The 144179-nt window shown below is 45.7% G+C and overlaps 2 protein-coding genes across 9 annotated transcripts; both read right to left on the reverse strand.

The window, feature by feature from the left end:
• Positions 1 to 1882: 1882 nt before the first annotated feature.
• On the reverse strand, positions 1883 to 75837 carry NfI (Nuclear factor I). Of its 8 annotated transcripts, none has more exons than XM_077644447.1 (16): positions 75444 to 75837; positions 74232 to 74355; positions 73901 to 74056; positions 70796 to 70987; positions 64012 to 64195; positions 58967 to 59023; positions 50272 to 50337; positions 36877 to 36957; positions 35001 to 35270; positions 29263 to 29343; positions 26440 to 26594; positions 23496 to 23619; positions 20844 to 20942; positions 18260 to 18375; positions 11534 to 11798; positions 1883 to 9782 (listed from the first exon to the last, which is right to left on the reverse strand). In XM_077644447.1, the coding sequence occupies exons 2-16, from the start codon at positions 74295 to 74297 to the stop codon at positions 9727 to 9729; spliced, it is 1968 nt and encodes a 655-aa protein (XP_077500573.1). In that variant the 5' UTR covers positions 74298 to 74355; positions 75444 to 75837; the 3' UTR covers positions 1883 to 9726. The 8 variants fall into 8 exon arrangements, with proteins under 8 accessions (XP_077500573.1, XP_077500572.1, XP_077500577.1 ...); XM_077644446.1 differs by lacking the exon at positions 75444 to 75837 and adding an exon at positions 74691 to 74829; XM_077644451.1 differs by lacking the exon at positions 29263 to 29343.
• LOC144111231 (uncharacterized) lies at positions 52180 to 55298 on the reverse strand. The gene has a single exon (XM_077644445.1). It carries the CDS (start codon positions 55003 to 55005, stop codon positions 52618 to 52620), a length of 2388 nt encoding a protein of 795 aa, XP_077500571.1. The 5' UTR covers positions 55006 to 55298; the 3' UTR covers positions 52180 to 52617.
• Positions 75838 to 144179: the final 68342 nt, after the last annotated feature.

The raw sequence follows: 144179 nt of genomic DNA on the forward strand, positions 1-144179 counted from the left end.
CTACCAGTCGAGCCTTTCGCGGTGCATGGAAGAGGCCAGTTGTGCGCATGCGCCGTTACCATGGCAACCGGAGAGGAGCAAGGTGCAGCGTGCGCTTCGCCGTCGCCCGCTCCGCCGTCGGAGCCGAGCGTGACGTCACGCGGATAAGCAGTTGTGCGCATGCGCCGATACCATGGTAACCAGGGGGACCCCACAGCTGCGCCGCGTTCTTCGTCGCTGCACGCCGCTTTATCAAGCGCATCATTGCGTATAAAAGGCGGAGATGTAATCGGCGTCTGTATCACAACGTTTGACATGCATGCAGAGGAGAGTCCAGCCGCTGCTAAACGGTGGTATACACAAGACAAGATTAACTCTTCCGATCCTGAGGTTGTCGCCTCGCAGGTGGCTACTCAAGGAAGACAGAATGAGTGTCAGAAGGCGAAGAGAGCAGCAGAGACGCCCGAACAGAGAGAGGAACGCCTTACCAAACAGAGATGCCCGATTGTCAAGCGTGATAGACGGCGCATAGCAGCCGAGATGGAGCCTGTGGAAGGCGTGGCCCATTGGGATAGGCTCGGGATGAGATGAAATAAAAATTCGATGTCTTTTGTGCACCCTGTTGACATTGCGAATCGCGTCCTCCATTCCGCCTGTATGCAAAGCCAGCGTACCCGTGACTGGAAAGGCCCAATGGATTTCAGTTACATTATTTTCACAGCCGGTGAACGTACCGCAGAATATCCCAACACCGTCGCGTGGTGTGCTCATAGCAGTCGCGCTTTGTTGCTCCGTTCTTTTCGTGCGCAAAAAGCAAAGAGTTTCTTCAATATAGTTTCTAGTCCAAGTCCATGTATCCCAGTTAGCACCCAAAGATTACAATGATACATTCTTTTTTGTTTTAGGGAAGTGTTATTGCAATTTTTTAATGTCCTTTTCTTCTAAAGTTTTGGTAATGTTGCAGATAAACATTCGAATAACCTTCCCCTAACACTAAATGATTTAAACAACATAAATTTAAAATTTAAATACTGCATTCTCAAATAGTGAAACAGCCCTGCACAAGCTTGCAAGCCTGCTAGTTGCGACCGCACACAATATCTAACAAAATAATAGGGCTGTGTATGCGGTCTGCAGTGAGTACTAAGAGGTGTGGTTGGCAAAGTACTGCTAGTTGAAAAATGTCCTTGCTGTATAAGAACAGTGGGAAAAGTTCTGGGAAATGGTGCTTGAAATATATATATGTAATGTTGTCTTATAGTAACGAATCTATCATTATAATAATGTTTAGAAGACTATTAAAATAGTGTTTACTTAGAACATTAAACTAATGTTTTCTATATAACTGATAACGTTATATGTTAACTAACTTTTAACATTAAAGGGATGCTTTAAATTTTTTTTGTTAATAAAATCCGATAGTTCGGCACTTCGTGGCTTTGTTGCCGCTTGTCCAGCAGCGAAAGGTGCATTTATTGTCAAGAGATTTGGATTCGAAGTTGCAGAACTTTTTTCGCCACACTGATTCAAACCCGGGACATTCTAATGACGAAATAGGAAAAAAACGGTTGTAAACTGGTGGAAACGCGGACTCCGTGATTGCCGTTATTCTAGCGGCAGCCGAAACCAAAACTACCGCCGGCCGGGTACAAGGGTGCACACGAGTGCCTTTTGCGTTTCGCCTCCATCGAAACATGGCTGCTGCGGTCAAGTAAGAACCCAGATACACCGGCTCAGTAGATGAGCGCCTTAACCACTAAGCCACTGCGGCGGGTCACCGAAAATACATACAAAGTCGTATCTTGGGGTAAAAGATATGCTTCAATTCACCATCGCGTTTTAAAGGCTGGTTATCCACTAATATCCACCACATGGGACACCCACTTCAACACTAAAACCGGTATAATGGAGATGCAAAAAGGTTTTATTGGCTATCTCAACAGCAACAGGTACAAAATCCAGTCAAAAACTGCTGGAAAAAGACAACAAAAAAAGAAAATGTCGGGGGAGGAGCAAACAAACAAAACTCAACAAACAGAAACCCGCGTGCGGGCTGGTGGTGGTGGTGTGCGCCTGCATCGCTGTGCCTCGCACCGGCCCCGTCGGCCTCGCCTTTTCTCTCGCATTCTCTCTCTCTCCAAGGATGCTTGACTAGAACCCTCAACAAAAAGATACATATCCCACCACCAGACCTCTGGGGCCGCGGGCAGCCGCCGCAGTGAACTGCGCACGCCCACGTTTGATTGCAATCTGAGCTGCAAGCTTGAACCGTGCCCACACAAACGGTTCGCAGAAACAAACAAGACCGCCTTGACTCCAAGACACCCAATAAAGAAAGGCTCTGCTCGATGCTTGCAAATTATCAACAATAAAAATTTCAATTCTCAACGACAACCGTATGTATTGCACTTTGCTGCGCAAACACATACTCCACCTCAGTAGTTCTCTACAGTGCAGTGGAAAGCCACACGTCCTCTACCAGTAGGGAGTGTGAATGCCTGCCAGGTCATGTATATTTGCACCTTGTCGATTGATAGTCGTCTACTCGGGTGTACCGATTCAAGAGACTATAATTATGACCGAATGACATAGTAATGCAATAAATAACAAGAGGCTGCTAAATATATGGACGTTTCTGAAAGAGGTGAGTTTTGAAGGCACTAAACTTCACAGCAGAAATGTGTGCATGGTGCAGTTCCAGCACACCTAGCAGTGCTGCCAGCACACTGGCAACTACTGAGATGGAGTATAATGCCATTTCATATGGCTATTTCACTATTTTTTTTTTTTTCCAGAGAAAGTACTGCCCGCCCATATTCAGTGACAGCTTGTCTTGGCATTGAAGGGAAGGCTACAAGGGCACAGCGTCCGTAGCTATTGTTCTGCCAATAGTTCGGCCCCACAACGGCATGCCTGGCGTCGATGGTGTAGCTGGCGCTATCTATGGACGCTTATTGTAATTATACGTGCCTAGCAAGATTGTTGTGATCAAGAAAACTTTTTTGCAGTGACAGCTACATTACGATAGCATTTCGAGCCTTCAGCGTGGCGGTGGCACGTGACCATCCACGTGGTGCGGAGCAGCTGCTGCTGCCGGCGAAACCGAGCTGCAACAGCTGTTCGCATGCGCCGTGTCAAGTGGGACGAAGATGGAGGAACGCCCAGTGAAACGGAGCGGCGAAAGATTGACTTTGTAATTCGACTGAGCAAGTTCCACTCGGCCAGCTGAAGCTTTCGCGTCACTCCATGTTTAATCAGAGCTAAACCACGGCCAATTTTTTTTTCTGACTTTCTAACATTGTGATAGAAATATGGCTAAAATAACAAATATTGACAATATATGATGTTTTAAAAGAGAACTAACAACTGCAAGCAGGGACTATACTTCACAGTGTAGAAAGAGGGGGCGTGTTTCGGCTTTGTAGCTTCCGCTCCATTGCCAGAAAAAGTTGTCACAGAGTATAAACCAGGACACTGAATTTCAATAAAGAACGATAAACTGAGGACTGTTTCACATACTTCTGGACAACAACGGATGCAGCATTCTCAGAGGCCAGATTCGTAAAACTTTAGTACTTGAGATTGGTTCAGGACTAGCTGGCACCTTAGCAACTGGCCCATCAACTCTTTCCATTGGCCAGCACACTAGCACCAGCCAGTCGCTATACTCCGTTTCATACATCAGGTGCCACGCTGTGAAAGGTAGGGAAGTAGTCCGGACGGGAAAATAAAGGGAAGGGCGCGTTACTCCGCACTTCTTCTGTGCCCGAGTGGTCTATGGCACGAGAAAGCGACAGCATGTTGTCAGCAATAACAGTGCATTTAATCAAGGTCATGACAAATGTGTCATGTGGTAAGCCTACAGGCAAAGCATTTGCTATGGTTCGCTCACCACAAATAACGCACTGCTTTTTGGTCGCGGATGCAGGTAGCACAAGCAAGAGCGCTAGCTCTGACAGCGTTGCACATGATGTTTGAAATGGAGTATAGTTGACCTCCCATATAACCAGTTTTGTGAACCTGGCCCCAAGCTTTCAGGCTGACCCCCGTATGGACATGACGCAGAACCAGGGCACTCATGTTAACCAATGATTTGCCAGATGACTACCAACAATAACAGAATATTCGAGCAGGGCTTCATCGAGGTCCCCTGCGTCAATGCCGGTAGGTAGGTTTGCCGTCAGCAAAATACAGCTCGCAGCAAACAAATGCAAGGCCACACAATCTGGCAACACCATGATGTTCGGGCAATTTTGAATGCCGAGTGCAGTAACACAGTGAGGTCACAAGGATGCAATGAGGGGCACACCATAAGTGAGCTTTATGCAAGAGGCACTAGCGTGAGTTTTAGTGAGACATATAGGTAGGAGATTTGGACATCTGGCAAAGGAATGAGGCACAGAGGTCGCATGAGGTCCTGGCTGTTGCACCATCCTAGTTAAAAAAAGACCAACCAAAATGGGACAAACCATCTGCAACCAATTGGAACCTGACTGGTCTTGATTCCCTTTCAAATTGGTTCTGATTGATTCAACTGTGCTTTGGCCCATTCCGATTGGGTCTTTTTTAACTGGGTTGGTCCATGAGGGTCGCGAAGAAAGAACAGTGTTGAATTAAGGATCTGACAGCCACAATCTGTCTGATAAAGCTATACATTTCAGGGGTGGACAGCACTTTTTCACAGCCTCCTAGGTGTCCTATCTGTCTCGGCCATGCATGCTCGTAGCATGTACCAAACATGACCGCCCTCTCAATGCATCCTGGGACATTGCATGGTCACCTCGACAGCAATGGTGTACAGCTTTCTGTGAGAGCATTGAAATGTCAAACAATGAGAAGTCATTTTCTCTCCCCTCTTCTGTTCCTTTTCACACTTCCGATTATTTGTGAGATAAAAATAAACAACTCACACTAAACACACCACTGGTCAAGCATACTGAAGGTGCCCAACTTTTGTTCAGGAATAAGCACTTTAGAAGTGCAGCACTAAGATGGGGCAGTCAACCCTCACAAAAATAAAGGAAATCTGCTGCACTGAAATATCTTCCCCTGCACCTTATCAAATGCTGAAAAATCAGCCCATTCTATTTTGTGCTTAATATAAATCTAATGTTGCCTTGCGGCTGCGAAGTTGTCATAAAACTCGTACTATCTTCAAACATTTATGCAAGTTTACTGGCTCAAAGAGCACCATTGAGGTGCAGGGCTTCACATTAAAAAAAAAAAGTGAAGAAAAAAAACAGCACCTTGCCCGAGAGGTTTAAAGGATAAATCTTAAAATTTGGCATGCGCATCCTCGGCATGCTTGACCGGTGTCACTCATCGAGAATGCTACACGTTCTTAACTTTCTGAGCACAGCTAAAAAATAAAAGGACAGCCACCGACCCTACTAAACAGACTAAATTGCCCAAACAAACAACACTACGACTCCAAGGTTGCAGTGAGCTGCGGTTGTGACATCGGGAGGTGTGGCTGGCTTATTTGTGATGGAGAAGAGCAAAAGATGCCATTGGCCTGCATTACCTGCACCATTTGTTCACAAGTGGGTAAATAACATGGTCTGACTGCTTACACTTCAGTTGCCAGTCATCAATTGGCTCTACGGACTGGCTCTAATGTGTGGATGTCCCCTGCACTTAATTGTGACCATGTTCTCTTGCGAATCCACGGCAACAACGCCGGTGGAACGGACTTTTGACAATTCTGCGTGCCTTAGAGTACCTGCAGTTATGATTACTGTCTAGACGGAAGAGCTCTCTAAGGGCAAAGCAATAGAAATTTGCTACAAACACATTAATCCAGCAGTTCTTCACTAGCATCCTATCCTGTGCTTTCCTGCTTTCATACCTACTTTCTTGTTTCACTGTTGCGTACCGAGACAAGTCATGCCCCACTGAACAATGGAATGTCATCTGTCTCAAAAGGACACCGAGGACTAATAGAAGTTGACCTGTATCAATAGACTACCACGTGCTAATCACAAAGAGGCCACTGCCACTGAAAATAAAGCTTTCATAAGCTAGAAATGACAAAAAAAAGAAGTACAGGTAGTGCCATCCCCGGCTGATTTTGCAACTAAATGCGTGCACCGACACTTATTTTGGGTCGCGGATCTCAACGGCTACACTATGCCGCCTTTAACTTCAGAGCGACAGCATCCTATCCTTATCGGTAAGGATGGCACGAGCTTGAATCGACTAGCGGGAAGATTTTCTAACCCAATTTTCTTGCTGATAAATACCGTCATTTGCTTCCAAACAAACGTTTACATAGCCAGTAGAGGACAGAGAATCAATTTTTACTGAAAACAATAATGGGATGGAATTGTCCTCAGGGTCCTTTTAAAGGCAGCACTTATCTGCTACTGGCCTTTTCCATAGCAAAGCACACCGCGTCGTTTGTGGCGTCAAGTGCTTACGTGAAGTGCATGCACGAATAAGATTACCGCTCAACCTGCTCATGCAACAAAGCGGAAAAACATGCTTCTACAAATCTGCACAAATCATGACAATGCACTAAGAGCTTGAATGTGACCAGACAAGGGCCATATTGTGTGAATAAAGCATGCATTACTAGTGCATCAGCTTCGGGTTTCCCTTCTGACCTCAATGCGCATAATCAACAATGCATTAGTTCAGTTAATTCTCGAAAATCGATTGCGAGGCACCCTTCTGAGATCACAACAGCAGTTCACTTTCAACCTTCCACATATCTATTCCCCCAAAAGCATTTCAGGGTTCCCACACTCACAGCAGCCAGATAAGGAATTAGAGAACATCAAGTTGCACTGTGTCTAGAAAAACATTTGATGGTCATGAAAAAAAAAAAACCAAAAGACACCATCTCGGGCAGTGATGCTTGGAGCCAGACAGCTTCTCAAACGCTTACACTTGACTGACACGGTTCTGCACCAGAGCCGCAGGTAGTGAAATCAAAACAAAAAAATGACATTCCCTGCTAGAATGGCAGTCTGTGCAAAAAACGCACCCTGGCAACATTTATGTGCGCTTCCTTTCAAGAATGCAGTTTGGCTTGCAGAGAGCTTTGGCAAAGAGTGCGAGTCATGAACACTTCAAATGGCAAGCAGAACCGACTGCAGTTAATGTGTGCATCCCCTACAGACAATTAAGAATCCTTTGCCAACACAGCCACTGCCACCAGATCCACTGTGAAAGGTCTTTTCCTGCTTGAGACGTTTTGCCAAGATGCAAACTTGCTCCTACACAAGCATTTCCTCAATGCGAGCCCTCAAAGCTAGCTCTACTTGAGAGCACTTCTAGTGGTGTCTATGCTTTTTAGAGCCTACGGAGCTACAATCATGGAGTACCCAACAGCATAAACCCTAGCAGCATTCGCACAAAACTAAGCAGCACAGAACCACTGAGCTATTTTCAGTGTCTTTCCGTGTAGCAGTGCCAAGCAGCTACTCAATGGCAGTCGTAAGAGCAGAGTTGAAGCTATGTGCATCGAAGAGCTATGTTAAATTTTCTGCCCATTTGCCATGGCCCATCAACTTTTAAGGTGAGCCGCGCACATGTGCCAGCAATTTCTTGCTTCAATCAGAGTCTCCCTTGCTCAGCACTTAATCTGCATTAAGTAGATATAAAAAAACCTGTTGAGAAACACACACACACACCTTCTGCAACCCATCGCAATCACCTGTGCCTCGGAAAAAAGTGATCTAAGTAAAAACTCTGCCTTTAACTAGAAAGTGATCATGATAGATGCGTAAGTAGCAGCGCCGCTACAAGCAAACAGAATTATTTTTACAGAAAATGATGAGATGAGAGATCCTAAGCCTGTACAGTGTTCAGCGGCATGTTTTTAACAAAAAAGATGAACAATGCAGCTTTGAGCGCAATGACGATCAACGATATAGCTTGCACAGCTGATGCTATGGGGGTTAATAAGCTAAAAAATGAGCCCTCTAAGCTACATTCGCAAGAGAGCGGCGAGCTTGTAAAAATAGAGAGTGCTCTAACAAATCTAGCACCCGTGCTCTAGGAGCAACCAGCAATTTGGCTGCACCATTTTGTTCGTTGAAGCGAGAGACGTTGAGCTCTGGAAGCTTGAAATGAAAGCTGCAGAGTGGGCATTGTGCGGGCCACGCCTTCTGTGGGCGCCAACGGAACCAAACGCCGTTGACCAACACCGCTGTGACGCGATAGTAATGAGAGCTTCCCCTCTTCCTTGTCCTCTACGGCTCTGGTGCAAACACTCCTCCTTTCAACTCGCTGTAAGTTTTCACACCGGAGGCCCTACGGCGTAATGCAGTCTTGCATGTTTCTGTCTGCACCTACACACACACACACGCGAAGCCTAATACATCAGGGGTTGAAGTAGAAAAAAAAACAGGCCCAGAGGAAAAAAAAAACAGAACAACAGACTGCAAAAAGCAGCAGCAGTAGCAGCAGCGGCAACATCATATTCTACAGAGATTCCTGTAGTTATTAAACAGCAGGCTACAGAACAGCTTTTGGGCTTTGTTTTAGTTATTTTTTTTCCGTGAGCGCACCGGTGTAAGTGAGCGGACGAGCGTGCCAACGACACACAAACAGAAAGCCCGTCAGTGCTGGCATTTTGCATATGGCGCTAGACTCGCAACATCTTTCAAAGGCACGTCTAATCTAGCATGTATCAACAGCAGAAGAGCACAGGAGCGCCCCTCGCGTAAGGCTACGGCGAGAAACGAAATTGGCACACACACTCAACTTGGAAGGGCGGGGGGAGGACTGGCAGGGGGCGCCCTCTGGATATTTTGTACTAGCGCCCTCTGCAGGCAAAAATGGGAAGTGGAGGGGGGGGGGGGGGGGGGGGGGGGGGGGGCAACAAGCGAAACAATGGCACTGCGCGGCCGCGGACGGGCCGCCCCTCGCAAAAAGGCACTGAAAAACTAACCTGTCGCCAGAGCGCGGCGCAAAAAATGAACAAAGCACGGCGGGAGCGGGGCAGCGGGCGACGCATGCCCCCGCCTCCCCAGCGCAATCATTATATATTATGTCGCTCTGGCTGTACACATGGCCGTATATACAGAACAACGCAAGTGCGTAAATGTGTTTGTCTGTGTTTGTGTGTGTGCAGCTGAGGAGAGAAAAAAAAAGATTAAAAAAACACAGTCGGTCTCGCCCCACTGCAAAGAGACGAGACGCGGCAACGAAGACGATGATGCACCGGGCTTTCTGAGCGCCGCTGGCTCTATGTACAGTGACGATGTGTCGCCGAGCTAAATTATTGCCTCAGGTGTGAGCGGGGCATGGCCAGCCCTCTAAGGGGTGGGGCCCCGGTTGCATAGATTTGTAGAGCAAAGTTTTGTAGGCATACTTGTGACTCTTGAAGACTTGCGCCAACCACTAAACTGGCTACATGACAAAAGAAAAAAATAATCCAAGAACGGAAGGCTTGCACGTCATTTCTGCACATGCCACCTGCAACGCACGTTGCCTATTCTCGTGTGTGTTTGCGTGTACAGGCATGTGTATATATAGTATATATAATATGTGTATATATGTGTGTATATAATGCTATAACGTTGTATATATAACTGTCTCTAGCGTGGAGCTTGTAAAAAAGGCCCTTACTCCGGTCACTCCTTTTGAAAAAATGAGCTACAGAGCAGCATGTCTAAAAAGGGCTATGGTACAACGATCGAGTCTCTGCCTATCACAAGAGAAACCACATGTCTTGTCTTTCTTTTCTGGCCTTGGCACCCGGGCTGGGAAGAGAGGGGGATCCCTTGAGCAAATGGCTCAGGACGGCTTGGACGCCTCTTCGGCTTCTCCGCTGGCCACCGAGAAGAAACGTTCTGCGAGAGAGGTCAAACAAGAGGCAACCAACACATCACCAGGTGAACTAAGAAAGCTTATAGTAATGCTTGGTTAATAGACGCACTAATGAGACCAGTCACTTACGCCAAAGAAGTGTTGCCTGGAGCCTGGTCCAATGTTAGTGAGACAACTGCATAATCATGCACCAACTAAAATAATTCTGAATTCTACATACAACCCGAGGAAGTGCTGTTAGAAGTACTGGAGGCATCTCTCGGGGGGGTTGTACGGTGGATGCAGGCCATACTGGATGCAGCGCTATGACAGGGGCACAGCAATGCACTTACCCCCCACTTTTGCATGATTTGCAAGCTGAACATTCCTACGCATATCGATACACATTTTTACATGCTCATAGAATGTTTGCAGTGGTTTACAGTTATCTCCCCTGTTAATTTTTGTACTGTCAACCCACAATCATCCATACCACAAAATATTGACAATATTTATTTATTCATTAGCACTCTTTAAAAAAAATATAATGTGAATGTTTTCCTGCCTCTAACCGGGTGCTGCCCCGGGGAGGGGGGGGGGGGGCACCCGGGGAGGGGGGGGGGGTGCCTCTAACCAAATGTCTACACATGCAGCACAATGTGAGAGCTCGGCGATGATTCGTGTGCAACATTGCTTTTGTTCACAGACGCAGTTGTAGCATTGCTTAACAGTTATCCTACTGCCCTCTTCCAGCCCCTACCCTCCTCCTTTTCAAATATTCTACCCCTCACACCTCTTTCTGTCCTTCTCTCCTACCCATATTGTGTTCCCTCAACCCTTCTTCTCCCAAAGTCCTACGCTCCCCTCATACCAGCCTGCGATTCTCCTCGCTGTGAAATATCTGCATCAACGCTGCGAATCTGGAAGATTGAGCCAGTAACAGCTATTGCTGTAAAAAACATGAAAATATATTAGGCTTTTAATGAGACAGTATTAGAGTCTTCGTCTCACCAAATCCCCGCCAATGTCAGAGGCAAAATTAACTGATTGGTTGAAAGAGGTCACCTGACCTTGCAGCATCATCACAATCAGCCCACCACGGCATGTGGCAATTGTATTATAGATTGGTTGAGAGAGGTCACGCGACGTTATCATAACACTATCACAACCTGCCCACCATGTTGCGAACAATCTAGTTACTAGACAACTATCTAGATTAAGAAACGAAAAAAAAAAATGTGACATGCAAATGTCGGCACCGTCACAGCATAGCGAATACCTGCTTTTGCGGCTAGCGGTCCATATATGTTGGGCGATGGAAATATAATTGCAAAAAAACTGACCAAAGCACATACACAAGTTGCAACAGAAACTGCGACAAATGTGAAATCCAATGCTGTCGCAAATTACTCTCAAGGTGACATGACGCTTAGTTTTTTGAGTGATAATTTACTGAATTATCTTTCAAATCGTATGGAGCAAGCTCTGCACTGAAGCAGGGCATGAGGACACAGTGCATGGGGACACAATGCATTTTATCTAGCAACACATCTAGATGAAAATGTAAATTGGTTTTGAGGAAAGGAAAGAGTGCAGCAACTGTTTCACTTCTTGGTGGACCCCTCAAATCCACCCTGAGGGAAGAGATGAAGGAGTGAGTGAAAAAAGAAAGCGAGAAAGAGGTGCTGTAGCGGAGGGCAGGGAATAATTTAAAGTGGGCTCTTTACCATGCACGGACATTGCACAGGCCATATTTATTGTGCGAGAGAATGACCCGCGAACAGCGGCAGCTCACCATCATCGTGGGGCGGGCCCATGAGTGAGTTGTCGGGCGGTGGTTGGGCCCCAGCAGGGGGCAGCAGACCTGCCATCATCTGGTAGTCCATGTTCTCGTCAAGCGCAATAAAAGGCGGGTTCCAGCGCGGCGGCAGCGGCGTGGGCGTCGTGGTCGTCCGCGCCGATCGTGGAGACGCCAGCAGACCCCCCGCTCCAGAGGGGCTGAGCACTGTCGACGACAGCGTGGATGCGCCACTCCCAGCTGTGCCCGGGTACGAGAAGAGCTGCACGCAGAGGCAGAAATGTTAAGCATGCGATGTAGCCAGCATTTAAAGTAAGAGGGGGAGTCTCAGACTCCCCACTAGTACTAGTGAAAGGGGGTTTGTGCACAAATAGATCACGAGAAAGAGTTCACGGCGGGGTGACACAAAACGGCGAGCAGAACGGCGGGCAGCACCGACGGCCAGTCCAAAACCAAGCAATCTCGTGCAGTGCGGCGGCACTTCGTCTTTCATCGGCGCTTCGTCAGTGATCTGCCTATGTGGCATCAGGCGCGGCCGTCATGGTTCGCTACAATTGCCCCGGGAACGAAGAGGAGCCACCCTGGTGACCTATGGCAAGGACACGAGGAGCAGGTTGTAGTAGGTCTTCAGGCGGCTGACGTGGACAGTTGCTCAGCCGCGATGGCGCAAGTCCGAAGAGGGGTTGAGCGGCTCCACGATGTAATTCACAGGCGACGTTTGCTGGACGATGCGATAAGGACCGTGGTATTCTGTACGGAATTTTGACGACAATCCTGGTGGTGTGCCTGGAACCCAGAGCCAAACTAGGGATCCTATTGGAAAAACGTGTTGCCGGTTATCGTTATCGTGATGATGCTTTTGGCGGCCTTGGGATGCCGATGTAAAAGAGCGCGCCAACTGGCGGCATTCCTTCGCATGCTTTGCGACTTCGGAGAGGGGCGTCCACTCGGAGGCGTCAGGAGTACATGGTAAGATGGTATCCATTGTGGACGACGGCTCACGCCCATACAGCAGGAAGAAGGGGGTAAAACCGGTGGTTGACTGCGTGGGGATGTTGTACGTGTACGTCACGAAAGGAAGGACAGCGTCCCAGTTGGTCTGATCCACTGCGACATACATCGTGAGCATGTCTCCGAGAGTACGATTGAAGCGCTCGGTCAGCCCGCTAGTTTGGGGATGGTAGGCAGTGGTGGTCCAATGTACGATGCGACATTCGGTAAGCAGAGCTTCTATGACGTGGGAAAGGAAGACGCAGCCTCTGTCACTTAGGAGCTCGCGCGGCGCACCGTGTGATGAACAAAATGATGCAGCAGGAAGATCGCAACTTAGCGGGCAGTAGCAGCAGGAAGGGCGGCTGTCTCGGCATACCGGGTGAGGTGGTCGACGCCGACGATAATCCAACGGTTCCCAGAGACTGTACAAGGAAGCGGGCCGTAAAGGTCAACGCCAACGCGATCGAAAAGACGTGCCGGGCAAGGGAGTGGTTGCAATTGGCCAGTCACACGAGGAGTGGATGTCTTCCGCCGCTGACAGGCGATGCGAGATCGGACGTATTTCCGAACATAGGCGTACATGCTGCACCGATAGTAACGCTGAGAAAGTCTTTTGAATGTTTTCACCACACAAGTGTGCGCGCACTGAGGGTCGGTGTGGTAAGAGGCACAAATTTGATATCGTAAATGGCGGGGAATCGCGAGAAACCAGCGCCAACCATCAGGCATGTAGTTGCGGTGGTATAGAAGGCCGTCCCGGAGGGCAAAGTGCGGAGCTTGATGCCGCAATATTCTTGAAGGTGCAACGTTTTGTGACGAAGACACAGCGTCCATTAGGGAAGCAAGCCACGGGTCTTTCCGCTGCTCCGCAGGCATATCAGCGATGGTAAGAGACGAAAGCACGGAATCTGCGCCGAAGAGCAGGCAGCGTCGCTGGGAATGGGAGACCGAGACAAAGCATCGGCGTCCATGTGCTTACGGCCGGAACGGTAGATAACGCGGATGTCAAACTCTTGAAGGGGAAGAGCGCATCGAGCGAAGCGACCGGATGAATTTTTAATAGACGATAACCAGAAGAGCGCATGGTGGTCTGTGACGACATCAAACCGGCGACTGTACAGATAGGGCCAGAATTTCGTTAGTGCCCATACAATAGCTAAACATTCCTTCTCCGTGACGGAATATTTAGATTCAGCTTTGGTGAGCACGCGACTCGCATACGCAACTGCGTATCTTCAAACCCATCTTTTCGCTGAGCCAAGACAGCTCCAAGGCCGATGCCACTCGCATCCGTATGGACCTCGGTAGGTGATGTTGGGTCATAGTGTCGGAGCATTGGCGGCGAAGTCAAAAGATGGCGCAGGATATTGAATGCTTCGTTGCACTCGGCCGACCAGCCAGACATGTCATTGTTTCCGCCAAGTAGGTTCGTCAGCGCAGCAATGATTGACGTGAAATTGCGTATGAAGCGCCGGAAATAGGAACACTAACCTATGAAGCTTCGAAGTTACATAAGCGACATAGGTTTAGGAAATTGCACCACAGCACGGAGCTTGGCTGGGTCAGGGAGAACGCCTTCCTTGAAGACGATGTGCCCCAAGATGGTCAACTTCCGAGCCGCGAAGTGGCACTTCTTGAGATTCAGGTGAAGGCCGGCATCAGTCAGGCAAGTCAAAACCTGCCGTAAGCGTGCGAGGCGAAATCGGCGGAAAAGACAACAATGCCATCCAAGTAGCAGAGGCATGTCTGCCACTTGGACTTCTGCAAGATGTTATCCATCATCCTTTCGAATCTGGCGGGCACGTTGCACAGACCGAACGGCATCACATTGAACTCATAGAGGCCGTCGGGTGTGACAAATGCTGCCTTTTCTTTGTCACGTGCAGCCATCGGTACTTGCCAGTAGCCGGAACGTAGGTCAAGGGAAGAAAAGTACTCAGCGCCTTGGAGGCAATCAAGAGCATCGTCGATGCGGGGAAGAGGGTAACTGTCCTTGTGGGTAATTTTGTTGAGGCGGCGGTAGTCGACACAAAATCGGATTGAACCATCTTTCCTCTTTACAAGTACCACCGGCGAAGACCAAGGGCTGTGAGACGGACGGATGGCACCCCGGTGTATTATGTCCTCAACTTGTTTGCTAATCATGCGGCACTCTGCCGCCAACACACGGTATGGCTGCTGTCAAAAAGACTGGTGAGATCCGGTCTCTATACGATGAGTGACGGTGGAAGTCCAGCCTAAAGGAGTGTGAGCGACATTGGAGCAAAACGTGTACAGAAGGGCTGAGAGCTGCGTCCGGTGGGCAGAAGGAACAGCGTCGTCGGGCAATAGATCAAATGCCGAATCGGAATGAAGAGCGTTGATGCAGGAACTGCGGGAGGTCACGGGGGCATCCAGGTCAGAGAGAAAGAAGGTGGGCAGGTTAAATTGAACCAGGAGACTCGCCATGTAGCAGGGTAAGCGGGCAAGGAGGTGGATTGTATGTAAGCATCTTCGTGAGACTTCCGTGAACATCGAGAACAGCAGACAGTAGTGGCAGGTTTTTGCGGTGGACAAAGGAAGAAGATGGCGTAAATAAAACGGTGACGGCCGGTGCTGTAGGACACGAGAAGGATACAAGCGCTGAAGCCTCCGGAGCGACATGGATGGCTTCAGTGACAGTGAGCTTCTGCGGACACACGAAATGGAGGTCGTCGGCCAGTTCGTCACGCAATGCAGAAAATTCTACCTCAGCACGTGCGCAGTCGATCACGGCGTTATCCCACCCGAGAATCACGTCGTGGGAACAAGACGGCAGGACCAAGAATTCGACACTGTACAAAATGTCAGGAATGACAACCCGCACTGTGCATGTGGCCAAAGGTGCAATCCTCTCTTCAGTTGCAGTGCGAAGCGACAAACCAGAAAATGATGTTGTCACTTTACGTAAGCGACGGCATAGTCTCTCATCAATCACTGACACAGCAGCACCCTAGTCGACAAGCGCGGACACAGGCAGACCATCGGCAGAAACCACTAGAATGTTCGTGGGAGAACGATGAGGCCTTGAACTGTTCGAAGAGCACGCAGTTCTTGCCTCTGGAACTGCGGAACTTAGTTTCCCTCGTCAGCGGACATAGGGCGATGGCTCATAGGCGACAGTGAACGGCAACGTGGGAACAGGGATCGACGGGTCATATACGAACGCTGGTCGGTGACGTACGCTTCCAGAGGTGGAGCAGTCCGAAGCAGCTGAGGTGAACCGGCAGAAGGCACAAACGCTGGAGGGGCAACCATGCGGCAACGACAGAGGCGGGCCACGCGGCCGGGGCAACCGCACGAAAAGCATATAGGACGATTGTCCGGTGTGCGCCGAGGGTTCTAATGTGGCGAGGAGGGAGGATGAAGCAGGGCCGCTGGTGGGACCGGTGCCGGACGCAGGACAGGCTGACTGGGTGGAAAGGGCACAGGCCGAGGCCGCCCAGCCACGGCGGCGTACGTCAAAAGCGTCGCCACAGGATTGGAGGGGCTATAACGTGCGCGGCTTCGGCGTACGGCAAAGGAGGGACGAAAGGAACTTCAAGCAGGGTAGGAAGAGCCTCGGCGACTTGTTCTCGGATGACGCGTTGAAGTGGAGGCACAAAAGGAGAGGCAGTGTCAGGACTCAGGTGAACGAGAGAGCTGATGAGCAACTTCTTCGCAAACAAACTGCTTTATCTGGGGTAACAGTGGCAACTGGTCGGGGTCAGACGTCAAAGCCGCCAGAGGCTCCGGGTGCGAGAGTGGAGAGCGAGTGAGAAGACGGCGCTTGCGTAGCTCGTTGTAGCTCTGGCATTGGGCAATGACATCGACGACGGTTGCTATATTTTTGGCCAGAAGCATCTGAAACTCGTCGTTGTCGATGCCCTTCAGGATATGATCGATCTTGGTGCGCTCCGGCATCGAAGAATCGACACACTTACACAGGTCCACCACATCCTCAATGTAGCTGGTGAAATTTTCACCAGGCAGCTGAGCCCGAGCACGTAGGCATTGCTCGGCGTGCAACTTGCGCACCGCAGGCCAGCCGAAGACGTCGGCGAAATTCTGCTTGAAGGCGGACCACGATGTGATGTCAGCCTCGTGGCTGCGGTACCACAGATTCGCAACGTTCACGAGATAGAAGATGACGTTGTTCAGTTTGAGGGCATCATCCCATTTGTTATGGGTGCTGACCTGCTCGTACGAGGCTATCCAATCCTCGACGTCATGGTCCCCGGTACCACTGAATACAGCAGGATCGCGCTGGCGCAAAGCTCCAGCGCAGACGACGGTCGGCAGCAGTGCGGCAGGACTGGGGCCGGAATCTTCAGGCATGGTGATGACCGGAAGCGTACGGCTTCAAAGCTGCACGACGTCAGCAAATCCCCACCTCCACCAAGTGAAAGTGGGTTTGTGCACAAATAGATCAGGAGAGAGAGTTCACAGCGGGTGACACAAAAAGGCGGGCAGCGCCAACGGCCAGTCCAAAACCAAGTGATCTCGTGCAGCGCGGCGATGCTTCGTCTTTCATCGGCACCTCGTCTTCATCGGTGCTTCGTCAGTGATCTGCCTATGTGGCATCAGGCGCGGCCGTCATGGTTCGCTACACTGACAAGGTATCAAGACGCCCCCCCCCACGTGCCAGAACATTTGAAATCAGCTGAAAAAGCTGAACAAGTGTCTGCAGTTCCAATAAATCTCGTTGGTAAATAAAAAAAATAGCTGTAAGGCCCACGTCCCTAATTCAGACTGCCAGTCTATTCAAACTCGCTTTTTGGCCCTGTCAACAAAAAGTGCATTAAAAAGGCTCCCATTATTTTGAACTCACAAAATAAGAACAAAATTTTGTTCTCTCTGAAGCTTAAATTATTGAGACTGAACTGTTATCAAAAATAAAGAAAAGCATGGGCACTGAAGAGGAAGGAAGAAACTCGGACAAACACGCAATCCCAAATGAAAACCAAACAGCACAAAGATAAAGATGACGGAAAACTAAAAACTACGGCCCAACTTTCAATCTGGAAAACATTTACTTCTGTTTAACATCAAAATATTATATTATAAAATCATAACATATTTCTCAAACTAAAATGGCATGTTAAAAAGAAAGTAAAAAAACACAACAGCCTTCTTACGAAAAAGACTTCGATGCAAAGGACTACGGGTAAATGGGACTGCATAATGGCATGAAACACGCACTGACGTAGAAATTTAACTGTGACCATGTTTGAAAGAAACCCTAATTTATATAAGAACATAAATACATTTGAACTGGCTAATACTGCACATTGTACGATTGCAACAATGTTCCTTCTTATTCTATAAGAAAGTGTGGACATCTGTTTGAAGCATAGTCGAACAAAAAGGAATGATCTTTAAACCATCTTTGTGATAAAGACATGCTTAAAACAGCAATTCTGATCTTCCAGTATGTTTTACTGAACAGCTGTCTGCAGATGGATGAAAGGCCTAAATATGTTGGACCACACTAAATATAATCACCAAAATTTGAGCTTTTGAGGACCATGGTGAAACACTTTAGCCACTCTGCCACTAAGCGACCAGTTCCCATATATATTCGAGTAAAAGGGCTACCCTCATGTAAGATCCTCATCCCCAACTCTGCAAACGGTATTAAAAAAATGTGTCAGCCAAAGGAATTCTCTCTCGCCCGCACAATTTTGCTCGCATGGCAAGTTCCGCTAGGAGCGAATGGAATGATCAGCTCACCTGTCCCTGTGAGTGGATGTGGCCAAACGTGTGCTCAGCCGACCGGGCCAGAAAGGGGCTGGACGAAGACCGGACCGTGGCGGTTACGACCGAGTCACCCCCACCACTGCAGGCACCTGCAGAGGCAAATGTTTTATCAGCATGAGTACCCGATCCAACAAGAAAAACCAAAAATTAGGGGGTCTCACAAGAATAAATGGGGGAGGGAAGCTCCACAGGCTGTTTAGTAGCATGGTACAGTAGTAACCCATGTTTCGAGCAACCTGGAACCAGTTGCGAGAGAGTGTCAATGTTAACTTTTTGACACGCTATGTGCACAATTGTGTTCGAAGCGAACTTGGAAATTTTTCTGAAAGTGGGCTGCACCTAGCAGCACTTTCTTTGTTTCAGGTGAATTGCACATCCTTCATCTCACAAATGAGCTGCTTTTTTTAATGCCATATAGCGAACGCAGTAAATAATATATTTCCCAAAACAGCCAGCAGGATATCACGTCGACCATCCTTTCTGAGCAGACATATTTTGCCACCAGTAATGACATTATTTTTTTTCTTAATTTCAAGCATAATGTGCACCTTCGAAACAGAAATATTTTCATGACCCTTTGAGTGTTTACCTGAAAAGTTGTGACGTTTCGATGTTGCAACTTTCATCAGTTATGACATTTTTTACGAAATTTTGCACACCCCTGCAAAAAATCAACCGCCAGTATCTTGAGCTCAAAATCTGGAAAATTTCTTTCTTAGGCCTGAGTATACTATTTAGACGGGAAAATATTTCATTTCGATGGAAACAAAAAATGCCACCATGTCAGAGGGTTAACACACAGCAGAAACCGTGGTGGTTTGCAACTGCGTCAGTCCTGATATCTTGCTAAACTACCTGAAGTTTTCTTGTTCAGGTGCATCAATGTATGCCGTGTGTTATATGTTGAATCTGTCAAGTAAATCCTTTTGCATTTTGATTGCATGCTAATTCTTTTCCGTCATGCATGAACCCCAAAAGCGAGAAATTTGGCTGAATCCTGTATATAGAACTATAGTGAAACCTTGTAAATGGGTAAAGAATCATAGGTGAAGAATCATAAAATATTAGTTTGATACTGATGAAACCTGTAAAATAAAATTTTGCTAAAAACTCATGCTGGAGAAGCAAAGTTTAATCAGCGAAAGAACGGCAACTGGGAGAGACCTTTTTCGAAGCCACTCACAGTGATTGCAGGGGCCGCAAAAAACTGAGCGGAAAATGCCAGCTATGGCGGCTTCCTCGCTTTATAGTGGTGTTGCATAAAAAATTGGATGTGAGGGTGAACGTTGCTGCCGTTTTCACCACCTCCGGACCATGTCTAGGTTTCGAGGCACTATCTACATGTGCAAGCAGTGCAGACAGGTGTAGACCGCTTGGCAACCAGCTGTTGTCGCCGCTATATCTTTTGTGGCGCTCTTGGCAAATGCAAGGTAAAGCCCAAACCGTGGCACAAACTCTTGCGCACCACCCCTAGACACACGTGTAGTGAAGCAAAGCCTGCTGCCTGCCATCCGAGTAGGCACAGCTTGGCACTCGCCAGTTCGATTTATCCATTGTATGGAAAACTGCATTCCACATATAAAGTAAGAAATGCATGTGTTTTTGAAAATATTTAGGAACAATTCGATGTAGCTAATAATGCACAATATCCGCATTCATTATAAAGAGGCTTGATAGGACTGTAATTTCTGTCTCTAAGGCTGGGGTTCTCAGTCTTTCAAAGGGATCCTGAGGATAAACTGAAATTAGCCTATATCGAAGACTGTGGAATTCTAAAGACAAAGAAACTACTCTCACCTAAAACGCATCTTTTATAAGGCAGAAAAGAAAAAAATAAATGAATGAAAAACGTGTTGCCATCACTGGCAGATTTCACAAGTAAACTGCGTGCACCGACTCCAAATTTTGTGTGTGGACCCTACAAGCAAGAACATGCCATGATTCACTTCAAAACAATGACAACCTGTCTTTCTAGGTACGGGAATCATGTTTTTGAATCGAACGATGAGAAAATTTATGAAATAAATTTTCTTAGTTATAAATGCTTTTTTTTTTGCTGCTTAGAAAATAAAGTGAAAATATGAAATGAAAATATGATACATCACATTGAGCACCACAATATAGAAGAAACGACGATTTATAATTTTCATTGCACATTGAAAATTGCATAAGACACGATCAGACATCTGATGTGACAATTCTGCTCAAGCAATCAGATTTACCTTCGATGATTACTCTGATGCTTTTACTCTATGCTGAAGCTGCACATACATGACGGAATTTTTCTGGAGGAATGCTCGCATAAAGATGAGTAGTTCTAGAATCGTTCGTGGTAGGTAAGCCCAAGAAGCCGATCTGCTTCAAGAACGAGCCCATTCCGTTTCATTAGCACAACTAAAAGACCTGGATTTCTGTGTGTGGGGTAAGGAATTTCAAATATTTAGAATAATAAAAGTGCAGTACGAATCAGATCGAGTACTAATTACTATTTGCAAAATATTAAAAATTTTGAATATTCACACACCCCTAGCTGTAACACTCTTTCGATGCTACTCACTGCTGGGGCTGGCCGAATCTTCCTTGGGGGTGCTGTCTTCGGGCCGAGCGCCTTCCACGCTGGGCGGACTGCTTTGAGGCTGCGGCTGGTTGCTGGGGCCTGGACATGAGACACACGATGGTCTCTCAAGACTCGCACTGAAGCAGTATGCGCTACTTCTACCAGCTGAGTGCAAAATCCAAATAGACGGTCCGCCTTTGAAAGGTAGCCCACCCTTGCTTTTTTCCATTCCTTCGAAAACATCAAACTACTCCTAAGAACCCGAGCGCTTTTTAGTTCAGCTGACCTATGGCTGCCCCTCTTAAAAGGGGAACAAAATACATTATTGTGTTTTAACAACAAAGACGCAACTCTCACTGAAAACAGTGCTTCTATTATAAGCTACAGAAGCTCAGAAAATGAAATACAGGTGTTGTCACCTCCGGCCATTTTCGTAAGGAAACTGAAGTGCTTCTGGAGAGTTTTGTAGCGATAGCTACAATACGGTAGCATTTCGAGCCTTCAGCGTGGCGGCGCCGCCACGTTGTCATATGGTTCGTCACATGGTTGGTCACGTGACCAGCCACGTGGTGCAGAGCAGCTGCTGCTGCTGCTGCTGGCGGTGCGGCCCGCCGGCGAACCCGAGCTGCAACAGCTGTGTGCGTGCGCTGTGTCAAGTGGGACGAAGATGAAGAAGGAACGTCCAGTGAAACGGAGCGGCAAAAGGCAAGGCGAAAGGCAATTCGACTGAGCAAGTTCCACCCAGCCAGCTGTAGCTATCGCGTCACTCCAGGTTTAACCAAGGCTAAACCAATTTTTTTTTTGTGCATGGATCACTGAGGCTGGGTTACACCACTATATTCATTTTTGAACGATAATCATGGAGTCATTCAAAGGATGGATTGCCACCGTGACCCTCGTGACCCTTCTCAAAGAAAGGTGTGAACTCGCTGTCACCAGAGCTGGCATGCATGACAAGCTTGATGCTTGACAGCGCGCAATGATACAACGATACAATACAAACAGGCGCAATGAAATGGCTCCCTCGCTTGCGGCTCAGCTGAGTATCAGTAAACCGAACAGCAAATGGTTCGGTAGTGTCGGATTCAGGCACACTTGCAACTGATCATCTGGAAAAGCGACTGCCAGCATGAGCGAGCCAGGTGAACGACGCATAATTCGAGTGCTCACCACTCGCACCTCGCGCAACTACACACACGGCGATGCAGCCGTGCCGATATTCCCAAGCCTGCCTTGCGTGCACCTGCGTACATGCACAGCAGAGAGTGCAAAATATGTAAGTAAATGTTTCTTTTTAAAAAGTCCGGGTAAAAAGTTTGGGGTGCACAACTTATGCAAGTAAATATGGTATATATGACTGCTCACAAGTGTGATATAAACGAATAATGTGCAACCAGTCACCCAAAGAGCATCACAGTGTGACCGCTCTAGTCAAAACACAAAGTGCAACGCTTGCTCACATGCAGTCATAACAAAGTGAAAAACTTGCAGTCCACTGTCTACATTGATAACAGACTGCACTGCTGCAGGGCTGCGTTTAATGCTCTGAGATGCTGACTTTCTTTGTGGCAATGGGATCAGTGTTCTTAGCGCAATTACATGTTCTCTCATCACTGCATGTTTCGCAAATACCGTGTGAAAAAGAAAAGGCCGAAAAGCAAGATCACAGGCACAAGAGCTCGTGTGAGTGACTGATCCAGCTTTGCGGCCTTGCCTGTTTCACGCTGTACTTGCCAAATATGCATCCACTCCAACTCGCCCAATTCAGCATCCTCGTGCCCTCAAAAGTCACCATGCCCTCATGTCCGCCATCATTTTTTCGTCTATTATATTTTTTCTTAACCTTCTTTATGGCTGTGCATTCAGTGTGGACTTCCATAAAGAAACGGGTGCTCTCTATGCGAAGACCTAACATAAAGCCACAGGATGGTGTAACAGTTAACATAGGTTCACATAGGCCTAACAATTAAGCTAACCTAGGCCTTGTGCTCAGACCAAACACTGCATGCTACATGCCAAAAGCCACAAATGCCGACATTAAATGCATTGCTGGATTAAAAGTGCACATTCTGGTTAGTAATATTTGTTTGCACTCAAATTCGCCAGCTCAGCTGACGCCCAAAGAACCAACTACACAATGCGGCCGGAAGTACATGAGCAAACACATAAGGCAGCATTAAAAAAAATGGTAGAAGACTTAGCATACAGGTAGTTCGGCTAGATGCGAATTAAATGCGCTAGAACTTTGGTTTCAGTTAGAGGCTCGGTTTTCGAAGTCAAGCATGCTTGAGAATAAAGATCAGCGAAATCGGACTTAGGCTCCGCCTTAGGGGTATGACGCGATAGCATTAGTAGGTTAATGCCCATATCTGCGGATAAGGTAATTCTCTACTTTATGTTCATAGGTCTCTGTGAGTCCTCGTATCACTCCTGGTACTGCAGTGGTGTACAGCCCTGTAAGGGCAGATGCTGCCACCGGTGGGGCTTGCGAGACCCAGGTTGTTCTTCTCGAGCGACCTCAAGGTCACGGAGAGGGGTTTCAGACAGACAAACATCGGCGAAATCTGAGATTGAGGGTCTTAGTGCTTGAGCACGAAAAAAACTGCTTCACATGTGGAGCACATCACAGGTAAACTGCTGGGTGGGGTATACCTGTAGACCGGATGATGGCGACAGGCCGGGCCATGGGCGCTGGTGGAGGCGGGGGCAGCATGGAGCTCGAGTAGAACTGTGGGAGCTTGGACGGGCTGCCCCGCACTCCCGCATCGGGGCTAGCCTGCGAGACGCAGGAACCGACACTAAATCAGTGCACTGCTAAACAACAGGTCACTCACTCAAACGGGCGAGTGACCTGTTGGCAAACATAATATGTTATGCTGGCATGTTATGTTATGTTGGCATGTCATGTTATGTTTGCCAACATGTTATGTTGGCAAACATAACACTATGTACAGCACACTGACACAAATGAACACAACAGCAGAAAATCCAATGAGAACAAAACAAGCATGCAAGAACAATCACTTGAAAAACTTGGTCTGACGACAACAGCATGCATTATGTGGGAAGCAATGTATTACTGGCGACAAAAGTATGCAAATGCACGAGGTGCAACCCCAGCTGATCGTTCTGTTAATAGCTGGCAGCTCAAGATAACACTTGTAAAGGTGCAAGCTGGGATCACACTCACTATTGTGTGATAATCAAATGATGTGATTACTGGCAGACATGGCACACAGAGCATAGACTGCTTTTCACGTGGGTGTCCTGAACACTTTTGTCCCTGGTATAGTACACTGTCTCCCACATAATGGGTGAAGGCCTCTGCCAGGCCATACACTTCATAGCATAAAAAAAGGTGAGAAACTTGAAGATCAACTTTAGGTAAGACTACATCACAGGAGAAATATATCATTTTGACATATTACCATTGCTTGTCACTCTTTATTCACATCTTCCTTAGTTCACAAACATAAGCGGACACATTCAATCCCAAAAACTGAGCTTATATTTCTTTTTTAAATATTAATGCAGCAAATTCCAGGTTACAAAAAAGAGCAAAAACAGAAGGCAAGTCACTGCTCATTTTTTCTTAGATTTTTTTTTTCTATTCTGGAACAACAAAAAAATGTTTCCAAAAAGGCATGCCAGCTTTTTCAGTACAGTGAACACCAGGCAACAAATGCAGACACAGCGAATGACATCATTTTCACGTACAGTAGTACAGCAAGAATAAATCAATCTCAATAAAAATTGATCAAGATATCATATTGTATTTGACCACACACTTTCCATAATCACCAACATCAGTGCCACTGCATTGCCCATATTTAAGCAATTATTCCCAGGAGTGATTTCAGTACTAGACGAGTCCTAATAAGTTAAGCAGCATTTTTTAAAATCAACCTGCCTTTGTCAAGCCAGACTTATACATATTTAGAAACTAGCATCTTCAATTTACACATTTACTTTGTTTCTAGAGTTTTAAATACATCAAGCTCGCTAGAGTAAAGTCATTTGGATCAGGAAAAAGTTTGCTATATCAGTGTTTTTACTAAATTTGTTGTTGACTATATCATGGCTCAGCTGCTGTCCAGTAATTTAGGGACTTCTTAAACATATACAGCTGGTTTAGAAAAAAAAAGCACTTGAAAATACCTTCCATCCTGCTACAATCATTTCGTTATGTGCTAATGATTTATTTTCAGTATCAAATTTTGTTATCACATTTTCAACTGTGCCCAAGTCTTGTGGAAGTACTGTATCTGCACAAATATAACACGAGGGGGCAGTTTGAGTACAAGCAAAACTGAAAGCATTACATGAGCTCAGAGTTGCCTTGCGTGCCGTCAGTGTCATTTAAAAGGCAACAGTTAAGAAACCCGTGCATCACAACTAAGCATGTCAAAACCTTCGCGAGTGCAAGCGTGTGTATATCAATTCTGATTCCACAGGGAATGTCAGCTGCACTATAGAAAGTGCAAACTGTCTCCGGCAGCCGTTTTTGCTGAAGCCTAACAAGATACGCGAACATATGTAGATGCAGCAAAAAAAAAATTGGCTGCTTACTTGGAAGAATTTCGTTGAAGTGGAACCTCGCTCCAAAAATTATTCTTTGTAGGAAGAAATAATTGCATTGCCTTGTATGGTTTGCTGATGGGGAATCAGAAATACTTCGCTGTGGTGGAAATTTCACTGTCGCGTTGTTTGTTGTATCAGGGTTTGACTGCATAGCGAACAAGTAAAAAACCATAAAATTGTTCGATGTAGCTGGAATTCGCAATATAAAATTTCGCCAGAAAACCCGTGCACGAGAAGAGAAATTTAGTTAGTGAAAAGATGGAAACTTGGAGCGATCTTTTCCTAAGTTTTAGTGCCACTTCAAAGCTGCTCACGCAGATTGCAGAGGCCGGAGAAAACCAAGTATCAAACGCCGGTTAAGTTGGCTTCCAAGCAAGACACCAGTAGCACACAATGATGGCAGGTCAGAAGCCAGCTAGAATGGCTTCCCTGCATTACAGCAGTGTCGCGTGAAAAATGGGACCTCAGACCCACCGTTTTCACCACCTCTGTGACAGTCGACATGAGCATCTGGTGGCTACTCGGGAGCTAAAACTGACCATGCCGCTGGATTAGGGTGACAATCAATGGGTGTGAGAGGTGCAACGAAGTGCCAACTGCCTGGCAAGAAGCGCGTGCGAGATATAGCATTCTGTGGTGCAAACGCTTGTCGCACATCACTCGAGTAGTGAGGCAAAGCCTGCTGCCTGCCATCCGAGTGGGCATATGCTTGGCACACGGCAATTCGACATATCCATTTTATGGAAAACCGCATTCGATACATAGGGCAACAACTGCAGGTATTTTTTTTTTTTAATTGGGACAGTTCGGTACAGCCAGTAATTGGTGGCATCCGTCTTCATTATAGATTAGGTGCAACTACAGTACAAGACATCGTCATGCCATCATTGACTGCATCATAACATGATGTGTGGTGTAGTGTGTGACAGTATGTGACGCACATGACATGACGCACAGGACATGACAGGTGATGTGACGTATCACCTGACTCGGCTTAAAGGGAGAATCAACACACCTGCGTGCCGGAGTTGTGTGCCTCCTGGCAGACGAGGTTGACAAAGTCAGAGAAGGTGTCACCGTTCTCCTGGTACTTCCCCGCCGGGTGCAGGTAGTACGATGGCCCGCCAAGAGGTGGCCCTCCCAGAGGACTTCCAGCACCACCTGCCACACCTGTACACAAAAGGGTGAACAGGGAAATAACTCGATGTCAGCAGTTATTGCGAGTTGAACTTCATCTCGAAGCCCAGATTGCCTGCTTGAGCAAATGCCAGAGGACAAGTAAACACCCAGTTGCAAGCAGGAACATCATGGCCTTTGGAATACACTGCAAGACACATGGAACCTACTTTCAGACCTATCACCTTTTAGCTGTGGCCTCTTAAATGCTACTACAAAGGAAAAAATCATCACTGAAAGCTGCAGCTTTGAAGAAATGACGAAGGCACCTTGTGATATTACATGTCACATGACGTGATAAAGCCTTATGCTCACATGTACTTGAAGCTTAAGCAGAATTTTATGCCTTCCCTCCTCCTCCACAATGCTATCCCAAATCTCTTACTGCACTCACCGTGCAGAAATACAGATTATTCACACTGCACCTAAAACCCTAATATGGCAATCATCGTCATCCCCCTAACCGCATCCACTGCATTACAAAAGCCTCTCCCACATCCCTCCAATTAACCCTGTCAGATGACAGCAGCGGCCACTTTATCCCTGCAAACTTCCCCCCAAACCTCGGCTCTCTGACTTATAGCTACCTTTCAGCGACATTTTCCCCCTTTAGGACCCGTATCGTTGCCCTCACAACTGGACCATAGATTATATGTTCTCTGCATTACACTTTCTTCCCAAGTCCTCTTTTACCTGTTAATTTTTGCCAAGATATTATTAACGGAAGTTTGTTTTCTAACCCATGTTGCTCTCTTCCCGTTTTTCGAGGTCACCCTTATCACTATCCTTTCTACAGAACTCTGTGTGGTCCACAATGTAGTTAAAGGATTTTTGGAAGCCTCCGGGTTTCACTGCATTGGCAGGATGCAACTGATGTACACTTTCCTTCCAAGGTCCACTGGTAGGTATATATTGGTAATTGGCTATTGCTGATACCAGCGCACCTGCTAAATTCACTGTCACCCACTCTTATTCACCTTACAGCTTTTTTCTCGCAGTCTGCTTCTACTGGCACTACTTTTCCTACACAATTCACCATCATAAACTGTTGCTACTTTCCTAGATTGTTGTGTCTAGTCTTGTGTCCCATGTCAGTGCTGTTTCACAACAGGTTCTCGAATCTGCACAACCTAGCTCATATGTGCACTCTTGTTAAAAACTACTTCAGTTGTCTTCATTTCAACCTTTTAGCCTACTACAGATATGTTTGTGTTTATATGCTCAAGGACGCACTGCAATTCATTCTCTGGATTACGCAGCAGGCAGTATGATCATCAGCAAACCAAAGGTCACTAAGGTGTTCTTCATGGTCTTTTACCTGGTCTTCTCAATCCAGCCCTCGCGGGTATCTCTTGTAAGCATACAGTGAACAGCAGCAGATATACTGTGTCCCCCAAAGTGACACCCTTACGTATCATTATTCTCCGGCTCGTCCTGAGAACGAATACCGTCAAATGTGTCGAAGAGACAGTTAACAGTTAATGTACAATTAATGTGGCAAGAGTGATGCTATGTAGTTGGCTATACAGTGTACTATTGCAAAAACAGAACTAACGTCGATAAATTTTATGCGTACTGCTGGGGACATGTGAACGTTCTTCGTGCATACGTGTAATTTTTTTCAGTGACCGTTTCATCTCACGTCCACACATTACAGCATGCAAGTCTGAATTTCACCTCAACTAGGGTGGTCTCAAGCAGCATTTTAACAACACAGATATTGGCCTCGGTGGTAGCTCATACATTCTAGAGACTTGTCCCCTATGGTACATCCTTAAGGAGGTAAACGAAACTAAGTGCCCACAACAACAGGTAGGGGATGTCCCAATGCAAATGCCAATCTGATATTCATGAGATAAAAGATATGGAAGTTTCCCTGTTTACAAACAGTTGCATCTTGCGTCCATTTGCAGAGCATGCTGTTTTGGTTTCAGATTTGGATGTCAGGGCTTTATCTGAACATCTGTTGTCCTATGGGCATAAAAGGAGCACCACAAACACCACAAATGATGAAGATGTGTGATTACATTGACAATACATAAATTGAAGCCACATAACTGAAGAAAATATATCACTGTGTTAGTACTCAACGTCACTGACAACACAGTGACAAAATTTCAGTGAAACTGCAGTCGATGTCTCGCATCTTTCTAAAATCCTTCCTTCCCTTTCAGACTTCAGGTTTATAGGTTTCATAGGTTTGAACAGGTTCCTTGCCCAAGAAATTCCTCACATAATTACAGGCTCTGCCCAATTTCCGCAGCATTACTAGATTATGTTATTCCACCTTCTTCCATGCACTTGATTAACTTCCATTACCCCCTCAATGAGCTTCCATTACTGCCATTCTCAGATGCATGCACATGCATCATTCTAAACTGTTGCAAGCACCTCTTGTCATTGTTAAAGTTTTGGCACAGAAAACAATAAGCACAAGTACTGCTTTCTAATCCACATGGACCTAAAAGAACTAGCTCAACTTTCCATAAGCTTGCTAAGTGGAAAAAAATTTTCCCCTCGTGCTCTGCCCTACCCCTTTGTTATATGCAAAATTATTCTGCACTGATCCTAAGCATGCATTAACGCATGGATGAAGATGAACAAATAAAAAGGAGAGGTCAACATAAAGGAGTGAGCTATCAGGCCACGGGGCAGTACTCACGCGGATGCGCTGGCTTGGGGTCGGCTCTGCTCAGGGCGAATGCCTCCATCTTTATTTTGGCATGCGAGGCACCCAGGGGCCCTGCAGACAACACACACACGGGCCACACAGGCATGCAGCAAACAAAACTCGCCGCGGCAACGGGCCAGGCAACGTTCATCATCAGAACAAACATGCCACCACGCATTAAGGAAACAAACTGACCAGCAAACAAGCAAAACAAAAAGAGCATTCCAGCCTCAACACTACATTACCATGCAGAACCAGAATTCTGGTCAGGATATGTATGCAAAAGAACATCAACACTACTGCAACGATTGTAGAAAGGCAGTCTTTTTCCAGTAATAGTCGTCAATTCCAATACAGCCATAACAGTCGGCTCTCGTTACCTCATATTCAAAGGGGACTGGCAATTTGTTCGAATTAAGAGCAGATTTTGAATACAATTGATGTGGATATGATAAATTTAAGTAAACAAGCAGTTTGAATTGAGTGAGCATCAGTTAACGAGAGTCCCCTGTAAGCTTTTCAGCAGTGTTCCCAAGAAACTTGCGCAAACTGTGTGCTAGAACATGGCCAACAGTTAAAATGGAAGGTAATAGTGTACGTGGCTACTCAGCTGCTTACACAATCGTTTCCTCACTCACTTTGTATCTGTCAGGTAGGGTGCCAGCCTTTGCTCCTAATTGTACAGTAGGTCAAAATTACTGCACAGCAGTCAAGGGCAAGGTTGGTTGTGAACTACTTGACAAAGCTGCTTTACAGGCTTATCAAGAGGAGTTCACTGCAACACAGTGAAGAAACCACAGTATTCAAAATCCATTTTTCTGTAGGCACACCAGCCCATGAGAGACTGTGCAGTTAAGCCTGTCTCGTGAGTCTGACCGCTTTGCGAGAGCCACTCACCTTGAGAGTATAGAATCAGGATCGCCTTCTTGAATTCCTTAGGAAACAGTGTGTCAAACCTTTTTCCTGGTATCACGTTGACCACTCTGCCATCTTTGTTAATTAACACACGTTCACTATACTCTCTCCTTTCAAGCAACAAATGTACTAATCATGCAACTTGAGCATCCACTGATCAGCATTTTCTGTTCGCTTAGCACTAAAACTATTGGAGCAGGGCCTGTCAGTTCATATCAGGTAGTTATTAGCTTAAGGGGGCTTTTAGATAATCTTGCTCTTTTTTTCACTTTCAATTCCTTGCTACCCTTTGCAGTTTCTGCTGCATTTCAAAAAAGAAAATCCCCCCAGCTGTTTTCCTTGCATAAAAGAAAGCCTAAAGTATTCTACACTTCATGCAACAGACCTTTTCAGTCCTGTATCATTCTCTTATTACTTTTGATATATTCTATACAAAAAAACACCGTGTTTCTTTCCTGTGCACTTCGCCTCTACTACAGTTAAGTATTTTGTTACACCGGCAGTTAACAGATGCCTTGGATTGTTTTTCAAAGAGTCCAGAGCTTAGTCAAGTGGTCTCTAACATCTTCCCAAAGGGTAGCGAAATGCCTTGGATGTCCTGAGGACATCCTAAATGTCTGTGGAATGTCCAGGGGAGGTTTAATGCGCAATGAATTATGTCTGACCCCTTTGGAATTGAATGTAATATCAACCAGGAACATAAAAAAGAAGCCATGTTCACAAACCCAGGACAAAATTATGAAATATACAAAATGTGTAAATAAGCACAGTTACCCGAGCAATGAAACAATAAACTGCATTGTACTCGGACAACCTCCCGTAATGTTCACACTGGCAATAGCAATGAGGAAAGTGAGAACCTTAGAGGGACACTGAGGCCACATTAAAGGTTGGCCCGTATCAAATGATTACTGCAGTTGAATGAAAAGGAGACTTATTCCATTAAAAACATAGTTTTTATAGGCTAGAAAACACCAAAAATGGAATGCAGCTATCCGCACCAATTTTTTTCACAGTTTGATTGTGGTGATGTGATACATTTTTCCTTTTTTGTATGCCAATCTCCAAAGCTAGACACACCGCCATTCACTCTTAATCAGCGATCATAGAATCCATGTGGTTCTTGATGTTATCATCAATGCCATGAATTTGAAGTAACAGGAGAAAAATATTCTATATTTAATTAAAAGTTTCAAAGCAATAAATGCATCTTTTGCTGCTGAATGAATGTGCTGTTTTCATGAACCAGACCTGTCTAAAGCCCCACAAAAGCCCATGCATCAAAACTGTGCCAGCATTCTCGCATCATACTTCACGACTATTACCTCGTGACAATGCTTTACCCTTGCCAGCATTCCGACAGCCTAGGTTTAGTGTGCACAGAATGGTGATTGCATGCCACAAGATGCGGCACTGAGCAAGATGTGGTTGCACGTGTAGGCTCCAAGGCTTTTGTTTAGATCATCTGAATTCTTTTTCTTCTTGCCTGAGACTTAAAAAAATCAGTTTATGGATTCCAACTGACAAGGGTTGATTAGGATTAAAGCAGCCAACCCAGAGGAAGCGCTGACGTGGACACATGACGCAACTTTGCCTGCTCCGCACACACTCCCTCCTTGCTGCTGAGGTAAAATATTAAAAAATCCTTCTAGAAAGAATCACCACTTAGATGGTTACAGGTGGTACCAATCATACCGAAGACATGAAGGGACGCTAACAGATGAATAGTTTAAACAGAGCCCTACGCTAATGAACACAGTATATTCAAAATGTGTATGTTCAAGCATGTTAAGTTTTGTACCCATAGGTAACCACAAATAAACGAAAGTGAGAAAAATGAAGCCCCAGCGAGGTGTGGGAATGCCTGAGGGAGTCGAGTAGAAAGAGCGCGAATTGAGATCGAGGTGACGGAAGACACACAAGGACGAACGCTTTGTCCCAGTCTCCAGCTCTTGTCCTTCTGTGTCTTCCTTCACCTCGGTCTCAATTCGCGCTGTTTCTACTCAATGGATTATCAACTTTCCAAAGCTTTTGTTTTAGCCTGAGGGGGTTGTCACGCAAAAAGAAGAAGAAAACAGCCTGGCTTCTCTCTTTCACTAAGACTACGCATAATTGCAGAGGTTTGCATCAGCTTAACGTATGTGCTACCATGTAAATTTCTGGCACTAGAGTGGAGGGTGCACATCCTCACCAGACCCCACATGTAACATATGCATGTCTGCCCTTCACATCATTAAAAAAATGCATCAATTCTGTGCCCTAAGTGACATTGGAAGTCAGACAGTACTCACTTATACCCTTACAGTCACCTTCCCAAGAACTGTGTAGCAATAGGAGCACTTTCAACAGCTTTCCAAGTTGGTTGCCTCATCTAAATCAGATATTCCTGCTCCCAGTGGCCAATAACTTCATCACGAGCTTATTTGTGACTCTGATTTAAATATGTATTTTTCCATGCATGTATTCACCGAAATGTGTGTCGCAAGATTTTGTTGCATGATTCTGAAAGTATAGAAACCTGCAGTAAAGAGCAATGAAGAAAGGTAAAAGAAAAAGGAATTGGACATATGCCAGGAACTATGTTGTCTGTGTTCATGGGGACACAAAGAATTCAGAAATACATATGTTGATTAACACTGACAAACTTTACTGCTGAGGTGATGAGGATATACATAAAATGGTGGCTGAGAACTGCACCAAGGAAGCCAACTCCTGTTCTGGTGGGGGAATATGTTTTTGTTACTCACACAGTGAATCTTTCCAGTGTGTTGAACCTTGACTAGCATAGCGTCATTGGTCCTTGTCCCCAAAACAAGATCAGTGACAATAAATGACAATGATGAATTTTTATGGTGCAAGGGCAGCTTTCGCCAAAAAGTGCCATGCACAGAATATTTTCGTCTACACAAGGTGGGGTCACGGACCAACTTCTCATGGCTTTCACCCCAGATAAGCCACGCACCATGCCAGGGGAAAACTTGTACCCACTCTATCATCGGTGGGTACCAGGCATTACAAAGCAGTAAGTAATAAATTAAAGCCAATTTGAATTCAAATAGGCCAACTAGGCCCAATGAACTGGACAATACCAGCTGATACTAATTGAAACCTGTTTTTTAAAGTTCACAATTTTTATCAAAATTACTTCCTACCATTCTTCAAAGGTCTTTTTCTGCCTTTTCACACTAGTGTGTATGCAGGGGTGCCTAGAAAACCACCAAACCAATGAAAACACCTTGTCCCAGGGATATCGAAAAGAGCTCCCAATGTCATGGTACAATACTAAACTTGACAGGGACATACTGTGGATGTCCCATTCAGAGACATCCCACATAGAAGATTCCAGGGACATCATATTTTGGGCTCCATTTCAGCACAACATATCTGCAGCTAACACACTTGCTTGCTTGACTCCAATATGACTTCTTACGGCAGTGTGGAGAAATAAAATGTCCTTAAAGTGTCAATCGTAATCAGATGCTCATGCAATCATCATCAGGCCAGCCCTCGCCTCGTGATATGCAGCTATGACCTTGGCCATGCAGTAGAGGCAGCAGTAATAGAACACCAGTTTCATGCCTTGCAGTTAGCATGGTGCGCAGGCTTATACATGAAAATTCTGGTACGAGCTCATGAGCAAGGAAAAAGCCCGTCTGCCTCTCTGGCGACACCACAGTTACGGGTGGGCTAATACAAATGGTGCCTGTGCAGCATGGCAATGTAAGACTAGTCTAACGTGCATGTATACCCTATTTTAGTTTGTTTTTTTTGTTGGAAAGTGTCGGCCGCCGACACTATGTGCACGTTATGATCAACAAATGACTCTGCTTGCATCTTTTATAGTTATCTCTCTGATGTTTCTGGAGCAATATTTCTCATAGCAAGTGAATGAAGGGACCAGGTGTTAGGCCTATTTCATGCCAAGTGAAGGCAATAGAGTGCTGTGTGTCAATGAATGGTCACGAAAGCGAAGAAACAATGTGGAATATGTGCCCTGGTGCACCCTCTCTGGTTTTCTTGAGTCAATATCTGTGCAATATAAGACCTTGAAAGCAAAGGAAAACAACATACAGACCAAATATAAAGTGTCTCTGTTATATCCCTATGAAATCCCACGTGGACAAGGAAGAAATCACCGTGTTACACAGTAAGCAGCCATAAAGTTATATATGGGACATCCCCAGTACCATTTTCGTATACTTCCCAGGGATATGGGTTTGGGTTGTAAGGTTTAACGTCCCAAATTGGCTCAGCCTTTGAGAAACGTCGTAGTGGAGGCGTCCAGCTAATTTCAGCCATCTGGAGTTCTTTAATGTGCTCAGGTCTGATGAGGATATACATTAAGGTGGTGACCAAGTACCCCAAGCAAAGTATGTTTTTGTTACCCCACAGTGAGCCTTTCCAGTGTGGTTGAACTTTGAGACATCTGATCAACCGCATAGGATATCTGTGGGATATTCCTGGGACGTAACTTTCTTTACTGAGAAATCCTTCAATGAAAGGGTATTCACTACTTCTGTTTTCCATACAATCGCAGAATAAACTGAAATAAAATAGTTACTCAGTACCATGTGCTAAATGGCTGGTCACAACTATAAAAATTTAGATTATCTTTCAAGAATGAGCTGAATCAGACACCCAATCTGTTGAACACTTGTTCTCAACTTCAGTTTTCGAGGATTTTTGCTGTCAAACTGTTCCCTTCTTAGCACATATTATGGGTGAATGTATCCGGATAACAACACTACCTTTTAATTAGGAGGCTCACCCAGAAACACACTGAAACTGCCTGAGATGAAATAACTACTGCACACCATGGTCAACGTCTGGCCAGGGGCTGGCATAGAAGTGTCCCGCCGTTCCACCTCCGCCGGCTGCAGCAGCGTCCTCCTCGGCGGAGGGCAGCCTCCGCAGCCGTTTGCACCGGGGTGGCGCTCCTTCGCCTGGACTGGCCGCGCGCAGGAGCCCCGCCCCAACAGAAGCTGGCTGCAAAGTCGGAGTCGGATCTGGAGGCGACGCATAGCCATAGTATGGCGGCTCCAATTTCACCGTCTGGCCCCCGTTGGATGCTTGCAGAACGGACCCTGTGCAGCAAAACAGTTTAGGACACCCGGTGAACTACTTGATACATACACCCTTTAGGCACAAACTGAAATACATCTTTGTGAACAAGCACTGCTGTGTTTTTCAGTTCACTTTGTTCCCAAGCACACAGCAAATCAGTGCAACGACCACAAGCAACTGCAGTTAAATCTATGCCTCCTGAAATGATACTAGATGTGGTAATTAAAACAGCTGGTGATTTTAACAACCTCCTCTACGAATTGCTACCACTGGGCAAGCATTAATAACCAGTTCACTGTTGCAAGCACAAAGCCCGTGCTTTTACACACACTTACAAATATGCGTACATGCGTCGATAGTTTGCACGTGATTCACAAATACTGGACCCAGCTCCCAACTTTTCATGGTCATATATGTGCTCCTGTTAACATGTTGGAACATCGAACATCGCAGGCTGGAAGCCAGCACTATAATTATGAGGTTTACAGAACCAGGCAGTAGTAGGCCAATCAATTTCGGTTACTAGTTTTCTTCCACTTCTAAGGAGAACTGATCTTCCACTGAGCTGTGCAAGAGGCCAACTCAGTTTCTTGAAGCAAACACCTGGTCAAAAGAATACTCTCAGCCTAAGGCTCCATCTGATTCAAACATAATATAAGCACTGGTGAACATTAGAATTGTTGAGTGTGTAAAGAGGGCCTCAAGAGAGTGTTGCTAATATACATCAAACAGCGTCGGAAAAAAAATGCACAAATTAAATACCTTTCCCCTCGTTACCATCCTGCAAGTTTCAAACTGTTTTCCTGTACAAGTATGCAAATACAGAAACAATGGCAATGCAGCAAGCTTAAGCGTGCCCATGTTACAATCCCTCGGCACACAGAATGATGACATAATATTTCAGTAGCTGTTGATAAATAAATGGCTGCCCTCTCTTGTATCCTTCCAGACTACCAGATCTTTAATCTTGTGAAAAACTGCAAGAATGAAGCTGCGCACACAAACTACACTGCAGGTGCTAAAAACACTCTCAAACTCCACAAGCGGTCCCCCTAGCAATGCGATCACTGATCACCCAGTGGAGTAACTGTATTGGCTCGGCAAAAACAGCCAGTGGACAACCGTTCAACCTCAACACACGACATGCACTGATGCATCTGCATCGATGAGCTGACATTTCCTCACACGTATATTCCCAACACCACACAGGCAGATCATGCAAAGCCTCAACACGAATACCACAGTCAATGCCACAGAGGAAAAAAAGGATAAAGCTTCAACCTCGTGCTCAACATCTTCTCCACCGCAGAAATGGTCTCGCAAGAAAAAAGTGAAAGACCAGCCAGTCACGGTGCACAGACTGCAGCACCCTTGGAGGAAACATGGTGGCCATCACCACATAAACCACCAACCACAAAAACAAAAAGAATGGAGGCCAGAAAACAAAAAAAATAGTGAGACAAATGAAAACAAATTCTGTGACCCTCGGGCATTGAAGAGAGGTGCCATATATCCATGCGGAGGTATCGTGAGGCAAAAGGGGTGGGAGGTTGGGGGGGGGGTTGCATTGAGATGGGAAAGGAGGGAGGGAAGAGGACGGTCGTCCAATCGAAAGCCTTCCCTTACCACTGCTTCTGGAGCTGTCAAAGACAAAGGCCATTGTTTGTCGCTCCAGGAAATCTTCCTTCATTTCAGAGAGACACCTCGCTGCAAAGAACAATGGGCGCCCATTCGTCATTGCCCCCGGGTCCCGCGAGCCGCAGCAAGCCGAGACGAGTCCGACTCTGGCCATTGGCCTTGGAGGCACCTCTCCCTTGCTGTGCCATACATTTTGAATGGAATGCTGGGTACAGCCACTGGACACAGAGTTGTGATGCCAGGCTGGTAAGCTAGCAGCTGTTTTGGCTTATCTGCATTTAAGCAGCCTGTGACAGCATCAGTTAAAAGGATGTGGCAAAGCTGCTATCTTGTAACAACATGGTGCCCATAACTGTCCGTCAAGGAAACATGCTACTGGTGTGCAAGCAGATACACTGCTTTATTCAGAACCAAGATGAGGCACTGATTATGGTACAAGATTGGTTGTAGACTGAACTGTGTCGCAATTACTTGGCTAATTATAAGTTGTCTGTTATGCATAGCTTTTGAGAAAGCTAAAAGCATTGTCAGTAACACGTATTACTAGCTCTTGTCCTGATTTCTATATGCTGATACAAGCATACAATAATGGTCATTCATAAGTTAGTTTTATGTGCAGGAAATGAAAATGAATACAGTGAAAAGAACGAGCCTTTACGAAAATTCGTGGTAGAGGCACATAACTGCTAGTTAGCTGACTGGTAAGCCAGAGAATTCACTAAGGCTGTTTAGTTAAGCACACAAGGTTCTGTTGCTTCTGTGAAATGCTTACGCTGACGTACGCTACAAGAGCAGCTTCTGCTAGCATTTTTTCACACACACAATAATGGCACAACAATCTATTAGCAGTTACATCAATAATCAAGTATTTTTGTCATAGCTCTCCATGGTCCTGAAAACTACTATTCAAAAAACAGATGTTTGATGGACGATTATTTTACTGAGCATTCATTACTCAGCACCGAAAAACCAGGCTCACAACAGACGTAACCCTTCCAAATTCATACTATATATCAGAGCTGTTTTATGGACAAGTCAGTTTCATGAGTTTATCGTGCTACATGAATTAGGTCAGTGACAGCATGGGTCTCAGAGCTATTAAAAGATAATATCGCACGGAACATGCGAATTAAGTACGAGTAACAACAGCTGGTTCTGTACGCATAGCTAAGTTGATGCATCAAAGCTTGCACACACAATTCTGAGACTGACACTTGTTGCATCAAAAACTTAAAGGGGCTGAGGCTTGAATAAAGTTGCGGTATACTGTTAAAGCACCCCACTGCACAAATATTGCCCAGCAAAAATTTTTTCAATGCACTTTGCAGAAGCTGAGTTATCAGTAGTCAAAATTTTAATTTCAGCATCTTGGTGCCTTTCCCTCTTCTCTTGTCACTTTTTGCACGCTGGAAGGTGACCTCTGCCGGCGCCACCTCCGGGGGCGGAGCTTCTTGACCTGCCAGAGCTACGTGGCTTATCGGCTGCGACCATGGTAGCTGCCTGATGCCTGAAAGAATCTAACCAATAGCCATCTCTCATTTGTATACGCAGATGTGAGTGACGGAAGAGGGTGCAAGCATGAAAAAGTCACTGGGAAGGGCTTGCCAACTTTTGTGCATGATTGTGGGTTCTCTGCTGCGTGTAGAAGTGTATTATTTGGCTCAGCTGTTCATGACAATGCAATGCAGTGATTGAGAGTTGATGTGCTCTCCTCGGAAGGTGTTTCAGAGCCCCTTTAACACAAGTATTTTCAGCTCATGACCACTGACTTGTGTTAGTTGACGTAATTTGGCGAAAACTCCCAAATTCCTGCCACAATAAACAGACGTCTATGTGGCTGCAGTGTGTGGAGTGCATAAGTCACCATCACTGAATCTCATGCAGAATGGAGTGGCAGGAGATGCCAGCAGCTGCGTCATGTGACACGAAACACTTGTAAAAAGTAGCGTCCGAAACAAAAAATAGCTTCTAGGAGACCATCACCGATGCAGCGAATTTCAGCTCTTGCAGAAACTCAATTCGTGCCAAGCACGAACCTAATGGACATTACAACTTCCATGGACATCGGCATGATGTCCAAGGGAGTTCCAGTGCCCATTGGGACCTCTGTCGCAATAACGAAAGACTGTGGCGGATATCACTGTACGATGCTTGGAACGACTGTGTGACACTTGTCACAGGCCATCATGCCACTGCCAGACAGATCATGGCAGCAGCGAGGGTATTATAGCAAGTACTGTTATGACACTGTATCATGGGGTCGCATGAAAGCCAATGTGGTTATCCTGTGCACAGGAGCAGAGGCCTAACATTGTGAAGCTGGCCAGTGTCCCTTGTACAGCTAAAGTTGTGAAAATGTGCTTCCTACCAATTTGGCGAACGAAAATAAGAGTGGGGAGGTCCACTACAGCAAATGGCCAACGGACAGAATACTTGCTACAATTTTCGCCTTTTATGATGGGTGGGCGGTGCGGAAAAACAGGGAGCACCGGATTACATATGGTGCAAGCGAGAAAAATGCATGGCTCTTCATTTCAGGCAAATCCAACATTCAAATGTAAACTGTAAAATATAAATGCAGTAAACTTCTACAAGGTCCAAATCACGCACTTTTAACTAGTTTTGTTGTAGTGGTAGAACATGCCAACCAAAATCTTTTTACTGTATCCAATTATTTGCTACAATCAGCAACTCCAGTGATTTTTGGTTATTGGTAATTAATTAACCACATGTAGCACTAGTCCCTGTGGCCTGGAACTCTAATCAGGCTCGGTGGAAATGCAAGAGATGCTGTCCATGATAATTAAGAGGTGACTGGGTTGAAGACCGAAGGCACATGTCACCATTAGTGATCCTGCTTTCTGTTTCCTGACCAGCTGAGCAGCAATAGGAAATGGATTTCCAAATGCTATGCATTTTGAAACCAGCATAATGGCCAGCTAACTGAAGTGTGCAAGCAGTTGCTGCTCACAGACGAGGAATGGCACCACAAATGCAGTGAAGGCTGGCGCAGGTCATAGGATAATGACTGGAGTGCGACAAAAGAAGATGCAAACTCTTCAGTCTGTGACTCTTACCATGAAATGGCCAACGCCGCTCGTATTAATGATTGCGATGATTGGTGGAGAAGCCATTTCACAGACACCATATCAAGGGTCACGGGTCATGTCCTCCGGAGTGGCCAAGGCACATCAAACGAACTGACGCAGATGCAGCAGGAACAATTCCTTTGCCAAACCTCGCTTTATACTGACAGTCATTGACTGAAGCGATCTTCTCATAGACACCATCCTTCACTGCACACTTCCAACACCACTATCAAACAACTTATCTTTTGTCAGCCCACACCTCTCTTTAAAATCCGCACGACAGGGCCTTTGAGGTACCGGAAGCAAACAAGCCCAATAAATATGCAGCATGCTCCGTGTGTTCATGCTGCTTGCGCCAATGAGCTGTCATGTAGCTCCTCATAGGGGAGGGCTCAGAGCTCTTTGGCGTTGAGCTGATGGAGGCAAACGCACTTCGATGCTATTGTGTATTCCAAGAGGTTCCGCTCTAGTCAGTTGTGCTATGGTGTGTCACCCAGCAGTCCTGCAATTATGGCTGTCCTCTCATAAGCCACCTCACAAAATGGGGTTGAAATCATGGTGTACCAGGAAGCCTTCAAGTCTACGTATTGATGGTGGAATAGCACTTCAATCTGGCCGGCCCATATCTGCACATTCTCGCACCAGAATGAGGATGATTGCAAGAACAGCTGAGCTGTTGCAATGTCTTTTTCATGTGATGCAATATTGTGTGGAACACTGCATGGGCATGGAAGGCTGTACAAGTTTGGCCATTTGCCAGGCCAGAGTCACTGGGTGAGGTAGCAGCACGCCAGGGAAAGATGTTCAGCTCTGCAGGCTTCTGGAACAGTTCTGCTGTGATGCTGTGCCCATATGAATAGCATAGGCTATGCATTCTTAGTTTCATATTCTTTCACAGCCAGAAATGAAATGCTGGCTATGAAGGCCGATCTGAACATTTCCACAACGACGTGCTGGATGGGCGTTATGCAGCTAGAATTCAGCAGCTGATGCTTAGACTAAACAACAAGATAGTTCTGTTGTACGTTAAAAACAGGCATAAAGCGTGTTTATTTCTTAAAACCATTCACAAGAGAACTTAGAACTGTAGATAGAACAGCTGTAACTGTTTCTTGTTTCAAGGGATGAAGAAATCTGTACAAACCAACCAGACCAAGCAATTAATCCAAAATGGCTGTCATTCAACATGCTAAATTGTGTGCGGAAAATGCATACCTGGCATTCGAAATTAAGCACACCTTTGCATCAATACTGAGGATAACACTATGTGGCATTTATGTATGCGAAGCTACAATGGATAAAGCATACAGGAATGGGGCAGATTGGTTATGGAGCTTTTATGTGCCAAAGCTTGCAGGCCACAATGTAGTGAAGGCCTATGAATGAATTTCAACCACCTGGGATTCTGCAGTGAAATCTAGCATTTTACAGTGACACCTGTTAAAGGGGCCATGAAATTATATTTACTGCAGTAATCTGAGGTCAAGAAAAGCGCAGAAGTGATCAGTATTCTGTCACTCGTCACCTTGTGGAAAAAAATTTTTAAGCTGGCTTCATTAGCACCAAAGATATCGGTGATTGAGCTGAGGCACCGGAAAAAATAAAGAAAACAGGCAAGGACTGCACCCTGCTGGGCCCCATCCCGCTCGTGTGACTTGGGCACACCCAATGAAATGGCTTGCTGAGGCTGTCCACTTTACATCATCAGGGTAGAGGGAGGCTCAGAATGTGCAGTGAGGTGTCATCCTAATTGACTGTGAGCAGCAATTTAAAAAAATTATTCTAAATTACAGGGTCCACGCAGAGCTTCTGAATTTTTACTCAAATACTCCCAAAGTCCACCTCTACTGATATGTGACACCAGAATATAACCATCAAAATCATTTCAGGATCTCTTCAAGGGCATGTTTCCTGGTTCTGCAGCACATCGTGAAAGACATGCGAGGAGCAAAGAGGAGTGGTGCCCTCTGTGAGTAGCAGAATGAACGGTGCATTCATCGCCGTGAACAGCTGGATCTCACATCGTACAGGCGGACTGTGATCGGCAGTCAGTTTTCGAAGTCACAATACATGAGTGTCTAAATGAAAATGCAGCCGCTGTATTTTGAGCTCACAATTGGCAGCCAAATGCCACTGCCACTGAGCAACCATAAGTGAATACTAAGCCATTATGCACCAAGAACATGCAAGCCTAGTCAGAAGCACAGCTTAATTCCTGATATCTCAGGCCACTGCATATACAGTAACGTGTTAGTTGTGGGAGATCTGCAGATGCTGTCAGAGCATGCACCTAACTTAAAATTTGTACTTACAGCATGAATTCACAAAGCCCGTCTGGGTTCTTGTACTAGCCCATGTTGCTCAAATGTGATCCGAATCCATTGAAGAGGCACTAAAGACAATTCTGTTCAATTTTTCTTCTAAGTAAAATTAGACTGTTTTTTCTTCTAAGTAAAATTAGACTGTTCAGTCCTTTGTATCTCTGCTGGTTTTCATTCAGCAGCAAAAGGATGTACTTACTGCTGAGAAATTTGGAGCTGAAGATGGACTACTATGCTTTCCTTTGGCGCAATGATGACATTGACAGTATCATGTACTCCCGTGATTGCTGGCTGGAAGTGGATGATGGCATGGTCTAGAGTCATGAGATCCACATAAATAAAGTACTTGGTGTCATCGCGCTTTGCTTTTCTGTGGCGGCAACACCTTGATTGCATTATTGGTAGCTGCCAGCTTGCAAAAAGCTTCGTTTTAAATGAAGGCCACCTGTTTGCCATCTGAACGCAGTATCTAACCTAACAACATAGAATAACACAAATATTTGTCTTCAGTGCTCTTCAGTGCAAGTTAATAATCATTCTGCTTTCTATATCCCAGCCTGCAGCTTCGCTTTGCTTTTACTTGCGATAAGGGCCTATTTTAGCTGCTTCCACACTGTGTGGTATAACAAAGAATGTAGAGTAGCAAAAAAGGGGCAAAATAAAACCTGCAGAATTTTTCGCAGGCACTCAATGTACGACAACGTTATGAACTATAAAAAGGCTAGAGCATATGCACAGCGTATCCATCACAATCTTCGCCAGCTGGCGTCATTGCATGAAATGCACTCTCCCTACGACAAAATGCCCTATGAACAAATTTCGGAATTTCTGAGACTCATTGCAGGAGAGTAACTGCTGATGTGATGAGCAGAATATGGTGTATGATAACCATTTCTCTTTAACTAGTTCTGCAGTCACAACCACTTAAGCAAAGAGTAGGTCATATTACTAGCCCACCTACCATAGCGGGCCTTTCAATGCATACTATAATAACGTTGCTTTCAACTTCACCTGTCTAAGATTTAGCCCGGAAATGCCTAGCTGCCCTGATTAACCGATGACTTTACTGCTTATCATAGCTATTTCATAAACACAATATCGCCATCTGTTCAAAATAGTGACACCTTTCTGTCCCTGGTTATTTACAAAACCCCTTTCAGCCTTTCAGGTGCCATTTTTGTTTCTACCATACCATATTAAAGCTTTAAAGATAATTTGTTAATTATCTAGTGCAGAATATTAAAAATTAAGAATTTACAAGGATGAAGCAGAGTATTGTACAAAGTGTCACAACTGATGAAAATAGCAATATTGAAATGCCAGGAATTGTCATGTAAACATCCGACGAATCGCAGAGTCAATTTCTGTTTCAAAGATTCATATTACGCAAGAAATTATGAAAAAAAAAATTGATGTTATTACTGGCGACAAAATCTGTCTGCACGAAAATGGCGGACGAAGTGCTACCTCGCTCGGTATTTCGCGAAATATTATTTACTGTGTTCGTTATATGGTGTAAAAAAGCATCTTATTCGCGACAAGAAAAAGCTGAATTCACCTGAAACAATGAAATCACTCCAATGGGCAGCACATTCTGAGAAAAAAGCTGCGAGTTTGATGTGTACACAACTATGTAGAAAGCTCCTGAAAGGGATGGTCTGGACACTGAAATGCATATGCCCTTTGAAGAGCAATTGCGAGTGTGTTCTTGAGTAGTCAGTGACAAAAGCATCAGAATGATGCCTTCAATTTAGATGTAGTTTATCACCTATCTTTATGTTTAACAGGCTTTATGTGGTGCGAATACAGAGAAGAAATTTTCGGCGTGCTTTAATTCTTGCCCCGTTCACTTTGCTTCATGAAATTAGTGTGCTTGCCTTGTTTAATTTTACTGCCTCTTCAATCTGCTAGCACATATTTACCATGATAATTTGAAGGTAGCTGTTATTCATGAATATAATTATTTTTAAAAAATACACATAAAACAAAAGTAAAATATATTGGACTGGCCAATATATCTTTTATCAGCTACCTGCATCGCCTCATAGGACATTACAACAGAGCAGCTACAAGTGTGTATATCTGTACAAGAACAAATTAATCATTTAAAGCACAGAAAAAAAAGCAGTGTTGGAGGTAACCATCTGTAGCAATTGCTCATATTTGTGCTTGCCAGTGTTACAAATGTTTGCTTAAACAATAAACTTGAAATAAAAATACTATTCAAGCCAGAACTGTGACTTGCTATTCAGTTGTTGGCACATCATTGTCACAATACCTGCTTTCTATTTTTAAAATACATATTCTTGTTTCCACTCACAAGTAAGAACTGTGTAGTGTGAACCTATTACACCCCTCAACTGCTAAACCTCCATAGGAGGTAAGACCTCGAACTCTGATGGCCTTTTGGCCCTAGGGGGCGGGTAATTACTCTGCAATATGGGGTCAAAAGCAAACCATCTTGCTTAAACACTTCCAATTGAGGATGTACATGCAGCCATGCAAATGACATCACTGCAAAGTTGCAAAACTGCTTAGCCTTTCCAAACTTCAGTCCTCCACATCACCAACTGTCCTCCACGCCAATGACTGTCCTCCACGCCATTCAGTGCACTTGGCCGTGCATATATGTGGCTGAATGCCCAAACTCTGACTCAAAAGTCTCTTGTAAGCCTGCCCAGCTGTGTCCTACCTCACAGTAAGCATCCTCATCAAGTTGTTCATGCGTCACGCTGAAGCCATGCTGGCATTTATGCTGTCATCAAACTACCACCAGTCCTAACTTAGCTAGCAGCAGTTATATGGAAACCTCTTGCACAAAGATTGTGGCACAGCATGATGCCACGAGCACTCAAGCCATCAGTGCTACACGGTGTCACAGGTAACATAACCTTCAGGTAAAAATGTACCTAATTTTCACATCAAGGTTAAGTACATTCCAAGGCTTAACACTATATAAAACATTATACCATTATACCATATTTGCATGACTCTAACGTGTCCTTCAGTGTAATGTGCACCCGTTTTTCAAGGCCAGAAAAAAAGGCAAAGACTTCAATAGTAGCGTGCACCAAATTTTTAATGCTTTGATAAAGAAATGATTCTTCTCCACTTGCAACACCCAATTTTTATTGCAACCATTCTAATGTCACGATGATGCAAACAGCGAAGCTGCCTCAATTAAATTTCAGGCAGATGCCTGTTTGCCTTTGAAGAAAAAAATCTATTCATTTTCACAAAAGCCGCAATCAAGCATCTGCTGGCTTTAAACATCATCCGTGCTAGTCCTTTCTGCCTTGCCAGCTGCATCCACCAATCATGCACATAAGTTTCAGGAACACCCAATGCACATGAGGCTGCCCAAACACCATTTGCCTCCCTACACAAGATCGGGTTGTTTTAATGTGTAAGCTTTTCCTAATGTGCATTCAATTCGCCTGCACTTCGCCACTCGTTTCAGCGGTGCAACATGGCACTCTCTGCACAACACCATTCGGTTAAAGAAAGTGCAGCTATCATGCAGGTTTTGTTTGAAAAAAGTTCAGAACTGTCCACCTCCTCAGTGGTCAGTGCCAAATCGTGCAGCTACAGCTGCCATAGAAGCAGATGAAGGCTTTCATGCTGTGATAAATGGTGAAGAGACTCAAGCAACTCCACTCATCAACTACAACGATGCCTGATTCGTGCCTGACTCTTAAGGACTGTCTGTATGGCCCTGTAATTAGGACTCCACCAGACGTTGTGGAGACATAGAGAGGGATGGTGACCCTCGTCAGCACCTCACAAATGTAAAAATCGTAGAATCCACTGCAGAGATCATATCTGCCATACTGTCATATCATCACCACCATCAGCCTGACTACGCCCAAAGCAGAGGAAAGGCCTCCCCATGTCCCTCCAATTAACCATCCTTTGCCAACTGTGGCCACCGTATCGACCACAGTAGGAAAAGTTGGCGTATCGTTAATCTCATCCACCCACCTAACTTTTTGCTGCCCCCTACTATGCTTGCCTCCTCCTCAAATCTGCTCAGTTACCCTAAAGGACCAGCGGTTATCTTGCCTTCGCATGTAACGCATTACATGCCTTGCCCAAGCCCATTTCTTACTCTTGATTTCATTTCTTCCCTCACCCACTCTGCCCACTTCCGGCCTTTTAATGTTGCACCTATCATTTTTCTTGCCATAGCTCGCTGCCTTGTTCTTAACTTGAGCTTAACCCTTTTCGTTAGTCTCCAACCCACAACCCATAGGTGAGTACCTGTAAGATACAGCTGTTGTACACTTTTCTCTTGAGGGATATTGGTAAACTGCCATTCATGATCTAAGAGAACCTGCCAGATGCACTCTATCCCATCCTTATTCGTCATATGCACCTTACAATAAATGTGTCAAAATAGCCAGGAGTGAAAACTAGCTGACGATGCAGACTCCAGGAGTGGTTCAAGTTAAAGCTATGCTGCCTGGCTCTTATGTTTCGCAGTCTTTTATGCATTTTTCCGCAGTCCTGTGAAAAACATACCAAAGCTCTAGTGTACTATGCAAAGCGTAAGCAGGTGTTGCAATCTGGATGGCTGGTAAGAAAGCAGCTTTTTGCAAGATTACATTTTTGACAGCCATGAGGGAGAGTTATTTGATGGCAGATGCTGTATGCCCTTCCAACTACATACAATGCAATTGAAGCCTGCAATAGCACAAGCGCAATCCTAGCCCTGACACCCCACTGTACGTTTATATGCGCTTAACAGAAAACTGAGGGCAAATCCAATCAATTCTTGTACCCAGTAAAAATTGACTGCTTGGATCTTTGTGGCTGTGTTGGTACATGTTTCGCACCATAAGATGCATTTATTGCTGAGAAAATTGCGTTAAAAATGGACCATTTCGTTTCTGCGACTCAATTTGAACTCATGACGTCAATGATGGAAAGTGCTCTATGGTCACCAGCTAAGAAAGAACGGCAGTGTAGCCCAGCATCAGAGATCCTCAAGAACAAAAAAAAAAGCACTGACGTCACTGTAGTTACAGTTTGAGAAAATGGCCTGCTGCGTCAACTCCAGAATCCCATTTCATGACCTTTTCTGGCTAATAGAGGCTTCGTTTTCAGTGAAAGCAGCCTCATTGTCATTACAGCAAGCGTGGTAACTACGAATCTATTGTGCAGAGACAGAGCCCAACATGATGTCCCTGGGATATCATATGTGAGATGTCCCTGAATGGGACATCCACGGCATGTCCCTATTAAATGCAGTGTGGTACCTGCACATTTGGAGCTTTTCTGGACATCCCTACAACAAAGTGTTTATACTGAGAAGCAGTAATCAGTCAAATGATAATAATAATAATTGGTTTTTGGGGAAAGGAAATGGCGCAGTATCTGTCTCATATATCATTGGACACCTGAACCATGCCATAAGGGAAGGACAGTGAAAGAAGAAAGGAAGAAAAAGGTGCTGTAGTGGAGGGCTCCGGAATAATTTCGACCACCTTAAAACAAAGTGTTTTTACTGAGAAGCAGTAATCAGTCAAAACAAGTCAATTTCAATTTGTCCTCAGTGCCCCTTTAACATCATCTCTGACTGCACGTAGCCAACTTGCCTGATGCAGGAGTTCTATCAAGGCAGACAGCCTTAAATCTAACGGGAGAAGTATCATGCACGTTATCTTGCCTCCCAACACATCAGTAGCTCAAAGATCACTACTTCCTCAAGTGATAAAAGTGTTCATCTTTGGAGTCCAAAAAAAGGTGTTCAGTTCTGACAAGGATTGTCTCTGTTGACAATGAAACATTTCCAGAGCTATGCCAAGCTAACCAAGTTTGTTCAGAAAATAAAAGCAGACTGCCTTTGGATGACGACTCCAATATGACGATCGGTGGCACCACTGCCTGGCACTCCAAGGTGCCAGGGTCCACAGTTGAAATTTCAGTGGTGCATAAAAGTACAGTAGACTCTTGATAACTTGAATTCAAAGGAGACTGAAAATTTCTTCGAATAAGCACGGAGTTCAACTAAGGAGTAACATTTTTCATACACTTTTTGATGGAACCAAAGCATCAATTCGAATAAACCGGAAAAATGGATTAAGTGAGCATGAATCAACAAGATTCCACAGCTTGCTAGCATGCTGTCCTGCTCGACTATGGCAAGGGAGTCATAAGAGAACTATATATACTCCATCTCGCAACATATTCCGTCTACTCCATCAACCATACATACACTTCACCACACAACTTGTAAGCAGAGTAGAAGCTACGAGTGCGAGACAACGGCTTTTACAAAAGTGCTGTTCTCTCATGCGCCTGAAAGCCATGGGGTCCCACATGATGAGCTTCCAAACTCTAATTTCTTTTCATTAAATGGCATTTATACAGCAAAAAAGAGGAACACTTCTGCCAACTAGTAGCAATGGGGAGGTCAAGACAGGGCACCCATTTTGTTTCAGGATTGATTACATCCTCGCGGTTTGCAGCTGTTGCAAAAACCATCTATCCAGAAGGCACTTTATGGTGAACACTGTCTTGGAAATGTGCATAAAAAACTTTTGTCTTAATGATCACAAATGTTCAAATAACAAATTTTCATTTAAAATACCACGGCTTTTTTGAGATCACCATTCATTATCATCAGCCTAATTATGTCTATAGGACTAAAGCCTCTACCCCTGCCCTCCAATTAACCTTGTCCTGTGCCGTTGCAACTACCTTCAGCTTGGAAACTTCCTAATTTAATTTAACCTACCCATCACCAACCTTACATCCTCACAAACCTCGAAAATGGCTCATTTCAACTCTGTCCTCCAGATATGCATACAAACAAATAAATAACTCAACGGAAAAAACGCACAAATTCTTCAGGATCCAACCTGCCAGTACAAGTAGACAACTGATCAAACCTCAAGTTGTGAACAAAAGATGAAACGAGACACAAGCAGACACAACATTCGCACAAGCAGCAGAAGTAGCCTGTAAGGTTGACTACCAGGCAAATGACTTCAGTAATTGTTAAAGTGTGCCACTTCCTGTCTCAAGTTAAAGTCTGCAGCAGACACCCCCTGCTGTACCATGGTGCTGGTGACATGATTCCATTTTCTCAAAAGTACAGTCCCACAGATGGATGGATGCTAGGAGAGCCCTCTTTGAAATCGAGTGGTTTTATGTGCCGCCATGCTCGGTTCTCCTTTTTCTCAATATTTCTCACACCACTCCGTCGAACTTACACTAGTGCCTAGAAATTCTTCCTTTTCTTCAAATACAAATTCTATCTATTATTAAGCTAGATCAATTTTGAAGCCTGAAAGTGTATCTTTATGTAACTTCCCTGCTTCTAAGCCACCAATATTGCAATTGCTTTTGCTAACGTCTACCGCAGACTCATTCACATATATCTTTGTTACCTTGAAAGCCAAGGGCCTCAGGGAGAGTGACTGTGCCTGCATCGACACCTGGACAGATACTGACACATTCTAGTAAAATATGCTCAATTTTTTGTTTAGAACTGCTCACTTGTTGCTTAATTATTTCAGCATAGGATGAATGGATGGACAAGGCTGAGCCCTTTAAATTGGGTGGTGACTCACGTCGCCCACCCACAGCTTCTGATTAAGCAGCACTACCTGGCGGCAAATAGAACAAATTTTATGAGAATGAACAAAAGAAAAATTAAGAGCAACTATTCCCACAGGTATTGCAGCACAATGAATTAGCACTGCCTTTTGAATGCGTAAGACAGGAGTTCGAATCTATTTGCTCAATTTTTCTCATTTTTCTCTTTTGCATCAAGAATTGCCAGAGCAAAAATCATTTACCGCCTTCACTGGGTGTGTATTACCTTTCAGGTTGGAATTTGGCAGGCTTTTGAGTCAAAATAACCACTTAAAATACTGTGAGATGATCCTGGAGGCAAAATTGGAAGTTGGGACAATGTACTGTTGAGAGAATGGAACTATGAGCTGGCAGGACAAAGCAAGTCTCACCTTTGGAGAGCCGGTAGAGTTCAGCTGATGTGAACACGCCTGTTGCCAAAATGCTGCTGGCGTCACCTGCAAAAAGTGTGCCACAACTTGTTTTATCCCTAGCATATTCTTCAACAGTGGTTTTCATGCAGTCTTGCATCATTCACAAAGCAGATGCCAGTATCGATGCCAGCACCATAAGCCGAGCCGAGTCAGTGCAAGGGTAAAGCAGAGATCAGTGCACAATGCAAGCATTGTAATCAGTCCGGCTCACATTACGAAAATAAAAATGCACAAAAGCTGCACAAAAGTCTGAAACAATGCTAACCTCTGCATTCGCATTAGCCTTCATTCATTCTGAAGGCAGTTCTTGCTTACCATCTGCTCAGCACAATAGTACGTCGGTCTCCACGGCACCGTGACGACAAGCATTCGCAGACACCGTGGCAATTTTCACAAGGATGTACAACATGCTGGTAAAGAATGATGGTATGGGAAAGCAGCAAAAGCCTCAGTGATTTAATCAGGCCTAACAACTCCAACCAAATGCTACGTGCCAATAAAACAAGGCTGAACTGCCCTCTCATGATTGCAGTGACACTTGAGCTATTCCCAGCATGGGATTTGTTTTGTATCTAACTAACTCAAGTGTTGTTTTGAGGCCCAATTTTTGTAACAAAATGTGCACATTAGAAGCACATAAACATGGCAAACCTCAGTGCAAAACCAGTTTAGTCCGGTTGACTACCTTATAGGCTTCAGACAAAAAAAAATCATGGGGGGATGAAAGAACATGTTTAAAAACCTCAGAAGGCTGCCTTCCAAAGGCTGCTCACAAGGCTTGAAACATACACTGTCAGAACTGTCGAAAGACAATCTTCTGAAAGCGATAATTTGATCACATCGTTTAAAATGAAATGATTCTGCACATCATAAGAAACCTTTAATGCTGTACAAAAAGCTATGAGCAGCAGCCACCAGTACTGTGACAAACACGAGTCAGCATGCTAAGTGGTAAAAGACACGTGATTCATTTACAACTTCTGTCCTTTTGGCATGCCCAGCGTGGCCCAGTCATGTTGACGTGTGCTACGACTGGCTTCAGCAGGATGTGGACACTTCTGTCTCTAGATAAGCTAGAGTAAACTGCATCACAAAATTGTTCCATCATCATTGTCATTTTATCAGCCCAGCTGCAGCCATCTTATCCTGGCAAACTTCCTAATCTAGTCCACCAGCCTGACTCTTGACACCCCTTGCTACACTTGCCCTCTCTTGGAAACCACTCTGTTGCCTCAAGGGGCCATCAATTATCTTGCCTTCACATTACATGCACTGATCATGCACACTGATTTCAGCTAGGACATCATCGACTTGCATTTGCTCTATGACCCCCCAAATGAAAATCGAGACATGGCAGAGTATCGTCAGGAGCACCCATTTCAGCTGGAAAAGCACTTTTCTAGCCGAATTTAGAGCTGAAGTGGTGTGCTCCAGTTAAAAGTGGGAGAGAGAAGTTTAATGAAAAGAGGGGCGAACAGGTCGGCCTCGGCCGGAAAGATGGATATGTGGTCTGCTACTCTGCACAATTCCACATGGAGCTCCTCCAGCTAGAAGCTTTAGAGCTGGAAGCAAAAACCGTTTCAGTTGGATACAATTTATGGTTCAATAATCCAGCTGAAAATGGCATTTTCCAACTAGAAACAGATGCCATTCCAGCAGGGATTGACTTCCACTTCAACAATTCAGCTGGGAATGGTATCTTTTTAACTTGGCCTGATACTGCTCTTACTGACTCTTATCTTACTGACTCTTAAGGGGGGATGAGGGGATCGGAACAAACTTTTTTATTTTTTAACTTAGAGTGATGAAATTTGGCAGACAGGTTTGAAATAGCATCAAACAGACAGCTACAAAGTTTCACAATAATATCTTCAGTAGTTTTGATTTTATCATTATTTATATATTGCTCACATGTTGCTTGCTCGTGGAAAGCCTAGCGTGACAGCAAAATGGGTTATGGGTCTGTAAATGTTTTTAATAGTTACTAAGGAGTATAGTCTAAGTCAAGATTCTCTTGATTTCTTTTTAAATTTCTCTGCTCTTCTTCTAAACGACACAGTATGCACCTTCTCTTTATGTTTAGAATGTATCATGCTCCAATTATTGTGTAATAAAAAATGGTGAGCCTAAATGGTAAATCTGAGACTGTCTTGACATAAGGCACACTTCAGCAATTGCAACAAAACAAACAGGATTAAAATCCGAGCTCCCATTGCCGTGCTATGCTTTCCACGAGCGAGGTGATAAGCCCAAAACAAACTTTTGAGAAAACAAGCCTCAAAGTTCCATACTGGCACACACTGTCTAGAATGCTCCTGCGTTGTAAAATTTGGTGTCCTTGGCAGCAGGTGACTTCTTAGCCCTCTGTCCTTTCAGGAGATGGACTTTGTGTGCTTTCTTCATTCGCTGGGAATCTTTCTCGACAGCCCGCTGAAGAGAGAGGGCACCAGGGCGCAGGCCCAATGTTGTGCACAGGTCTGAATAAGCTTTCAGACTGCCCGAGTTGTACCTTGAAATTGCCTCGTGCACTGCTGTTTCCACGGCAAACAGTGAGGCATGCTGGTCTTTTGATATTAATGACCATATCACTGAATGGAGACTCTCAGCCGCGTTTTGAGTTTTGCCTCCTTTGCACCGGGCCAGCAACTGAGGGTCTGAGAGGCGCTGGTACACAGGCAGAAGTGCTTCAGCAACTTTAGCTGAAAGCTTGTACTTGTGAGCTGGTGCTGGCTGCCCTTCTACCTCAGCTGATCGGTGGTTGCACCAGCTAAGGGGGCCAGGGGGACACAGCTCATGATGGGGCTCACCATCTGTTGATGTGATGTGGTAGTATGTTGCCATTACTGCCCTTTGCATTTCCTCGACTTCTGAATGGTTCCGCAGAGCAAGGCCATAGTAGTTCGTCAGTTTTTTGATGAGCTGCTGTGTCAGGCCCCCCTTTCCACCAAGTGGCTCTCCTTTCTTTGCCTTGGCTACCAAAGAGCGAAGTGCAGCCCCCATTCGTTTTTTCACGTGATTTATGCAGTCTTCTTTAGACAGCTGCACAAAACCATAAACTTCTTCATCACATAAAGTGCGAAACATGCGGCTGTCCCCATCACAAACTATGTTTGTGTAGCGTAAATCATTTTTGCTCAAGGAGCGCCTGAAGAGTTGTAGTGCAGCCTCAACCTCCATTCTTCCAGAATTCACATCAGTGTTTTTCTGGCACTGGTGTTGCTGCTTCCATTCAGCATAATGGGGGTTACTTTCTGCTGGCTGTCGGCTGCACCCAAGGCAGAAGTTGGACAGAACTACACAGTCCAACACAAGTCCTGTATGAAATTCAATTATACAGCCTACGCCAGTATGGGAGCTGTGACCGCGTGTCAACCATGTGCCATCATAAACTACTGTGATGTTCTTTGAAAATGTCCCCATTTCAATGTACACCTTTTTCACTGCCTCTACAGCATCTGTGAAGATGTTGTGAGCAGCTGCCGCTGCGGCAGGCTTGAAAGTTTTTTTGAGGTGCTCATCATATGTTTTATGGTGTAACCCACGATGCGAGACATTCATGGTGGCCCAGAAGTCATTAAGAGCAGTTGGTCCTTTCCCAATGCTCTTTATTGCTTGCATAGCTCTGATGTTGACCTCAAAAGCTCTAGAGCCGCTCTTCCTTTGTGAGGACCACTCTGACTGTAGGGTACCACAGGAAATGCATGAAAGTACCATCTTCACAGCTAGCCCCAGTTCAGTCTCGCGGTGCACTGCTAGGCCGGGCTGCTGACAAGTTGGGCAAAGCGTGGAACCAATCAGCGAGTTCAAAGCAGCAACTTGAACAAGCATAAACTCCTCTTCTGGAGGTGCGGGAATGGCATTTTCCTGTGAGCCAGTCAGCCCGAACTTGCGCTCCGTTGCTGAAACCGCGCGAAGCGATTCGCGAACTCTCGACGCTTGCAGTTCTGCACTTTCCGCGGACACAAATCGTGTTTTTAGGTGAGCTTGAATAGTGCGACGTTCTCTGGGCGAACTGTCAACACTGCGATGAGCGGCAAGGACGGCCGCCGGCGCATCCGCGGCATCGAGCGTGCGCCCGCGTTGCAGCACCGTCGAAGCGCCGGAACTCGTCGATGGCATGGGACTGCCTTCACTGGCGGTTGTTGGCTGCGGAGACATCTCGGCGTTGAACGATTCACCGCGGAAGCGCGTCTCCGATGCTCTGCAGTCGGGCGGCGATGACCGCTGCAAGCCCACTCCGTTATCTGTGCTGGACGAAGTTGCGACGGGACACTCGCGTATGGTGGGACGCTCGCCTAAGGCGAGACTCACTGGCACGTCGATCGTCACCGGTGCAGTAACACTGCGCGCGCGCTTCGACGGCAAAAGATCATGGTTCGTCTCACTATCACTGGCTGGTGCTCGACTCGGCGCAAGATCCCGCAGCACGTTGGGCGAGAGATCGCACAGCACGTTGGGCGCGTACTCCGCCGATTCTGAACGGTCGCTTGGCTCGGCCGAACCACCTGCTGACAATAGCCGCTTCTTCCTTGCTGTGACGGGCTTGCGTTTCCGCTTCCCGTAGGCATGCTTCGTCCGGTACTTCTTTTCGAACGTGCGCGGATCCATTGCACGTGGTCGAACTCCTCGAAACACAACAGAAGGAAAGGCCAGAAAGGCTTCCCAGCAGACGCTCCTTGCCTCAACCGCCATTATGGCGCGGCGTCGGCCAATGAGGAGGCACCTAACAACGCGCCGCGGCGCAGAGCCAATCGGGGCGCGGCAGTCATTGGCTGCTCCGTGCTGCCACCCTCCGGTTTTTCTTTTTTTGTGCGCTTGCTGGCTGGCAGGGGAGGAAGGGAAGGGCTGGGAAAAAGAGCCGAAGAGTCGGGCTTTCCAACGATACCAAAATGGCGGCGCTCCGTGGCGGGAAATCCGAGCAGTCGCGCCGTGAACTTCGCGACTTTTTCGCGATTTCGGGCGGATGCGTGGACACCGGCACCGATAAATATATTTATTTTTAGTGCTTAGAGTTTGTTTTTTGGTGAAATATTTCAGTACAAGATAGAAATGATGCTGTAGATTCTGAAAAGCGTACTTTTCAAAAATCGATTTTTTTCGCGAAAATCGCGATCTGATCCCCGCTTCCCCCCTTAATGTTGGCCGTGACGTTTTGCCTTTCCTTACCTCACTGTGTTGTTCTCAGTTTGTTTCCCACACACAGTTCTAGCACATCACATAATTCCTACATAAAGCTCTAGCTTCTGACCACACCAGTGTGAAAATGACGCACAGGGTTACTATCTCTCAAATCCATCACCCATTCAATACGCTCCTATTCATCACCAGCTGACATGAGGGTGTCTATAAGAATGCCTCTGAGCAGAACAAAATGAGAATGACGAACATACACACTCTTATTTTGTTTGACGTTCATTTAAATTTTTTTTCTTCCTTCAGCAGACATCTGCTCGTCACTAGCCTGCATGGAAGTCTTCCATAAAGAAAGCGGAAGCAGCAGCAGCTAGCCTAGTATCCTTGGGCGTGAAAGCCTTAAAAACAACTTAGAACTTATTGCCATAAAACTCGGCAATGCTTATCGACTCATGCTTAATGCACGAAACACAAATGCTGGACTACAGCATATAATTTTTGAAATTTCTTCTTCTGGAACAAATGCCTTGATATGAGTTTGAAACAGCCTGTCCATGCTTCAAAACATGAGGAAAATATAGGCCAAGTCTCAGGCAACTTGAAGTGCGATACAACAAACTTCAGAAGATAGACGAAAGCATGTCAAGGCTGTCAGCAGCAAAACGTCAGCATGAGGAGACATATACAGTGTCCTATCATGCCTTACCACACCTTACCTGGCAAAAAATTAGGAGGTACTTTATATATAACGATTGAAAATGCCACCAGCGTGCTCACATATATACACCCAGCAAACTTTCATATTTTTTTTCTACAAAATGTATGATAAAAGCTGAAATGCAGAAGTGTATTCCACATTATCATGGCCGTTAGTGTAAGCAAAGCACTTTCTCACATGACAGTTCCTCCACATTAAATAGCGTTAGCATGCACAGCTTGGCCTTATGGCAACACAGTTATGCCAGCACATATCAGTAACATTAAAACAGCTCATTAAAGGTAGAAACAACAGCCACAAAGAGTTTAGTTGCACTGGCTTTCAAGGGCTGTATTCCCTTCATAAATATTTAGATATCAGTTGTTGGTGATGGCATGCTCTGAGGATGCTCCTTGGTAATTAACTGGCTACTAAACACAAAGTGTTTGTTTATAAAAATAGAACACTCAGAAATACCTTTCTTCCTGCTCTTATCATCCCTTTATGTTATAATTGTTTATTTTCAGTTATCGCAATTTACGTTACCACAGTTTCACTTACATCTTGTGGAAATTCAGAATTTGCACGAACGTGGCCATGAATGTAACGCAAGTTTGATTCCATGTGAAAACAAAAGCTTTGCATGAACACTGAGTCATCTTCTGCGGCCTCAGTATAAATTAAGAGGCAATGCTTAAGAAACGCGCGCAACATAGTCAAGCGCAGCCAAACCACCCACACAGTGCTGCCACGATACTCGACGCTGCTGTACTGCAACATTCGCCTTTTCCTTCCCTTCCCTGCCCCTCACTGCACATCACTTTACTGGTTTTTCCTTTCTCAGCAACTTCACCATCTTTTTTGCATGTTCACTGCCAGCTTTAGTTTTTTTTTTTCATGCACTTCGCCTCACGGCATCAGGGCCCCCAAAAGATCTCTTCTCCTCGAAACTCTTGAGCTTAGTGACGAAGCTATCTCGAAAAGCGCTGTTTTATCGTCGTCTGTACCATTCGCCTCCGAATGTTTGCCTCGCGACCCTAGACTTCCAGTGTGCTTAGAAGTCGTCATTCCGCGGGAGATATATCGCCACGGCCAGACGCTCTTTACTATAGCAGTTTCTTTCAGAAAAAAAAAATCTTTGCCATATCTGAAAAAAAAAAAAGTGTACAGTCGTCTATGGAAAGCGAAATGGGACCACGTCTCACTTTACTATATCCTGAGTTTACTATAGCGGGGTACTACTGTAACATCCACAGCTATACCTGCAAGTGAAACTACATCATTATGCACTCAAATGTAGGCAGCCTACCTGTCCAACTTTTGCATTTCTTACCAGTGCTGCAACTGCATTACTTCCTACTTTCGGGCTTGCATTTAGGACATGCATTGTTATCAGCTTCAGGGCAAGTTAGCAGAGTAGAGGCAAAAAAATGTCCACATTACCCTATTTCTCGTATACGTCTGATCACCATCAAGCCAGTTTAACAAGCTGAGTTGAAGCGAATCACGAGAAAAAATGTTCTAAAGCACATGCTTGTCGTGTCACTCCTGAGAAATACACTAATAGCCTTCCATGATGATGACCGACCTCTGAGAGATAAATCTGTGCCCTCAAGTGAGTACTCAAACAAATGACGATTTTTTTGAAATTTTTCATGTTCTCATGACAATTAGGAGTGTATACAGGTGGCACAAGCTAAAGAATAAAGAACGATGGAGCGCACGGATGATTTACCTGTCACATTATTTTATCAGAGGTAAGACTAGATAAAAATTTTCAGCTAGAATATTTAAGATGCAAGGGTCGTGAAAAAGTTTACTACACAAGAAAATATCTACGCTGAACTTTCGTCTAAACTTTCACTTTCAACACATTATTCAGGCATGTGACTCACAACATGCAGGCAATGTAGCTATGATCTCAATTATGCTGCAGAGGCAGAAGAACAGAACACTGGTCTCATGCCATGCAGTCCGCATGGCAAGCAGACATGCGCAAAAAAATTCTGGTACGAGCTCATGAGCTGGGGCTGAGCAGTGAAAAAGGCTTGGGTGCATCTTTTGTGACATCACGGCACTGGACGGGGTAATACGAACGGTACCTGTGCAGCTTGGCAATGTTAGACCGATCTGACATGCACATATGCGCACTCTCTTGTTTACTGTTTTCCTCGAAAAGCGTTCTCCGCCTACACTGTGTGCTTGCTGTAGTCAAGGAATGAGTGACCCGTGCGTCTTTTGTTCCTACCTATTTGATACTTCCAAAGTGAAATTTCTCACAGCAAGCGAATGAAGAGATCAGGCGTGAATCTTATTTTATTCCGAGTGAAGGCAACGGCGTGTTGTGTAACAGTGAATGGTTATGAAAATGAACAAAACCATGGGGAATAGGTACTCTATTGTGTTACCTGCCCACTCTATGGAGGGACACAATTACTTTACCTTTGAGGTAATAGCTGTGCGACATAGGCGCTAGACAGTGAGGAAAAACAATACACAGGCCAAATATATGTGTCCCTGATAGAGCCCTGTGAAGTCCCATGCAGACATGGAAGGGATCTCCTTGGGCTGTGCAGCGAATGGCCAGAACGCTATGAGTGAAGCGTCCCTGGTACAATTTTCGTTTTGCCCAGGGATATCTGATCACCTTATAGGATATCCATGGGATATCCCTGCAATATAACTTTTCTCACTGGTATACAACGCCCAAATTGGCAGTAGCTATCAATGAAATTTAGAAACATCAGTCAGATTTGTATTCCCAGACTTGGGCCAGTAGAAAAGAGAAGAAAGAAAGGCACAAAATAAGTGAAATGCACTCACCCGCATCGTCTTCTTTTTCGCTGTCACAGACACCATCCCGTAAGCCACTCAAGGCTTCTGCAGAAGAAAAAAGTAATGGTTTGCTACAATGGTCTGCTAGCGTGCCAACCTCTCAAGACATTTTTTAACAGATATAAGCCAGAAGGGACCCCAGAAATAGGGTTCCAGAGTTTATGTGCTGTTATAATGCGAATACCAACACCAAACAACTATCATCAAGTACAGGTTTGAAGTTTACCTTCGTCACGTGTTTATCACACAATCTCAGCTAAGGATTTGAAACAGATGCCTACACCAGCACAAGGCTTCATAAGCAAGTGCCCTTTAGAAAAATGTCCGGCAAGAGTAAGAAAAACAGCATATGTACATATTTCAAAGCAAACTAACTGCACGCGGTTCAGCGTACGTTTAAGGGGACACTGAGGTCAAACTAAGTTAGACAGTACCGACAGACTGTAGCATTTTAACGACAAGGATACCACTCTAAATGAAAAAAGAGCTTTTATAAGCTAGAAGAGAGCAAGAAAACGAAAGATACCGCGTGTTTTGCACTTATCTGTTTAGGTTGTAAAACATTCTCCTGCACAAACTATAGGCCTAATTGGGCTTAGGTTTGTCTGAGGTTTTTTTTATAATTTAACACTGGTACTTGCCTCGATCGTATGGAATCGGCGAACAATTGCAGTCAGCTGTAGCAGAATTTTTGTCACGGCAAATGAAGCAGTCGATTTGAGAGGTTGTGCCATCTCGCGAACTGCAAGGCAACCAATGTCCCTGCTCGGAGCTAGGGTGGGTCTCGCAGTTTCCCAGATAGCACAGCCTTTAAAATCTGCTGCTCCGCTCGCCATGACAAAAATTCTGCTGCAGCCAACTGCAGTTTTTTGTTGATTCCTGACAATGGAGGCAAGTTCCGATGTTAAATTATTTATCGTAAAACACAGGCTATCATAAGCTACCTTGTGGTCGGTGGTTGAGCCCAAATAGGCCTGTAGTTTGCGCAGAACTTTTTACAACCCAGACAGGTAAATATGGAACACATGGTATACACAGATGCAGCCATCACCAGCTGACTTCACAAGCAAACTGCGTGTCGACACCAAAATTTTGGCGCGAATTTCGAAGGCCTTGCTACACTGCCATTCCCTTCAAAACGGCGGCAACCAGTCCTCCTCGCTCTAGACATCACGAGTTTGAACTGAGCAGTGGGGCAATTCTTAAATTCAATTTTCTGAGTCATAACTGTGTTTTTTCCTGCCATACAAATGTTAATAACACACTCCCACAAAGAGCCAGGGATTCAATTTTTACTCAGATAGCTGGATGGAGTTGCACATAGATGAAGCTTAACACTGGATGGAATGAAAGCAGCGTTGTCGTTTCTTTGAAAAAAAAAAAAAAATCATGCAATGTGCAGCAACTTGTTGCTTATTATTATCATTCTTAAAGGAACACTGATGGCGAATTGACATTTGTTAGTAGTGTTTACTGCCTTCTATAACAATAAAGAGGTTCCTGATACTGAAAACAGGGCTCCAATGAGACAGATAAGAGCAAATATGGATACAGATATATCGCCACCATGCAGCATTTTACAAAACTAACTGCGGCGATGTCAAGCTTTTTAGTTATCAACTTGGACATGATGACCACAGAGTCTCGTTCATTACTGACGTCTAGAGTTTGAATTGAGAGGTGGAAAAAAAATGTTTCATTTATAATTATAATTTTCTGAGCACTACACTCTTCTTTTGCTCCCAAGCAAACAGCAACACAGACGCAAAAAAATGAACAGCCAACTTTTACTGAGAACAAAAAATGGTAGGATTTGCCCTCTGCCTCCCTTAATAACTGATTCCACGTGTACTAGAAATCATTTCTCAAGAAGAGATTCAAGTCAAGAACTGGTTTCAAAGAAAAACTCCCTGCCTAGTCTAATGTTTACAGCTTATCCTTAGTGCCAAATTTTTATTCTGTACATTTCAAGTAGCGAACCAATTATCCTGAAAGATTTAGTGGTACGAAGATCACAAGCAATCCCAGTTGCAAAGGGCTACACGTTTGTAATGTATTTATGAACAGAGAACCTTTTCGGCTTTTCCCTCCGCCTCCTTCCACTTCTTTGTGGAGAATAAAACTTGTATGTATGTATGTATGTATGATTAGGTGACTACTGCTACAATTAACACTGAGTACCTCTACATTCAACCAACCTCAATACCTTGTTCAGGTTCATCACAAGAAGTCTCAACCAAAAACCACAATTATTAGCCCAAATAACGCCCACACTCAGAACATTGCAAAAGCCACTGTTTCAAAAAAAATTTCTGTGAAACGTGCTTGGCATTGGGGAATCTTGAAGGTGTGTGCCATGACCAGTGTTCATAATTCTGGTCCATGTTTGTTCTTAGCGCTTCTCATCACCGAACTTTCTCATGCATTTTCTGTTTATATGCATCATGCCATAAAACAATAATGAAAGGTTCGAAAAATAATGAATCTGACTCAAAATAAGCTTTGGAGTATGCAATGCACAATGCCTTAGCGGGTTGCATTATCAAAGTTATATTAAGCAAGCGTATACTGCTATAATCGCTAAATATGCAGCGAAAAAATATACATGCATGCCTTCAATCTTGCACAACATATGTGTATGCTCCAAATCACAGGCTCTATATTCTAGCCACTGGGAACCTTAATCTCTTTTGAAAAGTGTTGACAAGTGCTGAGTATAGATGTGCAGCTTCCCCAAAGATGCCCAAACCCAATTAATAATAACTCGCTTTACAGCCAAATCATCTGCAATAAGCAGTCACAGTCAAGTCAGTCCCAAAATATAGCTGATGGCCAAAGGGTAGGGGTCGAGACGTGCATGTATTCAGGTGTTTCGGACACCCAAAATGCAATTTCAGAAAAACAACAGGCACAAGGAACCAAGCTTCAGAACCCTTGCTTCAAATCAAAATGACACTGTCTCTATACCGAACTTACAAGATCATCTAAGGGGCCACAGAAAAGCACAAAAATACCGATCAGCCTAAAGCCATTTGCTGCTACAGGACACACTTGGCCGAGAGTCAGTTTCCTAAACCAAAACAACAGGCTTTTCTGAAAGCAGGGATTGAAAGCTGCTACTGCAAGCTAGATATAAAAACTGGAGGCATCAGCGCATTGTACCTAGCTCAAAGAAAATTTTGTCACTACTCTAAATAATGTAATAAAAAAAACTTGCATGCTGGTGTAAGAATGCGGACTGTGGCTTCTTCAGCCAAGTGCACAAAAAACTCCTCATATGAACACATGCACACCGCTGTCAACATTTCTTTCTAACTGTTAACCTTTTGACCAGAAAATGTGCCTTTGATTGAAGTGTGATTACATTAAACAGACCATTATTATTTTACGTATTTTGTACTTTTTTTCTGCTGTGACTACCCTGAGACACACATGCTCCTAGCTCAAGTTTCCTGCAAATCTTTATGCAGGTTCTCTGTTTTCACTCTTCTGGCAACATTTCTATTCCTATTATGCGCTCGTTCGCTTGCTACGGGAATTTCTCTGCACCTCCCCTTTCAATAATGCTGTGTGCTTTGAGAGAAAAGTAAATGAACAAGCAAAAAGAGTTTACATTAAAGTTAAGCTAAGTCCTAACCGTGCTTAAAGGCTCCTGTCTGGGCTGCCACACTCAAACTGACCGAGAAAATGAACGAAGCAAACACAAATAAGCACAGCAAATGTACCATGTATAAGGCCCCTAGTTTCCCGTGATTCCGCGGAAAATTGAGATTTTAGAATTTTTCGTGGAACTGTGTGTTAGCAGCCACAATCTCTTATTTTCCTGATACAGTACAGCTGCGAGAAAAAACCAACTTCTCGACGGTCCTGGCCATCGAGACAAAGCGCACGAATACTTTGGCGCAAAAGGCTGCATGCATTAAGCTGCGAGAGCAGCTCTGTGGATATTACAGATTCCTTGTTCTCATTTCCCGTAACTTTAAATTTTCCGCCACAGAAAATTAGGGGCCTTAGCCATGCGTTTTTCCCTGTGGTCAAATGTCTGCTTTTGAGTACTGTCCTAACACTATGTGATGAGTTACAAATCATTTTATTTAACTGCATACACAAAGGTCAATCTACTCATGGATCACTCTCAATACTTCAGATAAGAAATTTTAACACTGTGGTCAGCACTCGGCAAATACAACTACAGCAGATGAGGCACTGCATTAATCAGTCTACGGTTTATGGTCTATGGTAAGCTGCAACCAACCACACAAACTAGTCTTCAAAAAGCAACTACTCTTATCAAAGTCAGTTCCACTTAAAATAGAGATTGTTTGAAGCTTATTTTAGTTAATTACTTCTGTTGCACTGCAGACAATGCATGAATTAATGAAGTCCAACAAGGAGGGCCACCGAAGACGACAGCATAGCCTAAAGAAGCAGTCAGTGCAGCAAACAAAAGCAATCATCAGCCTTTAAGGTTTGCTAACAGCCTATGTGCATGACAAAAATAAAAACCCGAGTTTGTTGCAGTGAACGTAAGGGTTAAAGAATTAATGTGAAGAAGCAATTGTTGCCTGTATGGCACCGAAGTTTAATATTAGCTGAGAAAGTTTGGTGCAAGTTTGAATGGCCGTGACGCGACCGTTCTTGCCCCCATCCCGCGATGGGTTGACTGCGCACAACACCGGCCAGCGCCGTTTGTTTGAGTGGTATGTCGTACAGGGTTAAGTTACCGGCATAGCTGATTTATTTGCGGAGTTCAAGGCAGTTTTGGACGAGCAATGGGTAGTACGTGCATTGTGCTTCTGTGCCGGCTGATTTGAAAACCCAGTTAATTTGAATGTTTTTTGCGGTTCCAATGAGTTCAAATTAACGAGGTTTTACTATATTGTCTTTGTCATTTAAAATGTGGTAATCAATCAGTACAAGCCAACTTCAAATTCTCTTCAGCGTCTTGTTAAAATGTGGAAGCACTTGTATATTGGCTGCCCATGACTGCCTGCCGAATGCGAGGCTCCCACAATGCACGCAGTGGCACCCACCGTGGCTGAGGATGAAGTTTGCGAGGTACAGGTCGAGCTCTCGGACGGAGACGTTGATGTGGAACGGGTTGACGCATAGGGCAGGGTGGTGGCAGTCGGGCGCTTTCTCCAACCGCTCGCCGTCCGTGCTCTCCAGGGGCACTGCCTTGAACAGGATCACCATTACCAGGTCCAGCCGCCACACCTGCTCGCAAGTGTCAAAAGTCAAAAGATTCAATCTCTCTACCATCCACTTTGTGAACGCTGGCAACAATTGGCACAAGCCCCAACTCTACTGTGCCAATTACTCACAACATGAAAACAAAATCCTAACAATATAGCGCAAAGCATAAAAATGCAAAAGGAAACACTTGACACATAGAGGTGTGACACACAGCGTGCTGTATGTCAACACCTGTACATTGCACCTGTAGTTTTGAGTGTTTTCTACCTCACTTTAGCCTTTGTGTTGTTCTGGTGGAATTTCGCTATGCGAAACCAGTTAGTCCAAATAAAAATTTGGATGACATCACAATGATTTGGCTCTATTTCATTTCCAGAATCACTTCCCAAGGTTTTAGACAATGAGCTATTTCAAGGGCGCGTCTTCACTTTGTGTAACAATTTCGGGACATCTCTCATTCCGAATGAGCGCAGATCAAATGCTAATCATTTGCAGTGACTGCAGAGACAATTATGAATATGGTTTCACCAGGATCTTTATGCATAAAACGTGTACAGTGAACTTCCTCATGCGAGCTTGCTCAATTCTAACTTCCAATTATTTGACTTGACGGTCAAAGCTCCCGACAACGTAAAGTGTTAAAAGGGTTCCTTTCAATTCCCATAACTGCACAACTCGAGCCAGTTTTCTGTCTTTTTCATGTCTGCATTATGGAGAGTTAACAGTACAGGTAAAGCCTGCTAGGTTTCAGTTATCTTGACGATAGAGAACCATAAAATTTGCAGTCACATTACTTTTTGTTTCCTTCTAACGAAGGAAGCGACCTCAATTGCTCAGTGAGTGTGCATGTAGCGCATAAGTAACGATGGCTCTTCCCTCTCTGAACTCTTTCAACCGTGAGATATTGAGCTTGATGGCTGACAAAGCAAGCTAAGAAACCACACATTCATAATTAAGCAAGCTTGACAAGAAACAGGTAAGAGGCAAATTGGTATGAATTTATACCTCATGAACCAAAACAGAAGGTTTGGTTTGGTTCAGAGGGGTTTAACGTGCCAAAGCGACTTCGGCTTTAAGGGATGCTACAGTGAAGGGCTCCGGAAATTTCGACCACCTGACATCACATAGCACACGGGCCTCTAGCATTTAGCCTCCATTGAAATACAACCGCTGCAGCCGGTGTCGAACCTCCTTCTTTCGGGTCAGCAGCCGAGCACCATAAAAAAAAACGGGGGAGACGGCAAGGTTCCTGCTGCTAGATATTCACTAGACAGAATGCTTCAATTAGTGAGAATAAGCCTATTGGTACCAGTGGGTACGTTTCAACTTTCTAGACATTTTGTTCTCAGTAATTAAATTCTCAATCCATAATAATTCTTTTACAGGCATGAGAACTTCCTACGGAGATAGTTAAGCATTGCATTCAAGCAGTCTGATGGTTCTCTGGATGTGAATTAAGTACCCGGCTTGCAAGAGCTATGCACTCAGCACAGCTCACTTTGCTATGACAAACTAAATATTAGGCTGCTTAGCTTCGGTGATCGAAAAAATACTGCACCTGATACCCCGCCATTGACAGACTAGTAATACTAGTACAGGCTTGAAGCCCGTGATTCCAGGACTTTATTAAATCAGGCACTATAAAACTTTTCATGAAGCATGAAATGGGCACAGCATGGTTATTCTAAATCGGTTCCTTAAAATAATCTGACAATAAAAAAGATGGGTCATATTACAAGCAATTTCTAGAAAACAAAATAGTTACCTACATCACTTTATTTACTTTTTTTCCCCCATTATGCACTTGAATAAACACGGAAAGACAAAGTCACATAAAATTTTCCTCCCAATATGCGTCACTTCTTTATTTAGCATGCCCTTGTGAAAACACGCACAAGCCACAACAGGTCAGCTGTCCTTTTTGTAGCAGTAAGCACGCACACAACATGGAAAGGTCAATAAGTTACTGCATATCTGTTTTTATCAAAACAATGAGGCATTTTTATCCTGCAGTAAGTGTCGCATTTATTCTGAGAATCAGCCAATTCAGAGAATTTAATTATCAGATGATGGCCTCAAGCAAACGTGTTTCGTTTCCAAAATACAATTTACGGGCTGTGATCCAAAATGCACAAAAAAGGGCTCGGACAAAGACGCAAAATCAACCAAGAAATTAGATAGAGACACACCAATTAATTTTTTCGTTACTTAGGGCATGAAACCTAAGCACATTAGGCGCAGTTATGTAACTTTTTATGCTGATTTCAGAACTACATTTTATTTTAACCTAGCTGGAAGAGTTGTTCAGCAATTACAATTAACACTATCATAAATTTATTCCCGGAGCATTATATAGTAAGAACAAAGTGCACAAGTTTGCTTTTACGTCAAAATATTCACGGAGCCCTGCTCTGTGCACTAAAGCTTTTAGTTTTTTTTTAGGTTCCCAGTATTCACAGAAATAAAAGTTAAACTCTTGCATGCATCTTCACATGGAGACATTTCTTACGAAAATAATTCTTTTAAAAAAATATTGCTAACCTGTATAAAAAAAAATGAGAGCTTAATTGGACTCTTCGTCTCAGGATTCATGTATAAAAAACAGAATAACTCTACCATCATTCATTGCGAAATGCCGGAGGGATGAGTGATACCAATTGCAGAAGTGAAAGCTCAGAAAATCAACCTTAAAGCTTATTCCCTCATCTGCCTCGTTTATCGCCCCATATGCTTTTTTCCTTTTGGTCAGAAAAATGCGGTACTGCAACCGACAAGAAGTCCTGATCTTCTTATCCCTCCTCTTCATGGTGATTACTAAAATCGTGATGCTTCGCCGTCACAAACCCGCGGAATTCGTGATGTTCCAGATAGCGATTCGCTCCTAATTTTCGTGGACCATGAAAAAAAGCCAAATTTTTAAAATTTGTGCTGTATACGTCACTATAATTGTTTTCCACGAGACAGGTGAACACATGAGAGTTAAGAAAAATAGGTTTAAAAATAAAAAATTTCGACCAATTTTGAAATTTTATTTGCCCTGTCCCCTTAATTCCAACACAAAAGTGCACTCTGGGTGTTGCTAAGCGTACTTAAAATGAGTATGGGAGTGACAAAATGAAACGAAAAAGTGGTGTGAAGTGAGTGAAAAAACCCTGAGGTGTGTGACAACAAAAGCCTTCTCTTGAATCATGCACTGAGTACCTCTCTGCAGTGTTCCTTTATGCATTCTGTCACCTTCACATCACATTGCCGTATCTTTTGTGCAATACAATCGAACCTCGATGAGCAAGCCTAAAGAGGACCAAAGAGCTGCAAGAAATCGTGAGAAGTTCGAATTAAGAGGAACCTTCTTTAATACACCTGATGTTGACCAAAGAGGGAGCTGATTCTGAATAAACTGGAAATTCAAATTAAACAAGGTCAAACTAAACTAATGGGATAGCACTGTATGGCATTCCTTTTATCTGACCTAATGGGTGGTGTAGAGTACAATTAAAAGCTTGGCTTACATAACCATTAACTGACAATCTGATAGTTCAAAATGTGGTTTCATGCGGTCCATGGAAAAAAGTGACAGGAGTCAGAACAACATTCTATCCCACTGGCGCCATTTCAAGACACTTACTAGTTAAGCTGTAGTAAGAAAAAAAAAACTCCAGTGAACTCATGGCAACCAGCTAGCATTTGCTGCTGAGTGTCTTGCAATCTGTTCAGGATAACAAAAGCTGTGTTTAGCTCAGGAAAACAGAATTTGATTTAGAAGACACTGCTCCAAATTGCACATAAGGCACACTAAGCAAAAATGACTATTTTTGGAACTAAATGTTGCTTACATATCTTCAACAGTGGTGCCAAGGCACTTAGATAAGAGAAGTAAGAAATTTCCTTGAGCTTTTATGAACTCTGCTATGTTCAAGGAACATGGACGTGCACCCAGGAAAGAATTTTTAAAGGACTTTTCTTTAAGACCCTTTTGAAGTACCATCCACTATTAGTCACATTTAAATCTTGGCATGTCTGAGGACCATTACAAGATGTCCACAGACAAGAACTCAGGAAATGAAACTGACATTTCTTGCATGCAAAACAGACAGCACAAACCAGTTTCGAAAGTTTGTAACACTTAAATGGGCTCTAGAATGAATATTGATTATGACTGTAGGAGTTGTAAAAAAAGTATATAATTCTAATCTATTACGTACTCAAAAGTTCTATAGCTCTCAGTTGTTTATGATGCACAGAAGTAGAGAAAACAAACAGTGACAGCAACTATGCTTATGTAACTATACTTGTGATGTAATAACAGATCACATCTTGTTTTTGTCAAGTTAGATCGAGAAGGTAGGTTGAAGCACTAGGTCGTCGTGTTATAGCTAAGCCAGCATAGCCAGCACAGCCTGGCAGACAGATAGATATCTTCTATGCCAATAAACACCACCAACACTTATCTATCTGGGTTTCCACAACAGCATTAAGTATGATATTCACAAGTATACTCATAATATGGAAATACGGTTTCATTAAAGGCAGTTTTTTTTGAAGCACAATCACCAATCAACACGTCCAAAGGTTCCAATCTCCGCTTCTTAAATGCAAGCAGATCCTTTCTGAAACTGCCTTTAATTCCCCTTTAACCTATGGCAGTAAGACAATCACACACAGAGACGTATACAGGGCATTGCAGTGCTAAACTACTATTCAAATGACATAAAAAAGGCCTATTCCTGCATCCAGGCCTTGTGCATGTACAGCAGCCACCTCCATATAAACCAGATGCCTCTCCAAATATTCGACACCTGCTTGGACATGCATCGCAGCAGCTACTACTCATCAAGCTCCGTTAGTTAAAGTAACAAAAAAGCCCAGAACAAACACTCAATTACAGTGCACTTGTTAGTTTCCCACATAGCTTGATCAGGTAATTGCAACTTTCCTAATTCCTGACAGCTGTACAATGTCATGAGATTTTTTGCTCACTGTTTACAAAAACAAGTGCTCTGTGTATAAATCCAACCAAATTTATCGATGTGTAACTTAATTAGAGTACACTCATACTGCATGGGAGGGTTGCAGTGATAAAATTGTAATTCAAGCGACATGTCATGTGATGGTTGTTCAGATAGATCCCCACAATGTCACCATTCACCCAATGTCATCGTTTAGCCAATGTCACCATGAGGTAAATATAATAGTCAGGTGGCCCTGGATGCCATGTGCGTGATAACAGGAGCCGAAACATATATAATGTTTTGCTGTTAATCTTTCTGGCATGTTGGTCTCCTCATCTATATAGAAATAGGCTGTGTTTGCATCTGTGATGTGAAGATACGCTCTTTGTTGGCAACAAAACAATTAACATGCACCTCTCCCTGCCTTGCTATATACAGCTGACTCTTTCTCGTAATATGATCTCAAGGGGGACCAAAAATTTGCTCAAATTAATGACAGCCTTTTTAATGCACTTTATACTGATAGAGCTGAAGTGCTCAAACAATAAAGTGGTGATTTGAATTAAGCAAATTTTAAACTAATGCAAGTCCATTGCGTCCCTGCTATTGTAGACATTGATCAACAAAGTCAATGCATTAAAATGTTAATTTACGGAAGCCCCTCATAGCATATATGAACCTCCAGTATATAGTATCCCAAAACGACTTGGACAGAGGGGGAACCATTTTCCCATAAATACTACGTGTACCTGGAAGGACAAATCAAGGTGTGTCCTGTTCACATCTGTTGGGAAATTACTGATCGAGCTAAATTTGCATTACTCGTTCCTTTAATCTCAAAATGGCACATGTCGGGCAATATTATTTTTCATTCGTTTCAGATGACCCAATATAATAAATGTCATTTGCAACTGGCTGCGGCCTTGGGAAGTTAACCCAGCACTTTTTGCTTGACCTATGTTCGAGTAAGCACAATTCCTTCGTTCTGTGCACGTCGCATGGGGAAGACTACTTTACTGCAATGCGATTACAACATAAACTAACGGCACATCCCAAGGCAGCACTTCATAATTAAAAATTCCAACATAAAAAAAACTGCACTAGTGCGAACAGCCAGCTTGGTTTCAAATAAGTGTAGACAGCAAATAACACCAATGAAAACGAAAGCAGAACAGTTTTTTTGTCAGTCAGTCTAGTAAGCGAATATTAGCATTCTGTAATGCATGTGCTCGTGCAATGAGAATAACAAGCCTATTCGCTAACTGACAACTTGTTTGGCCCGGCACTGCTTATAAGAAAAATTGATGCTACATTCTACAAGCAGATTTAAAAACAACTATCATGACAAAAGAGGTAAGCGCACAACACGAGAACCTGTAAAACATCATTAGTGGGACATTAAGACTGATTGAAAAAGATGGTGAAAAAGAATAAAGGACGAAGGCTTTTAGGCAAAGCAACAACTTTGATGAGATACTGAACATAGATACCGCTCCTTATAGAACAAATACTAACGTCCACGTGCAAGACGGGTTCTAAACAACAGCGGTACCAACTTTTAAGTTGCCCTCAGGAATCATAAAAACGCATTTCTTTCTGCGGCGAAGGACGCAAGGAGTAAGCGAAGTGCTAAAGCTGCAAGAGAGATGAGAGAGCTAATAGGGGCACCTGCCTTGTCAGCCTGCCGGAGGCAGTCGATCCGTCGCATCTTGCCCTTCTGGTCGGGGTTGCTGAGCACGCAGGCGGCCCGCCGCTTGCCCGTGATGCCCAGCACAAAGTCCTCGCGGCATTCTTGCGTTATGTCCTTGCGTAGCTTGCCCAACAGCCGGGAGGCCCACTTCTGCTTCACCTCTGGCCGCTCGCCCTGTGTGTTCCATGGCAACAAGGCGTGTGCCGCTCATCTCCCATCACAGGGCCACCACCGTGCCTCACTTCCGGACGATCACGCGGTGCTTGGACAGGCCATGGTCGCCCCCACCAATGCTCCACACATTGGCTGCTATTACAGGGCACACCTAGGTTTCCGCTGTACACTCTGTGTTTTAAACAGCTGTCACCTCCTCAGGTTGACCTCACACAAATATGAAGGGTGATCTTTACAAAACTCACCGCTGTGCCTGCTGACACTGCGCTTTTGATGACGCAGTCACTTCGATGACTAGCCTGAGATCAATATAAAGCGACCACTGTCTCATAGTCTCATTTTATAGTTTCTGAGACAGGTCACCTTTACTACAAGTCATCCTTGCAACCACAGTAAGTCCACCTTCAGGCCTCGCATTGGCCAATCACACCCGTGAATTCAAAGGGGAAAATGAGTTATGACAACAAACAGTTCAGGCTTCACAGTTCTGAGTGTCTGAAGTGGAAGTGTGACTGCCTTGTGAAAACATCCTTCGCTCGTCCACTGAGCACGTACCTTAATCTTGAAAGATGATTTACGAAGTGCCTGTTTGAAAGACTGCGAACATTACAACACTGACATTACAAGTTATGCCAAGAAAAATAGCGTAGGCTTGATGATAAATTATGAAAGCAACCTCTACAGCAAGCAATGCAAGGCCAGTTAAAACCAATAATCTAGGTCTCGTTGAGTTCAATATAAAGAAAGCTGACAATGTTTCCACTTTCCCATTGGCCTGTAACCCTTCATTTTGAGGCACACGTCACGTCCACAAGTAACCTTGTCACTTCTGTCAAAAATTTTATGACTGCAAAGCCACGTAACTTTAGCTTGTCCTTGCTGTTATTCTTATACATCTAAAAGCACACATATCTCTGCAGAAACACTCGCATAAACTAGAGAGTCTGTGCATTATGCTCAGCCTCGTGGCTTTTGCCCTTTGTGAAACAATTAGGTTGAGCTTCCACATGTAACAAGTACAAGTCACATTCCAAATTACTGCAAGCATAGAACTATGCTTCAAATGAAGCTGCTGGTTGTACCATAGTTAGCTATACTAACCAAAGTCAGCGACTGTTTTTCCCAGCACCAAAATTCATTGACATCGATGAAGAACTGTAAAAATTTTGCAGTCTATGTTGAACAGGACTGGAAACCCTTAAACATCATTACTGGTTGCGGCAACCTTAAGAGTCATTCAAGATATGATCACTTTTAATTAAGCTATCTTTCTTGGTGTTGAGTCTTGCCTTTTCTCTATACGTTTGGGCAGGCAATAGTACCCAGTAATTCCAGTTGCAGATGCTACTTGGTATAAAGAGTACCTATAATAGGATGCCATAAGAAAAAAAAACATTCACAGCTAACCAATCATAGCAAAAAACAAAATGAACACTTTTAACGTTTCACTCGATTAAACATGTGGGACACATCAAGATTCATGAACTTGTAAATTCATCATGTGAATAGCTTTCTGTTCAGGTAACAAGAAATGCTTTAGTAACAAACTTTTTCCTTGCTGTGGAGTAAAAGTCATAAGGGATGGTCACAAACATGGGCAAAGCTTCACTGGAGACCTAAGATATCTCCAATTATAGCAAGCACAAGGACAGATAAGCAAGAAAGTGGCGAATAATATCACACATGCAGGTTTGTGTAAGTCATAGTGTGAAACATCAGCCATGTAAGAACAAGCAGAAATTTTTCCAAAAATTAAAACATAAGCACGCAAGCGTTATCGCATTGCGATGTCAATGAGCCAGAGAAGCATGAACTGAATATAAAGAAACTATGGTGAACTCTCAATAATTTAAACTCAAAGGGGACCAAGCAAAATTTCTTTTAATTATGGCAAGCTCAAATTGGAGTTATTTTGATGCATTTGAAGTTGACTGGACCAAATCATCAATTAATAAACTGGACGTTCGAATTAATTAGTTTAAAATAATGCGAGTTCCTGTAGCAGTGAAAATTATAGTCAGCAGAGCGTAAGGGCTGATTTAAACTAGAACCTTTTTATGCTAACCGCACTAGAAGTATGCAAATCCACTGCTGTTGCTAACACCAAGCCTCAAAGCCACCAGCTCATAGCAGCATAAGTTCGCCAAAGATTGTTGGGCCACTGCATGCGGAAGTGAAAGGCGACGGCCTCGGCTCACTAAGTGCGAGCACTCTTGGCGGGAAACACCCTCACTCGAGTTTTGTTCGTTTATTTTTTTATTTTACGCTCTTGGCAACGATTGGCACCTGTGTGCAAGCATGCAAGGTAGCTAGAATCCGACAGCTCGCAACAGGGGCCCACTTGGCCCTACACCAGCTGTTGGGGACAGTGACCGAAGCACGCCCCGAGTGATCGCGCGCGCGACCTCAACATCGGTTTGCTCACTCTTCATTGAGCGCAATAAAAGCCCGCACACGGAGCCGGAGCTGGCGCACATTCACTATGGCCTTCATCACGCCAGCTCATGGCGATTCCCCGCTCTTCCACGTGCAGATAAGCATCTCCCGACGTGGTTAGCGAGCTGGTTTGCACCACACGTAGGAGTTAGCCGACGTGCGCACTTCGAGGAAGACTTTTCCTTCGACAGTCGGCCACCAGCGCGGCGACCGCAGGCACGTGAACCCCAAGCGTGGGCCTTGGCGGAGGCCGCCGCGTAAGTGGTGTTTTTTCCGAACGCGGCTGTTACCGCGCGGGGAACCGCCACGGGCCGATAGCGCAGCATGTAGGCACTACAAGCGGCGGCGTTCAAGATTGCGCGCCGTCCGGGCGGCCGCGGTGGGGGGCGAGGGGGTGAGGACCTTGGCAGTGCGGTAGGAAGCAGCGCGAAGGGCGGCTGCCCGGCGGCTCTGTGTCAAGGCCTCGCGTGTCCGCACCTGAAGCTCTTCCTTGCAGCGGCGCTCCTCATCCAGGCTCATGCGCTTCTCGTGCTTCTTGAAGTACTTGCGCTTGGCCGCCTGGAGGTTGAACCAGGTGTACGAGAAGGCCTTCACATGAGGCAGGAGGGCCTCAATGAATGGATGGAATTCATCCTGCGCACAGCAGACGCGGAAGAAAAACATGCGCGCGCGTTAGCGGCCGCCGCGGCCAAGGTGAGCGGCCCTGACGTAACAGCAGCGCGCGGCGTCACAGGCGGCCAACCTTGGGCGGACCGGAAGCGCGCGCTTCTGCTGCTCGCTCGCTCGAGCAGACCTTGGCGGTACCCACCAGAGGCATGCAGTCCCGTGAGAGCTGGGGGAGGCTACAGCTGGCCGGTATGCCGCACGCCACCATCGGCTGCAGGCCGCTGGGCAGGCAGTACCACGACGAGGCAGCGGCTCCGCTGCGACGCCTGCGTCGACCAACACAGGCTCGATTACGAGCCGCCAAGGCCGCCCCACGATAACGGCGCCCCAAGGTCCGCGCGGCCGCGTCGACAGCACGGGCCGCGAGCTCGCGCGCGGCCGGGGGGATGCAAGTCCGCGCGGCAGGTCCGAATGTCAAGGGCTGGACCGGCGACGGGCCGTCCACAGCGGCGGGTTCGCACCGGCGGCGCGCATTTCAAGGTTGCTCTCTCGCGCGCACCGCGGACCAGCGCGCGAGCCGCGCACGCGTCTATTTCGAGGGGGCGGGAAGCGCCGCTAATTCGGGCTGCCCTGGAAATAAACCTCGCGCGCGCGCGCTTACCTCATGGCTTGGAGTCCCCGAGGCGGTCCGCATGGGAGCTCCGCAGCGGAAGCGGCGGCGGCAGCAGCGCGCGAGGGCCTCCGCGAAACTGCGCCTCCAAGGATACCACATTACACAAGGACAGTGCGGCAAACTGGCCGGCCTTGATCGAGCCCGTTCCCTTTTGGGAGCGCGCCCTCGGGACATGGTCGCCCATGACGAGGCTCGCCTTGGCGCTTCCGAGCCGCCAAGGCGTGCAAGGTCGGCCCCGTTCAAGGCTCGGCTGACATAACTGCCGCACACACACACACACACGACCGGGGGGACAGCAGCAGACGCCGCCGCTGCTGCGCCGCCGACGTCGCTGCGGTCGCGGGGCAAACCCCTGGCGCCTTCTCGAAACGCGACACCGTTCGGACACGACCGCGGCAGCCCATCGCGCGCGCGCCGCGTGCTCAGCTTTCACGGCGGCGCGCGGCCCATAACGGGCGATCCGAAACCAGCGCCGCGCGAGGAGGCCCAAGGGCACGCGGGCTTAAGCCTCGCGAACGCGGAGTCTAGGCCTAGCGCGCCGCCGGTCACGCCCGGGGCCCGCTCTCGAGAGTCGCGGGGCGAACGCGGCGAGAGCCAGCGCGGCGCCGCTGACCTGGCTTGGGCCCAGCACGGGGGCCGGTCAGCCTTCCAAGGGACCGCGCGGGGCTCGCGGCGCGCGCCGCGCCCCAGAGCGCGCGCCAGAGGAGAAGGCACACGCACGCAGTGGCTGCATGCACTCACCATGCTCTAGAAGCAGCAGCAGCAGAACCGTAGCACGCGCGTCGGCATCCTTTCCGGGCACAACACTTGGCGGGCGACTCGGTGGCGGCGGCAGTCGACTCGGAGTGTTATCACAGAAAATACGCACGCTCCTTCCGGGTTTTCCTCGACGGCGATAGACACACGCTAGAGGAGAAGGCCACCGGTCGAGCAGCAGCGGGCCCGCTGGAGCCGAAAGCCGCAGCCTCTATCGATTCCACTGATCCCGGGACGAGCAGATGATGGCGGAGGATGAAGAGCAACTCGCCGGGCCAACCAAACAAAAAGCTGCGCCAAAATCAATGCGGATTTCAACTGTGGCGTAGTACGGGCAAATAATCGCCGCCGCTGCAGTGGGTCGCTGGGCGTGCGAGGCGGGGAGGAGCGATAACCGGCCCGAGCCGTCACTCACCGCCGAGCCGAGCCAATGGTGGCGCTCCAGTCGCGTGACGCACCGCGCGTCACAGGGGAGGCGGGACGCCGCTCCACGTGAGGCCGCATCACCCGCAGCGTCGGCGGCGTTCGGCCGAGGCCGTCGGCGAAAAGAGAAGAAAGCAAACGAGCCCCATTCTTCGGAGCCCGCTTGGATAACGCAAACCGATCGGCCCTGAGATAAACGGCCGAGTGGAGGAGAGACCGCTGCAAAGTTCGCCACGCCGGCCGAATAAAGTGGACGGCGACTACGACGCCACGAACGCGCGCGCGCCCAGCGTCGACAGCAGACGACGCCCGCGGCGCGGCGGCGGACGTCCCGGGAGAAAAGAAGCGCGTTTTATTTTTTTGTGCGCTTCCTCTCGCTGCTTCTTCTCCGGGCCGCTGATGCCCGGTCGTTCGCCTGACACTGGAACTCTGAAAATAGCGCCGTGACTTGGAGCTCTCCGCGCGTTCACTCGGCGACGTCCGCAGCGCGCGAAGCAGCAGCCCGGTGTCGCTAGGCGCCCTATTCGCGAAGCGGCCGCGGGCGCGCGCTAATCGTGCGACCGTATCGGCGATCTTATATAACCGATGCTGACTTCCGATTAGTCGCGCTACGCCAGGGTCGTTCGCGCCGCAGCGTTCGCCGTTCCGGGGGGCCTGTGCAGCTGCTAGCAACGCCCGCGGCAGCGGCGTCGGTTGCATATGGCGCAGCCGCGGGCTCGTAAAAAGCGGTTGCCCCGCACGTCCCGCGGCGGCTTTTCCCAGGCCATTCATCATGCTACCCGAGACAGGTGAATGGAAAAGCGGCTCGTTACGATCCTCGAGCGAGACGACGAGAGGCGGACGATTGTCCTCTGCCGCGGTGCGTCCTCTGCTGCTGCCGACTACTACACCGAGAGTCGACCGCGCGACGTTTGGGGCTGCGTCTCGGACTCCGTTTTTCGAAGTACGTGACGGTTTGCCGTGCCACGTCGCTGGCCGAGCCGAAGAGCGGATGTTGCGAGCCGCTTCTGTGGTCTTCGCGGCAATGCCGAGACAGAAGAGAGGAAATATTCCCCCTGGGGACTGCTACTTCGGTTTGCGTCAACTCCCGCAGCCTCCTCGTAGAAGAGATTAAAATGAAAACAAGATTAGCCTACCACAATGTCGGGTTGGATGCAGTACACCGTAAAAAAAAAGTGCTAGATTACTTCAGTCGTTCGGCAAATCTACTCGCGTGTTACAATACTCCGTGACGCAGTAAACCGACGTGTAAAAAAAATAGTCAAGCGCGTCGTTAATCAACATGTAGGTAGGTAACGATCTTATTGAACAAGTGCGCATCCACGCCTTCAAATCATCGAAATGCTTTGGCGCCAATCTCTGCTGGTGAAAGGTGAAGCCATGGTCCCAGGATATCTGGATTTCCGAGAAGAAATAGCCACCCATTTGATGCCTTGAGAGGCAGTTGGTGGGAGTCGGAGTGAAGTTGGTCGAGAAGTCCTGGTATTTTCGTCGCGGGCTCTTGCATTGCAACACTTTATACGCATCTAGCTGTCCTAACGTAAAAAAAATATAGCCTCCACTCCTGTCATCGGCTTCACTAACGTAATGTGGGGTTTAAACGTAGTAGTAGTAAATGTAGTAGTTCAGGAAAAATACAAAAATGAAGGAAAAAAATGTTGCAGCCGGTGGAAATAAAGGGACCGGGAGAGGATATCAAGGAAAAGAACAGAGGGGAGTGATAGCGAGAAAGGACGGGGGAGGGGTTTGTACACAACTTACATATTAACAATTCTTTTTTTAATTGAACGAGTTTGCGACGCTCGCGAGCGAGAGACCAAGTATGCTGTCCGAGTTGCAACCTTGCGTGAGGTACACCACTGCACATATTTACAACATATAGAAACACTGTACATACAAACCCGAGCGCACATAGCGTAGTAGTAGACCTGTATATCTTGTTGTTTACGAGACAATACGAGCACAAACTGACATATCCTTCCTCCCTGAGAATCGAATTCAAGATGGTGGAGCCTTTGGAGCAAAAATAAAATTGAGTAAAGCTGAGATTTGGGCGAGCTGGTAAGCATTCATGGTGGACGAACAGCGTAACAAATGCGGGACAAAGACGAGCGCTGACTAGCAACTGAGTTTATTGAAGAATGGCATAGGTTGTTTACCCCCTTTCGTCGTTTTTTCTGTTTTTTATATCTTATTGTTTACGTTCACTATATATTACCACTTTTCGTTCTGCAATAAAAGTTGCTAGTCAGCGCTTGTCTTGCCTTTCGAACCCGACCGCGGCGGCTGCGTTTTTATGGAGGAAAAACGCTAAGGCGCCCGTGTGCTGTGCGATGTCAGTGCACGTTAAAGATCCCCAGGTGGTCGAAATTATTCCGGAGCCCTCCACTACGGACCTATTTGTTCCTCTCTTCTTTCACTCCCTCCTTTATCCCTTCCCTTAAGGCGCGGTTCAGGTGTCCAACGATATATGAGACAGATACTGCGCCATTTCCTTTCCACCAAAAACCAATTATTATTATTATTTATTGTCTTGCCTTTGTTGCGCTGTTCACCCACCATGAAAAATAAAATTGTCTCGAGGTGATTAGCTAACTGTCACCTAGGCGCTGTGATAGGCACTCCTGTCAAATCCTACAATACAAGACCGAAGGCAAATGTTGGTGATGATGCGATGTTTAAACATGTAGTGCAGGAAACACCCAAGCTGCAATGTATAATTGGACGATATTACGTGGATTATTCTTTTTTGGGGGGGACACGCTTGATTTAGCTTCGAGAGTATTTCCTCGGGCAGCGAGATCATATTGCCTTTTGCAGCACTCTGCTCTAAGATGTCATTCCTTTATCCGCCTCTCTTTGGTTGCTGCCTTTTCTTTAAATGGTTTTTGGGGAAAGGAAATGGCGCAGTATCTGTCTCATATATCGGCGGACACCTGAACCGCGCCGTAAGGAAAGGGATAAAGGAAGGAGTGAAATTTCAAAACAAAGAGACGCCGACCAGTAAAACGAAAAAAAAAATAAGAAAGGGAGAAAGATGTGCCGTAGTGGAGGGCTCCGGAATAATTTCGACACCTGGGGTTTTTTAACATGCACTGACATCGCACAGCGCACGGGCACCTATGCGTTTCGCCTCCACTGAATCAAACGCTGCCGCCGCGGTCGGGTTGCTGTCTCGCCAATAATTAAGTCAGCCCTTTGGAAACGTCAGAATCCACCTAACCCGCCTAGAGGAAGGCATTTTACCCGCTCAAACATCATCCCTCAAAAAGCGAAATTTCCATAATTTCGTTCGCTTAGTTTCGTGAATATATTTGCTTGTTGGCAGTAACACAAGAGCATAGCAACGCTAATGTTGCATCTCTTCTGTCCTATATATAGTGTCAACCGGGTTGACGCATGAACAACCAACCTAACCGCGGTGACATTACGCGGCTTCCGACGTATCCGGCTTCATTTTTGCGCCATCACTGATAGCTAAGACATGTTGCGGCCGTGGTAAATGACTCCGAATTTTAGTATAATTTAGTTTGGTTAGCGCTCTGCGAAATGAAAACCAACTGGGGATTAAGGCTTTGTGTGCGAATTTTTGTGCTGGGTGGGGTAGTTAGACAAAGGTACGGGCAGTTATACTTACAGCTACAGCTTACAAATATAAACAGTTAAGTGCCTGATTACCGACGCCAACAGCGACACGATTTGAAGCTCATCATGCAGCTGTTAATGCCTAAAAAATAAAGATAACAAGGACAACAAAATCGCTCGTTCTTTAAATAATAGCGGAGCGCGTGCAAATATCGCCTCATACACTTGCTCCAAAAACAACGCAGAAATTCCGAACTGCATAGCCCCGCCGCGGTGGCTTAGTGGTTAGAGCGCTTGGCTACTGATCCGGAGTTCCCAGGCTCGAACCCGACCGCGGCGGTTGCGTTTTTATGGAGGCAAAACTCTAAGGCGCCCGTGTGCGGTGCGATGTCAGTGCACGATAAAGATCCCCAGGTGGTCGAAATAATTCCGGAGCCCTCCACTACGGCACCTCTTCTTCTTTCACTCCCTCCTTTATCCCTTCCCTTACGGCGCGGTTCAGGTGTCCAACGATATATGAAACAGATACTGCGCCATTTCTTTTTCCCCAAAACCAATTATTATTATTATTATTATTAAGGCACCGCAGCCGACAGACAGTGCCCCAGTAATAATGAGGGGAGTTAGGGAAGTGTACGGAATCAAAGCGGCTGAGGATTCCGGCGAATACTCGAGCTGGGATATGATAGTGAGGGGGGTTGCATGAAACCCATTTGAATAGTATCGTGTTTGTCATAGCCCTATAAAGTATTCTACATCTTGACTAACGCCCATTCTCATCTTGCGTCGAGCAGCTCACTGAACTCTCCGTTTCGGGTTGATATTCATTCATCCATTTACAGCTGTAAAAACTTGGGGTTATTAAACACATCCTCAGAGAAAAAAATGCAATAGCATTTGTAAGTTGGCCCACCTGAAAAAATTTTACAGCTCCCCCAATATCTTGAAAGGCCCACGGCAGAAAAGTGATTAAGGTGTATTAGTGTGTGGATTAAAGTGTACAGTGGGTGAATTAAGTTTATTAGTTGATAAATTAGGGTGCAGTAGAGGGTAGGATAAGGTGGACTCGTGCAGATTAGTGAGCGGTTTAAGTGTATTATTGGGGATTAGTGGACGGCTTAAGGTGGAAAATTGTGTCGGGTTAGTATGATCCTATATGGTAATCCAGTCGAAGGTACTCGAACATTGTAGTCATCAGATTTTCAAATTTGGTGCTGCTGATGACGTCACGAGCCTCTCGCCCATTCAGGGAGTTTAGTTATGGAGCAACCGGGTGGTTTTTTCAAGACAACCTAAATCCTAGCGCATTAAAGTAAAATCAACGTGGCGCGGATACGAGATCGGGGATTGTGCGATTACTGATCCGGAGTTCCCGGGTTCGAACCCGACCGCGACGGCGTCGTTTTTATGGAGGAATAATAATAATAATATTAATCATAATTGGTGTTCTAAAGCGCTCGTGTGCTGGGCGATGTCAGTGCACGTTAAAGATCCCCAGGTGGTCGAATTTATTCCGGAGCCCTCCACTACGGCACCTCTTCCTTGCTTACTTCTTTCACTGCCTCCTTTATCCCTTCCCTTACGGCGCGGTTCAGGTGTCCGCCGAGATGTGAGGAAGATACTGACCCATTTCCTTTCCCCAAAAACCAATTTGTTATTATTGTTATGACCGTCATATTTGTCCTGCGTGTGTGCTAGTGTCTGCATACCGAATGAATATATAATATAATTGGTTTTTGGGGGGAAAGGAAATGGTGCAGTATCTGTCTCATTTATCGTTGGACACCTGAACCGCGCCGTAAGGGAAGGGATAAAGGAGGGAGTGAAAGAAGAAAGGAAGAGAGGAAATTCTCAATTTTTATGGTGCGATAGCAATTATAGTGGCCATTCCCCGAATTTAGCCGTTGTGTTTTTTTTCTTTGTGTTTGTCTGAAGCCTGCTTTTTGGCATGCTGCTCACCTGCCCATCGGGTTGTGGGAAACCTGCCAGGTGTAATACGCTGACAACCGTGGCAGGTGGCGATTCAGTTAACGATTGGTCGCGAGATGTTGCTCGGGAAGAGCAACCTGACTCAAACAAGCCCCACCGCTGGGAGCACCTGCCATCGCAGGACAGTGGCGCATCGCTTAATCGCTGCACCACTGGAGTAGTACGAGCACTTCCAGGAATCTATGAACGTAAATTAGTGAATGACAATACCGCATATATGGGCAGTATAACCCTCTATCGCTATCCGAACAACTTCCATCCGTGAAGAATGGATCTCAACACGGCAACCGCGGTGAAAACCGAAGTGTTATAGCGCACCTAATTCGTTCCTGGCCGAACTACGAAAATCGTAGAATTTTATTTATTTATTTTTTTCACTCTTAGGCAAAATTCAGCACAAAGAAGAGTATTCGCCAGGAATTCCCATGCAACTCCAGTTATAACCATTCCTGCCTGATATGACCCATCTCTTTTCTGTTCCTGGTTCGGGGATTGAGAGGCCAGCAGTCATGTCGCTGTAGTCATCTCTATTTAAGAGCGAACTCCGTTGTTACTTTCCGAGACTCTTCATCTAAGGCTTGTTAGCTGTCCAGGCACATTACCTGCCGATTATAGAATTAAAGACACCAAGAACAAATATTAGGTACACTATTGTTCATCTCTCTTTTTTTTTTCTGAATTGAAAGGCTAGAAGTTCTAAGTACCTGATTACGCAATAGTTACATTAGAGGCGCGATAGCGTCACGGTGGTCGTGCCGCAGAAAATCCGGCGTTACCGTCGTCGGCGTCATCGTTGACCGTGAGTGAAAAATCCACGAAAAATGCCCAGAGCAGCAGCCTAGGTGGGCCATCTAGGTCACGTGACCTTGCGTTGCCGTCACAACCTGCCCACCGAATTGCGAGCAAACTGGCCACCGTGGTAGGTGGCAGTTGAATTAATAATTGGTATCTCGCACAAGGTCCACCGGTGGCAGCACCTGCCATCGCAGGGCAGTGGCGCGTCGCTTAACCTCTGCACCTCTGCGCCAGGAGCGGTATGAGGACTCCCTGAGATCTATTAATTTTAAGTAGAGAATGACCAATTCTGCATATTTAGGGATTAATCCATTACGATATCGCGTCATACCCTTAAGGCGGAACTTAAGTGTCTCCTCCAATTTTTTCTATACCGAATTGGAATTCCTCGTTCAACCGGAAATGTTGACACAAACAAGGCTACTTTCGCCGCGACCTCATAGCACGCATTGGTCAGTTGTCAGTCGCTTCAGTACAGGGAATGGATAAAATTTGATTACAATATCACTGGGCCACTAAATTACGCTAATCACTTTACCATAACAACTCCTCGGTTCTACGCCGACACAGGGACTTCTGCGCAGCGTCATACAACACCGTGCCAAACAGGGCTACGGGCTGTTGCTCTAGTTATAATCACAGTGAAGCTGCAGATGGCGCTGCTGGAATGACGCCAAAACATCCCTCTAGTTACATCGTCAAGCGTGTCAAAAGTCGTGCTGTCGGCGTGCCGTGGTCGAGCGACGCGCTAATGATAGGCTAGACCGACGTCACGACAGAGATTACGGGTGCTCACTTGCCGTTCGACGAAAAGAGAGAGTCATTAAAAATGAATGCCTAGAAGGTTGACATGTCAGTTATACTGAGAACAGCCGTTGCTTTGTCTCTCCAGTTGCACGACGAAATAGCTGAAGATCTGGACACCAGCTATAGATGACCCGAATAGTTGTGCGGTCGTGGGAAGACGGACGTGTGGGGTCCGCAAACACATCCATGAAAGAATGACACGAATCTCGACCTAACGACATCAACAGCGTTTAATGCTATGGCATTGCGAACACATAATGAATTAACTGTCCCTGTGAACTTTTGAGTGCGCTAGCACTTGTGGTGGCCGTTCCCCGCATTTAACCTTTGTGTTTTTGTCTGTTTGCCTGGAGCGTGTTCTGTGCCAGGCTGCTCGCTTGCCCACTGGAGGGTGGGCAACCTTCCACGGTATATATAATACGTAGCAGCCTGCCCACCGTGTCAGGCGGCAGCTCATTTATTAATGAGAGGCAGCTCTCGAAGAGCAACCTGGGTCGCGACTTAACCCAAGCAACCCAAGTGCATCTCCCGTAGAAGGGAAGTGGCGCATCGCTTGAATGCTGCACCACTGCGCCAGGAGCGGTAGGAAGACTACCAGGGATCTATGAATAGACAGAATGACCAATGCCGCATATATGGACATTAACCCATTATGAACGTAAAAGCGCAAGAAACAAGGACGTATAATAAGACACACAACACGAGCGCTCACTTCCAACTCATCTTTATTACATGCAAGAAACAGAGTTTTATACTCTCAATAATGCCTGCAAGGCATTACCACAGAGTAGTGAAAGATAGTTGACGAGTGTATATTATCTATCGAGTATATATCATTACCGAGAGTGTAAAATTCTGTTTCTTGCATGTAATAAAGATCAGTTGGAAGTGAGCGCTCGCGTTGTGTGTCTTATTCTACGTCCTTGTTGTTTTTGCGCTTTTACGTTCAGCATAGAAAACCAACTCGCCCAAACTCGGCCTTTATTGAACCCATTATCGTTATTCGAACAACTGCCATGCGTGAAGACTGAATTTGAACATCGGAACTGAAGGGAAAACTGAACTGCTAGCACAGGCAATTCGCATTTCACCTAACTACGCAAATAGACCAGGAATTTTTTATTTCTCTCTTACGTGTCTCTTGGAGTATTTGTGTGTACATCCCTCGACCGAAAGGCATAGCTCTAGAACGAATGAAGCCTAGCGGAAAAAAAGTAGCTTTGTAAGTGAGCCTGTGAGCGGCTTCGCCGTCCCGAAACGATATGATCCGTTGGAAGCGATTGCTTTTACAGAGCAAAGCTTCTGTGTGCCCGTGACATATGTATCCTCAGTTGGAGCAACTAAGTGAGAGCCGGTGTCAGGAAACGACGTGCAAAGCAACTCACGCAGACATAGAAGTGGTTAGGTATGCTTCTTTAATGGACACCACTGGCTCCATGGCGAACACAAGACGAACACACTGCTGGTCGTCGGTCACTGTATAGCTGATTTTGTAGATTCAGCCTATTTGCGTTTTCTTTTTTATTTTAGGCCTGCCAGCTTTCACTCTGCTGTTAACGGTCACTATTCTGAAGTTCTTCAATGTGTGACGTGTTTCATGTTGCGTATTGTAGCATGGATGCCGCTGTTCACTGTGCCGATGTGTTAGCCGATCTTTTCAGTGTGTCAATTCTTCTGTGTTTTTTCGGCTTATGCGACAAGAAGTAGCTGTTGGCACCTTAAGATGAATAGGGCCTGTCTTTCCATTTTGTTTCCTATAAAAAAAGATAGTCACGCACTGCACAAAGAGATATGCAGCCACAGCTAGGAAGATGTATCCTTTTTTTGTGATTTAGCGCAGCCTAATTGTGTTCGAAACTGGCATTTCATTAAACGCATGCTTAACACGCCAATTACAAACCACTCGAACTCATAGTCTCCGTTGCATTCGAGTCGCGACATTCGTTGGCTGCATGCAATTTATGTGGCGGTGTCGCCATGCAATCCGGTCATGCTGCAAAGCCTTCCAAGGGTCTGTACCTTCCAAGGGTCTGTAAGGTGAAATTTTCTTCCCAGGTTTGATGTCCCTTAAGGTGGGAAGCGGCTTTTAAACCGCCAAATAGGGCCAAAAAATAGATATCCTCACAATTATAGTATTCGCGTGTATGCCTCGTTTTTTGTACTGTCTCGAAGTTTCATTGCTGAAAACGATCGGGAGATACTCCAAAAGAAAATTGTTTCGTAAACCACGCCATCTCTGCGTTGCGGGGAAACATTCCAACAACGGTCGTTTTGATTTTTTTTTGTTGGAAAGGAGATGGCGCATTAAGTGTCTCACATATCTCGCTGAACACCCAAACCGCGCCGTAAGAGAAGAGATAAAGGAGAGAGTGAAAGAAGAAAGGAAAAAAAGGGGTGCCGTAGTGGAGGGCTCCGGAAAAAATTTCGACCACCCGGGGTACAGTGGTCTAGGCCACTGTAACCTGGGCATCTTTAACGTGCACTTATATCGCACTGCACACGGCCGCCTTTTGCGTTTAGCCTCCCTCCGTTACTGTTTTCTGCATGCCAAGACATTTATAGTTGTTCAAACTTTGTGAATATTAAATTTCTAGTATGGAATTTTCTCCTAATTGCAGATATGTGAACGAACACCGCTTTGCAAACATTCAAGTCTAAAATTTGTGCTTTGAGAAAAAAATATCAGAATATCTTAACCTGTAGCACGCCAGTAGGAACATAGTGAATTCTGAACCAGCCTTTTCACAAGATTAATTAAAAAAAATTGGCATTAGAAAACAACTTCCTTGAGATATAACAGTGAAATTTTGTCGCAGTCAATATAAAGCTATTTCTCATGTGCTAAAAAAAATGCAAATACATCAATAAATAAAAAAATTGCTGAAAGTTTCGTCCCCCTTTAAATAATTGCAAGAAAGAAATGATAGCTTTTGCTAATACACAACCTTGCGCAGTATAGCGTGCCTGAGAAATTCCTTTTCGAATGCACATTCGCTGCCAAGAATAAGATTTCTTGGTGGGTAAAATATTGTGTAAATTTCATTTCCCACGTTGTCTATTCGACCAAAAGCCGCCTAAATAACGTCATATACTTGTTGATTTATCCAACGCTTCTCACTATAGTGCACAGCTGTTATGACCTGAAACAGAGAGTTCTTCGATTCGCAGAGGGCACCACTGGAACTCAAATACAGTTTCTGTTCTTACACATTTTACTTAGGTGGAAAGAAGCAGCAATCGCAGGTTTCAACCGTCCCCTGAACTCTCGTACATATATCCAAAACGCTCACCAACCTGCAAAGAACATCGAAGTGGTTCTAGTTTGCATATTCTGTTACTGACACAATTTGGCCTTCTCTTTCAAGAAATAAAAAATAAATATCCTGCACACGCGAAAGACTTGGAATAACTGTTGCAGAAATACATTCATGACTGTTACCTGCACAGACCGGTATTGTTGTTTTCGTGCCCTTGAAGAATGTGACACACCCACGGCGACTGGCCCCACAAGGAAGCATAAATGAAAGTTAACACACCGCGTGATTTTGTGAAAAGCTTTAAAAAAAATGACGCAGGTTCATCGCAATTCTGCCGGAACTTAGTGCGCAGAGCGAAAGCTGCTTTTCTACAATTCTTTCTGCAGTTGTTTACACATTTGTCTGTGCAGTTCTTTCTGCAATTCTTTACACATTTCTTCCTGAAATCCTTTACTTTTGTATACGTTCTTTCTGCTATTTTGTTTTTCGTTTTTATTTTGTGCTTTTAGTTTTAGTTTTATTACGGTTTTCAATTTTTATTATTTTATTTTGCGCACCGCTGCCTCCATCGGTGGTTTTGCATGCTGTCATGACCTTGAAGAACGGAAGGAGTATTTTATTATTTTTATTTTGCGCTCCGCTGCCTCCCAAGGTCATTTTGCATGCCGATATGACCTTGAAGAACGGGAGCAGCAGAGCTTTCCCTCTAAGATAGAAAAAGAATAAGCGAGAACACGCTATGCTGAACAAGAAACAAACGGTCCGAATTTAAAAACGGGAAGAAGAGGAATGGGAGGAACGAGATTGGTACATCTAGCAGGGATATATACCTTCCATAGGCAGTAGTGAAACTGAGTTGCGCCAAACTAGAGTAAAATTGGAAGTGACGCTTTAAGACTCAATTTTTTAAAAGGAATTTTTATGGTGTTTTTATGGATGCGAAACGCAAAGGCGCCCGCGTGCTGTACGTGCAGTGCACGTTAAAGATCCCAAGGTGGTCGAAATTATTCCGGAGCCCTCCACTACGGCACCTATCTCTTCCTTTCTTCTTTCACTCCCCCCTTTCCCTTCCCTTAAGGCGCGGTTGAGGTGTCCAACGATATATGAGACAGATTTCCTTTCCCCAAAAACCAATTATTATTAAAGAAGTTGCTTGCAGTGCGCACGCAGGGGAGTGACGACAAAACAGGCACTCGCAAAGAGAACAACGTACAGCATATAGAAGGTGTTACAGGGAAGTCTTAAATAATAATAATAATAATTGGTTTTGGGGGAAAGTAAATGGCGCAGTATCTGTCTCATATATCTTTGGACACCTGAACCGTGCCGTAAGGGAAGGGGCAAAGGAGGGAGTGAAAGAAGAAAGGAAGAAAGGGGTGCCGTAGTGGAATGCTGCGGAATAATTTCGGCCACCTGGGGATCTTTAACGTGCACTGACATCGCACAGCACACGGGCGCCTTAGCGTTTTTCCTCGATAAAAACGCAGCCGCCGCGGTCGGGTTCGAACCCGGGAACTCCGGATCAGTAGTCGAGCGCCTAACCACAGAGCCACCGCGGCGGGGCGGAAGTCCTAAATAATTTTCAAAAATAGGCTCTTTGTGGTAAAAATATGGCTTTTTCGGCATAGTATTACCAGTGTTGGCTGACAAGGGAAAGTTAGTGAATTATCTTGAGTAGTAAGCTGGTTAATTAACTTTTTAACTATTAGAGTTAGGCACCTAGTTGCAGTTCTAGATTTGTAGCCAGTCTTTATAGTTACAGCCACATCAGTTTTTTAAATTTCGAAAGCGCGATTATCCTTGGTGCTGTGGCTTGACAAAATTTGGCTACATCAGGCCAAAATACACGTGGTTTGGAAAGCATGCAGGCAAAGCAACCCCTCCAGTACGCGTAACCAGTCAAAAAAGCCCAATTTTGTCGAGCCACAACGCTAAGAGTAATCATGCTTTCTAAATTCTAAAACTGATATGGCTATTACTAACGACAGGCTGCAAATCTCTATTTGCAACTAGGTGCTTAACTTTAATAGTTAAAAAATTATTTATTAAGAAATAGTTCAGCAGCGTAATACTAAAACGATTCACTGGTTTTCTAGTGTCTGCGAACACTGGTAATGAATGCTATTTGAAAAAGGCACATTTTTATCCTAAAAACCCTATTTTTGAGTATTACTTAGTCTTTCTTGTAACACCTGGTATAATCTGCCGACTCGTTCATTGCTATTCCACTGTGGCCAAGAAATCACACAAGCCTAATTTCATGAACATGACAAGGCACAAGATAAAAAAAGTGACGACACAAGGCAGGTCTAATGAAAGATGTCAAGATCTTACAAACAGAAAAAGGCCTCAGAAGTACCCGGGTTCGAACCCGACCTCGGCGGCCGCGTTTCGAATGGAGGCGGAAGGCAAAAGGCGCCCGTGTGCTGTGCGATGTCAGTGCACGTTAAAGATCCCCAGGTGGTCGAAATTATTTTACAACAAATACTCTGCATTGCTGAAGACATATTCTCCGGATGGCTAGCACCTGTTCATGATGGAAACCTATTGAACTGGGTGTTAAGAAGAGGTGCTAAGCCCTCTTCATAATACCTATTCTCCTTCTAACCCGGCCATGTACACGGTGCACCCTATGCGAGACCATGTGAATAGTGTAAATGTATATAGTGCTGCACAGGATGCACTGCAAATGCTGTATTTGTTGAATCCAGTGCTTGCAGCTGTCCAATAGCTGGCACAACGCACCCTCCAGCCTCATCCTTCCGAGAACTCCGATGCTTACGTTGCCATCTACATTATCAGCCTCAACGGCAAGCAGCCTTTCTTGATACTGCAATGTCTGCGCTGCCTTGTGATGGAGGGCCCTCGATCTGTTCCACTCAGGTCGCAGCAGTCGACAACCCTCAAGGTGTGCAGGCTACAGCTGCGGCGGCCGGTGACTTGCAGTGCTTGTGTCATTGCCTGTCGTGCTTGCTACGAACCGCATTCCTCTACTTCTTATTCTTTTGTGCCCCCCTCATCCCTCTTTCGGAACTTTCTTCTGGTTAACCTCCCTGCCTTTCCTCTACCACTTCTCTCTCTCTCTCTCTCCAGATATATATATATATATATATATATATATATATATATATATATATATATATATATATATATATATATATATATATATATATATATATATCGTGACTACAAGAGAAGGCAAGCGTAGCAGGGGGCGGCAGAAGGTTAAATGGGCGAATGAGATTAAGAAATTTGCGGGGGTATAGTTGGCCGCGCCTTCAACAGGACAGGATTAATGGGATAGATATGGAAGAGGCCTTTGTCCTGCAGTAGGCATAGTCAGGCTGACGATGATGAGGGTCAAGAAGTGCATCGGTTTGGGGCTAGTTGGTTCATAGCTGTAAATGATGTCAGGACGGCGCGAAAGGAACAAAGACGAGAGGCACAAGAACACAACAGGACAGCCGCCATCTTGCAACTGAGGTTTATTCGCCCAAACCCTTACATCTTATGAAGCACCCGAGCCGTATCGTGTGATACTCGTATATGTGTGATATATCTCACTACCCGTATATGTGTTATAGGCTACTGCGATACGGATCGGGTGCTTCATAAAATGTAATAGTTTGGGCGAATAAGCCTCAGTTCCAAGATGGCGCCAGTCCTGTTGTGTTCTTGTGCCTCTCTCGTCTTTGTTCCTTTTGCGCCATCCTGACATCATCTACAGATGATGAGGGATTAGTGTTAATAGTCATCCTGTGAGATCCGTGGTGCGGACGATGTGGTTTACAATCGGACCTGAAATTATAGAAAGCATTTATGCATTAAACAAAAATCGAATTATCAGTGCGGGACGTTGAACGGATAGTGTAATTGAAATTGCGCTAGTCCATCAAATGCATTTTGCGGGAAGAGTTACACAACGACGGGGCCTTGAAGAATGTTCCTCCCATACGGTTGCGGACAGCCGTATACAGAAGCTGTTGAGAAGAACGCGGAAATGGGAGGTCAGCGATACCTGCAGCAGTAATCTCGAGATAGCGACCGGCGTTATCTTCGAGGTCACTTTCGCGCATGCGCATGGCTAGCTACGCGCACGCCCGCCTTTTCAGGGACAGGAGACGCCAGTTGCTCTTGTCTGTGTCGTGTAATAGCCGCGGCCGCGACGGCGGAAGGAAATAACGCGCGGCCGCTGATAAGGTGCGTGGCACGCATGGCCGCACTTCTCTCTTCATCTGCATCCCTTGCCTTGCGAGGCGCCAGTGTACCTTGCGATGTTAGCGCATGTCAACAACGAAGTAATCAATGAAAAAGTAATTACAGTTAAGCTGTATACCTCTAACGTCCAAGGAAATTTTCGTGTCGTCAGTAAAAACCCCGGGAGTGGAAAGGAGGACGCGACAGCGCGTTGCAGCATTGCCATGGAGTCCACGGAACGCCACCATCCGTTCGGCGCGCCGCGTGGTCCGTTGGACAATTTAAGGAAACGACGCTTGTCTGACATATCTCGGTGGACACCCGAACCGGGCCGTAAGGGAAGGAAATGAAATGAAAATTGGTTTTAAGGCAAGGAAATGACGCCTGTCTCATAATTCTCGCTGGACACCCGTATCGCGCCGTAAGGGAAGAAAAATTTTTTCCCTTACGGCGTGATTCAGGTGTCCACCGAGATGCTCCATTTTTCGCTCATGGCCAAAGACGCCGACGACACCGGCTTTTCTGCGACACGAGCTCCTTAACGCTGTCGCGTTAAAATTGGAGGACGCTTAAGCTTCACCTTTAAGAGTGGGACGCGACAGCGTGTTGCCGCACTGCCAGGGAGTCCATGGAACGCCATTGCCCGTTCGGCGCGACGCCTTGCCCGCTAGCCAAATCGCTCTGCTACATACGGTGAAACGGACGCGCGGAGCGGAAAACCACGCGCGGAACTCAAGTTGCAGTCGTATAGTTCACCGGCGCATGGTTATCGACAAACCCGATGCCACGAACGCCATCACAGCTTCCGCGCCGAACGAACGGGCAGCAAGCCGCAAGCTTCGTGGTGAACGCGCTTTGGACGTGCGCTGCGTTGATCGCCGCTCACCGCGTGATTCCTTCATGCCCGCACGGCCCCACTGCGCCCGAACGAGACGAGCGGGAGGCGCTGCAGTCGCGCGCCATCTGTTCGGGCAGTGGCGTACATTGCGAGGAGGAGGAGGAGGAAGAGGAGGAGAGATTTTTCGTTTACGGCCAACGCCGACGGCACCGGCTTTTCTGCGATACGGGGCCCTTAACGTTGTCGCGTTAAAATTGGTTGTAAGGAACGGAAATGACGCCGGTCACGAATATCTTCGTAGACACCCAAACCGCACCGTAAAGGAAAAAATATTTCCGACGCGCGGTGGCCGACAATTACAACTACGTGTTCCGGAAAACATTACGTTTGCAGCTGCTTCGAATTGGTTGACGTCATTCGAAGCCCTCGTGTGAAGTGCAAACCGCATAATGTATGATAACGGCGCCTGCAAACAATGCGAAGAACGTTCCTTCTCCCCGCGTGTGTTTCCCCGTAAAGATTGCGGTTGCGTTTTCGTGCTGTCGTCGTAAGCAAAAACCGCCAAGCTAAAAATTGAATTCAAACAGAATTCCTTCGCTGTCCAACCATCTTCACTGCGTGGATTGGAGCCACAATTTTTCATCATCATAATCATCAGCCTGACTACGTCCACTCCGAGCAAAAGCCTCTCCCATGTCTCTGCAATAATCCCTGTCCTTTGTCAGCTGCGCCCACCCTATGCCTCCGAACTTCTTAATCTCATCCACCCACCTAACCTTCTGCCGCCCACTGCTACGCTTGCCTTCTCTTGAAATACACTCCGTTAACCTTAAGGACCAGCGGTTGTCTTGCCTTCGCATTACATGCCCTGCCCCAAGGCCATTTCCTCCTCTTGATTTCGACTAGAATGTCATTAACCCGCGTTTGTTCTCTCACCCACTCTGCCCATTTCTGGTCTCTCAACGTTACACCTATCTTCATCTCCACGTTATTGTATACCCACATTCAAAAATTAATGTGCATTAGCCCAGCTAATCCCGGATATAGAAAGCGAAAGATGTCGACGTCCACTGTGTTCATTGGCGTTGGCGTTGACAATGCTCTAGACGGCGATGGCTTTGAGGAAAGGAAGGGCACTGTTATGAAATGGATCCACACCGGCGATTAAAGCGAAGATTCATCGACCGGGATGACCACGTGGTAGAGGCAATTTCGACAGAGCATTAACCCGACGAGAGCCCCTGCGAAAAAAGATGCCTCCCTGGGAAGCAGCCGCTGGAATCTTTCCCACTCACAAGAAGAGGGGGAGATGACCTTCCCTTTGTCTGCAGTTCCTCGCAAGACGCGGCCGACTGTGTACAGTGAAAGGGGAAAGCGGCCAACGGCGCCTTCCCGGAATTAACCGTGACTGACAGCTTCGGACGAAGTAGCAGCGGACCTCCAAATCCTCCTCGCCCACTCCCACGGGGCTCAACGTGCTATGTGGGGAGACTCTTCGGATCTGTGCCTCGCGTTCAATGGGCTACCGCCTGGTGAAAGTGGCGTCCTGAGTAGAAACGAACGCTCTGGGCCGTGGCAGAGTCCTTGAAGGGCTCTGGCCTTGGCGACAAGGCTCATCCAGCCGCTCGACGCTATGAACTCTTAATTCTTGACTGTTTGTTCTTTCGTAAAATATGTAAATAAGTTTCCCTAAGTGCCAGTAAACCTGTTTGTGTTTTGGTTGTCCCCAATGTCGGCTTCATTCTTCCTCATCCCTGCTCCGACCAAACAACGCTACCCAACAGAGCCCGGGTTCGAGTGAACCCCTGCGCTGTGACAGCGCAGAACTGGCTCCCTGGATGTTCGGACGCCTCATTCGTGCTTTGATACATGTGGCGGTGATGAGAGAGAGATGTGGCCTGAATGCATTAGCGCTGACAGCGTTGCGATTGACACGCGTCACTGCGGCAATAGCTAGACCGCAGCGTTCATTTGGTGATAAATCTCTCGCGATCAACCATTAACTGCATGCCACCTCCCATGGTGGCAGCGCGGGCACCGTGCAGGAAACTAGGGGGCAGCACTCTCGGCGAACAGGCAGCGCAACCGGTGGCCGCCGGAGCAGATGCGTTGGGAGAGTCGCGGCCGCCTGGGTCGGGCGCGCGCCCAGTTTGTGGCGGCCGTCGGCAAGTTTTCGAGATTGTTGCAGCGAAGTGGTGTCGATTTGGCCTAGTTGGAGTGACACAGCGATAAATAAACAGTGCGGGGGCATGAAGACACCACACAGAGAGACGTGGATGAGCCCTGGCTTTATGCTGGGAGTGTGTGTCTAAGTAGCAAAGAACGAGAAACGTAGCAGACGACACAAGGATAAGGGTGCCCAAGGGCAAGAAGCAACACACAGCAACGGATTGAAGAGAGGGGATAAAAAATACGGTGAAGAAAGAAGTAGAAAAATACATAACAAGATTTGTGGCACCCCCCACATGTGGTACAACGCGACACAAAGCCAGCCACGAGCAAGTCGATCAAGCGGGACGGCCGGATTGTTGTGAGAGGTGAGCACGCACTTATGAAAAAGCTGCGAGAATGAAAAGAAAAAGAACACTGCGAAGGTAGTGGCGGTGGAGAAGGAAGGAAAGGGTATGGAAGGAAAAGAGGAATGAACGGAGGGGGAGCTGAAACGGAGAAAAAATACCTGAAGCTGACGAAAGGCCTGTAAATTCGCGTACGTCGGCCAGCTAGGCTCATAGAAAGCGACATCTCACTGCCTGTGAGAATAATTGAGATAACTGACGTAGTAGATTGGCAGAATTTTTTTTCAAAGGCTTCAATTATCTCTCCGGTGGGTCGGATTCCTCTTCTCCTGATGACAGAATAGTTTTTAAAGGACGTACGGCATGTAGCGGTGGTCTCCGCAGCTAATCTCAATAAGACGCCCTTTGATCATTCTCGCCGCACTGCACTGGTATGCGCCCAGGAAGTGGCTGATCCAGTATACTAGGTTGACCCTTTAATTACAAATGTTCTGATTGGAACATACGAATTTAAATTTTTTATTTCCCTTCAAGATACGCCTTTCTTTAAAAGTTCCGTTTTCGCATCTGTATGATGGTTGAGGAAATCATTGCAACTATAAAATTTCGTATCGTTTTATTTAAAGACTGTACTATTATTGAAAAATGGACACATTTTTTTTTAGCCTGTGTCGGAGCCGAGTGTTTGTGAGGCCCTTCCCGGAAAAAAAGTTACAATCAACAAAAGGGAACAAAAGCACTGACAAACACTTGCTGATATCGTGATCAAACCACACGTTAATTGAGCGTTATGTAAAAACTAACCGCGTCGGCGCGCGCCACCCACGCTTTCTGTGGTTCCTAGGGCACACCCTTTCGTTCTGTCGGGTAGGCTAAATGTGAACACAAAATACAAGGGCCACATTGCCGAATAGCTCACTTTTTTTCAGATGGTGAGAAAAATTAAGAATGCAGGGGTTTGTGAGTGCCTTCTTTTTCTCTTTTGGGAACAACGTCATGCGGCGAATCCTGACATGATTGCCGCCTCACTGCCCGTCGGGACGAGAGCCATTCACTGTTCCTGTCGCTTCGGATCGTAGAACTTGTTTGGGACGTGAAAAACATTGTCCCTGGGGAGTTCAAGTATGTGCTATTGTAGACTGCTGCTCAGTAATTGATCTCTTACCACAGAATATCCCCAAAGCAACGAGCGAAGGAAGAATACGACGCGCTCCCGGGCAGTTTTGCTGCATCTGAGCGGCGCGTGCCGGCGCGGGCCGGCGCGCGTCTTCCACACAGTCTGCCCTTTCCGCCGCGAGGGGCGCGCGCATCGCGCCGGAGTTACTCCTGCACGGTACAGTGTGCGGAACGCAATCAAAGCACGCTTATGCAGTTGGACATCAAAGCCACGTACATGAAAACGAGATTGAGGTCTCCACTGACCCACGGAGCCGGTTGCGCGCCTTTCCATTCGTGAAAATGAACGGCCTTTGCAAGTTGTCAATGCCAATAACTCTATAAACGCCGTCGGCTCACTTGTTTTGTTTGGTTTTTGAGGGAAGGAAATGGCAGACTAACCATCTCACATATCTCGGTGGACACCAGAACCGCGCCGTAAAGGAAGGGATAAAGAAGGGAGAGAAATAAGAGAAAACTGAAAATTTACCCTTCCCTTACGGCGCGGTTCAGGTGTCCAACGACATATGAGACAGATACTGCGCCATTTCCTTTTCTCCAAAAAAACCAAAACCAAAACCAAAGTTGGATTTTGAAAAAAGGCGCTGTGCAGCAACGGCGCAGCAACGGAACACCTGTGGCTCGGTGCTAATAGTGGGCGCATAAGTACTAGTGACCAGGGAGCTAGCGAGAGAGAAATGTCCGCGGCGAGGCGCGCGTTGTGACGTCATGTGCCTCCTCGGAGCACCGCCAGGACGAAATCAAAAGTTCGCGGCCAGTAAAGCTTTCGCTTTGAAAACCAAAAACTGGAAGGGACACTTAAGCTTCGTCTTAACGGTATGATGCGATAGCGATGAGGGGTTGACGCCCATATATGCGAAATTGGTCATTCCCTACTATACACTCATAGATCGCTGCGAGTACTAATACCCCTCCTGGCGCCGTGATACAGCGGTTAAGCGATGCGCCACATGCCCTGCGATGCAGGTGCTGCCACCGTGAGCCCCAGGTTGCTCTTGCCGAGCAACCTCTCGTGGCCAATCATTAAAGTGCTACCTGCCATGGTGGGGAACTTGCTCACAACCCAGTGGGCACATTGTGATGGCGCCGCAAGGTCCCGTGACCTGCGATTATGTGACAAGGTTCCGTGACCGGCCCATTTTTCGACCGTGGCGGGGTGCGCGAGGCCGAGCAGAATATTGTTCCCCAAGTTGGCCGTAAGGTGGCCACCCTGGGTGGATAATGAGGCCACTTGGGCCACCCTACCCCGGTCAATTTTCCGCTCAAAACGCCGACGACGAGGACGCTGGATTTTCTGCGGAATAGAAGCCTTAGCGCTACCCTGAGCCCTCCACTACAGCACCTATTGCTTCCTTTATTCTCTCAGTCCCTCCTTTATCCCTTCCCTTGCGGCGCGGTTCAGGTGTCCGCCGAGATGTGAGACAGATACTGCGGCATCTCCTTTCTCCGAAAATTAGCAACAATTACTATTTAGTTTATTTCGTTTCACTTTATCGAGATGTGTGAAAGACCAAATCGAGGTCCTCTAACAAGCTAGAAGGCCCAGAGCCAGCGAACAATGCTTTATCTAAGAGATGTATTCCTGTTTTCCCTGTAACTTCTGCCAGAAAAAGAGAGGCCAGGAACTGTTGAACGCTGGCTTCAATTAAGACATTCGCGTATCCTTTTTCTACACACAGCTTGCTCAGAGTGTCGCCAGACATTCTGTCTGGAAAGCGTTGACTGCTGAGAATAATAATAATAATAATAATAATAATAATTGGTTTTCTGCGGGAAAGGAAAGGGCGCAGTATCTGTCTCATATATCGTTGGATACCTGAACCGCGCCGTATGGGAAGGGATAAGGGAGGGAGTGAAAGAAGAAAGGAAGAAATAGGTGCCGTAGTGGAGGGCTCCGGATTAATTTCGACCACCTGGGGATCTTTAACGTGCACTGACATCGCACAGCACACGGGCGCCATAGCGTTTTTCCTCCATAAAAACGCAGCCGCCGCGGTCGGGTTTGAACCCGGGAACTCCGGCTCAGTAGTCGAGCACCCTAACCACTGAGCCACCGCGGCGGGTGCTGAGAAAGTGCTAACATTAAATTTTGTACCCAAGCTGCATTTAGTATTGAGTTCTTGGTGAACGGAAATGGCGCAGTATCTGTCTCACATATCGGCGGACACCTGAACCTCACCGTAAGGCAAGGGATAAAGAAGGGACTGAAAGAATAACGGAAGAAAAAGGTGAAGCAATGTGTGGCTCCCGAGTAATTTCGACCACCTGGGGATCTCTAACGTGCACTGACATCGCACAGCCCACGGGCGCCTTTTGCGTTTCTCCTCCACCGAAACGCAGCCGCCGCAGTCAGGTTCGAACCAGAGAACTGAGAGTAGTATTGAGACAAGCTGCGCAGTGTCTACTGCGCCTGAGCTGACGAGAACGCCACCGCTGGACTGGCCAATATATAGCACCGACGAACGCTCAGCTGGCATTGGGCACAGCGGCACTGCGGGGATGCGGTTCGCTCAGAATCCGTTTTCTTTCATCGTGCAGGTGAGGAAACAGTACGGAAAATGTTTTTGTTCAAGTGACCCATGCTTGATAGTGCTGCCATGCCCGCGGCTGCTGAGCTTTGTGTTTTGCATGACGTCATGTTTGCGAAAGCTACTGCTGCTCGGAGGAGATATAGAAACAAACCCGGGTCCGGATATGGCTCAAATAGTCAAGAAACTTAAGGAAATAGCTTCAGACATTAAGGACATAAAGGAAAACAAGCTGGACGATATAGAAAAAAACTAGATGCACTTACCCGACTTGAAAATTCTGTTGCCTCCTTCCATAAGCAGCTAGCTAATATGGACTGTGTAATCAAAAAACTAGAAAAGAAAATTGATGACCTGGATAACCGGAGTAGACGATCTAACCTGATCATATACGGCTTACCTGAAAATGATGGTGAAACCAATGATTCTCTTGAAAGCACTGTCAACAAAGAAATAATACAAGACACCCTAGAGCTAGACCCGGTTGCTATTGAACGAATACATCGTTTAGGAAGACCAGGACCCGATAAAACACGGCCGGTCATTTTTAAACTTCTTGATACAAGGCAGAAATCCGCAATACTGAAAAACTGTCACAAGCTAAAGGAAACGGGATACTCGATTGGCGAAGATTTTTCACCAAAAATACGAGAACTGCGCAAGAAGTGGGAAAAAGCTAAGCCACACCATGACAAACGTGAGAAGGTTTCAATGGCATTTGATAAACTTTACATCAACAGCCCCATATTGGTATGGTATGACGAAAGAAATGACATAGTTCCATTAGAACAGCCGCATATTGGTATGGTATGACGAAAGAAATGACATAGTTCCATTAGAAAAAAACTACGATCTAAGCCGGCCGCCGTCGCAGAACACCCGACGCAGGGTGCAATCAAGGACTTAATACTAAACTTAAATGCCCGAAGTATCCTCACCAAAACTGATCACCTTGAGTACTTACTACTAGAGCACGATCCCGATATAGTAGTCATCACCGAAACGTGGCTGACGGCAAACATTTCGAATGATGAAATCGCCCCTCCAAACTATTCAGTAATACGTAAAGATCGCCAGACACGTGGCGGAGGCGTAGCGCTACTAATAAAACAACACTTTTCCTTTGTCATCCTCCCAGATGTAGAAGAAGCCGAGGCCATATTTTGTAAGCTAGAAGCCCATAGTGCTCATATTGTCATAGGTTGTGTTTATCGTAGCCCTTCTTCAGGGCACGAGAGCATAAAAATCTTTCAAGAGTTCATGCAACGTCACATTCGCAATCCCAATACTCGAGTTATACTCATGGGTGATTTTAATCTACCTGAGATGGATTGGACAACTATGCACCTCTCATCCCCTGCAACTTATGCGATCGTCGATTTAATGTTGAACTTTAACCTTCGCCAAACTGTATCATGTGCAACACGCACGCAAGATACAACAAAAACAATACTTGATCTTATATTTCTCAGCGATAATTTTCCGCTAGACCAGTCCCAGACTGACATCATCAAAGGGATGTCTGACCATGATATTCCCATATGCGTACTACCCCTGGGGATCACTATCACGCCTCGAACTGAATTAACAACGGTGCGTAATTTTGACAAAGCTGACGATGCTAGCATACTCACTTATCTCGAACATGAATTTCATTCCTTTTCCGCACTTTCATGCAATACAGATACAGATATTAATGCTCTCTGGCTTAAGTTTAAGAACACTGTAGGACACTGTATATCTCATTTTGTACCGCTGTTAACAAAAAATCGTTGGATTACACGTGAAGTTATTCATGCAAAGCGACGAGTTAAACGGCTCAGGCAGAACATGAAATCGAAAAGAGTAACCACACTGGAAACAAGTAAACTGGCGCATGCTACTTCAGACTTTAAGCAAAAAGCAAAAATGGCCAAACAACGCTACTTTCAGGTTACACTTCCTAATTTCCTCACGAATAATCCGCGACGGTTCTGGAAACATTTTAGCACCAACAGAAATAATACTTCACACTTGCCAGTTGAAGAAAAGTTTAAAAAAGCAAATGCTTATAATGATTACTTTCGTTCAGTTTTTACTGTAGATAACTGTGTTATACCCAGAGCAGAATTATGCAGTGGTTCGGAAATTGGTCCCCTTAGCATTACCGACGCTGGTGTTTTCAATCTTCAGCTCGGTCTGGACAGTAAAAAAGCAAGTGGCCCAGATGAAATTCCAAACGCCTTTTAAAAACGATATGCCGAACCCTGCAGCAGGTACCTAGGTCTAATCTACCGTAAATCCCTTGCCACTTGCAGAGTACCTGACGACTGGAAAATCGCCAAGGTATTGCCGATCCATAAATCAGGCAATACTTCTTTGGTTTCCAACTTCAGGCCGATATCACTCACTAGTACCGCATGTAAAATACTAGAACATATAATTTCAAAGCACCTAACAGAGTTTCTAGAGTGCAATAACTTATCGCCTCATCAGCATGGATTTCGCCGCGGCCTGTCAACAGTTACTCAATTAACAGAAGTTGTGCATGACCTAGCTTTAAGTATTGACAAAAACAGCCAAACTGACGTCATATTACTCGACTTTGCTAAAGCCTTCGACTGCGTATGCCATTCCAAACTAATCGTAAAACTACGGGGTTATATCGTTGATGGGGAACTTTTGGCTTGGATTGAAGATTTCTTGTGGCAACGTTCCCAACTCGTTTTGTATAAAAACATTCAATCCGAAACGGTACCAGTCACATCCGGAGTTCCTCAAGGGTCTGTCCTTGGGCCATTGCTGTTTATTATATGTATTAATGACATTACCACCGACATTACCTGTAACATCAAACTCTTTGCAGACGATTACATAATTTACAGAGAAATCAGAAGCCATCAAGATCATGCCATACTTAACAGATCATTGCAAAAACTTTCGGAATGGTGTAGTGATTGGCAAATGTCATTTAACAAAGTGAAATCTGTAGCAATTGCAGTAACTAGAAAAAAGCAACCATCAAATTTCTTGTACAAAATCAATGGTACTCCACTGGCCTTCGTCAATAAACACAAATACTTAGGTGTTACATTAACTAACGATCTTAGATGGGGCAAACACATTGACAACATTACTTCAACTGCATTACGAAAACTGTTCTTTCTTAAAAGGTGTCTTCGTCTTGCGCCAACACAAACTAAACTTTTAGCTTATAAAACGTTTGTTAGGCCTGTACTAGAATATGCTAACACTGTTTGGCTTCCTCAGTCTGCAACCAATATTTCGCGACTTGAAAGAATTCAACGTAAAGCAGTGAGGTTTATTCACAACAGATACAAAAAAACGACTCACCAACACAACTAGCTGAAATCTCCAGGCTTGAAACGCTGTCAACAAGAGCAAAGCGCGCGACTAAAATTTCTTTATCAGCTCCTTAATACTTTTAAGATCGATTCATCAAAGTACATTTCACTGTCACTAAAACGTGCATTAATAAACCAGCACGCGTATACGCTAACCGAATATCCTTATCACAGTGACACCTTCAAAAATTCTTTCTTCCCGCTAGTAACAAGAGAAAGGAACCGACTAGACAAATCCATAACTAACGCCGATTCATTTTCAATTTTTTTTACCGAACTATAAGCCGTGTTTTAAAACTAGAGGAGTGGTTAGAAATATTTTTCTGCATTTTTTGTCTATTTTAAGGAGTACACGACGTGTTGTGCCCATGATAATGTTCATATTTTCGAACGAGCATGTTTTTTCTTCAGTTACTTGAGCAAATCTGTCAACTTCTTTTGAGTTCTTTTTCTGTGATATGAACTGTCTAATTTATAGCTGTCTTTCGCACAGCCGCTTTTAGAAATGTTATCCTCTGCTGTGATACGTGTTATGCCCACCTGCTAAGGTCTCAACTAGAGACTGGCAGTATTTCAAATAAATAAATAAACGAAAATAGTACGTCGTGAATTGGCGACCACATATCTTCTTTCTTTCACTCCCTCCATCAAACCTTTTCTGACAGCGCGGTTGAGGTGTCCACCGAGAAGTGAGAGAGTTACTGCATTTTTCTCCTCTAAATCATTCGGGCGCGCTTTCGGGTTGATTAGGAGTGCGCAGTTACCGTGTCTGTGTAGTGCAAAAGCACTACTTCACGAGGTCATACCGGCTCACGGTGTTTGTGTGAAGCTTGACCTTGAGGGTGACCTTGGTCAAACCATAACTGAATAATTACATAAATAAAATAAACATTGCCGCGACTGGGTGTCCAACCCGCGGCTTTATGAACAGATAAGTTTCGCTGGCCTCTGCACGAGAGCATTGTGATGTCGACGATTTTTGTTTTCTTTATTGTGCACTATGCAATCGCCGCAGCAGATCACGCCTCGTGTTAAATTGTAACACACTCTCGCGGTGTGCAGTGCACATCGTCGTCTTGATCAACTAATACTATTATTTAACTAATACACAGATTCTCCCGCTGTTGATTGCACAACGTCGCCTTCCACACATAATAACAATATCGAAATTATATCGTCGCAAACGTGCCGACGACCCAGCAAAGCAAAGCCACGAGAGAACCAGGCTAGACGCATTCTTTCACACGTCTACTCGGTTTAACTACATTGAAACCCTGCCAATTTTTTTTTTCCACACAACCTGCTCTTATCTCATTCTTCACCTCCTCCTGACCACGGATAATGAAAAGAGCATTCCAAGCTGCTCAGTGACACCTTTTGGACAAGTTGCGGTGGTATTATATCTAATGACGATCAACTAATCGTCATGAGCCAGAGTGGACGGATCGGCTTTGAGGCGTGCCGTAGTAAAGGGCTCTGCTTCAATCACGGCGCTCAATTTGAAGTACACAATTGAAGCCCACTCCTCAGTTTCAAGTCTCATCAACCACGAGGAACATGCCAATAACTAAGGGTAAAAGAAAGGAGGATGGGGTAAACATTTCTTTTTTTCATTTTGTCTAGGAGTTTGCTTTCATTTTAGTGTTTTATACAACGCCTTGTATTTTACTTATTTTTACTAGGAACGTTATGAGCCGTGGCTACGTCGCTCACTGAATCACAGGACCTTGAGAGCTTAGCGGAGATTAATCTCCGAATCTCTATATCGCAGTCTCCCGCGACGACCGCGTAATTGCTAAGGCGAAGGCCATGAAGGTTGCGGCGGTGGCGACGCAGTTCTAATCGCGGATCTGAAATCTGCGTTCGCGTTCCGCTGGGAGTTCGTTTCGATATCTGCCGCCCTCTACGAGTGCTCTAATCCAGTGCAGTACAGTGTCCTTAAGTAGGACACTGAGCGGAGCTAAATTCGATTTTAGTTCTTAGTTACAATCGTCTGTTCGGCTCTTTCTGACCATCCTGATGCTTGTACAAAAGCAAAAGATGCATTTATTGCTGAAACAATGAAACTTGAGAACGAAGTTTTGTTGTTGGCATTCATTCAAATTCTTGTCGTCAATAGAGAAAGAACTCCGTGATAAGCGCAAGATTCATGGCGTTACGGTCTTGCCTGAGAGACCCCCACCAACTCAAACACTGTGGTCACTCTTGTTTAGAAAAAGGGCAAGGTTGGAAGATACCCGTGTTTCATTTCTTTCTTTTTCCCCAATTCTAGGAATGGAGAGCTCTGTTTTCAATGAAGTGGCGTTTTTTTTTTATCATTACAGCTCGCTAAACAATTCACTGAGAACAACTTTAGAGGCGCGGTGCAGGCTAAGTAGCCTTGGCGCTCTGCTGCTGATCATAATAACAATAATTGGTTTTGGGGGAAAGGAAATGGCGGAGCATCTTTCATATATCGTTGGACACCTGAACCGCGCCGTAAGGGAAGGGATAAAGGAGGGAGTGAAAGAAGAAAGGAAGAGAGAGGTGCAGTAGTGGAGGGCTCCGGAATTATTTCGACCACCCGGGGATCTTTAACGTGCACTGATATCGCACAGCACACGGGCGCCTTAGCGTTTTTCCTCCATAAAAACGCAGCCGCCGCGGTCGGGTTCGAACCCGGGAACTCCGGATCAGTAGTCGAGAGCCCTAACCACTGAGCCACCGCGGCGGGTGCTGCTGATCCCAAGGTCGTAGATTCGGTGCCGGCAGCTGCCGCAGTAATAAAGAAAACGCCAGCATGCTGATGTCGGCGCATGTTAAAAGAATCCTCCGTTGGTCTAAACTAGTACGGAGTCCGCCATTACGGGGTCCCTCACAGCCCACGGGCTCCCTGGGGAAAGAATTATTAGAAACACGGTACTCCCTGTTTTGTATCGCCTTTCTTGCGGCCCGTGTCAATGCCTTGTTACCTCACCATGTTCTGGAATCTGCGCCAAATAGCCCACCATTCTTGTGGTTTCACTGGTATAGCTCAAGCCAATAATTACGAACCTGTTTACCTCAATTCATCTACACCCGCTGACTAAATGATGGTGGTTCACCATTCTTGTGGTTTCACTGGTATAGCTCAAGCCAATAATTACGAACCTGTTTACCTCAATTCATCTACACCCGCTGACTAAATGATGGTGGTTCACCATTCTTGTGGTTTCACTGGTATAGCTCAAGCCAATAATTACGAACCTGTTTACCTCAATTCATCTACACCCGCTGACTAAATGATGGTGGTTCACCATTCTTGTGGTTTCACTGGTATAGCTCAAGCCAATAATTACGAACCTGTTTACCTCAATTCATCTACACCCGCTGACTAAATGATGGTGGTTCACCATTCTTGTGGTTTCACTGGTATAGCTCAAGCCAATAATTACGAACCTGTTTACCTCAATTCATCTACACCCGCTGACTAAATGATGGTGGTTCACCATTCTTGTGGTTTCACTGGTATAGCTCAAGCCAATAATTACGAACCTGTTTACCTCAATTCATCTACACCCGCTGACTAAATGATGGTGGTTCACCATTCTTGTGGTTTCACTGGTATAGCTCAAGCCAATAATTACGAACCTGTTTACCTCAATTCATCTACACCCGCTGACTAAATGATGGTGGTTCACCATTCTTGTGGTTTCACTGGTATAGCTCAAGCCAATAATTACGAACCTGTTTACCTCAATTCATCTATACCCGCTGACTAAATGATGGTGGTTCACCATTCTTGTGGTTTCACTGGTATAGCTCAAGCCAATAATTACGAACCTGTTTACCTCAATTCATCTACACCCGCTGACTAAATGATGGTGGTTCACCATTCTTGTGGTTTCACTGGTATAGCTCAAGCCAATAATTACGAACCTGTTTACCTCAATTCATCTACACCCGCTGACTAAATGATGGTGGTTCACCATTCTTGTGGTTTCACTGGTATAGCTCAAGCCAATAATTACGAACCTGTTTACCTCAATTCATCTACACCCGCTGACTAAATGATGGTGGTTCACCATTCTTGTGGTTTCACTGGTATAGCTCAAGCCAATAATTACGAACCTGTTTACCTCAATTCATCTACACCCGCTGACTAAATGATGGTGGTTCACCATTCTTGTGGTTTCACTGGTATAGCTCAAGCCAATAATTACGAACCTGTTTACCTCAATTCATCTACACCCGCTGACTAAATGATGGTGGTTCACCATTCTTGTGGTTTCACTGGTATAGCTCAAGCCAATAATTACGAACCTGTTTACCTCAATTCATCTACACCCGCTGACTAAATGATGGTGGTTCACCATTCTTGTGGTTTCACTGGTATAGCTCAAGCCAATAATTACGAACCTGTTTACCTCAATTCATCTACACCCGCTGACTAAATGATGGTGGTTCACCATTCTTGTGGTTTCACTGGTATAGCTCAAGCCAATAATTACGAACCTGTTTACCTCAATTCATCTACACCCGCTGACTAAATGATGGTGGTTCACCATTCTGGTGGTTTCACTGGTATAGCTCAAGCCAATAATTACGAACCTGTTTACCTCAATTCATCTACACCCGCTGACTAAATGATGGTGGTTCACCATTCTTGTGGTTTCACTGGTATAGCTCAAGCCAATAATTACGAACCTGTTTACCTCAATTCATCTACACCCGCTGACTAAATGATGGTGGTTCACCATTCTTGTGGTTTCACTGGTATAGCTCAAGCCAATAATTACGAACCTGTTTACCTCAATTCATCTACACCCGCTGACTAAATGATGGTGGTTCACCATTCTTGTGGTTTCACTGGTATAGCTCAAGCCAATAATTACGAACCTGTTTACCTCAATTCATCTACACCCGCTGACTAAATGATGGTGGTTCACCATTCTTGTGGTTTCACTGGTATAGCTCAAGCCAATAATTACGAACCTGTTTACCTCAATTCATCTACACCCGCTGACTAAATGATGGTGGTTCACCATTCTTGTGGTTTCACTGGTATAGCTCAAGCCAATAATTACGAACCTGTTTACCTCAATTCATCTACACCCGCTGACTAAATGATGGTGGTTCACCATTCTTGTGGTTTCACTGGTATAGCTCAAGCCAATAATTACGAACCTGTTTACCTCAATTCATCTACACCCGCTGACTAAATGATGGTGGTTCACCATTCTTGTGGTTTCACTGGTATAGCTCAAGCCAATAATTACGAACCTGTTTACCTCAATTCATCTACACCCGCTGACTAAATGATGGTGGTTCACCATTCTTGTGGTTTCACTGGTATAGCTCAAGCCAATAATTACGAACCTGTTTACCTCAATTCATCTACACCCGCTGACTAAATGATGGTGGTTCACCATTCCTGTGGTTTCACTGGTATAGCTCAAGCCAATAATTACGAACCTGTTTACCTCAATTCATCTACACCCGCTGACTAAATGATGGTGGTTCACCATTCTTGTGGTTTCACTGGTATAGCTCAAGCCAATAATTACGAACCTGTTTACCTCAATTCATCTACACCCGCTGACTAAATGATGGTGGTTCACCATTCTTGTGGTTTCACTGGTATAGCTCAAGCCAATAATTACGAACCTGTTTACCTCAATTCATCTACACCCGCTGACTAAATGATGGTGGTTCACCATTCTTGTGGTTTCACTGGTATAGCTCAAGCCAATAATTACGAACCTGTTTACCTCAATTCATCTACACCCGCTGACTAAATGATGGTGGTTCACCATTCTTGTGGTTTCACTGGTATAGCTCAAGCCAATAATTACGAACCTGTTTACCTCAATTCATCTACACCCGCTGACTAAATGATGGTGGTTCACCATTCTTGTGGTTTCACTGGTATAGCTCAAGCCAATAATTACGAACCTGTTTACCTGAATTCATCTACACCCGCTGACTAAATGATGGTGGTTCACCATTCTTGTGGTTTCACTGGTATAGCTCAAGCCAATAATTACGAACCTGTTTACCTCAATTCATCTACACCCGCTGACTAAATGATGGTGGTTCACCATTCTTGTGGTTTCACTGGTATAGCTCAAGCCAATAATTACGAACCTGTTTACCTCAATTCATCTACACCCGCTGACTAAATGATGGTGGTTCAGATGAAATAAATGGCGGGCGATTTAGCGTGGTTAGGCCGAACGCGAATGAGGTGCGCTGGCATTTCGGTTTTCACTTCGGTATCATTTCCGCTTCGAGGCTTGGCTTTCAAAGTCACAGCAGGTTTCATACAAATATCAGTCATGTGACCTAGCTAGCCCACCTGCCACCAGGGGGGGGGGGGGGGCTAGACAGACAGACGGTGGTGAAATTAGCAGCCCGCGCCGCCAGACAGTGGCGAAATCGCTGAGTGGGGTCTTTGCGCCAGCGCACTAATAATAAGTTAAGACAAGTAGTTGGACGCAGTTATATAGAACCCTTTCGAAAGAGTCAGGAGAGGATGTGCCGTAGTTAACCTCTTCTAACGCACCTCCTAATGCAACGCGCGTCCGTTTGTGGCATGTTTTAGGTTTGATATCATATTGCAACGCGCAAGCCGTTTCGAGGTTTGATCTTCAACGCGACCTATTTAAGGGTCTGAATCCGCGGAAAACCTGGCTTCGTCGTCGGCAGAGGCGGCTAGCGAGAAAAATCGCCAGAGAGCCTGCGGCTTCCCGGGCACCTTCCACCTAGGTCACGCGACCTTGTGACGTCATAACAACCTGTCCATCGGGTTGTGAGCAAATTGTCCGCCATGGCAGGGAGCAGTTAAATTACTGATTGGTCGCTAAGGGATGCTTGGGAAAAACAACCTTGTTCTCAGGTAGCCTTACCGATGGCTGTTTCAAGGCGATGCTTAACAGTACTGGTGTGAGGACTCCCAGAGGTCTGTGAACGTAAATTAGAGAGTGGAAAATTCCGCATATATGGGCACTGACCCAATAATGCTGCCGAGTCCATACTCCTGAGTGTCCCCTGCTGTTTTCTTTCTCTTTCGCGAAGAAAAGTGCGCGTTAGAATCGCGTAAATACGGTAATTATAACCCAAGAGCGAATATGCTCTTGTTCGCTACTGCTACGATCACTACTGTTGATGATAAGTAATGATCAAGGGCGAGCAAAGGACACCAAGAAAGCAAAAAGGCCCCGAGCGAGGGACAGGTGAACGACAACGTCCTTCGTGTTATTTCGATCCCTCTCACGATATGCCAACGTAAGAGCGTTCAGAGCTGAAGCATTCAAATACGCCGGGAAAAGGAACGTGTACAGAACGTAACACATTAACTAAGAAGAAAAATGACATGGGCAATCAGGATTTGATCAAAGAATCATCGTGTTCGCTCAATAAGCAAGGCCTTGTGCATACTTCCAGCGACTTGTACCTAAAAATAGACTGTACCTCGGTCTCCTCTCGATTCCGGTTGAAAACCCAGTTTTCCTTCTTCTGCACCCTGAAAAAAATTTGACGAAAATCAAAATAAATCCGATCTCGAAATCAGAAAACTGTCTTCAGGCAACGTATTTTACCAGTGCACAGAACTGAGCGTAGCTGCCTCTTGCGAGTTGGGAAAGAATACAGACAACGTGGGTTTAAAATAAGTTATCAGAAGTCAACTTCACGACTGCATTCTAAGCAGAAATGAGTAAAAACAGAGTAACGTGTCCTTCAACGCACTGCCTATAATAAAAAGGATTGCGCAATAGGACAGATTACTCCCTATATTACTTCCATATAAGTGTATTCGTTTTTAGAGTGCGCAGAGCAGCAGCATGGTGAGTGCATGTCAAAGCTTTAAACTGCGTTTATAAGTCGTCGTCCAGCGCCGTGGGACCGCGCTGAGTCCGAATGTCATTCTTCTATAAGTGCCGAATCAATGTGTCCGCGTGGCACCGCTATAAACCGGGATGCATCACGAAAACATTTGATTTTTTTTTTATTTCGGGTGCGTAGCATTAGCTTTCGCCAACTACTTTTGAGGAAACGAGTTCCTTCTTTTTTCTTATTGATTTCGCTCAGCTTCCTTGCCCTTAAAGGAGAAGCTATGTCGCTTCCAGAAGGCGAAAATCTATTGTTCTCAAGCAAAGATATCTGTACTTGAATAAATGTTCTGGCACACTCTTCAAAATGAACACTCTGTGCATCTGAGCCAAGGTTTTCCTGTGGCAAGCTGGAACACGAATTTCCTTAGTTTTAAAGAGCGTTAGCTCTAATAACTCGCTCATCAGTTGTTGCCTGAAAGATGACGGCACATGCCCAAGGTGGGGGGTTGGCCAGGGTTTGGTGCAGATCCAGAGAAACAGTTTCGCGCCTTCGTCGGCGCCCACAGCGCCACCTGCTTCAGTTGGCAGGTGGCGAAGTAGAGAGAGGGAAATCATTTCTCCAGTTTTAGGGCAGAGGAGAGAGAGAGGGCAGAAGGAGAGAGGTTAGGAGGCGACAGGTGGTCTAGTGGCTTGGGCGTCCGCCACAGCTGCGGGAGGTGGTTGGTTCGAATCTCACCGCATGACAAGGGTGGGTTACAAGTGTTCCCCTTCCCACCGCCCGGCTTCTTTCTTCGCTGTCAAAGCACAGCTAGCGCTCACGCATTCGCGTTATACATTCGGAACCGTCCTGTTATTTTTCTTCTTGTTTCCTTTCATCTCTTCTACTCTAGAATTGTACAAGGCTTTTCAAGTTATAACACGGCGCTCTTCTGCATTGCCTAATTATTGCTGGAAAGTGGCCTTTCTGCCCTCCTGCAGCCATTGTGACTCAACTTGGAGTCATTCAAATTGTCTTTGAGTCATTTTTTCCCTTATCCTCCTCATGATCCTGTGTAGCCTTTTCCGAGGAAGACAAATCGTCAAACTTCATCGAGTTTTCGCTCTTAATTAAAGTTGATTTTTTTTTTCGCTTTTCAGGGCTTCGACGACGTCGCTCTGTCAGCGACTCTATTTAAACCTTTTGTAAGGTTCGTTAAGATCCTGACGCGGAATTACTTTTGGACATCCGGTTTGAGCGACATGAGTAGCGTGCAAGGAGTTTCCGTAAAAAACACAGGGGCGTAGCATACACTGATACATGGTCCCAAATGCTGTTCAAAACACGCGCCTCTCATTATTGGCAGAAAACTCGACACTGTTGTAGCGAATATTCTGAAGTTCGAAATTTGTTGAGCTTTTTTTTAGCCAAGGCGAACTATGAGTACCCGAAATAAATTCAAAGGGGCACCGACAACCACTTTATGTAGTTGTTGCCCTCGGCGAAAATCGCTAGTTGGTGTTATTAATGCGATAGTTCATGTCAGGCGCAAAAGCCGCTTTGGGATGTCACGAAATTCGCTGGTTGGTCGAGAGAGTGCACGTCACCTAGCGACGTCTCACAAATTGCGCACCGTGACAGGTGGAACATGGCCAACGGATTATGAGCAACCTGCCTAACGTGAAATTGGCAAATTAATTATTGGTGGAGAGAGGTCACCTGACCTTGTCAGGTCATCACAACGTGCCCATCCAGTGATGCTGAAAATATAGGCACCATCACAGCATGACGGACACCTGCTGCTGCAGCTAGCAGACCGAATACAGTGGTTGATGGACCGACCATTGCAACGGAACTGACGCAGCAGAAGTTGCGACAGATATTACATCTAATGCTATCACTTTGCACATTTTTGTGGAACGAGTTTTGTGGCTCGGTTGGCATTTGTTTGGCAACAAGACTTATGCGTTGCTGAGAAGTTGAGGATTAACGTTGGGATACTTTTTTTTCGTCCGTTAAGCCGATTCAAAGCCGTCACGTTGGTGACAACGTCGGATTCAGTGGGACTCCCTGATTGTTGAAGTGCATGCTGGGGCTCTATGTTTTAGCCTCGGCGATGGCTGCATAAACTGCACCTAACGCTACTGCAGTTTATTTGCTGGAGTGGTCCCTGGTGCGTTACCATTTTTTAATTTTTTAGTGTTAATGCTAAAGCACTTATAGGCTCAGCGCATGCGCTGGCTTCTTATTTCAAACCGTGCAAAGCAAACCCGTGCAGCGCATTCGAAAACCAGCTGAACGTACGCTCGCTGCAAAGAACTGCTCGACTGCTGGCAGTGCCCACTGGTCGTTCCACTAACGGCAATGTCGGGGTAGCCCGCTACTTTCTTTTTGGCTGCTATTGGCCGCATACCGTCGGATGCGCGCAGCGGGCCCCGCATAGTCAAGGGCAACCGTGGGAAGGGGGTCGGGCGAAGCTGAGAGAACGCGCAGTGCGGCTGCGTCGGCCCGCCTGGCCATATGCTGCGGCGGTACATAGCTGGCGGCGTTTTCCACCGGGCCCGCCATCTGTCGTGCGCGCCGGCATTCCCAGCACCGGCGCTTAAACGGCCGTGGACGCCTTTACGCGTAGTGGCTGCCACGGGGAACAACGCTAGTCAGCCTGGGATGAAGAAGACATGGGAGCGGGAGGCACACGAGCGGAAGTCTATAAACACTGTGCACAAGGGATGGAGCTTTATTGCTGGCACGCCTACACGACATGGCTTGGGCCGCAGTGCTTGGTCACTGGCTCGAGGCGCATCACTGGTAGGAACGTGGTGCAAGCACTCAGAAATGGACTGAAAAAGCAGTTTTGTATATGTATTTCAGTAAATGACTTCCAGAAAATGGAGTCGGGGACATAAGATCTCTCCCACTGCCGTTAATGCTTGTGTAGATGCTTCTTACTGCGACATGAGGCTTTCCTGGGGTTCTAGCCTTGCGTTTGTCTGTGGTTTTTAATCTGCGATTTGCCATGTCGCATATGTTGGGACTTAGTAGTGGAGGTTTTTCTCGTGCAAGAACCTGACCGGGCGGCTCTTTATTGTTTTTCGTCATCCACCTAAATATGCATTTCAACATATAGTGGCCTCTCCCTCCTTCATCCCTTCCCTTACGGCGCGGTTCAGGTGTCCAACGATATATGAGACAGATACTGCGCCATTTCCTTTCCCCTAAAACCGATTATTCTTATTAATATAGTGGCCGTTAGTCCGAATTCATATTTTTGTCCTTGAGGCCTTTGTACCACCACACAACAGGTGTTGGACATCCACATTAGTGGCCGACATGGAACATTACGGGTGTGCTGGGCCCTGCGTCTTCTTCAAAGGGCCTTCACCGCGTGACCAGCGGGTGTTACATTCGGGCGCCCGCCCGTCTGTGTTGGCAGTGTGGTCAGCAAGGCTCACCTGCTGGAAACCAGCACTAAGCTTCTTCGGTATGGTTCCGAGCCACGCGATAAGAATCGCTCCCACGTTCGAGACCCGAGTACCGAGAGCGTCGCCCAGGTGGATTCCGGGAACCAGGCAAGGGAAGCGAGGGCCCGCGGAACGCCGCCGCAGCGAGCGTCGAGCACCTGACAGCACCGAGTGCTGCTACACTGGACAGACTCTTGGCGAAGCGGAGAGGCCGCCGCAGGGATCGAGCGGCAGCTAATCCCCAATGGCCGTGACTAAGCTGAGGGAACTAATGTGGCATCATTCCAGGAATACGGCAGCGAGCTGGTGGTCGTCGTCCGCTAATCTTCGCAGACATGGCAAATGACGAAGCGGCTCCTTTCGGCTACTAGACCCGACCGTGCGTTCTTGTCCGGGGCGTCGACTGACATCTCTAGAACAGGTGTCGGCGGTGCGTGGAATCTTTCGTGGAATTTGAAGGCGAAATGTTTCTGCAAAAAGGAGGCATAAGTATTGGATCTTGTTTGGCACCTGTGTTGTCCGACATTTTTTTGGCACAGGGAAATCGGAAGATATCGAGCATACTAAATATGCACAATATTTTAGCTTGCTTTAGGTACGTTGATGATTACCTGCTTTGACTTCCCAACAGCCTAACCGACTCCATAAACTTGGAAGGTATTCTTAATGAATGGAAGAGTGCTTTTCCTGGCCTTGAGTTCACATCTGAAACCCCACAGGGCTGCCAGATTAGATTCCTAGACCTGCTGGTGACTTGCAGCGACAACCACACTTCCTGGGCTTATAAGCCCAGGGCAGAAAAACCACTGTTGCGATTTGATTCTGGTCATTCTAAAATTGTTAAACGAGCTGTAGCAACTTCTTGCCTAAAACTAGCTATAAAAAAACCATGCCCCCATTCGATTATTCACAGCATTGTTCAACAGGTTTCCCGATTGAGGGCTAGTGGCTATCCGGAGCAGTTACTTGGCGGCATTGCAGAATGCTTACTAAGGGAAGTTACTGGGTCCGATAAGAATAAGAAACCGAGCTATGAGGGACGCCCCGTTGTGATGCCATACATTCATAACGTCTCCCACAGAATAAGGAAGACAGCAAACAAGTACGGAGTTGTGGTGGTTTTTTTCAGCTCCCAATAAGCTCATTGGAATGTTCAAAAAGGTCAACGAGAATGAAGACCACAAAAAGTAACCTGGGTGCAACGTCAAACACGACATCACCAATCGAGAGTGTGAAGAAAACGTCATTTACAGCATTCCACTTAGCTGTCAACGAACCTACGTAGGGCAAACGGGTAGATGCCTGAACAAGAGGCTCAGAGAGCACGAAAGATTATGCGAGCAAGTAGCAAAATCCGGAAATCTGGCACCACATTGCGAACACTGCAAATGCACCCCAATGCTAAAAAACACCAAGGTCATAGGTCGGGCCAGAAACAGACGGGAACGCGAAATTATCGAAGCTTTAGCTATGCATGTTGCTACAGATAGCCAATGCGTAAGCTCGCCTCCGGTGATGCTAGGGAGAACTGAATTAAACTACCTCAGGAATAGTAATCTTCGGGTGTTGTAAAGGCACGTGTTGATATTTTATTATTATATATTTTTCCTTCATATCGCTCTTGTCAGCGTCGTGTGCTCTTCCCTCTTCTGTGTATGATTTGGCGTTAATATGTATATATAGTCATGCTTCTTCAGAGAATAATCATTGTTAGAAAGCGCTTGTCTTGTGTGTTCGTCCCTTTCCGTATTTTGGCAGCGCTCACCAATACCTTCAAGGAATCTTTCGGCTGGCTACGAGATCATCCCCCTCCGCTGTCGACGTTGACACAAGGGCATCCTCCTCTCTCCCTGGCTCGACACATGACGAGGGCGTGTCCCTATGTACGTTGGTGGGTGTTTCTGCTTGATAATGCAAGATCGGCCACTCCCATCCTGGCGGAGACGTCCTCAATCTGGGGAATCTGGGGAACAAGAACTGTATAAAACTGGACATCGAGTGCAGTGAAGAGGGTGCTCCTCTTCTGTGCTCCCATGTAATGCTCAGTCGTGTTCCCTTTTGGGTGCTCCATTTGTGTGCTCTATTTAGGGATCATGCTCCCTTTTAAGGCTCCTTAATCCTTCGTTTAAGATCCTCTCTTCGGAGAGGTTATTTTTGATCGTTATCTCTGTAAATAATGTAAATAAACCCACAAGTTTTCTTCCTCCCATCATCCAACTCCTTTAACTCGTCAGCAGTCCTGTCCTGGTGGTGGTGGCGCAGGTCGGAGAAAGCGTCATTCCTTACCCGTGGTCCCGTAGGGAGCGACTCCGAGCCCCACATCCATCACGGGTTAAGTGCCGCTCCAGCCCTTGTCCCACTAAGGGACACGCGTTGCGATCGGAAGCACAAACTTTCACTTGTTCGGCTATGATAATGTTATGCCAGTAAGCCAGATAGGTATATAAGGGCGCTGGAATGGCACTGTTGAGAGTGCCCCGTTTGTGATGACGTAGTCCAAGTAAACCAGAGCCACGCCAGTCCGGGAAAACCACCTCGAGGGTGATTGGAAAGTTCGCTTTTCTCCTTGATAAGTTAAAATCCTGTCCTGTGTTTTTCCCAATAAAAATGCGTTCAATTACGCCACGCTTATGTTTCTCACGCGACTGGTGGCATTATGCGTGGACTTTTGTAAAATAGCAGATAGGCAAGTTCTCAGTGCATTTGCATTGAGCAGAGCAATTTGTTTGGAGCGGCGAAAATCGTTTCCAGCCTGGAGTTCCTGGCCCCTGTAATCCACTCCCCAAATTCACTCCTGTCTACTCATATACGGTTAGTATCCTGCCAGCCGCCGCTTTGTGTCTCGGCAAACCAAAATCGTGCGAGACAAGAGACACATTAAAATGGTTACGAGCGGATTTGGCAGATATTGGGTTTGGTTTCATGGGGTATAACTACCCAAAGTGACTCAGGCTATGAGGGACGCCGTAGTGATGGGCTCTGGAAATGTCGACCACCTGTGGTTCTTTAACGTGCACTGACATCGCGCAGCACACTAGACTCTAGCATTTCACCTCAATCGAAATGCGACCGCTGCGGCCGGGATCGGACCCACGTCTTTCGGGACAGCAGCCGAGTACCATAACCACTAAGCCACCGGGGCGGCATTTGGCAGATATCATCACAAGGTTAACAGCAACTTACTATCACCATAATTTTCGTCATAATCGGGCTACTTACGTCCGCTGTAGGACAAAGGCCTCTCCCGCTGACCTCTGGTTAACCCGGTCCTGCGGCAGCTGTGCTCAGCCTTAACCAGTGACCTCCCTAATCTTGCCTATCCACCTGACTGTAACCTCTGTTTCTTTTGCGTTTTCTTCGAATCTATGCCGTTTACCCTGAGATACCATCGGTTATATTTCTTCTCCGCGATGTATTCCTAGCATATGCTCATTTTCTTTTCTTGATTTCAGTTACAAGGTACGATTACCAGTAGTCCTTAATGAGACAGCATGAGTAATCGATTCGTTCTTCAAGGCGGGCTCTTGCGCATGTAACCTTGGGGACTTACAGAGAAGCTTCAAAGGACACAGCCGAGGGGCGCAAATATGTTAGTCTCGGTGATTCCAAAACAGCATGCATTAATAAACAAGAAGGAGCTGATAATATTCGGCCAGGAAATGAAAATCCGAAGTGAACTTTAGGCTGGAGATAAGACGCGTAAAATAGATAAAGAGGACATGAGAGAGTGGCTTACAAAGGGTGTGGTGCGAATCTGCGTCTGCAGAAGTTTATCCGGATCGAGGGAGGAGGTTATGGAGTTACGGGTACGAATGAATGTGGACGCAGCTTCCGCAGGGCAAGGTTAACGGACAGAGGCGTCAAAAGAGTTTCTTTTGCAATGGACTCGACTCCAATGATTGTCACGATGACATGCTTACGAGGCTGCAGTGATACGTCAACACGCTTGGTCATTATCCTTAGGTCTTTACCCGTACAAGATTTACCTCCATGATAAAAAAATTGACAAGTGCTCATATGGTTCGTTGCGATGACCTGCTTCAGAACAATGACCTTTAGGACGATGATTTTCCCATTTGCCGTATCTGATTGCCTGAAAGTTGCGGGCGATAAATTCAAATTTACTTGGGCTTGCTTTTATGGCTAGCTAATGATTGTATGTTTTACATTTGCTGCATTTACACTCGCTTTACCTTGGCTGGCTTATTTGGCTTATTTTTTACTTGGCTTATTTCCCTCTCATGATACGGATCAGCGGCCACTACCTGCCCTAAGTAAACGTGTTCGCTTATCATTTACAGCAGTTCGCTACCAATTGATAACTGCTGTTTCCTTGCAGGACTGTTGGACATTACTTTGGTTTTCGGCATGTTAATTTTTTGATCCACCGTTCTGCTCTGCCTGTCTAACTCATTGATCATGCACTGCAGTTCATCTCCTGACCGACTTAGAAAGGCCATGTCATCAACGAATAGCATATTAATTACCTGTTCTCCATTAACTGTTATTCCCAACTGTTCGCACTCCAGACCTTTGAAAACCCCTTGTAAACACGCGGTGAATAGCATTGGTGAGATCATGTCTCTCTGCCTGACTGACCCCTTCCATATTGGAATTTTATTGCTGACTTTATGTAGGACTATGGTAGCTGTGCAGTCGGTACTCACCTACGGGGCAGAAACGTGTAGGCTAACGAAAAGGGTTCAGCTTAAGTTAAGGACAACGCAGCGAGCCATGGAAAGGAAAATGATAGGCGTAACGTTAAGAGACCCGGAAGCGGGCAGAGTGGGTGAGGGAACAAAAGCGGGTTAATGACATCCTAGTCGAAATCAAGAGGAAGAAATGGGCTTGGGCAGGGCATGTAATGCGAAGGCAAGATAGCCGCTGGCCCTTAGGGGTAACGGAGTAGATTCCAAGAGAAAGTAAGCGTAGCAGGGGGCGGCAGAAGGTTAGGAGGGCGGATGAGATTAAGAAGTTTGCGGGGATGCGGTGGTCGCAGCTGGTAAAGGATAGGGTTAATTCTTCTAGAGACATGGGAAGGGCTCTGCCCTGCAGTGGGGCGTAGTCAGGCTGACGATGATGATAGGCATTAACAAGTGTAGCTTGCAAAACAAACAGCACAAAGTCTGCAGCTGCATTATGTCACATGTCGCCGGATGTATTCGCTTAATCCTTCACAACATGCATTTCATGAAGCTATGTTATCTTCTAATTGGTTGAGTTTAAGCAAGACCTCACAGGTGCGACTGAAGAGCAAAAAGTTATTGATTTTTTTAGTTCCAAGAAAGCTTTTCATACTGTTGCTCACGATATCCTTGTCCATAAATTACGAACCTAGAATTTGCGTACAATATTCTTTGCCAGGATTTCCGAACGTCTGTCATTACAACAGCAGGAAGTTGTTGATGTTAATTCCCCCCAGTATGCTGCTGTCATTTCTGGCATGTCCGAGGGTTCTTTTCGGGGGGCCGCTCCTTTTTACAGTGTACATAAATGATATTAATATTGGCGTTACAACTTCCTTCAGACTGTTCGAATATGAATGCGATTTACAGAACTTTAAAATGGTGATCATGCGAGCCAGTTTGTGCGAACCAAACATATTGGTACCAGCAAACAGACGGGATCACCAGAAGGAGCGCTGTCCCGTGTGCTCCTTCTTGTGGTGATCCCTTCGCTTCGCTGGTACTAATATGTTTGATTTACTGAGTTATAGACAGTTCAGATGGCATCCAAAGGCAGAAAGATGATGTAGATTTTATGCCTGCCTGATGTAATAATTGGAAAATCGATTAGACATTTCAAAAGAAGCTCCGCCTTAAAGGACTCTGAAAAACCTTCCGAGGAGAGGACATCAACTCGCTTAATCACTGCACTGTGTTGTCATGAAAACCTGAGCCAAATAATACACTTCTACACGCAGCAGAGGACCCACTATCACGCGCTAAAGTTGACGAGCCCTTACCGGCGACTTTTTCATGCTCGCACCCTCCTCCGTTGCTCGCAGCTACGTATACATGTTAAGAGGTGGCTGCTGGATAGATTCTTTCAGACGTCAGGCAGCTACCAAGGCCACGGCCAATAAGCCGCGTACCTCCGGCGGGTCAGGAAGCTTCGACCCCGGCCGGAGGGGGTGCTGGCGGAGGAGCGCCGACCTTCCAGCGTGCAAAAAGTGACGAGAGAAGAGGGAAAGGCACGAATACGCTGAAATTCAAATTTTGACTGCATTAGCTTCTAAAAGCGCATTAGAAAACTTTTTGCTGGACAGTATTCGTGAAGAGGCATGCTTTAACATCCCGGCCATTCTGCGACTTTATTAGAGCCCCTTTAAGGGTACGACGTGATAGCGTTAATATATGCGGAATTATCATTCGGTCCTTCACATTCATAGACCGCCTGGGAGTCCTTATACCCCTCCTTGTGCAGCGGTGCAGCGGTTAAGCGATGCGCCACTGCCTTGCGATGGCAGATGCTGCCACCGGTGGGTCATGTTCGACCCACAACCGCTTGCGACCAGTGATTAATTTAACTGCCACCAGCCACGGTGGCCACTTTTCTCACTATCCGTTGGGAAGGTTGTGATGACGCCACAAAGTCATGTGACCTAGGTGGCCCGTCTAGGTTCAGGCCGCCAAGGCTGCGATGCCTGACACGCTCGCCGACGCCGGACAATTTTAGTGCGAAAGCATTGCTTAACACTGTCTCAACCAGTAATCTTGTGTGAAGCCTCGGAGTTACTCGGGTTAGTTCGGAAAAGCGTCGCGCCAGCTGTAGCCAGTGGAAGGGTGACCTTGAGGTTGACTTTGACCAAACCTAGCATAGTAACAGTCCATGCAGATTTAAAATAAATAGGGCCGCGAGTGCGTTTGGAACCCGCGGCAACGTGAACAGACCATGCAGCTTCGCTGGCCACTGCACGAGAGCAGCTATGCTATCGCCTCAGGCGGTCACTTCTCGTGTCAAACTACAACGCACTCTCGCAATGGGCACTGCACATCGTCGTCTTCATCAGCTTCCACGTGCGTTGCAAACAAATCAGATCAGCTTAACCCCCATCAGAGCTTATCCTCAGTCTAACAACGTCGGTAGAAGTGCCGACGACTCAGCAAAGCAAAACAATGAACCAACCAGGCTAAGCGCATGCTTACGCACCCCCTACTCGGTTAAACTACGTTAAGATCCTACCACTCTTTTTTTCGACATGGGGGGCACTAACGCTCTCGCGTTAAAAAATGGGCACTATCGCATTAACCGCATTGCTGTAAGGACTGTGGGAAGGCAGCAGAACAGAAAATATGTGAAGCAAAAAGCTGGTATTCTGAGCAGGTGCAAAGATTGTGTGTGAATTGATAGAAGCGTACCATATAGAGAAAATAGTAGGAGTGGCTGTGTTATCACTCCATTTTATAGTGCATAAAAATTACAGTGAGTTCTTAGATATGTTTTAGAAATTTTTGACGACTTCCTTTAAACTTTTCGTGTTCTAGATCTTGACGATAAACTTCTTTTCCTCCTGCCCCACCCTCACCTCTTGGCTAATTAACAAGTCAAGAAAACTCTTACGCGATCCTCCGGGGATCGTTTGAATTCGTAAGCAGCCACACGTTCGTTATATCCGAAGGTGGTACACTAATATTCATTATATCCGAAGGTGGCACACTGAACTTCGTTTATCCGAAGGTGACACACTAATATTCGTTATATCCGACGGTGGCACTCTAATATTCGTTGTATCCGAAGGTGGAACACTAAAGTTCGTTATATCCGAAGGTGGCACACTTGGTTTCCGCTTAATCGAGATCCGGCCACGAAAGTTTGTTACATCCGAGGTTAACACATAAAAGTTTGTTATATCCAAAATGGGATGCTTAGGTTGGGTATATCCTAAGTCGACACTAATGTTTGCAATATCCGAGGTGGCGTACTAAGGTTCGTTATATCCGACGTAGTATACTAAGCTCATGCTTAGCACTGTGGGCAGGTTGCCACCTGCCACTGGTTACTGATAGATGGTGGTCGTCATTTCCACTTGCACTGACGCGGCCCTCTAATGCCGACGCATTAAAGGACTTGCAAGTAGCCCACGGACCATCATTCCTCTTTCCGTGTGCTGTTGTTTTGTTGCGCCTCATCTTCGTCGAGCTATGCACCAACTTGCTCAGCAACTTGCGCTGCAGCAGTTTTAGTTCTCGGAGACTGAGAATTAACATGGCAGAAAGCAAAAACAAACTTAAATGGTCAGGTCTTCAAACTTGCAGAAAAAATCTAAGATTAAATTTTGGCGCAGCAATATCGCTGTAAAGTTTGTATGCAGAAACTAATATTTTTAAAGACACCATTCTGTGAATTGAAAAGAAGGTACCGTAATTCCAAACATGACGAAATTCCTTTTCAGGGGTGGCACACTCTGTTATTTATTTTTTCTTGGATCCACGATCAGAATGCTTGACCGCCACGTACTTTTATTGTTTTACCGAATGAAACTTTCTTTCACGCTTTAAATGCATGATTTTTTTGTTGATGCCAGAGGATAGGATAGGATAGGATAGGAAAACTTTTATTGAATCATAAGTATTTAGGCGATCAGAAGTCTTCTTGCTTGCTTCGCGTGTCGCTGTCTTCACGCTGCGCTGCAGGGAAGGCTTCTTCAGCAAAGGGTGGTCCCTCAGTCCAGGGCTCCACTGAGTTTGGTTGCATCCCGTGCGTGCTCTACCATCCTCTTTTGGACGGCGAGCTCGCAGCTGACGAGCCGGCTCTCCCAGTGCTCCGCACTCGGGGGTTTGTGTTCTCGGAATGCGTTGTTTCGTTCGCATTCCCATGTTATGTGAAATAGTGTGGGTGTGGCCCCGCACCACGGGCATGTGCCCCTATATTCCGTTGGGAACATCTTGTTGTATATAAAGAGGTTGGGGAAGGTTGATGCCAGAGGAAACGCGCTGATGCAGTGCCTGTTTGCGATGCAGCTATATATAAGGCAATAAATAAAAAAAAGAAACAACTTGTCAAACACACAGTCCCTCCACTGTAAGAATAAATGAATGATGAACGATATCAAGGTGTCGCAAAAGACCGTTGCAATGTGGTCAGCAACAAAAATGTCTACGGATCTGAGGTGAGTTCTGTTATATTTTTTGGCAAGGATTTAACACACTTAACACACTCTGTGCCGCCAACATCATGGATGGCGGTTAAGTTTTGATTTGATTTGAAAGTGAAACCTGATGTGCAGTGTAAGGGATCGGATGATCCGCGGGGTCATTAGGGCCATGGATGGATGGATGGATGGATGGATGGATGGATGGATGGATGGATGGATGGATGGATGGATGGATGGATGGATGGATGGATGGATGGATGGATGGATGGATGGATGGATGGATGGATGGATGGATGGATGGATGGATGGATGGATGGATGGATGGATGGATGGATGGATGGATGGATGGATGGATGGATGGATGGATGGATGGATGGATGGATGGATGGATGGATGGATGGATGGATGGATGGATGGATGGATGGATGGATGGATGGATGGATGGATGGATGGATGGATGGATGGATGGATGGATGGATGGATGGATGGATGGATGGATGGATGGATGGATGGATGGATGGATGGATGGATGGATGGATGGATGGATGGATGGATGGATGGATGGATGGATGGATGTGGCTGAACCCTTTAAATCGGGCGGTGGACCTAGCCATGTCTTGTGAAATTTTACTCCTGTCTTGCTTTTAGCCACCAATCAGATAACCTTCGCTTGGTTACTTCTAACCTCTTAAAATCCACTTTCCCTTCACTATCACTAAACCCCAATGCCTTGGGTAAGTCAGCCCCGCTGCTTTCCACTGTAGGGTGGAGCCCTTTACAGAAAAGTACCAAGTGTTCAGCCGTTTCCTCCTCCTCTCCGCACGCAAGGCACAGAGTGTCTAGCTCATGGTACCTGACTCTATACGTCTTAGTCCGCAAAACTCCCGTCCTGGCCTCAAACAACAAAGAGCTTCCCCTACAATTATCATAGATATTTTCTTCGGCAATTTCCTGTTTAAAGGTCCTGTATGTTTCCAGTGCCGGTTTCGTCAGCATCCCTGCTTTCCACAGAGCTCTCTCTGTTTCTTTAACCTTTTTCTTAACCGATAATTGCGGATTTGCCCCCTTACTGCTGGCCAGTTGCGCGGTTTCGGCGCCTCCCCGCGGCAGCCCCCCTTCGAACCCCCCCCCCCCCCCCCCCCCCCCCCCACCGCCCCCCCCCCCCCCCCCCCCCCCTTCGGTGGTGGGCAGCGGCAGAGCCCGCTGAACAGAAGCGCCCGTCTTGGGGTCAAGCACCCCTGACAGCGACGGCCGCGCGCTTTTGTCCTCGCGCTGTTTCACGCTGGAGGCCCCCTCGTCTTGACAGACACCGGACGCGATGCGACCTTGCGAAGGGCATCTCGTGGGAAGATCTTGAAAATGTCAAGGAGGGGAGCAGCGGGAATGACGAATGGACCGCGGCGGCCAGATTTGAAACAACCCCAACGAGCGAGTATCGGTGTTGAAGCTAAGCCGCGTATGCTCCCGAGAACGCTAAACCCCTTGGGAAAGTCGGGACCGAGCGGACAGTCGCCCACAGCGGAAGCAGCCCGCCGGAGTCCGATGACAGCTCTAATTGCGGAACGGCGACAGGGTTGACGAGCTTCGACGAAACCGATTGCACGTGCGGGCGCGGTTGTGTGGTTGTTTTTGCTTTTCTTCTTCTGAGGGAGAGAGTTGGAGTTATACAGTGGACGTATGGGGCGTGGCACATAAACCTGGTGGGCCAATCGTTTCGAAAGTCCATTCCCGGAATTTAATTTTCTAGTAGCAATTTTGATGTTCTTTTCGTGCTGTGTTTTAGGGAGAGGGTTTAGAACCTTGCCGAAACTTTGAAGGCGTGCCATGCAGTTTGTAAACCAATCATGTGTTAGTTTGTTGTGATTGGGTGATGCAAGGGATGGGCCAGCCTTCTAGGTCTTTAAAACGGGCCCCGGAGCCTGGAAAAAGGGTTCTGAGGTAGATTTAGATCCGTTGCATCTTAGGCGATGCCAAGAAGGGAAGATTTTCTCTTAGCCAGTTCCATGTAATCATGCTTGCTGTCTACTGTGTCGTAAATATGTAGATTCCTGATTTTGGAGCCCGAAGAAGAAACGAACCTTAACAACTTGCAGCTCGGAGGAAACATTACGCTGCACAAAAAGGTGTTTTTTGTGTAGTCTTAAAAATCTTGTATGTATGTTCAGAAGATAATCATGTACCATAACAAGTCGTACACATTTTTATCTTCTCTGGACCCGAGCATATTAATAATAATAATAATAATTGGTTTTTTGGTGAAAGGAAATGGCGCAGTATCTGTCTCATATCTCGTTGGACACCTGAACCGCACCGTAAGGGAAGGGATAAAGGAGGAATGAAAGAAGAAAGGAAGAGAGAGGTGCCGTAGTGGAGGGCTCCGGAATAATTTCGACCACCTGGGGGTCTGTAACGTGCACTGACATCGCACAGCACACGGATTCCTTAGCGTTTTGCCTCCATAAAAACGCAGCCGCCGCGGTCGGGTTCGAACGCGGGAACTCCGGATTAGTAGCCGAGCGCCCTAACCACTGAGCCACCGTGGCGGGTCCGAGCATATTGGCAAGCGACATTTTGTCGCAATTCTCTTTCGCCAAGCCCGTGCACATCGATCAGGTGACCAGAGATGACATTGCAGGGAGTGCCTCCTGCCATGCTTGCATAATTCATATGGTTTGAGTCCATCGGGGAAACTTTAGTCCTAATGGCTACAGTGATTGCACTACCATGCATGGGCTGTTCATAACATGTGCTATTCGGCGGGCGCTTCGAATTTCGCACACTCAGTTCCGAGCGGGAAAGGCGCTTTCTGCGTAATGCTATACTGATAACAATGTTATAACATTCGTAGCTGCATGCTTTTGAGATCATGCAGTTTTACAGTTGAGACTTTTCGTGCATTAAAGGCTGATGATTATGCCGGGCTATTCACTGAGATAGAACGAGTTTAAATGCGGTCGAGCTTGTCTTGAACGATAGCCAATTATATACGCCGAAGTTTACTGGTTTATTTGTTTATTTATCGATCAAATGCTGCGGAGTAAGCGTAGTTCGTTATCGCGACATGCCACAGTTCTTAATTCAACCTTTCTCCCTGATTAGATGGTGCATTCCGTGCAGATTGTAAGGTTGACCAGTGCTCGTAACGAGAGAATTTTATCAAGCCCTGGCGCCCTTGAAATGTGGGCAAATTTTTAAGACGTTCTCAGATGGACGCGAAACGCTAAGGCGCCTGTGTGCTGTGCGATGTCAGTGCACGTTAAAGATCCCCAGGTGGTCGAAATTATTCAGGAGCCCTCCACTACGGCACCTCTTTCTTCCTTTCTTCTCTTAGTCCCTCCATTATCATTTGCCTTACAGCACGGTTCAGGTGTCCCCCGATGTGTGGGACAGATACTGCGACATTTCCTTTCCCCAGCTGCCAATTTTCGATTTTTTTCTCAGTTCGCTGGCTGTGTTCGCCCAGATTGCTGAAAACTGCTTCTAACCGCTAGGTTTAGCATTCTGGTGTTAGTATTTCACTGCAATAAGACATTCAGTGCTGCAAGCCACCATTTACACTCGTATCGTAATTCAGTGGTGCCAAAAAATTGTGATCTTTAGCAACTTTCCATTCATTCATTCATTCCCCGGAAATGTCGCGAAAGAGAAAGCTTCTGATTGCGTTCTTAATGAAGAGAAAGAAAATTTGTTGAATAAATACTTAAGAAAATTTGTAATAGCACAGTGTCCTGAAGAGTGTCAAGTTGCTTGGTTCACAGCCTCACAAAAGGCAAAAAGCAGCGCTCAGAACACTCGACGCGTACAAAAGGAAGGGACAGAAGTTCGGTTTCTTCGAAAAAAGAAACAGCCGAAAGGCAGAGATGGATTTAAAGCAGGGAGGGGGGGGGGGGGGGGTACTGTCACCTACTTCGCCTAAGCGACAAGGTTTAGGTAGGAAAACCATAATTAATGGCTCGTTGTTTCGATGAAAAAGTCCAACAATTAAAATGTTCAAAAAACATTTTTGCCATCTGAGAACTTCTTAAAAATTTGCCCACATTTCAAGGGCGCCAGGGCTTGATAAAATTCTCTCGTTACGAGCACTGGTCAACCTTACAACCTGCACGAGATGCACCATCTAATTAGGGAGAAAGGTTGAGTTAAGAACTATGGCATGTCGCGATAACGAACTACGCTTACTCCGCAGCATTTGATCGATAAATAAACAAATAAACCATTAAAGTTCGGTGTATATAATTGGCTATCTCCTGTAAGAACTTAATCTAAAACCCCAGCTTGCTGGTGCGTCTATTTTACTAGGGAGTCTTCAGATAGTAATTATAGCACAATGATGGAAGCACTACAGTCGATTTCGACAGGAAAGCACTACAAATAAAAAGAAGTTGTCCATCGCAACGAAAACACTCGTTACATCTTGCAATGCACAGCACTGGTTTCGGTAGTGTACTCTAAACCATTTTTGTCTGTACAGGTGAGGCGCTCCATCTTTTTGAACCGACGTCGATAGAGATAAACCAACTAAATCAGTCTAAATATTTAATGCTCAGAAGGCATTTCGGAGAACAAATGCCAATTCAGAAACACTGTTGCTGCGAGATGTGTTGAAAAGCGCGTTCTTGAGAGATCGGAACGTGATGCGAGTCAATTTAGTTAGGATGAGGGTTGTGTTTAACGGAAAGATTATTCACTGATATTTATCGCGCTCACTATCACTTTCGTAGCGCAGTTACTTAAGGGTGGAAAAATTGGCCAAATGCCTGTTTATATCAGTGACTATGGTGCCTCACACGTGTAAGACGTATGTCTGGCTGCCTTGTGGGACATCGCAGATTTGATTCTTGGCAAAGACCACTGGTTTTGTATGCAAATGGTTTCTCACGAACAAATCTATAAACAAAAAGCCGTTTCACTGAACTTTCTAAGCCAGAGAAATAGTTACACAAACCACCCTTGAAACGGGCCACGCGAAGTGCGCCAGGGCCAAGTAGTGAGGGGACGAATTGTTCCGATGCTCGAGCGAGCACAAAATGTGTCAGTCCGTACGGCGGCGCTGGCAACGTCAAGCGGCGTTTCCACCGCCCTTCTTGGCTACACCCGGAACCTCGCTGGCATCTCCTCTCGTTTAGCGATTATAACCATCGCTAGCGATGGCAGCGTTGTTGTTTTGTCCTGGCGGCAAACTCTTGCAACTGTGGTGGCAGCCTCTGAGATGTCACGACAGAGCGTTCTTTAAATTAGAATCTCGGAGGCTATGTTGCGATGACGCGGCCCGCTGCCAAATTTACCGGCGATGATCAGTGCCGTCAAAAACGGACGTCGAGGGCCGCGCGTTCGGCGAAGGCGGTGCCGGCTGAGTGAAGAAGACGGCGTCCTCGGCCGTCGCCCGCTCGGCTCCAGCGGGAAGCAACCGTTTCGGCCTCCGCGGCGGCGGCAGCATTCACCTCGCGGGAGCAGAGGCCGCCCGCCCTTCTACGAGAGTTCGCTTGCCACGAATAGTCGTGCGTTCTCGCTCGCTGTGTCAGGTTGCATTTTGAGTATTACACACCAGTATATTGGTTCGTTTGTCCGTCTGCACTTGTGCAGAGTTCAATTTGTCCGTGTTCTACACCTGCGATTATTCTGCGCAGAGGTGCACTTACGCGGACGCCGCAGGTCATGTTACGGGTCAGCGTCCTTAATGGAGTTAGCACTGTAGCACATGAGCTTCAGTGGGAGCCCACCTCGTGACCTGTGCAGGTCTAAGATCACCAGGATAACAGAGGAAAACCCCATGTATTTAAAAGCATAGGTGCTAGCCTCGAATAATACATGGACCCCTATCGGTGCTCCAATCAAGAGGAAGCAACAACTGAATAAACGAATACCCTAGTGATATTCATGCAGTGGAGTAATCCAGCCATAGCACCGATTAACCTCCAAGCTTCTTTTTGCAGGTAGACATATGCAATCTGCGCGAGAATTCGGCGAGAAAAAAAGTAGTAAGAAAATGGCTCCATCCAGAATACGTGACAAGCACAGCCTTTATTCCGGGACTGTGGGCTGTACTGCTAATCGAAAAAAAAAAAACTGAACTGCGATATTTGCAACTTGTTACACTTTCAAAGTTTTAAAGCTTGGAAACAACTACAGGGTTGCCGACTTGGATGGGGGGAGGCGGGCTTCCTGTATGCCAGACTTTATTTTCTTTTCCGTACACTACCCGTAAGCACGTCGTGATTGATTTTAGTCCGAAAGCATTCCTTGCCGCACTCCCCGGCTTTCTGTGTGAAGCCTCTGAGTAGCATATGTAACCGTGTCACTGGGTCAGTGGACACCTCAATCGTGCTGCGAGTAGCCGGTGGCGTCCACCTGCAAAAAACACTGCTTTTGTACGATAATGTGTTTCGTGCTTAGCAAATGCTAACCCGCCAGCCATTTGTTTCTTCTATCTTTTCTCTCTCGCTAACGTCAGCCCTCTTCCCATGAGCAAGGTGGCCAACTGCGAGTTATTAGTTGTCCATCTTGCTACATTTCTCTCGGAGAAGTAAATTGATCGGCACAGAGGAATTGCCTTGTACGGCTCAGTCTTACGGACAGGGCTGTATTTCACAATGAATGCTGTTAAATTACTCGTGTGCTAATAACAACTGGGGAAGCATTAATTATGCGACATTATCTCTGAACACAAAGCATGAGCCCCGTTGAACTCTGGTGATTTGAGGGAAGCTATAGTGATGCGACTCTTGACATTTTTGTCCGACCACGTCATGGCTAGCACTGATTAAGTGGTCCAAGACAGCACCTGCGACTCTGCCTTCAGACTCTCTCCTTCGTAGCGGGGGGGTTAGAAGAAGGAAGGCCTGAGAGCCATATCTGTACAGCGCCACCCTTCCACACCTTCTTTGCCTTCTCGATTTCAGACACTACACAATCGTGTACAGGGTAAATTAGTAATTTTGTTTTTTCAGTATGTACTCAAGCTAGGGCTGATTTCTTGGCTTCAGACGCATTCAGCGCTCTTCATATAGCAAGTCATATGTTCTTTTTAAATGTTAGCAAAAGAAAGCAGCGAATAATTTTCAGACCAGTGTATTTTCAGCGCGTACTTCAAAAAGTCACGTTGATAGACTATGTTAACAGATAAAAATACCATGTTATTCCAGCTTTCTAGCCTTATGAGCAGTTACGAAGAAAGCAAAAGTTATCCCATGATTCCTGGAGGGCTTATGCAACGAAGCCTCACGTTTAGGTTCTGCATTTTCCATGCACTACGACGCTTTGTACAGGGTTTTGAGCTTGCCTGTGGAAAATTAACCGTTGGCGCTGCGCGTTGCAAAAATTATAATCCAGATCCTTCATTGGGCACATGCACCGTCATCAGGCAACCAAGAGCATCCGTTCCCCGTTACATCATGCTACGACGTTCATCAGGTCTAAGTTGGTTAAAGTACAACATGCCTTCCTCTATATCTGTAATATTCACTGTATACCTAGCAAACAAAACCGAAATGCGATCACATTTAGAACGGGATGATTATAATATGCTCAAGGCTTTTGAAAGTGAACCCATGAGCTAAATGCAACTCAGTCCACCGTAAGCGTTCGAAAGTCGTCGTTCTGGGATTTCGGGGGCCTTTCGAACATACTTGCAGCTCTTGCAATAATTTTTTTTTTAATTTCAGAAGCGAGACATGCGTTTGCTCTCTACTTGGGGCTAGCTGTTTCAGTCGCTTCGGTCGCGGTCAGCGTTTTCTGAGGACACCTCTCAGAGTGCAGGAAGAGAAAAAAAAAACGGATAAATCCTGCCAAAATCGAGTCCAGTTTTCTCGGGCAAAAATTTTGAAAATTGGAAAATTGTAAGACACTTTTATGGAAATATTGAAGTAACGGTCCATTATTCTGATGTGGAGCGAAATCTTTCTTTCAAAGTGTTTCCATCGATCGCATCGAGCAGTTAAGACTGCCATAGAAAACCGATGGGGAACAGTTCTGACGATAGAAAAAACGTGTATAGAAGAAAAAATACAAGACTGCCGTCGGGTGATCTGCTTATATATTGACTGTTATAGCGAAATATTGCATTATATGAAAAAACTGCGTTCATAAAAGGTTTCCCACTCAAAAATGCTTTTGTACAGATTTATTTATTTATTTATTTATTTATTTATTTATTTATTTATTTATTTATTTATTTATTTATTTATTTATTTATTTATTTATTTATATACCCAATACTGCAGGCCCTTTGACGGGCCCTGGCAGGAGGGGCAAGTGTAACAAAATTAGCACACAGAATACAATAATGAATGTGTCACTGGTAACAAGAATGAACTAACATTGCAAAATAGTAAAATGGAATACATCAGTCATGAGAGACAACAAGAAAAGGGGAAATATTTAATTGTAAAAACCCGGAAATACCGCTAAGAGTGCCAAAAGCATCGAACAGTTCGCCAAGATTTAATTAGGTTAATGAAGTCGATGCTACTGGTTAGATGAGGTGGCAGTCGGCTCCATTCTACGTGGAAAAAAAAAGAATATTTAGAAGCATTAATTCTAGAATTATCGGCAGTTATTTGTTGTTCGTGCCGATGCCTCGTCAGACGAGTATCTAATCGTCGAAGGCAGAAAAGGTTGCTCATTAGCAACGTATTGTAAGAACAGAAATTTAAGTCTTTGAATCTTACGCCGCAGTTGGAGAGCTGGAATATTATGCTTTGTCATAAGGTCAGTTAGCGAATCCGTTCTTCGATATTTCTAAAAAATAAAACAAAGAGCTTTGCGTTGGGTGCTTTCGAGTACGTTAATCTTACGTTTTGTGTACGGGTCCTAAGCGGTGGAAGCATATTCAAGCTTACATCTTATGATTGATGAATATGCTAAGAGCCTTACATCCTTTAGAGTTTGCTTTAGTTTATTTCGTAGAAAAGACATTTTTTTTAAATGAAGATGAACGTATGTTAGAAGCATGTCTGTTACGGTTAAGTTTATTACTTATTGTGACTCCAAGGTATTTATACTGGGCATGTTGCTTGCCATGTTGTGGTCGCGACGAAGGTTCCTGTCGTGGCGACGGTTTTTCGGGTAATGTTGCAGGGTTGCTTACGTGCCGACTCGAGAGTTACACCGAGTCCTTCGCAGTTGCAGAAAACTCTGTCATCTTGTGAACAGACAGGGGGACGAGAGATATTTTGGTCGTTATTTTGGCACCGACTCTGTTATTACGTCATAATTCTCGGCCGTCATTTTTGAGCGAGTACAGACAAAGAAAAATATATAAAAGCCAGGAAGCATTTGTGACTCTGCGTTTTTCGTGATGCTTTCGAGTTGGAGATTTTTTTTTTTCTTGTTCGGCTTACCTTGTTATTATTTCGTCAAATGGGCCGAAAGCTGTATTAGAAGAGGAGGAGCAAATATTTTATCACAATGATGGTACTTTTGCCTATTTAATCACGGGTGCCGAACACTAAAAACTGTTAGAGAAACTACGTTTTCGCGACTTGCGTGAAAGGCTTTCATTGGGGCAAGATTTTTCCAGCCAACATTTTGCGCAGGCACACCTGTGAAATTTTATGATCTGGTAATTTGCTAATTCGGTAAGGGACACACTCGGAAGCAGTGGGGTCTTGAGAGACTGGCCTGTCTATAATTAAAAGATTTAAAATAATGATCATGTAAACATTTCAAGACTTTATTTATGTCAAGGACTTTGACAGGTCGTTCATACTGTGCTCATCTAATTGTAACCTGCTTGAATCGTTCCTCTAAGGAAATCAGCGTAAGTATGTATACTCTATAGTATAATCGCCGAACGAATGCTACGCGCATAATAAACGCTTCTCCTAAACTATTTATTAAATTTTGAGAAACTTTAATTACTCACCCATTGTCTAAACTTTATTCAGTGTATTAAATGCACACCCTAAATTGCCCCCATTATGTTTGAAAAAAAAACTTATTGACGCGAAATGATGCGCTATATATTGGTAAAGCATGCCGTGTGTGCAGGCTTCACACCTCCTCCTCGAAATTATATATCGACATCTGCGTTCATTTTCTCTCTCTCTTCTATGTCTTCTCGCTCACGCACACAGCGTCACAAAACGATTCATCGGACCTTTCTCGGACGTGCCTTTAACTGCGGGACCGTTTGGTTAATTCGATCCATCCATCCATCCATCCATCCATCCGTCCATCCGTCCATCCGTCCATCCGTCCATCCGTCCATCCATCCATCCATCCATCCATCCATCCATCCATCCATCCATCCATCCATCCGTCCGTCCGTCCTTTCGTCCGTCAATCAATCAATCAATCAATCAATCAATCAATCAATCAATCAATCAATCAGTTAGTCGTTGCACTAAACACTTGATTTAAATAACAGTAATAATAATACTTGTAAGGAGCTCAAGAACAACCCTGGGTATGAGTGCTGGTACACCATTCATAAAAACGATAGAACATTCGTTTTCACTACAGAATAGCAATGAGAGGAACGAAACATTCAGCCCGCACGACAGTAAAGAACATAAAGTGTTAACGAAGACAGTATAGATGAATACAAATGCATGAGGAACAGAGCGAACAATAAATGCATTGCAAGAGGCACAGGACAACGAGCAAAGCTCAGCGCTAATACGCCGCTTTTCTGCTCTTCCGACAACACGGACAAAAAATTTGGAACTATAGGTCTAATCGGTTGGAATAAGTATCACGTGCCAAAGAGAGCGTGTATCTGTCGACGGGAGCGTGTGGACTGTGCAGAGCATCAGTAATGATTGTTTGATGCATGCGTCAGCGAGTCTCGATCATTGGGAACTCGGGACTTGAATCAAAGTCGCCCACTGAAGTACGTTTTCAGGTTCGTGGAGCAAGGAAACATGGTCGGGATAAGCGATTGAAATGCACCATGTCAGATCGGACGCGACGGCAGGAGGCATGGCTTGTGGCGGCGCAGTGACGAGATCGGCTCTGTCTGTGGTTGGCCGTTTCAAACCGCCCGGTGTTGCCTTCGGTCCGAATGACGTCACTGCAAAACGAAATTGAAAGGGGAACAAAATTGGAGGGGAGACTTATGTTCCGCCTTAAGGGTATGACATGATAGCGTGATGGCTTAATTTCCACATATGCAGAAGGTCATTCTCTACACTCATAGATACCTGGGAGTCCTCATGCCTCTGCTGCGGCACAGCAGTCATGGTCGTGATTTTTTCTCACAACGCAGACGCTGGATTTTCTGCGTAACGGGACCTTTGACACTATCGCGTTAATAGATAGTTCGAAGATACACATGGTTTAAGGGGCGTTGGTTCAACATTTTCTACGAGAGGGCGCCATGGTCCAAGCTGCACGAAGAGACATGTCCAGCAATTTCGGACAAAAATTTTGAAAAATTGCAAAATTGTACGATACTTTTACTGTAATATTGAACGTAATGGTCCGTTCTTCTGATACGCAGCAAAATCTTTCTTTTAAAGTGTTTCCATCGTTCGCATGGAACAGCTAAGGTTCCTTAACACACGTTGTTGGGCTAGTTAGTGCATTGTATTCAGAGAAAATTTAGCCAGACAAAAGACGCACACAGGAAAGCTGAGGAGATATGAAAAGAGGCTGATTTATTTTCTCTGAATAAGAGTTAAGGCCGCCATAGAAAACCAACGGGGAACTCTTTTGACGATAGCAAAAATGTTAATATATAAAAAAAATTCAAGACTGCCGTCGGGTGATCTGTAGATTTGTTTACTGTTACAGTGAAACCTTATACGAAAAAATTGCGTTCATAAACGGTTTCACGATCAAAAATTCTTTTGTCCGGAGTCGCTGAGTATGTGAGACACATACGCCACAACTTCACTTCTGGCACGCTTTTGTAGAAAAGGTCAATCCCGAGAGGTTACAAGAATTTATTACTTGGTGCGTTTGGCGACAGTACGAGGCTACGTTAGTGTTCGCCGCGTTTAAAATGGTGAAATTAGGTGATGATAATAGCAATTATCATCACAGCCACAGGAACAACCAAAGGCACAGCATGATGCATGGCTTTTGACGCCATGAGCTTGAATCAAGCCATGGAAGGATTCGAACCCCGCGACAGAACGCCAAAGCCACGCGCAGGCGTTGTGGGTTTGATAGGCGCGAGAGACGTGGTATAGCACTGCAAGTTGTAAGCAGACGGCTTCGGCACGAGCCGTGGATATCCCGCGAAATTTTTCGTCCGCGACTTCATGAAAAATTTCCACGCGAATAAAAAGTCGATATTTATAATAAACTGCACATCTCCAACCAAAATGTTAACTTTAACTTAATGTTTCGAAGCCGACTCGGCTCCTTCATCAGGGGTGACTGAGGGCAGTAGCTAGCGTCTTTTAAGTATGGAGGGGAGGGGGTGGGTGAAAAGAACGACAGCTGTGTCGTGAAAGGCGCGGGGGAGAGGGAGGGGGGTTTAGGCTGTTAGTCACGCTGGCGCACTGCAGGGAGCTGCTGAATGGCGACTTTTTTTCGTTGCGTTGAAGAGCGAAATCCCTGGGCATATACTGGGGGCAGGTTTCCTTTTGTGCGGTTGATATTGGTCGGGGTGGTTTGGATATGCCGGGATTCCAGAAGGAGCCTCGTGTGGTAATTTGTTTCGGTCCCGAGGAAAGTTAAAATTTTGGTTGGAGATGTGCAGTTTATTATAAATCTTCAAACCCAACCAGAAAGGCAAATCTGTCAAAATGTTTAGTTTTCAATAAAAGGTCCACAAAATTTATCACGAAAACAGAAAATTCGTGCACCGTACCGTACTCTTTATCCATGGATGCGACTGGCGCTCACCGCATCACCCGCTGTGCCAGTGAGCGAACCGCGGTCCGTGGCAAGTCACGGCTATCAGGACGCATTTCTTCAGGCAAAAGTTCACGTCACACAGAAAGCACCAAGACATGAGCATCCATTAAGAACCTATTTGACTCCAAGGAGGATAGTGAGGAGAACCCATTTCATCCCTGACCGCGTGGCGCGCTGCCGTCGCAACTCGCTCCATCAGAAATGCGCGACATATGGAGGACAGATCTCGCAAACTGCCGGCATACAATGGACTCACGTGTTGAACAATAAAAAGGAAGACCCTGAAAGGCGCGAACTGAAGTTGGCGTAAGCAAGAGTGACCTTTTACTCCGGCATAATCGGCCCGCCCACACCTCGCTGCCAGCTATAATCAATATCGGTCCCTCTTCCTATTGTCACAATGTCCTCCTTCCTGGTCTTACGCCATACACCGGGCTATCACGTATCAGCAGGCCCCTCTCTACATTCTTCCAAAGCCTTATCGAGTGGATACCGGCCGTGCTGATGCAAGGCAGCACCGCACACGCAAGACACTGGTTTCCATGGGGCAGAGACCGGTGCAGAGGAAACAAGCGGGAGATTTGAAAAAAGAACTGCTCTAGTTGCATAACGTCCAGAATTTTGAATTTTTTTTGAATGTGCATATTATGAAATGTTTCGTTTATTGTTAATTGATATTTATTATTGTCTATCATTAAATATTTTCTATTGTGATCATGTTTGCTCATTGTTTTTTTATCTTTTGTCCATTCGGCCCCCGTTTTCCATGATGTGTGATCGGGGTGTAGGCCTTGTCAGGAGGTATGCTTGGTCTACCTCCTTTAGCCTCACCTCGAGGGCATATTGTATATAATATGGCCAAATAAACATACTACTACTGCTACTAAACGTAGATCTATACCAATACACTAAAATATACTGAAATAGACACAGAAACTTTTTTATCACTCCGTGAAATTTATTTTTTCCACAAAACCGCTTTGACTCACAGTAAGTTGGAATCGCCGTCGATTTGATGTCTTGTAATATGATGTTCCGATTCCGGGTTAGTTGGGAATCCGAAAAAATAAAATTCCGATATGAACTGACGATTTCGTCCCATCATCATCATCATCATCATCGACCCATGTCCACTGCAGGGAAAAGGCCCCTTCCTTATCCCTCATATTAACCCGGTCCTGTGCCAGCTGCGGACATCTTATCCCAACAAACTTCCTAATCTCATGCGTCCACATGAGTCCCTGCCGACCCCTGCTGCGCTTGTTATCTCTAAGAACCAACTCCATTACCCTAAAATACCATCGGTTATCTTGCTTTCAAGTAAAATGCCATGCCAAAGCCCATTTAATCTTTTTGATTTTAACTAGAACATCATTCACTTGCGTTTGTTCCCTGACCCACCACGCTCTGTTCCCCTCTCTTAACGTTACATACATCATTTTCATTTTAACAGCACAATGCGCTGGAAAAAGACCGCATGGAAAGAACTGTTGAATAAGCGGAAACGAATTTTCTTGCGTGAGTTCGTGGGAACACGCCGACGAGAAATATATTTGAATTAACGCCGAGTCACTGGCAGGAAAACTTTTTCACAGCTCTGAAGAGGACATTGATTAGTTATAGTTGCTATAGCTATGTCATTTGTCGCGCCTTTTCTGTGTATGTGTTCGCCGGTCAGAATGTACAGCTGATCCAATCAGAGAGACGTGGTTTACCCCTGCAAGAGCTATCGCTCGAAAAAGTCTACATCGACGCAGTCTCATGCACACAGCTTCGATCGCTCGCAACGCCACCCGCTCCCGGCCTGCAGACATCGGCGATTCGTTGGCAAGCACTGAGCTTCGAGAGGTGTCCCTGCATTCTGGGCAGGAAACCGCTCGCTGTAGTCGCGAAAGCGGTCTGACAGGAAAGGGAAACTCGGAAACATTGGCAACGATCGCCTGTGTGGTTGACGATAAAAAAAAAAAAAGAAAGAGAGAGAAACGCTATTTTTGGCACCGCCAGTATATTACACTTCAGGGATTTCCGCAAAAATGGAGGCCGAACGCGAAAGCTTTTTCTTTCCTTTTTTTTTCAGTGAAAGAAATAGATTAGATTTGTAGAAGTTGGGCCTGCTTAGAGGCCACGTTAAGTGGCTACCGGCGACGACCTCGCCGAACTGAATAAAGCCCGAGCTAAAGGGTCGATAGCTGGAGAGAACGTAACCTCGATGCGGCGTTGTTCTTCCTTATCCTCTTCTGTTTGCGCCGTCGGTTCTTGCACTTTGCAGAACGAACTCGCCTCGGCTTCTGCAATATTATTTGCCGCGTTGGCTCAGTGGTTAGGGCGCTCGGCTACTGATCCGGAGTTCCCGGGTTTGAACCCGACCACGGCGGCTGCGTTTTTATGGAGGCAAAAGGCTAAGGCGCCCGTGTGCTGGGCGATGTACGTGCACGTTAAAGATCCCCAGGTGGTCGAAATTATTCCGGAGCCCTCCACTACGGCACCTCTTTCTTCCTTTCTTTTTTCGCTCCCTCCTCTATCCCTTCCCTTACGGCGCGGTTCAGGTGTACAACGATATATGAGACTGAACTGCGCCATTTCCTTTCCCCAAAAACCAACCAATTCTGCAATAGTTATACTGCCGCCGATTATTGCCTTATAAGCGCTGTGAAGAATTTTCCTCTCCCTTTGGTCGTAGAAGAGAGAACGCTACAACTTAACGTGCACTGACATCGCACAGCACACGGGCGCCTTAGCGTTTTTCCTCCATAAAAACGCAGCCGCCGCGGTCGGGTTTGAATCCGGAGCTGCGTTTTTATGGAGGAAAAACGCTAGGGCGCCCGTCCGGAGTTCCCGGATTCCAACCCGACCGCGGCGGCTGCGTTTTTATGGAGGAAAAAATCTAAGGCGCCCGTGTGCTGTGCGATGTCAGTTCACGTTAAAGATCCCCAGGTGGTCGAAATTATTCCGGAGCCCTCCACTACGGCACCCCCTTCCTTTCTTCTTTAACTCCCTCCTTTATCCCTTCCCTTACGGCGCGGTTCAGGTGTCCAACGATATATGAGACAGATACTGCGCCATTTCCTTTCCCCAAAAACCAATTATTGTTATTATTATTATTCACTGCCCCCCTCCCCACCTCTTCGGGAACACTTCCCCGCCCTATCCAAAGCAAAGCTGGTCGTGGATTCCAGGACTCCATATCACAGACGTGGGTCATATGGCCGGAGATAGCGTTGTCTTATTTTCCAGCAAGTAGACACGGAAAGGCAAGGTTACTGTCAGAGGTCACCTGACTCACAATTGGTGACGTCGTTGAGTTTTCGCTTACAAAAGTCGTACTACTATTACTGTGACAACGATACCTTGAACCCCGGAAAACATCCCTGAATTAAGTATTAGTGTAAAACGTCCCACCAGCATTACAGTATAAAAAAGGGAAAATACGGCTGTTAAGCCTTAGTCCATTGAACTATCATCATCATCATCATCATCATCATCATCATCATCATCATCATCATCAGCCCGACTACAGCCACTGCAGGGCAAAGCCTCTGCGATATCTCTATACCATTAAACTATGCCAGCCGTTCATGCAGGCAGACCGCTTCTGTTTCATTAAAGTCTCTCCTCCTCCTCCTCCTCCTCCTCCTCCTCCTCCTCCTCCTCCTCCTCCTCCTCCTCCTCTACGAGCTGTTAATTCCAAGACGAAGGCAAAACCGATCGAGTCATTTTTGATCTCAGCAACGAACAACACAGGGAGAGACACATAGAGGCAATATTTTGATGCTAAATACCACAGACTACAAAGAGAAACAGCAAGTGAGTAATAACTAGAATTCATCGCGCAAGGTGGCAGTAAGAAGTCATCAGTGAGTCCACACGAATTCATTCCGAAAATTCCTGAAAGCTCCTCGGAACTGTGGCTTGTCTTTTGCGGTTTCCCTGCTGGAAAAAGATCCCCCGGGCGTTCTGCCGAGGCGTGCGAATGGGCGCTCATTTTCTTTTGTTTGTCTTCGTACTTGGGACAGGCCCGAAGCACGCACTCTCGGTCACCTTTCAGGAGAAAGAAAGGCGGTGTGTACGGGTTCCTATACAGTGAGTGTGCATCACTCATAGCGTCTCCTATTCTCACTAATTTTACAGCTCATGCCCATATGACTCATTCCTGTTCAGTCCCTTCCTCCTACTTACTGCACGTAAAGCGTTCTTCCCTCGTCCAGTTACTCATCTCTTCATGCAAATCATATTGCTTAGTTATTCTTAAAAGAGATACTTAGGAGAAAATGTAGTTGACCTGTATCGATACATTACCGCAATATTCCGACGAATACGCTACCTAAACTAAAACGGTGGTTTTATAAGCCAGTAAAGGCGAATTAAAAATTAAATACAGCTCTCGCCATCCCCGGCCGACATAGAAAGTAAGTAGAAAGAGGAGGGATCTCCAATCACAGGATGATCACCCGGAAGGAGGAGGCTATGTCGAGAGTGCAGGAATGCGCACCACATTAACCATCCGGAACGTGGTACCCGTGGAAGGAAGAGGGACGGTATGGCAAGAGCAGAGGAATGTAGCACGGTCTGTCTGCGGCAGCTGCTGCGAAACGCGTCGCCAGAGTAGAGGACTATCGGCGGTGCAGCGCTTCTAGAACTGCGGATTGGAGAGTAGACTAAGACGAAAAACGACGATGTGTGGAAAACTAAAGAAAAGAGCGCTTTAGAACTATACAGATATGAGGCTGCTCTCATATTCTTTGCAACAACGTATCCTGAAGTATAAATACTTTAACAGCTGTTGCTGAACCTCGCGCTAATCGGTGATAATTGTCCTGTCATTATTTTTTCAGCATTCTGTTATATACACAGTGATATACGGTATATTATATACAAGAAGATTTTAATTTAATAGATCGCAAAATTAACGGGAACACTCGAAAAACGACACAGGACAGGCGTTGCGCGCAAGAAATGAATTTATTGCAGAAAACACAAGTACAATAAGCATATAGAGAGCAGAAACCGCGCAAAGAAAAAGGAGGAAGGCATTTTTTAGAGAAGAAATGTTTTCAAGCCTTTTGTAAATTTCACGTGTTTTCCTTCTTATATAGTTTATATTTTACCTTCATTGTGCCTATGAAGAATTTTGTACATGTTTGGTTTATTTATATTTTACCCAATTGCGCCTGCGAATCCTGTACATGTTTGTTTAACTATGATATTCTCAGAACTTTGCGGATGGTCTACTTATGTGACGTCAATTTCATTTAAAAACGATAATAAACGAGTATTAAAAGAAAAAGACCTGGTCAATATTTTTTCTGTTCCTATATTATTCGTAAACAACACTAAAAATATTATTATCCATTACACCATTCCACTAAAATGTTACTTTTTTCTAGAATACTGATTCTGTAGCTCTTTCACCCACAGCTCTTTAATCCGACCAGTTTCAAAGATTTAAATAGGGTCCATACATATAAAAAAAATTGCATTGGTAACTTTTGTTCTTCATTTAGGGTATGCCGCGTTAGCGTAATGCGTTAATTCTCATATATGCAGAAGTTCATTCTCAACTTTACATTCATAGATCTCTGGGAGACCTCATACCCATCCTGGCGCAGTGGTGTAGCGGTTAAGCGATGCGTCACTGCCCTGCGGTGGCCGGTGCTCCCAAAGGTGAGCTGCACTTTGCGCTCCCATGTGAGCGCAAAGCGCAGCTCACCTTTGGGAGCACCGGCCACCGCAGCAACGCGTTCGCTTGTACTGGAATACTTGGAAACAGAGTATGCCTGCCATCTTCAAATTTTCACGGATGGTTCTGTGGACAAGGTCAAACAAACTAGCGCAGCGGCTGTTTACATTCCTCCTTTGGACTGTAAGTGTTCGGTACGCTTTACTGCTGTCGTATCCTCCACAACGGCTGAAAGTGTTGCTATTGAGGCGGATTACGGAAGTTAGGGTCTTGTCCGGCTCAACCTGTTGTCATCCTAACTGATTAAAAATCTTCCCTTCAGAGGTTAGAGCGCGGATTCCCTACTGACGCCTTGTCTATAAGCTCTCTGCGCTTGGTGCACAATCTGCACAGCAGAGGCTTTACTCTACATTTCCAATGGGTGCCATCTCACATAGGAGTCAACGGTAATGAGGTGGCAGACAATCTCGCCCATAAAGCTCTCTCAAGGATTCCATCAAAAAAAGTACCTCAAGATGGAAAAAGTCTCTGCAGGAAAACGGTGCTCGATCACTTCAGTACCCTGTGGAGTGCGTCCCACAAGCCATGTGTGACCAAGGGACTGAGAAGATCTCAGGCGACCCTCCTACATCGAATTCGCATGGCCTCTGCTCGCACTCCTACATGGATGCATAAGAGCGGCATAGCATCGTCTCCGCTCTGCTTTTTATGTGGTGTGTGCGGGGATACCGAACATTATATTATGTACTGCCCAGAGTACAAGGCGGAAAGGCATGTGATGTTCGCTTCCTTCAAGAAGACAGGAACCCGTTACAGCAGAGTTCAGGACATTGTCTACCCGAGTGGAAACCAGACATGCAGAAGGGAGGCTGCACGCCTTCTTTTAACATTTCTCCAGGACACAGATGTTGTTTCTAAATGGTGACAGCAGGAACGGACTGTGACCTACTGTGATGGAATGTGTGCGTGCATGGTGTCTTCCGGAGTGGACTACGTTATACTGTGAGTGAATTGTGTATGGATTGTGGCACTACAACGGCCTATGCTCTACTGTGACTGAATATGTGCATAGATGGTGACTTCTGGAGTGGACTTTGATGTGGACTGTGTGGGTTGATTGTGTGCATAGATGGTGACTGCGGGAGAGAATGTGTGCTATTATAAGAGACTGTGCGCTTAGCGGGGTAGATGCGGCATTGTTAATATCGAAGGGACGCTGCGGTGGAGCAGTTGCCGGCAGATAAAGCAAGGCTAACCCCACCTGTAGCATTCAACACCTCAACTCAACTCAACTCCCGGTGCTCCCAGCGGTGGGCCTTGTGCGACCCGGGTTGCTGTTCCTGAGCGACTAATCATTAATTTAGCTGTCACCTGTCTTGGTGGGCAAGTTGTGGTGACGCCGCAGGGTCATGTGACTTAGGTGGCCCACCTGCCTCCTAGGTTGTTCTCTGGGGACAACCTGCCAGAGCCATAGCCGTATTTTTCGCTCACAACGTCGACAACGCCAGCGCAAGATTTTCTGGTGAACGGCGCCTTTAACTCTGTAGAGTTAGAATATGGTTTTTACCTGGCAAATATACTACCTCCAACCTTTCATGCTTTATGTCGAAAGTATCTCAAGCAGTTCATGGAAGGGGAAACTCGGCACTGCGACCTCGGCAAGGCGTTCGATGCTGTCAACCGCCAATTGGTAATCCAGAAGCTGTCCATGATGGACATGCATAAGGGATTTGTTCAGTTTATTGCTGATTCGCTACCTTCAAGATCCCGTTTGTTAGTTGACATTAAGAGCCAGAAATCCTTCAATTACTTCGCCACTATGTGGTGTTCCTGGGGGGTCTTCTCCTGAACATCCTCCCCTCCCCTCTACTCAATATTTATTAATGACATCGTATCTGTAATACTCCTCCTTTTTTGTTTGTGCTGACGACATCAGCCTCTTTAATTTGTTGCGAATGTACTGCTATTTAGACTGACATAAACTCCAAAAGTGGATGGAACACCCAGAACACACTGCTTTGGAACATCTCAAAAACTATGGTCTTAGCCCCGAAAAACTCATTAAAGGTTGTTTCCATGCGCAACATTCAGTGCACCTTATTTTCTTGTGCCTGAAATTACGGAAACGGGGTCATTTCTTACGGCGGAGTTACTTTCTCTGTTCATATTCGGTCTCTAATACAACGTGCTGTACGCCGATTGAGTGGTTTCTGTAGTGTATTAAAGAACTTTCATTTCTTTAGGTTGTACAAAGCGATCACCGTCCTCTGCTTGAATATATTTATTTATTTATTTATTTATTTATTTATTTATTTATTTATTTATTGTACCCTCAGGGCCCGAAGGCATTACAGAGGGGAGTGGGAATACATAAAAATTCAGCCTAAACAGCAACAATGAGGGAAAACAAAAATAAACCAGGAATACATAAAAAGTGAAAACACAGGAAGGCAATAAGATTAGAATGCAGTGGGGATATATTAAAACAGTGTGTAGACAGTAAAAAGGCAATTTTTATACAGTAATAAACGACACATACTCAGAAAGAAACATTAAGGACTTTACGAAATGCATTGTTATCGGAAATACCTGCGATGTCGTGGGGAAGGTGATTCCAGCTGACACAAGTTCGGGGTATGAATGAGTCATGAAAACATTTGGTGTGACAAGATGGGATTCCAACTTTATGACGGTGATCAACGCGTGCTGATATGTAACATGGCCTAGACAGTAACTTAGGATTGAGAAGGCTGTTGTGGTAAATTTTATGAAAGAGACACAATGAGGCTATTGATCTGCGGTGGGAAAGAAGTGGTAGGGACAAACTTGATTTCATGGCGGTTACACTGCTTGTTCGGTGATAATTAGAAAGAATGAAACGGCATGCGCGGTTCTGTACAGCTTCCAAATCTGAAACGAGTGAATCGATGCCAGGGCTCCAGACAGATGCAGCATATTCTAACTTGGACCGAACCAATGTTTTATAAAGTAATAATTTTATTGAAGTAGATGAACGTGAGAATATTCTGCGAAGGTACCCAAGCATGCGATCAGCGTTATTTATTATGTATTCAACGTGAGTTTTCCAAGACAGGTTACAAGAAACGTAAACACCCAGATATTTATAACATGACACGGTTTCGAGAGACACGTTGTTAATGTGATAAGAAGAAGGGGCATTAGAGAGACGAGAAATGCGTACATGTTTACACTTATTAATGTTTAGTTGCATGTTCCAAGTAAAACACCAGTCAAGAACCTTGTTAATATCGGATTGAAGACAAGAGACATCATTACCATCTTTAATTTCGCGGTAAATAACACAATAATCGGCAAAAAGATTAATTGAAGAAGAAATGTTAGCCGGTAAGTCATTTATATAGATGAGAAAAAGGAGGGGCCCAAGAACTGACCCCTGAGGCACGCCGGAACGGACAGGCAAAGAATGAGAGTTTATATTGTTCGCTGTTACGAATTGTGAACGGTTAGAAGGAAAGCATTGTAGCCATGCAAGGACATTAGGGTCTATGTTAAGATTGCTTAATTTAAGAAAGAGAAGCTCATGTGAAACAGTGTCAAACGCTTTCGAGAAGTCCAAAAATATGCAATCTGCCTGAGACCCGTGGTCAAGGATGCAATGAAGGTCATGTGTGAAACATATAAGCTGAGTTTCGCATAAAAAAGACTTACGAAAACCATGCTGGGCAATGCTGAAAAAGGAGTTAGATTCTAAAAAAGAGATGAGATGAGAATATATGACGTGTTCCATGATCTTGCACGGAATACTAGTGAGTGATATAGGTCTAAAGTTATCAGGAGAATGTTTACTTCCGGACTTATGCAGTGGAATCACCTTCCCAATTTTCCAATCATTGGGAATACAACCTGTTGCAAGAGACTGCTCAAACAATTTAGTAAGAATTATGGAACAATAGTACTTTGTATTAATTAAAAACTTCGAATTAATGTTGTCAACACCGCAGGAAGAGGAAACCTTAAGATTTTCTATGATGCACTGGATGCCTGACGCGTCGAATATAACTGGATCCATAGGAAGAGCATCAAAAACAGGGGACACGCGATGAACAAGAGAAACGTTGGTAGAAAATGCCGCAGCAAATATATTGTTTAGAACAGAAGCACATTCGTATGGAGGAAAGGCAACACCATCAGAAGAAGTAAGTAGTATTGTGGAAGGGTCTTTCTTGTTAACTACATTCCAAAATTGTTTTGGATTATTGACCAGCATAGCAGGCAGTGTGTGGTTAAAAAATGTGTCCTTTGCGTTTTTTAGCGCACCTTTGTACTCTGCAGCTGCGGAAAAGTAGGCCTCCCATCGTTGTTTAGAATTCAACAACTTCGCAGAGCGGAACAAGCGCTTCTTTTTATTGGAGAGTCTTTTTAAAACATTATTAAACCAAGGTGATTCCCGATCGCACTTCAAAGATCTTAAT

The sequence above is a fragment of the Amblyomma americanum genome, chromosome 11 (genome assembly GCF_052857255.1).
Source record: "Amblyomma americanum isolate KBUSLIRL-KWMA chromosome 11, ASM5285725v1, whole genome shotgun sequence".
Taxonomy (NCBI): domain Eukaryota; kingdom Metazoa; phylum Arthropoda; class Arachnida; order Ixodida; family Ixodidae; genus Amblyomma; species Amblyomma americanum.

Coding starts and splice junctions, on each gene's coding strand:
- NfI (XM_077644446.1), bottom strand. Junction 29,344..35,000: donor CTGGCCAGACGTTGACCATG/GTGTGCAGTAGT, acceptor TGTTGTCTGCAG/GGCCCCTGGGTGCCTCGCAT. Junction 11,799..18,259: donor ACATCCACTCACAGGGACAG/GTGAGCTGATCA, acceptor CTCTGCGTGCAG/CTCTTCTCGTACCCGGGCAC.
- LOC144111231 (XM_077644445.1), bottom strand. CDS start 55,005: ATGGCGGTTGAGGCAAGGAGCGTCTGCTGGGAAGCCTTTCTGGCCTTT.